General features: G+C 46.9%; 4 protein-coding genes and 1 pseudogene across 11 annotated transcripts; 3 read left to right on the top strand and 2 right to left on the bottom strand.

The window, feature by feature from the left end:
- Positions 1-15881: 15881 nt before the first annotated feature.
- LTBR (lymphotoxin beta receptor) lies at positions 15882-23182 on the bottom strand. 4 transcript variants are annotated; one of them, XM_090272696.1, is made up of 10 exons: positions 22824-23176; positions 22588-22684; positions 22209-22334; positions 21977-22129; positions 21496-21592; positions 21259-21350; positions 19237-19377; positions 18896-18921; positions 18115-18334; positions 15882-17778 (listed from the first exon to the last, which is right to left on the bottom strand). In XM_090272696.1, exons 1-10 carry the CDS (start codon positions 22917-22919, stop codon positions 17537-17539), a joined length of 1290 nt encoding a protein of 429 aa, XP_090128822.1. In that variant the 5' UTR covers positions 22920-23176; the 3' UTR covers positions 15882-17536. The 4 variants fall into 4 exon arrangements, with proteins under 4 accessions (XP_090128822.1, XP_090128823.1, XP_090128825.1 ...); XM_090272697.1 differs by having other exon boundaries at positions 19270-19377; positions 22824-23172; XM_090272699.1 differs by having other exon boundaries at positions 19270-19377; positions 21977-22334; positions 22804-23182.
- A 6495-nt stretch (positions 23183-29677) lies between these two features.
- SCNN1A (sodium channel epithelial 1 subunit alpha) lies at positions 29678-52048 on the top strand. Of its 3 annotated transcripts, none has more exons than XM_090272694.1 (13): positions 29678-29754; positions 31031-31391; positions 40437-40704; positions 41528-41721; positions 45349-45452; positions 45849-46012; positions 46482-46580; positions 46869-46986; positions 49593-49671; positions 49767-49824; positions 49975-50030; positions 50189-50264; positions 50610-52048. In XM_090272694.1, exons 2-13 carry the CDS (start codon positions 31036-31038, stop codon positions 50988-50990), a joined length of 1953 nt encoding a protein of 650 aa, XP_090128820.1. In that variant the 5' UTR covers positions 29678-29754; positions 31031-31035; the 3' UTR covers positions 50991-52048. The 3 variants fall into 3 exon arrangements, with proteins under 3 accessions (XP_090128820.1, XP_090128821.1, XP_090128818.1); XM_090272695.1 differs by lacking the exon at positions 29678-29754 and adding an exon at positions 30318-30382; XM_090272692.1 differs by lacking the exon at positions 29678-29754 and adding an exon at positions 30389-30876.
- A 5944-nt stretch (positions 52049-57992) lies between these two features.
- Positions 57993-69393, top strand: TNFRSF1A (TNF receptor superfamily member 1A). Its single transcript, XM_090272691.1, is given in 11 exon segments — positions 57993-58315; positions 65014-65167; positions 65416-65544; positions 65731-65880; positions 66123-66201; positions 67657-67730; positions 67863-67976; positions 68247-68275; positions 68455-68674; positions 68809-69065; positions 69068-69393. Coding segments are annotated over 11 exon segments (1311 nt in total). The 5' UTR covers positions 57993-58279; the 3' UTR covers positions 69137-69393.
- Positions 69394-69953: 560 nt separating this feature from the next.
- On the bottom strand, positions 69954-85973 carry PLEKHG6 (pleckstrin homology and RhoGEF domain containing G6). Of its 3 annotated transcripts, XM_090272688.1 has the most exons (16): positions 85786-85972; positions 84414-84619; positions 83019-83174; positions 82322-82486; positions 81870-81965; positions 81591-81641; positions 81132-81281; positions 80079-80189; positions 79772-79921; positions 79414-79551; positions 79005-79124; positions 78465-78597; positions 78234-78349; positions 71762-71907; positions 70380-71075; positions 69954-70182 (listed from the first exon to the last, which is right to left on the bottom strand). In XM_090272688.1, exons 2-16 carry the CDS (start codon positions 84549-84551, stop codon positions 70173-70175), a joined length of 2376 nt encoding a protein of 791 aa, XP_090128814.1. In that variant the 5' UTR covers positions 84552-84619; positions 85786-85972; the 3' UTR covers positions 69954-70172. The 3 variants fall into 3 exon arrangements, with proteins under 3 accessions (XP_090128814.1, XP_090128816.1, XP_090128815.1); XM_090272689.1 differs by lacking the exon at positions 69954-70182 and having other exon boundaries at positions 70376-71075; positions 85786-85973; XM_090272690.1 differs by lacking the exons at positions 84414-84619; positions 85786-85972 and having other exon boundaries at positions 83019-83129.
- A 19926-nt stretch (positions 85974-105899) lies between these two features.
- LOC150011249 (peroxiredoxin-2 pseudogene) lies at positions 105900-106790 on the top strand (annotated as a pseudogene).
- The last annotated feature ends 25652 nt before the right edge of the window (positions 106791-132442 follow it).

Below are 132442 nucleotides of genomic sequence, written 5' to 3'. Positions count from 1 at the left end.
ATCTACCGTATGGTAAAAATCAGAAGTGGAGGACCATTCAAGGTAAATCTGTACTTCCTGGACCATGTCCAAGGCCAACTCTTTGCTCAATCACTTGTTAGCGGGGCCAATTGCTCAGGCTGTGAATATTTCCACTGTAACACGGGGATGGTGACACTTTCCCCACAGATGGATGTGAGCAGTTAAGTGTGGTAATATGGGGGAACACCCTGCCCAGGGTTTGTCACAGAAGGTGACAGTAAATGTTCCTGAGAGTATGAGTTAATCATCAAGCTCCTTTCCTTCTTGGGATTTGGGCAGTGTGAGAGGTCAGAATTCCTGAAGTGGCACAGAGTTCATAATGGAATGGAAGGAGTGGAAAAATCCAGCAGGAGGAGGTACATGGGAGACAGATAGGACAAATTTCACCTTTACTAGAGCTCAGAGTTAGCAATGAGAGCTTAGGATGGGCTGTTTGGAGGCTCTGGGGCTGAGGAGACCCTGTTGTGTTCACGCCAAAGGAATGGGACAGGCTGCCTAGGGACAGCTACAAGAAGAAGGCTGTTGCAACTTTATATGTTTTGATATTTGAGGGCATAGAAAAAAAATTTATGTGTAGTTACTGAAAATTTAAGTATTAGTTTATTAAAAGAATCAGTTATAAATCTAGTTTCCCTTATGTTTTTATGTTCAAATTACAAATTGTTATTCTATTTAGAATCTAATAGCCCTGGCTGGTGTGGCTCAGTGGGTGGAGTGCCAACCCGTGAACCAAAAGGTCACCAGTTCAATTCCTAGTCAGGGCACATGCCTGGGTTGTGGGCCAGGCCCCCAGTTGAGGGTGTGTGAGCAGCAACCAATCAATGTATCTCTCACACATCGATGTTTCTCTCCCTCTCTCCCTTCCCTTCTCTCTAAAAATAAATAAATAAAATCTTAAAAAAAAAAAAAATGAATGTATGGCCAGTAATTAATAAAAAGAATCTAATAAAAATTTTAAATAGTAGTTATTTTATTTTTATTTCAACCTATAGATTTTGTTCGACTACTTATAATACAGTAAAACAAAGAAAAGAATCTTCACATTTTGAGGGGTATTTTTTTTATTGTGGTAAGGTACACATAAACTTTTACCATCTTAACCATTGAGTATTCAGTTCAGTGGTAATAAATATTCATATTGTTTTGCAACCATCACCACCATCCATATCCATAACTTTTCATCTTGTAAAACTGAAACTTTATACCCATTAAACAAAAGTTCCCTGTTTTCTCCTCTCCCCAGCTTCTCGCAACCACCATTCTACTTTCTGTCTTTCTGATTTTGACTATTCTAAGCACTTCATGTAAGTAGAATCATACAGTATTTGTCTTGTGACTAGATCACTTCACTTAGCTTAATGTTCTCCAGGTTCATCTGTGTTGTAGCATATTTTAGAATTTCTTCCTTTTTAAGGGTGAATAATATTCTGTTATATGTATATACCACATTTTGCTTATTTATTCTTTCATCAGTGGACACTTGGGTTGCTTCCACATTTTAGCTCTTGTGAATAATGCTGCTGTGAATATTGGTGTCAAAATAGCTATTCGAGACCCTATTTTTAATTCTTTTGGGTAACTATCCAGAAGTAGAATTGCTGGATCATATAGTAATTCTACTTTTTAATTTGTTGAGGGACCGTCATAATGTTTTCCTTAGTGGTGGTACCATTTTACATTCCTTTAACTGCACAAGGTTCTAATTTCTCCATGTTCTCACCAACACCTGTTTTGTCTTTTTTGATAATAGTCAATGATTTCTTATTTGATCCATTGGCTGTTTAAAAGTATGTTGTTTAATTTTCAAAATTGCATGAATTATTAGTTTTCCTTTTGTTATTGATTTATAACTTCATCCTGTTGTAGTCAGAGAAGATACTTGTATATGATATCTGTCTTTTAAAACCTATTGAGATTTCATTTATAGCCTAACCTATGGCCTATCCTGGAAAGTGTTTTCATGTGCATTTGAGAAAAATGTATATTCCAGTTTTGTTGGGTACAGTGTTCTGTATATATCTGTTATTTGACTCATTGTGTTAAGTCCTCTATTTCCTTACTTCTCTTCTATTTGGTGGTTCTACCTATTTTTTTCAGTGGGATATTGAAGTCTCCAACTACTATTGTAGAATTGCATATTTCTCCCTTCAATTTTATCAGTTTTTGCTTCATATATTTTAATGGTCTGTCAGTAGGTGCGTAAATGTTAACAATTGTTATATCTTCTTGCTATATGGAAACTTTTATTAATATATAATGTCTGTTGGCTCTTATAACCTTTTTTTAATTTAAAGTCTATTTTGTCTGATATTAGCACACACACCCTGCTCTCTTTTGGTTACTATTTTGCATGGACTATCTTTTACATTTAACATCTTTAAGTTATAAAACTCTGGTTTGAATTTATATCAGCTTAACTTAAATAACATAAAAAACTCTGCTTCTGTTACAGCTCCATCTTCTTCCCCTTTCAGTTGTTCATGTCACAGAATTACATTTTATACATTGTGTGCCCCAAACCTAAATTAATAATTCTTTTACATGCATTAGTCTCTTCAATTGTGTAGAAAACAGGATTTGGAGTTACAAGTTAAAGTTACAGCAATACTAGCTTTTACATCAATAATTGTTTTTTCCCCTTTAAATGTAGTAGTCTCTTAACCCATGCAGGAAGCAAAAACTACAGTTACAAACCAGTCTTATGATAATACTACTTTTATAATTGCCCATGTATTTACTTATATTGAGATATTAGTTCTCCATGAAGCTTTGAGGTACTGTATAGCGTTTTCTTCATTTTACCTTGCAGGACTCCCTTGAGCATTTCTTGTAGGGCAGGTCTAGTAGTCACAAATGCTCAACTTACTTGCCTGGGAATGTCTTAATTTCTATCTCACTACTGCAGGACAGTTTTGCTAGATAGTGGTTCTTTGTTAATAATTTTTCTTTTAGCACTTTGGATATATCAGCCCACTGTCTTCTGGTATCCAAAGTTTATGATGAGAAATCTGCTGATTTTATCATTGAATGTCTCTTATATGTGATGATTTGCTTTTCTCTTGCTGCTTTCAAGATTCTCTCTTCGTTTTGCCTTTTGAAAGTTTGATTATAATGTGTTTTGGTGTGGGTCTCTTTGAGTTTATCTTTCTTGGAGTTCTGTGAGCTTCGTGGGTATTTATATTTGTGTATTTCATCAAATATAGGAAGTTTTCAGCTATTATTTCTTCAAAATTCTCTCTGTCCCCTTTTATCTCTGTTGACCTTCTGGGACTTTCATAATGTGTATGTTGATCCTCCTCACAGGTTTTTTAAGGCTCTGTTGGCTTAGCTTCAATCTTTGTGTATGTATGTATTTCTAGACTTGATCATTTCCATTGTTATATCTTCAAGTTTGCTGATTCTTTCTTCTGGCTCCCCAAAACTGCCTCTGAATTTCTCTAGTGAATTTTTCATTTCAGTTATTGTAATTTTCAGCTCCAGAATTTTATTTTTTGGTTTCTTTTTAGGTTTTCTATCTCTTTATTGATCTTTCCATTTTGTTCACACATTGTGTTCTTGACTTTCACCACATCTGCCTTTTGCCACGGAGAGGAACACAGGCCTTGCTATTGCTTCAGTTCTGGCTTTCAACCTTTCAAATCTCATACACATTTTTCCTGTGGCCAACCCTAACCTGGAACCATAAAGAAATGTGCTTTCATTTCAGCGAAGCTGACAAAGTAAAAAGTCACCATGTTAATTCCAAACTTTCCTGGAGTTAAAAGGATCCTTATCCACTAAGGAAACAGTTTTACTATCTCAAGTGGACAATGTATGACCATGATCAGTGATTATCAGCTCAAGAAGGCTAAGTTCTCTATTTTCCAGAGATTTGATGCTAGGATGCCAGATCTGGGGTCCACATACATGCAGGTGAGTCTTCTTGATTGAGTACACTAAGTTCCCATAAATGTTTTGAACTATAAATTTGATATTTTTGATTTTGTCGAAGTCCATACCCTTCTGATTGGTTTAAACTTGCATCCCGACTTCTGGATCTAAGTTGCATCCTCACTAGAGTATAAGGCAGTCTGGGATCCCCAACCAAGATGCAGCTACTCTTAGTAACCGGTCTAAATGAATACTGGACCCTTTTCTTATTCTTCTTGTCTGACTGGATCACAACTCTAGAGATATTTTTAAGACATCTTCTGTATACCTCTGCAGGGCTCTGCTCACAACCCTGAAATCATGCTAATAACTCTGAACAATGGGTGAGGAACCTGCAGGGCCCCAGAGTAACTCCAGAAGTGGAGACCAGAAGTGTATGTGCCACCTTCATTCAGGATCAGGATCTTCATAATTTAAATAACACATCCAGGGCAGACTCTAGGAGGACAGCAAAAACTACACACAAACTGTGCACTAAAAAGAGCACTGAGGCCCCTTAGGGGACACTGGGTATGGGTAGAAGGGTTTGGGGGCCCCTTAGCGAACACTGTGTATGGGTAGAAGGGCTTTGGGTCAATTTTAATACCAGTCACTTCAAGCTTTGGCTCAGTGCAGAGGAATGTCTCTGTTCTCCAGTCACGTGCATAATTTGAGAGGAGGCAGGATGCTCCGTGTCCCAGGCTTTGGGTGCCCCCTTGTGGCAGAGCAGTGACTGATTTTCAGACGATCTCTTGCCGTCTCAGGAACCCAATTTTCACTCTCCACGGCCATTACTACTATTGAAACATAAGGGTAGAGATTCCGGACATCCAACGTCTCCCAAAGCTTTCCTGTATCTGCAGAACAGGTTGGATTTCAGTGAGTCCAAGGGATTTGGGGACTGAGGGACTCAGTCCCAAGGGCTCCAGTCTGTCCTTTGAGCCATCTGTCTTTAGTATAACCCAAAAGAATGTGTCAGAGCATTATCTGATCTTAAAAGCCTCTGCACTAATAGGCTATTTTAGCTCAGACTCTACGCCAGTGTTCTTACTTAGCTTTAAGGGGGGTCAAGTGACTCCTCTGAGAATTGGAAAAAAGTTGATTTTCCTTTAGAAAATGCATACATACACAATATCGTGAATAGAATTTCAGTGAAATAACAGACTCTTTGGGGATCCAGGGACGCATATAGTTTGTAAAAGCTCCCATTCTAGATCTCTGCTTCTATTAGTGGCTCAGAAGCTTGTCATCCTTGAATAGATTTGCTGCCACTCTAAAGAGATTGACAATGTCCACTTCAGGACAAGATCCCTGGAGAGGGAAGAAGCACACAGGGTAAAATTTCTCCTCATGAGAGAAGTAACTTTAGCCTCTTTGAGACCAAAAAGCTTCCTTGTGTTGAAAACAGTCGCCCCTTTTGGAAAAATATCTGAGAAAGACAAATAACAGAAATAGGTAATCCATATAATGAGGGTTTCCTAAAGCAGGTCTTAAACTCTGTTTCAGGTGGTCTTAAATGTCTCTGAAACGTTTCCAGAGGCAAGGCAAAATATCAGTATGAGAGATTTTTAAAACTCATACTGGCCTGCTTCTAGAAGAAAACAAACAAATAGACTTATTTCCCTTAAAACACATCTTTAAAGGCATTTTCTTTTGGTTGGGTGCAATTTGTTCACCAAATATTTTCTTAATGTATATTGGAAAATAGAATATAGAGTTGGTAGGAACTTCAGGCATTTCTTAATCTGACTCCTTTATTCTCAGACAAGCAACATGAGGACCAGAGAGGTAAAACATCATTCATTCATTCATTCATTCATTCAAGCTTATCAATGACTTCCTGTGTGTCAGGCACTGGGCTTTATTTAAGAAATAAAAGAAGAATAACACTGAAAATAATCTAATGTGGTAGAGAGGTATGTAGGCAAACAACCATTAATTCAATAAGGAAAATTGCTTTAATGGAGGCTATTCAAAAAATAGGGAAAGCTTAGCAGCAAAGCTAAATACATCTGCTGGAGCAAGGTGACTTTAACAGAGGAGGTAGCATTTGAGCTGTGACATGATGGACGAGAAGGGGTTTGTTAGGTGGGCTAGCTGTGTTTGTTCCAGGTTTTGGAAATGGTATGCAGGCTTGTCAACGCAGTATGGTGTTAGGCCAAGGGGTGTGTGAGTCCGGAAATTTAGCTGCACTCCCCTGGGAGGAAGAAACAGCTTTCCTAATTTGCATGAAGGCACACTATAGACTACCAGTCGTGAATGTGGGCAAGAGCAAGGGGTGTTCTGAAAACTGTTAGTTCTCACAACCATTAGCTCAGACTCACTAGTGTAACAGCACAGAGTGAGAGCTGATGTGTATGGACAGGTGAGGCCAGGTCATGAAGGGCTTTGGCTCTGACCATACTGCTAGTAGTGGTAATGTTGGGGATGGAAACTTGGTGTCTTCCTTCCAGACCATTACTCTTTCTGCTTCACCAAATTGTCTCTGACTGGATACTGAGCTCTGTGCTGGGTGCTGCGGAATCTGCACAGGCCTTGTCCCGGGGTTTACAATCAGGGGAAGTGCGCCACCCATTGACAAAGAGTAATAATAGTACAATAAAATGGGGCAAGTAGCAAACAGGGAGGAGCACAGTGCACGAACTCAACACCCAAAATGGTAGAGCCACTTTTGGAAATTTCAGATGTGATTTGCCTCAGGCCACATGTCCTAAGCCAGGATGCAGGGTCAGGGCTGTGTGACTTAAAAGCCTTAAAAATACCCACACTTTTTAATTCAACAATTCCACTTCTAGGCATCTATCCTAGAGAAATAAGAAAACTGCCAAGGTCATGGAAACCAGGAAAAGATAGAAACTGTCACAGGTCAGAGAAGACTAAAGATCATGACCACTAAATAGAATGTGGCATCCTGGCTTGGATCCCGGAACAGAAAAAGGACATTAGGAAAGAAAACTGGGGAAAGCTCAATATAGTCTATAGTTTAGTTAATTAGCATTTTAACAATGTTAATTTCTTAGTTTTGACTAATGTACCATGGTTATGTAAGATATTGACATTAAGGGAAGCTGGTTGAAGGATAAATTAAAACTTTCTCTACTATCTTTGCAACTTTTCTGTAATTCTAAAATTATTCCAGAGCAAAGAATTTATTAAGAAAGAAACTCCACAGAGAAATACACCCATTAAAGTGGCTAATATTAAAATTACAGAAATACTAAGGTTTGGTGACTATGTGAAGTAATGGAGCTCTCATGCATTGCGGGTGGGGTAGTAAATTATTTCCATCATTTTAGAAATGTTTTAGTGAGAAGTGGGAGAAAGGACAGATGTTGTTTAAGGGTACAAACTTTCAATGAGTATGAAATAAGTCCTAAGATCTAATGTGTGGTACAGTGAATATAGACAACAATGTTGTATTATTATCAACAAGCTTGCCAAGAGAGTAGAACTCAGTTACTCCAATCACTTAAAAGAAAAGATATGAATGTAACATGATAGAGGTGCTAATTATCACTATAATGGCAATCATATGTATCAAATTAACGTGCTGTACACCTTTTATTTATACAATGTATAAGTTAAATATATTTCAACTAAAAATATTTTAGCAGTATTTACTAAAACTAAACATAGTTCTGCCTTATGATTTAGCAATTCCACTTCTAGGTATATATTGAAGAGAAGTGGGTGCAAAGGTCTATAAAAGACATGTACAAGAATGTTTGTAATAACTTTATTCATAACTGCTGAAAATTTGAAACAACCCTTAAATTGGAAAGAATCAGGAGAATAGGTAAATGAATTTAGATATATTCACACAGTGTAACACTGCAGAGCAAAAATTTTAAAGGAAAGCAAACTACTGATACTAGCAACAACCAGGATACATCTAAAAAAATATGACATTGGCTTTGGCTGGTGTGGCTCAGTGGATTGAGCACCAACCTGTGAGCCTGAGGGTCGTTGGGTCTGTTCCCAATCTGGGCACATGCCTGGGTTGTGGGGGCATACAGGAGGCAACTGGTCAGTGTATCTCTTGCACATTGATGTTTCTCTCCTCTCTTTCTCCCTCCCTTTCTCCCTCCCTTCTGCTCTCTCTAAAAATAAATAAAATCTTTTAAAAAATGACATTGATCTAAAGAAGCTATACACAAAAGGGCCAATACAGTATGATTCCATTTATACATAGTTCAAGAATAGGCAAAACTAATTGATGGGCATGTCATAAGTCAAACAGTGGATACCATGTATATCTCCCAGAGTATAAACTGAGACCCAAACAGTAAGGATTCCTGGGCGTAAGGGGGCATGAAGTCTTCTTCTAGGGTACCAAAAGTGTTCTATATCTTCTGGAATGGTAACATGGGTGTGTACATATGTAATAATTCTACAGGCTGTACACTTGAGATTAGTACACTTTACTATCTGTGTGTTATGACTTAATAAAAAAGAATAAAAACTACAGTGGGGCGGGGGAACTTAAGTGGTTTCCTCTTGCTCTTAGGGTCAGGTCCAAAGTCCTTACTGAACTTTATAAGGGAATGATCTGCTTCCTACTTCTGCAGCTTCATCTCTCTATTCCCAAGCACCAGCCTAACTGTTCTTCCTATAACAGGGTCTTTGCACATACCATTTACTCCACCAGGAGAGCTCTCCTTCCCATCCCTTCTTCACATAGCTAACCCTAATTATTCTTCGTGTGACATCGTACATTTCCTCAGGGAAAATTTCTTCTCTTCAAGCCTAGATTAGGTCTCTGATTTTATGTTGTGTTGCTTTTGTAGCACTTAACTCACTGTAATTACTTTTCAAGCTTCAGAAGTTTAGGTATCAGTTCGGTCTTGTTTGCTGCTGTATCTTCAGATGCCTGGGACAGAGTAAGCACTCAGTTAACATTTATTGAATGTTAATTTTGAAAGTGAGGCTGTATTAGTTTAACAAACTAGTAGTTCAAGGCCGCAGAATATGAACTGGACCTAAGCCCATCAACAAATCCTGTTTATTCTATCTCCAAAGTACATACCCACAGCACCTACTTTTCTCCATCTCCCTATTGCAATAGTCTTTACTTCTGGTCTATCTGCTTCCATTCTTTATTCATTATCCATTGGATTATTATAGATAATAACCCACCATTATGTATTCTCCATATAACAGCCAGATTGATTTTTTTTTTTTTTAAACATGAAAAGAGATTGCGGCTCTTCCTTCCAATGCCTTCACTGCACTTAGAACATAATCATACTCCTTACCTTGGCCCTATGTGGTCTGACCTTCTGACTCCATCTGGGACTACTCTCTCCATCACCTGAACAGATACTAGCCTTGACTTGTGGATTCCTAGTTCTTTTAATGTCATGAGAGCAAGAATTTTGTTTAGCTCTGCATTTTTGCTACCTAGTACAGCAGCACATGGTAGGTTCTCAGTAGGTAAATATTTGAGATTTAATGAATGATTGAATATCTCAACAGTTGAACTCTTTCTACTATCACAGTTGCCTTCCCAGCTGTTAGCAACTACAGGCTCATTGAATCAGGTTTCTCCGTAGACTACTTAGAGTGTGTTATTGCATACAGTAGCCACTAGCAACATGTACCTTAATTATGCAGTAAAATAAAATAAAGTAAAAAATTCAGTTCTTTCATTGTACTAATCACATTTCAAGTGTTCATTAGCCACATGTAGCTGGTAGCTAAGATATTGGACAGCACAGATAATTTCTTTTTTAATCATTACAGTAAGTTCTATTGGCATTTTAGTAAATAGAACTAATCCCAAGGGGAACCTTTAGGATCAGTCCTTGAGTATGACAATAATTGCCTTTGGGGTCATGTTGTTCTAGAGTCGTCGTCGTCGGCAGCCGTCCGTCTCGAGAGACGATGGTGTAGCTTCTTAAGAGTCTATCTGCACCGCCGAGAATGGCTGTGCAGTCCGACTCGGGAGTGACATCGTATCTGTCTCCTCCCGTGTTGAATCGACATCTTGCGATGACGCTGAAGCTACAGAGCCTGGGCAGGGTGATATGGAGGGTCTGCTGTTGCCCATGCAGCAGACCCCCCCTCTCTTCGCAGCTGAAGGGTCCAAGGGAAAGACGGAGTCAATACAGCTTGGCTTCAGGTGCGCCGCAGGAGTTGCCGGTGTTGACTACAACGTCAAACCGCCTTAGGGACTCCGGCTCCGGATTTTCTGTCGGGGTTTACTCCCTTAGCCTTTCCCCTGAAGAGGTATGCCGCAAGGCAGTGGAGGTTTTTTGGAGTCAGAGTTTTCCTTCTCTGATGTGCCCTGACTGGAAGATCGAACCAGCGACACTTAGCTCGCAGGCCGACGCTCAATCCACTGAGCCAAACCAGCCAGGGCTAGTGGAACTAGTAACTTTCATGATAAGCTCATAAAAATGAACAGATGCCTAGAAGATCTCTTAACATAGAACTCTGTGCTGAGCAGAAGTGTGGATTATAGGAAACTGGTCCGCGTGGCAATGGTGAATGTAGCTCAGCCCTGGTTCGGAAAACCGACAGTCGCAAGGCGGCACACAGGAGCCAGGCCTGCAGATAGGCTTTCCTGTGGGAATCAGGCCTGCATTGTATCTAGGCTGCTTTGAAGCTTACTTTTGCTAAAACTCCCTCACCCTGAGTTGGAAACAACACGTGTTTACCGTACAATTTTAAAATACTTTCTGAGCTGTTTCAAGGACAGGATGTCACTAGCCCACCCATCCTTATCTCTCCCTCCTATGCATGACATTCTTTTCTGTAAGGGATAATCATCTAAAGAGACCTTGCCTTTAGCATAATGAGTTGTGGCTTTGTGTAAGGTAATCCACTTGGAAAGCAGTAAAAGCCTATCCAGGCAAGGGTTGGAGTGTTCTCTCAGCCAGAGAGTGGCTGCTCTGTCCCTTTACTCCACGGGATTCATGTAGTCCATGTGAATTTGTTCGCGGCATCCACAGTGCTGCGGACTCCACTGGCCAGAGTCCGCGACAGTGGGTGGTATATGTTAACAGTTGGTTGGCAATTGGTCAGTTGCCAACTGTTGGTTGGCAGTCCTAGATAATTAACGAGATTAACTCTAAGGTGTGATTCCTTTAGGATGAGTTGTTATATCAGCAATGCCTTCAGATATGAGGAACATAAAATAGAGCAATATTATAGACCAAGCTAACTTATAAAATCTGAAAGAAAATAATTGCTAACAGAATCCTAGAGGTACATTAAAGAAAGAATACATCAAGAGCAAGTGGGGTTTATTCCAGGAAGCTTATTCCAGGAAGCTAAGGGTGGTTTAGTATTAAGAAACTGATTTATGTAATTCATTGGATTGATAGACTTAAGAAGAAAAGTAGTGTAATAATTTCTGGAGATGATTAAAATACATTTGTTTTTCTCTCACTCAGTACCTATTATTGACTTTAAAATTTCACAAAATAGTAAGAGATGGATGTTTCCTTAGCGTAATAAAATAACTATATCTATTTTTACTCCTGCATAATGGCAAAATAAGGATCAAGGCAGAGATATCCATTAATATCATTATTATTTAATACCATCCCGGAAGTATTAGGTGATGCATTTATACAATATTAAAATATAATAAAATCTTTAAAATAATTAAACATTAAAATATTACTGAGGGACACAAAAGGAGTCAACACATAGAAAGGAATACTGTGTTCTTAAACGAAGACTAACACTAGGAAGATGTCAATTGTCCCTAATTAATCTAGAAAAAATTTAAAAAAGATTTTATTATTTATTTTAGAGAGCAAGGGAGGGAGAGAAATATCAATGTGCAAGAGAAGCACCTATCAGTTGCTTCCCACACACACCCCAACTGGGGACAGGGCCCACAACCTAGTGACCTTTGGCTTTGTGGGATGATGCCCAACCGAGGTCAGTCGTCAGGGCTAATAGAGAGAAATTTAATGCAATCTCAATACAAATATCAATAGGAGTTATTTTTTTGGGGGGGGGGATACTAGATAACTTGATCTTAAACTTCATGTGAAATAAGAAATAAGAAAATATAATTAGGAAAATTTTGAAAAAGAAGATTAAAATGAGCCCTAATAGATATTAAAATATAAAGCTAAATTAGTTGAAAGACTGTGGTGCTAGCAAATTAAAAAGACAGAGGAAAGAGAATTGAAAATCCAGAAGTAAATTCAAATTCACACACAAACTTGATTTATAACGGTAAGTTTCAAATTAGTGGAGAAAAAAGTTATTGTTCAATAAATGATTTTGGATAACAAGATAACATTAGGAAATTGTCCAGTAGAAAAATAGTAAGAGATATGAATAGTTAGTGGAAAATAAATTACATTAACAAAGGAAAATGTTCACTTACAGTGAAATAAAAACTTCCCTTGCTATAAGAAGTGCAAATAAAGATTACTCTGAAGTAACATTTTTCACCTTTCAGATTGACCAAGGTCAAAATGTTTAATAGCACAGCAATGCTTGTACTTGTATATGAAAATGGACACTTAAAAATTGCTGACATTCACTTCCAGCCAAGATGGAGGCCTAGACTGACATGCTCCATCTCCCTCCACAACTAAGAAGGACTGCAACTACTGCAAAACCAGAAATAACCAGAAGTTCCAGAAAACAGAGCTACATGGAAGTCCAACGTATGAAGTTATAAACAAGTGGTGCTCGTCTGGACAGGTAGGAGGGGCGAAGCCAGGGTGGAGAGGTCAAGCTGTGCTGGTGGTGACAGCTGCAGCAGCAGCAATGGGCAGTGGGACGGCAGTAAGCACAGACACCCATTTTTAAGGGGATGCGAGAAGCACCAGGGGAGCACCCCTGGCTGCAGTCCAGACCCGTCAGCTTGCGATTCCAAGGCCGGGAAGGCAGACCCCTATTGCCTCGGACTGTGAGGCCCAGAGGGTGTGGGGACAGAGGAGGAGGCTCCTGGTCTCTCAGTGGAGAGAGAATGGCAGCAATCCATCTTGGACCCCTGCCCCTACACAAAATGCCACAGTGTGGTGAGAAGGGCCGCCTGGTAGTGACAAGTGCATGGGGCTCTGCCCCCTATAGCGTAGGAGGTGTGACAATCCCGCCCAAGAAGGAAAGGTAAACAAACCTATCAGGATGGCAGGGATCATGATAGAGATCCCAATCACGCAGCTGACCAGACAGCAAATACACGAATTAACGGATGAACAGATAGATAAACTTTCTGAGGCTCAGTTCAGAGCTATAGTTATAAGACAGCTTACAGAACTAACAGCAGGACTTAATCAAGATGGGGAAGGAATGAAGGCTAGAAGGAACAAACAGTCAACCAGGGTAGAAAGAGGAAACAGAAAGTGAGGAAAATGAGGAGAAGCTCAGAAACCTCTGGGACAACTATAAGAGAGCAAATATGCGAGTTATAGGGTTGCCAGAAGGTGAAGAAGAAGAACTAGAAATTGAAAAATTATGTGAAGAAATAATGAAGCAGAACTTCCTTAACTTGGGGAAGGAGATAGACTTACAGGTCCAGGAAGCACAGAGAGTTTCAAAAAAGCTGGACCCAGGGAGAACCACACTAAGACACATTATAATCAAAATGTCAAAAATTAAAGATAAAGAGAGAATCTTAAAAGCAGCAAGAGAGAAGAAGGGAATTATGTACAAACAGGTCCCAATTAGACTATCAGCTGATTTCTCAAAGGAGACTCTGCAGGCAAGAAGAGACTGGCAAGAAATATTCAAATTAATGAAAAGCAAAAACTTACAGCCACAATTACTCTATCCAGTGAAGCTGTCATTCAGAATAGAAGGGCAGAGAAAGCGCTTCCAGGACAAAGTAAAACTGAAGGAGTTCATTAGATCCAAACCACTGTTATGTGAGATGTTAAAGGGACTTGTTTAGGAGAAGGAGGATCAAAACTATGAACACTAAAATGAAAACTTTTATCACAACAACCAACAATAGAAGCTAGGGAACTGAAACAAAGGCAAACTAAGTAGGCAATGAGAGTGGGAAAAGAATTATAGGTATGGGGAACATTATGGGGGGAGGTCAGCAGGGAGGGGGAAGGGGGGAAAGGGAGGGAGATGGTACAGGAATTAAGAAACAGTACGAGGGAGTGGAGTAGACAGGAAGATGTTGAGAAGAACTATATGCACAACCAATGGGCATGGACTAAGGAGGGGGGGACAACTGGAGGGAGGGGGGCCACTGGGTGGAGGGGAGACGAGGGAAAAGAAATTGGGACAACTGTAACAGCATAATCAAGAAAACATATTAAGAAATAAAAGAAAATTGCTGACATTCACTTTGTTTGGAGGGCAATTTGGTAATGTTTATCAAAATAAAATATATGTATGTTTGACCCACAATTTTATTTCTAGCAAAATTTTTGATAGCAATACTGTCACATATGCAAAACCACATTGGTTATTATTATTAGAATGTTTGTAATAAATTGAAAATGAATTTAAAATCCTCAAAGGGATCTAGTTAAATGATGCAGGCATATAATGAGATACTATGCAGATGTAAAAATTAAGGAGGAAGTTTTGTGATACTGATATGGAATTATGGCCAAGCTATTTTGGCAAATGAAAAAGGCAAGGGGAAGAATATGCAGAGAACATGCTACCATTGGCGGGAAAAAAAGAGGAACAAAATAGATGTAAATATATATTTTTGAATATGCATGTTACCTCTGGCAAAGCATCAGAAAGAGTCACACTGGTTGCTTCCAGGGGAAGGACCATGGAGGTTGAGGGACAGGAATGGAAAGAGACATTTCACTATTTACTCTTTGGTGTTTGTTGAATAAGTTACTTGCCCCCCAAAAGGAAACAGATAAAATTAAAACATCCTCAAACAAACAGCCCCCAAACAAGAAAGAAAGAACAAGGAAAACCAAAACCTTTTTCCTAATGATGCTTTTTTGCCCTAGGAATGAGAGTTCCCTGTACATGTCATTGGCCTGAAAAGGATCCCGGGCTCCATCCTAAACCAATTATTGGCAAAGGGCAATCAATGGGTTTTACTGGCTCCTGGGACTGGAGGAAGGGGCTCCCGATGTCACGGAGCGCCTGCCTTAGACAGAAACGGGGCTCTGTTCCGAGGAAAGGTGTGAAATCCGTTGGGTAGTTCACAGCAAGAGCTCATCACAGCTGTTAGTGTGAACTGCTTCATCATTTAAAAAAAAAGAAATCCTTCATTACCCTAGGCCTACATACCCACCATGTCCCCCTGCCACCACTCTATACACAATGACATCCATCTTTCTCTTGGAATGCTACCTTAGCCTCCTCACTGGCCTCCCTGCACCCATGTTGACATTGGTTGGATTCAGTAGTGGCCTTTCCTCCATGTGGTACAGGCGTGGGATTCTCATAAATGACATATGACAGACTACCTAAATTCAGGCTGTCAAGAATCTGTCTTCATTGACTTTTCCATCAGCCTTCATTCTAGAGAGGAGCTCCCCTCAATATAAAGCGTGCTCCTGGAGGCTGGATTAACTGAAAACTGGCAAAATAAGCATGTCAGTGTTATGGGCTGAATTGTGTTTTCCACAGTTCATGTGTCTCCCACAATTCATGTACTGACATTCTAATCCTCAGGGCCTCAGAATGTGACTGTATGTGGAGACAGGGTCTTTAAAGAGGTGATTAAATGAAAGTGAGGTCAGTAAGGTGGGCCCTAGTTCAGTATGAGTGGTGTCCTTACAAGAAGAGAAGATTAGGACGCAGACACTCACAAGGGAAAGCCTTATGAAAATAGAGGGAGAAGATGGCCATCAGCAAACCAAGAAGAAACCAACTCTGCTGACACCTTGATCTTGGACTTCCAGTCTCCATAACCGTGAGAAAATAATTTTTTGTTGGTTAAGGCCCCCAGTCTGCAGCACTTTGTTATGGCAGCCCTGGCAAATTGATATAGGCAGACGTAACCCTAAATTTGAATAATGTCACATAGAATTGTGCCTTAGCATCACTTCTTTAAAATGTTTTTCCTTTTATTTGTTGCAAATACATAAAATTAGTTTTTTTATCTAAACACATTGGAACAATTATTAAGGATTCATGTTGTCTGGCTCTAGCATACTGCAAATCCGGAGGGTTTAACTATCTAAAGATACAGCTCATCATTATTTACTTCTCAACCAAGGAAGCTGGACTGAATACTTTCGTGGTCAACCTTAAATAACCCATCCCGTTGCCTGGATCAGACGGCTGCTGGAGTATGTGTTTTATGGCCACACCATCTTGAGCCCCAGCAACAGAGTTCTTAACATTAGACCCAGATGGTAGCCTTTTATGGAAGGAGCAGTTCGCTGCTCTCCTCACAATCCTTCAAGCTAACATCGTCTCTACTGAGCAGCATGGTAGATAAATTCTGGGGCCCCAAACACTTATTAATAAGAGAGCTTGAGAAGATTTCAAGTTCTTTTGGGCAAAAAATAAAACAAGACAAAAATAAGTAAACAGTTAAAATCACGAGTGTGCCTTCGGAGTGCAAGGAGTCCAGGCTAGATCTCGACAACAGGATGGGTACTTGGCCCCTCACATTTTATGTCTCAAGTCACATTTTCCCTTCAATCGACCTGGCAGGACACTGTTTCCCTCACTCTGCACCACGGCTGTGAGACTGAATGCCTGTGGAACATGCAGGAGTTCTGGTTCTTTAAGACAACCAGCCCATTTTACTCGTGCAAAGAAATTCTGGAGTTTTCACCCGAGGCCTCTAGAGCCGGACTAACAGGGTGCAAATCCCAGCTTTGCCTTTTGCAGTTGAACTGGGGACGTGACTTACCCTCTCTGTGCCTCAGTTTCCTCTGTTGTTAAATGGGAATACTGATAGTATCTAGCCCATGGGGATGCTGTGAGGATTACATACATTATTATTGAAAAGCATTTAAGTGCTGCCTGGCACATCATCAAATAGTATTTCTACATGAATCCCCAGAAAAGAAATGATCTACGTCCCAATCTCCACTTTATTTGCATGTGGTTACAACTTATAAAAACACTTGCCATTTTCCTCCCCCTCTGAAACTCTCCCTTTACCTAGAAACCCTACCCAAAACCTCAGTTTTTAATGACTCCCTTTCCTCTCTAGGAGGGGAGGGGTGGTCCTCCATGTTACTCCATCTTCATATATGGTCTACCTCAGTCCATGTGAAGTGGGTCCTCAAAGCGCCTCTGAAGCTTGTGGATGAGCGCCACGAATCTGTTAGAGGTCCCAGTGATGTCCTTGCAAGTGACCATGTAGCTGGCTTCCTTCTGTGCCATGCTCTGGGTGCAGAGTGCCATGGTGGGCAGCAGCAGGCGTCATACGCTCTTTCTGTGCCTGAAGCTGAGCTGGTGCAGCCCCAGTGGGCAGGGGGTCTGCAATGAAGTCTCGGGCCTGCTCAGATGGTGGCGAGAGTCCTGTGGTGGGCACTGTACCCAGCCAGTGCCCGATCATGTTCTCAAAGATGTGTCTGAGCCCCGGCCCCACGGGGTTTGCCTCTTAGGGGCCCTACCCAAGCCCTTTGTCAATCCTGTGTGGGTAGGGCAGTCACCAAGAGAAGGTGCTTTTGTGCCTCCCTTCTCCTTGATTCCTACAGACACCATGAGGCATGGGTGACAAATTGGGTCCTGGACCCTGTTAGAGGGCATAGGTCCCCAGTGTCTCTGTCTCGGCCAGGTGCCAAGCTTTGCCATCTTCCTGGGAGGGTGTACAGAGCCCGAAAGGACCAGGGACACCTTCTTCAGGGATGGGGTATGGAGGCTCTGCAGAAGCAGGGGGGTCTCCAGGGCTCTGTGCTCCACCCAGTACTGGCCCATTGTAGATGTAGATGTTGCCCGTGACAGTCACAGACCCGCCGGTTACATGAATGCCATTGGTACCTGTGTGAAAGGCGGCAGAGTGAGAGGGGCTGAGTGCACACTGGTGAGGAAGGCACACCCGTGTGCCCCCCACACGGGTTCCCCTGCTTCCTGAAGGCCCTCGTTCTTCTGCCTTCTCCCTTTCCTCTCTGTTCCCACTCCCATTTGCTAGTGGCTTCTTGAGCTCTGCAATCATGTCTGTTTCCAGACACTCTGGGACAGTCTGGGTGGCTGTCGGAGTCTGTTTTGCCTCCGTGTTAGTTGTCTCATTTCTGTCTGCTTCACCCTTTCCCTCCCTGTGCACTATCCTTCCCACTCCCCCTCCCCCACCCGCTCTTCTCCCCGCAGTCTGCTCACCGTGGGCTGTCTGGCCTTGCTCTGGGAGCTCCGCCTCCAGCTCCTTGGCCTGGCTCTGCTGTTGCAGAGCATCTTCCTTCAAAAAGGGGGTCGCTGGGAGCCAGGCTGAAGCTGGGGTCACGTCTCCAGGGTTGGGCAGAATTGGCTTTACTAGGTCAGGAAAATGTGGGTTGATGCTTGGAGGCTCCCAGTTTCTATCAGCAATATTAGATTCCTCTCCCTGCAGAAGGGAAGCAGAGAATCAACCAATGATGTGGCCTCGCCCCATCTTTCTTTCATTCCCACGCCCTCCCCAGCTTAGGCAGTCCAGAGCCCTCCTCTGCTCCTGCTCCTTGCCACAGGCCTTTGCACTTGATGTTCTTGCTTCCTGGAGCGCTTTCTCCAGATATTTCTATGCCTTCATTTCTTCAGTTCTCTGCTCAAATACTGGCACATCAGAGAGGCCCTCTCTGTCCACTGTCTAAGATAATATACCCCCATCCCCTACCACTGTCACTCACTGCTCCCCATCCTGCTTTATTTATCAGTTATCACCACCTGATACATATTTATTTAACTTTATTCTTGCCCCACTGGCATGTAACTCCAGGAGGGCAGCTACTTTGTTTTACTCACTGCTATATCCACATGCCTAGGACAGTGCCAGGCATATGGATGCTCAGAAGTTATTCGTTGACTGACTGAAGAATGTTGAAGCCGGCACACTCTTTTCCTGCCTACCCCCACGTTGTTCAGTCTCCCTTCCTGCCCCTTCTGCTGCCTTCCCAGCCTTCCTCATTACCTCAGGACGCCTCTTGAGCAGGAATCCTGCAATGAAAATGAAACGGATGTCAGGCCTTTGGCAGATCTCAGACCCCCAGGCTTTTACCCTCCATAACCCTCCACAACCCTCCACAATGTGTTGCTGCCCACCCTGGGTCTCCACAAGGAATACACTGTCATTACTCTTATCTCCAGCCTCAGAATGGGGGGCTGGATGGAGATGATGTCTATGCTGGGGACAGGCATTGGGAGTCCTGAGGATGTGGGAGGGCAGATAAGATTGTATTGGGGAGCTGAAGATACCCTGCAACCCCCCACGCCATCCAGGAGGGGACCGGAACAACAGGCCAGCATCCCCACCTGCATCCCTGCCTGCATCCGGCCCCCTCCTACCCAGCTTTCTGCAGAGAGAGGGGTAGCTCTTCCAGGTGCAGGCGAGGATGGTGGTGAGGAACAGCAAGGAGACCAGCGGCAGCATGATGGCCAGCAGCAGTATTGTTCCTGCCAGGACAGCAAACAGGAGGCAGCATGACGGGACAGGAAGGGCAGAGGGGAAGGGAGCCGCTTTTCCCTTTTAGTCCTATTGAAGTTCCTAAAGGCAGAATTAGAGACACTTCCCTGGGCTGCAGAGAAGGGGATCTCAGTTGGACTTGGGGGGACCTCCTGATAGCCATGAGAAACTGTCATGGATGGAGACGTCTGGGGTGGTGCAGGTCCCAGCTGCATGAGGACAGGAGCCTAGGCAGTTGATTTTCAACGGCTGGAAGTGGGGGTGGGAGGCAGTTTAGGGAGGGCAGGGCTTGTAGCTGTGAACAGACTCAGGCCTTTGGGTAGAACCACGTTGCTGTGGTTGCTGTGGACTTGACCATCTTACAGAGAGGCCACTGTAGGAACTGAGAGTGCCCCTCTGTAACTGTGGGGTGTTCACAGAGGTGGGAGAGTGGGGGAGCCTCACTTCTGAATTCTGCTTGGGAGACTAGGAATTGCAAGGTCTCCCCACCCTGGCGGGTTCCAGGAGGGAGTGGGAACAGGAGGCTGGGAGTTCTGTTCCTCAGGACGTGATGTGGGGCAGTGGATAGTTTCTGTCTTTCTATGGGCCTCGCTGCTGCCATCCATAGCATGGAGTCTGTGGTGCCCATCAGCTATGCCTGAGGAAGGTCAGGAAGACTTGGACATTTGCATCCTGGGAGCTGGCTCTCTCCAGTCCACCTAGATCTGTGGCTGAAGGGAGTACAGAATGGGAAGCATGGGAAGAACTTGGACCTGGAGTCCTGGACACCTGGGTTCCTGCCCAGCTGTGTGACTTTTTAAGTCATTTCATCTCTTTGAGCATCAGTTTTTTTTTTCATATGTAAAATGAGGTGGGATTACTCTCTAAAATGCCAATTGTATCTGACACATAGTTAAACATTAATAAGAGGACATGGAAAAATATTTATGATATTTTGTAACCTCATTATAAATGAAAAATGAGGTTACAGAATAGTCAGATAACACCACTTTAAAAAAAATGTGTATGGCTAGATATACAAAGAAAAATGTATGTGAGGATATATAAAAAATTTTAAAGAGTGGATGTGCTAGGTGGTGGTTCTGTGGGTGATGTTTAGTTTCATGTAACTGACTTTTCTAAGATTCTACAGTGTGCATGCATTAAAAAGTAAAAAGGCCTGGGTACAGGTCTTCGAACACTGGCTACCACATGGGCGATCTTGGGCATGTCACGTGACCTCTGAGCCCCATTTTCCTTATCCTGTCAGTGAGGATGACAACAGAACTACTTCACAGGATCAATAAGAAGATTAAATGAATTAGTGAGTGTCCAGTATTTGCAGAGTACCTGATATCCTTGCTCTGAGTAAATGAAGCTAAGATTATGCATATTTTCTAATTTTAAAAAGTTAATAAAATAAACTCTCTCCCAGTTAATAATGATTATCATCATTAGAAACATCCTGTAATTGTCTATTAGGCAGGAAACCAGTAACTCCACAGCAAAACAACAAAAAGTCAAACATAGATTTATCTCTCTAACAAGAAAGTGTGTCATCTAATAAGGAGGTGTTCAGTCTAGTAAGTGGATTATGTGATGGTGGCGTGTCCAAGATGGTGACAATGATGCCTGTTACAGTTACATATCAGTGTGGGAGTGTTCCCTGGCATAATATTATATGTATAATATGTAACTTAAAAAATGTGGGGTGTGTGTGTGTGTAAGTAAGCTGGCCTGGGGACACTTCAATTTCTCTTTTAAGGAGCTTTTCTTCTTGCCCCCATTCTGAGAGGGAAGGATTCATCTGTTCCCCATTTTTTCAGATGGAAGGAATTAAGGCATTTTCCCAGATACCCCCTGTCCCGTGCCCCTCAACCCTGGCCCCTCACCTGGCATCTCGGGTGTCTCTGATGGATTTCTGCAGATGGAGTCAGACTGGGCAGTGCCTGGTTTTGCCTCTACCAGGCCCTGGTCCTCACACCTGTGGAGGAGAGAAAAGCTCAACTCAAGAGGGCACACGGCTGGAAGGGGCAAGTGGCCAGGAGGGTCCTATAGAGCTGAGCGCAGGGGTGGGGTGTCAGCAGCTGGGGCTTCTGGAAAGGTAGGAGGAGCACGGCCATACTCACCTGGTGTGGGGCTGGCAGCGGGCGCTGGGGGAGGAGGTGTTCTGGAAGTACCCTGCCTTACAGGGCACACAGTTATTATCAGCCTTCCCAACTTCACCTGGCAAGAGAGGGGCAAGGCCAGGCAGGATCAGTGGGCAAAAGGAGCCTTTTGTCCAGCTGTGAGCTTCCTTTACGTGCAATGGATGGCCCCTCCCTGTGCACCCAGCCCATTCTGTAGCTGGCACCTTTTCAGATCTCCCTCTTGTGAGTTTCCCCAGGGCTGAGGGTCCCCCCATGTCCCTGCCCCTGTCCCAGTTCCATTTCTCTGTATATAGATCGCTTCTGTGAGCCTTTCAGGGGGAGGAAGAAGAGGCTTTTTATGCCAAAGAGAACTAAACTACCTGGAGGCTCACCATGCACACAGTACCATGCTCCCTGCCCCCATTCAAAATCACTTGGCACCCAGCCGCCTCCCTGCCTTTTGCCCTTAGTGACCTCTGACCTTTGAGCTCAGCTTCAGTGCCTGGTGGGCAGTCAGAGAGTAGCTCGCAGTGTATACACTCCCCGTCCCAAGGGACACAGAACATTCCTGGCTGGCAGTGGCACTGGGTTTTCCGTTTGCTAGTGCAAGGCACAGTCTCCTCGAAGCCCATTACTTGTGGGGAGACAAGACAGCTCAGTGAAGGGCTGCCCTCCGGGGGATCCCAGCCCTTCCCCAGGCACCCCCCACTCACCCTCGTCACAGGGGCGGCACAGGTGGCAGTTGAGGAGATGGTTCCAGTGCTCATTGTAGGAATTTTCAGGGCACGTGGCACAAACTGTGTCCTGGCCATGGCCACATTCAGCTGAGAGATAAGTGCCTAGAATGTGAGTGGGGCAGTTGGAATGTCAGGGGACCGGGGTTCCATCCTTACTTCTGCCACTGGCTGTGTGAGTCTGGCCTGTCCCTCTCCGTGCCTGCATGTGAGGGATGGCCAGTGTCTCTCACTCAGTCTCTGCCAGCTGGCTTTCCTGGGAGATGGTATCTACTTTCTTCCTAAGGCAGCGAGGTGGACTGGAGTCCCCTGTGACCCGCCGCCCTGTCCCAAGCTTCCTCTCGCCATTGCCTCTCACCTGGTGGGCAGCGGGAACAGCAGACCTGGTGCTTGAGATCGAAGTACTCCTTTTCCTGGTCCTGGCAGGTTTGGTTCTCTGTGTGGTATGGGGGCACCTTCAGGGGGAGATGGACATAGGGGAAGAATTATTCAGGGGCTAGTAGGGGAGGGCTGATAGACCAGAGAGGGAGCTGCCCAGACACCTCTTCCCCTATTCAAGCCCACCCCCACCCACCTGCATGGTCCCTCCCTCACCAGTCGGGGCTGGGATGCTTCCAGGAGACCGAAGAGGCCTAGTATGAGTGGCCCCCAGCTCAGGCCACAGGGGCAGGCAGCCCACAGCAGGCGCATGGCGGCCAGTCGATCAGATGGGAGTAAGGTGGGAGGCCTGGACCTCCTGAGCAGTGGTGGCAGCAGGTTCCGAAGCCCAGGGTCTGGGACAGAACTCAGGCTGATGTGCCCCCGGAGGCCAGAGCGCCCGGCCTGGCCTGGCCTCCAGGGCTCCAGCGCCAGGCTCAGGAAGTGGGAGTGGAGCTAGCCGGCCACGGGGCGGGGACAGGGAGCGCTGGGAGCTGAGGCTGCCTGTTGCAATCGGGAAGAGGAACAGGCTGGGCTGCCCTGATGCAGGGTGGGAGGGGGCCGCCGGGAAAGCACGTGAGGGCAGTGGGGCCGGAACCGGGCCTCCTCCCTTCTTTGGAAGCTTGACTGGGAGAGGAGCACTGCAGGGACAGGCCAAGCTGGTGGGACAGGAGCAGCAGAGCCAGTGGACAATCCTCAGATGAGCCTCAAGAGGCCAGCTGGGGCAGAGCTGACCGGAAGAGATGGTGTTCGAGACAGGGCTGTGTCCAGCCGGGTGCCAGATCCGAACAATGGAGGGCCTGGGACTGCCAAACACGGAGAGGGCAGAGACCCAGGGACAGCCGGCTAGGCGCAGCATCTGGAAACCGGAAGTCCTGGATGGCAGACTATCTGGACTGCTGAGGTTCTGCCCTATTGTGTGACTTTTTAAGATAAATTACAAAGGAATAACAAGCCAGCCAGCCCTCCCTGTCCCCTGATCCAGCCAGTCCACACATTGATGGACACAGGTCACCTACAAGACACTCCAGAGGGTGCAGCCCTTGCTCCTCTGTCCTTAGAGAAGGGGGAGGACCAGTAGGTTAGGTTCCCTGTGAGCAGGAAGCTGCAGCTGGGCTGGAGTTGAGTGGCCACAGCTCTGGGTCCCAGCTTCCTCACCCAGCAGCTTGTGGACCCCTTTGAATGGGAGGGAGCTGAGAGTGCACCCAGTCTCACCCCCTCACCTAAAGGATGAAAAGACTGAGGCCCAGGTAGAAGAGACCAGGATTCCAGGGGGGCTTAGTCCCGTGACTGTCCCTTTTCTTTCTCACCATTTCCCTACAACCCATGAACAATGCCCCTGGAGTGACTTGCATTTGCCTATCTCCTCCCTTCTTAGGTCAGACTCTCTGGTCTCCCAGATTCTGTGCTCCTGGCTAAGTCCCACCTGCCCTTGAGGGCCACTGGGGCACACCCACCCCACACTGCACAGCCCCCACGTATACTGCTCTCTGGCACCTGCTGCTTACTGGCTTACAGTCTTGCCGTGAGCTCTGCGATGGCCTGGACTGAATCTTTAAGTCAGGGTTCCCAGTGTTTAGCACGGAGTCTGACACATCCCACATGTCCAGTACATATTTATGGAATAAAGGAATGATGCCTTGCCCATGTCACATGACCAGTCCAGGGCTACCAATTTCTGAGTCCCAGCTCATTCCAGCAACCATGCTGACTCCTTGTGACTTAGGGGTGGCTCCCTTAGCATGAGGGACTGACTTGCTCTCTTGAGATAGGTCACCTAAGCACTGTCCCCGCCCCCCACCCTGGAGAGCCCAGTTTAGTGCTCATTTATCCTGGTTGGTCTGACTGGCTGGACAGGTTCTACGTGATTGATCTGGGAAGTCCAGGTGCAGGAGTGTGCCTGGGAAGGAGGACTTACACAGGGTGAAGGGGCCTGGCTGCACTTGAGACAGACATTTCATGCTCCTTTCCTGGGCAGGCATTTATACAATAGTCCAAGGCTTCCTACAAAGGAAGAAATATCAGAACAGTATGCACCCTTCAGGGTTGCAGCGAGGGAATTGGGGGCTGGGACTGAGCTCTTAAGGTGCGTAAAGGTAAATGTATGAGTAGTGGCCTTAGATCCTTTTTCCTCTTTTTTTCATTTTACTTTTTATTATGGAAATTCACACATAAATATACATAACACAAGGATTAAAAATTGCATTGTGAACTTGCAGCTTCAACTCAGAGTCAATCTTATTCTTCCATAAAATCCTCCCCTACTCACATAATCTTCCCGAATTATTTTGAAGCAAATCCCAGACATATGTCATTTCATTTGAAAATATTTCAGGACTTTACTCTAAAAGGCAGCAACTCTTTTTCTTTTGAGGTATAACATATAAACAATGGAGTGCATAAACTACACTAATCTTGTGTATACAATTCCATGACTTTCACTTTTCTATATCCTGTGTATCTCCCCAGAACATTTCCCACACCTCCAAAATGTTCCTGCACACCCTTTCTAGTCAAAGCTCCCTGCTTCACAGTATGCATTATCTAAGACCCGTTTCAAACCTTGGCTGGCTGAACTATCGTCAGTCCTGCTTTCTGCTGCCAGCCTCATGCTCTCACTTCAGCCTGCAATAACTGCCTGGGTCCTAAGGGACATGCACTAAGATAGGGACTTTAATCCTGGCCCCCTCCCTTCACCTCTGTGGGACTCTTATTGGTGCCAGTCAATGGCTTGTTTCCTTGCAGCTCTGTTCTCCACCCTTCCCTTGTTCTGCGCTGTATCACTGCTGGAAACTACATCTCCCAGACTCCTTTTCCCTCTGGCTGCTGGGTAGGTTCAGCCTATAAAGACAAGTAGGTGCAGGACAGGTGGGTGGAAAGAGGGAAGAAGCCAGGTTGTTCCTCCACCACTCCCACCCCGCCTTTGCTGCCTAACATCACCTGTAGTTTGTTGCGTTTCTCCCTCCTCTTTTTCCATATTCCCATATCCTACCAGGCAGCCCCCACTATTTAGTTCTTAGGAAATAGCTCCGGAGGCTTCTGGGTCTATAATGTGACATTATTCTTCTGCCTTTCCAGCCCTAGAGATGGTAGCTGCTTCCTGCTTTGCTGTTTTCTGGGTTGCCTCACTGTCTCCTGTTGGCTTCTCCATCAGCCATGTACCAATTTTCTTTGGTAAATTTCCTCCGTTTGAAAGACTTAAGTGTTTCCTGTTTCCCGGCTGGACCATGATTGACAAATCTTATCAATAAGTGGTTATTATGCTTGCTCAGCCTTCTCCAAGAGGGTGAAGGGACACTCACAGGAGCGAGGAATCCATGAGTTCTTTGTGACCAGGGCATCGTCTCTGCTTCTTACTTTGCGTGCTCTTCACCAGCTTCATTAAAGTGTTACTGGTTTCCATCGGGCAACACCAGACCCAGGCTAAGAGCCCCATAGACTTGTAGCATGTGTGTGTGTCGGGGAGGCGGGTGGGGGGGGAGTGGGCGGGAGGTTCTTCTTCCAAACCTTCCTTAGAGGGTATTGCTGAGTGACTCTTCTTCCCACAGGTCCATGAAGAATCCAAAAGCAGGTTGGTGAGAATGAATTCTTCTAAATACTCTTTTTCCTCTCCTCTTCCCACGTTGCTCTTAGCCAACTGGTATCCTTGGAAAGGGTCTAGTAAAGACTGAGAAATGTGTAACTGATGAGGGTCATCCTTCTCTGGAGTGTTTCCATTATTACTGGGGACAATTCTTAGCCCAGTTGTCTCAACTGAGGTGACTTTGTCCCCTAGAAGATATTTGGCAACATCTGGAGGTGTTTTTGATTGTCACAATTCAGGGGATACTATTGACATCTAGTAGTTAGAAGCCAGGGATGCTGCTAAACATCCTATAGTGTACAGGACAGTACTTCCCACAACAGTAAGTTGTCTAAATGTCAGTAGTGCCAAGGCTGATAATCCAAAGGAATAAACTTCTAATGGTGAACTTCGAAGCATCCTGCCAGGGGCTGGACTAGCAGTGGCTAGGAGGGATTTTCTGGAACATCATGTTAAAGAGAAATTCATGCTATATAAATGCAGATAAAAGGACCCCTGTTTTCCACACTGGGCTGGCCACGGTGGAGAGGCTAATTATCTCTAAGCAGTAAAAATAAAGAGTTGCATTTCAATGAGTGACTCACTTTTACACTATAAAGGATAGAGGCTGAAATGGAAAAGGTGAGTAAAATTGAGATAAATTAATAAACCGCAAATTAATAGGTTGCCAGAGAAAATTAGGATGTTTGAAGCATTGGGGATGCTTTCTCATATATGTCACTCTCTGTCAACGATGAGCCTTGGGTCTTACCTCAGATGCTAATTCTTTTTTTTTTGCACAGTGGGTCAGCAAGTAGTGGCAGCTACACAGTGGGGCCATCAAGATGAATATGCCTGGTGTCTATCTTCAGAGAACTCATAACATGTCCCAGGCATACATGGATATACAAATACACACATGCACATACCAGGATAATAATAGCATACAGATGTAAGTGCTGCCATAGCATCCTAAGCAAGGCTTTGTCTGGAGGAGTGGTGGAGAAAGTGATTACTTCTATTGTCTCCTGTTTCCCAGAGAGCAAGAAGCAGAAAGACCCTTTGAACTCACAACCCTCATCCTTCTGCAGACCCTCTTGTTTCACTCCTCTCCCTGTAGCCTGTGCACATTTTGTGGCCACTCCACAGGGTTAGAAGATGGATGGTGTTGGGAGGGGGAAGGCAGCCTGGCAGGGAAGGAAGGGCCGGAGCTTTGAGAGAGGCTGGGGGAGCTTCCAGGACAAAGTCTGCAAGGCCCTGGGTCCCCCACACAAGAGTCTGATTCTCTGGAAGTTAGGGGAGCAACGCTGGACTTGGAAAAGGAATGCTCAATTCTCAGCATGGCCCCACTGGCAACTCCTGGGTGACTGCGGGCAAGTCACTTTGCTTCTCTGGGCTTTTCAGTTCCCTCGTGTGTTAAGTAAGGGCCTAGATGCAGAGTCAGTTGGAAAGGACTTTTGCCACATTCTGGGCTGCCTTTTCCACCCCCTTTTGCCATTTTGTTTTTCAGAAAGGTAAAGTGCTGTTTTCAGACACATACAGAATTTAAAGGCAAAAATGGAATTAATAGAATAGCCCATAATAGCTCATTTATAAAAAATATATATGTATTATTAAAATAAATGTAAGTCTATACAAGCAAGCACACAAGAAGATAGAGATGGATACACAAATTACAGTGGCTCCCCTTGGGCTGAGGGGTGGGAAAGGAATGGGACAAAGAAACGCTTTTGTTCTGTATACTTCTGTATTGTTGGAAAATTGTACTGCCACAAAAAATGTATTTGGGTATTATTTCTGCACTTCAAAAGATAATATTTAAAATGGAGCTATGACAAAAGTGAAGGTTTCAGATTTCTGTTTTTCTCACAACAAGCTTGCTCTGGCCAATCCCAGATCCAGACCAGACGGCTGCGTCCCTAAGCACATGCTGCCACCCTGTTCCCTGGCAGGCGGCTACAGGGACACCACACTCCCAGCTCAGCCCAGGCCAGGCCCTTGGCATTCTTCATCTAAAGCCTTTGAGATGAAATTGATTTGCTTGTGCTGCTTTAAGCCAGCAGCAGGGTTTTAGGCACCAGGTAGCAAATGAAAAACACAAGGAGGAGTCTCTCAGAACCTGAGATCAAACAGTCAGGGCACTGCTCTCCCATTTGTAGGTGGGATCGTCCCTAGTTTAAGGACCTCGATCAAGGGAGAATGGAGTCTCTAGGGGTGTCTGGGTCCCATGGGAAGGTGGGGACAGTATAGAGAGCCTTCAACAGAGCCAGGGAGATAATCCAGAACCAGACTGAGGATGAATTCCTGGACTCTGTGAACCTTCCTGGCTTTCAAAACCACGTCCACAGGGAGCCCTGATTCCCCCCGAATCTGTGGCTGGTCTGTCTCAGGAAGTAAGTGGCAAAAGCCCTAAGTAGACAACCCCAGAGAAGAATAATTCTGATTCTGTTTTCACTTGCCAGCTATTTTGTTTTGTGTCTTCATAAAACTGGCTTATCTCTGTGGAGGGTCAGTTTATTCATCTGGAAAATGAAGAAAAAGCCAGCCTTTTCCTTCCTAGCTGTGTGTCCCCAGCAGATATCAGAGGAAGCAACGAGACTGGGTTTGGCCTGGTTGACAGTAGCTCTCACTTTAAGAGGTCACAAGAGGATGTTTAGACAGAAAGCAACCAGGTTGTACCCTGAGCCTGGAGTTCCCTTTCCTCTTCTTTGCCTGCTAAAGTCTTTGTTGTTCCTCACAAGAGCCAACTGAGACGCCACCTTCTCCAGGAAGTCTTCCTGAGTCTCTCCGGGTTAGTGTATCTCCCTCCTCCCCAGGCTCACTGAGCACTGGGCTTTTATCTCTGCCATTAGAATCCTTGTCTTACTCTATTGCAGGCCTGTCTTCTTCCATCAGCCTATATCAAGTGCCTACACTGAGCTCCTCTGAGGAGGCCACTCTGGGCTGCCTGCTGAGGGTCCACAAGTGGCCAACCTCTCTCTGTCACAAGTGGCCTAGGCTGTATGAATCAGTGTCCTTTGTTTGGACCCTCTTTCGGGGCCTGATTCTCAGACCCTTCCCTCTCTGCTTGCTCACTGCTTGGTACTTCACTCTTTATGCTGGATTATGTTTGGCGAAGAGACTTTGGAGGCAAAGCCCCTACCAACGACCTTTTTCTTCCTTCTAGGACTGGTGTAGACTTGGCTCTGCCTACCCTCTTCCTCCCAGACACCCAGTGCAGTCCACAGCCATCCCTGCCCCCTCAGTGCCTGCTGTCCCTGGGCTCCCGGTCTGTGCCTAAGTGCCCCTGCCCATCCCCTGCCTGCCTCTCAGTGCCCACATTCCTGCAACCCCGTGACCACAACAGGGGACATTACACCACATTCCTGGCCTGGCAGCCAATGGTGTAAAAAAGAACAGAATGTCCCAGGGCCCCGCCTAGCCCCCAGCTTCACCTGGGCCCCTCCCTGGCCTGGACAAGGTAGGGGGTGATGATGACGTGTCAGGAAGGAAGAGGATGAACCAGGAGGGAGAGACAGAGTGGTGCTTCGCGCTGAGAGCCAGGAGGTACTCTCACGAAAACCCTCCCTGCGACCTGGGGGGTGAGGCTGACCTGTGGGTTCCCTTGCCCCTGCCCTTCCAGGGAGGGGACCTAGCTCCTCCTGGATGCCCACTTGGGGCTCCCTCCCCTTGCTCTCCTTTGGGGCTGGCTCCCTCCTCTTCACCTTCCCTCCATTCTCTCCTCCATTCACCCTCCCAGGCCTTCAGTTTGTCCTCCATCCTTCTCCCTTTTTCTACCTTTCCTGTTCTCCTGGTCTCCCCACCTTAGTCTCACTCGTCCTGGCTCGTCCTTTTTCCTTTTTTGCCCTCCTGGCTTTGTACTCAGGATCCTTCTCCCTGGTCAAGATCTCTGACCCTCACCCGCTATTCTGTTTCCCAGTCTCCTTGCCCGTCAGCCTCCTATCACTCCCCAGGCCCTGACTCTTCTTCGGGCCTCCTGCCAGCCTCTGCGCTCCCAGCACTGCTGGGTCACCTGCCCTCAGGAGCCCTCCTCCCTTCGGAGAACTCTCAGCTCAGACTCCTCCCTGACCCTCCCCCTCCCCTGCTCACCTTTAATTGAGATGCTAATGAGGCTTCTGTTGCTTCCACCCCTGGCCGGCAGGCAGGCTCCCTGGCCAGCCTCTGCACCTGTCAGGTGAGGGGGAGGAGAGGCTCAGCTGCCAGATTCAACTGGAAAGGAACCAGTCCCAGTCCAGCCACAACCTGGGAGTAGGGAGCAGGTGGCAGCCAGGACTCCTGGAACCCTGTCATCCCTGGGACTGAGGGAGTCAGGACACAGCCCAGGACCAGGGCCTGAGACTGGAGAACACAGCCCAGACTGAGAAGAGAAAGGTGGGGAGGAAGAGGAAGAGAGACAGGATCAGAGTCTGGCACACAGAGGAGCCAGTCAAGGAAGAAGAGTGTTGAGAAAGAGATCCAATAGAAGCAGAGAGAGAGAGAGAGAGAGAGAGAGAGAGCACTAAGACACAGAGATATCAAGGACAAGACTGACGACTAAGCAGAGGCTGATGGCTGTGGAGATGAAAAGGGAGGTGCTGGGACTGAAACCAAAAGGTGACCTTATCAGAGAAGCAGACGAGAGGCCACTCCAGGGAAGCCCAGCTCCAGCTCTGGCCCTGACTCCAGCAGGTCAGCTGGCTCCTGGGCAGGTGGAGGGAGGGAGGAGTGGGAGAAAGTGGGCTCAGGGTGGGATGTGCGCATGGCCTGGAGACGCGCTTGAGGGCACTTGGAGCCCAGAGCTCGGCCCTGACCCTGACCCCTCACCCTCCACAACCCACCCAAGGGCCCATGAAGGGAGACAAGAGTGAGGAGCCAGGGCCGGGCCCTGAACTCGAGGGCCCCCAGCAGTCCACGGAGGAGGAGGAGGCCCTGATCGAGTTCCACCGCTCCTATCGAGACCTCTTCCAGTTCTTCTGCAACAACACCACCATCCACGGGGCCATCCGCCTGGTGTGCTCCCAGCACAACCGCATGAAGACTGCCTTCTGGGCCGTGCTCTGGCTCTGCACCTTCGGCATGATGTACTGGCAGTTTGGCCTACTGTTTGAAGAGTACTTTAGCTACCCCGTCAGCCTCAACATCAACCTCAACTCTGACAAGCTTGTCTTCCCTGCTGTGACCGTCTGTACCCTCAACCCCTACAGGTCAGTCGGGCCCTCTGCCACTTCCTGGTGCCTGGAAGGGGGGTGCAGAGGGTATGAGTGTGCCCACGGGGCAGGCAGACCCTCAGACCCAGGAGTAGAAGGCAATACGGTCCCCAGGCAGACCTCCTTTTGGCACCATTGGGAGTTGCCCCATCGAAGGGCTCGGGGCTCAGTCCAGTGGAGTCTTCCTAGTGACCATGGCTTATCCAGAGTGTGATTGTTAGACCAACAGTTCCTTCTTCCTCTCTTCCTCCTGCAAGGGGGAGGGGATGCTGATGAGGTCAACTGGTCATTTCTGGAAGGGCAGGGTGGAGTTCATCCCCAGCCTTACCCTGGAGTGAGAGGAGAGCAAAGAACAGGGCCTCCTCCTGCTCCAGGGAAGAACCTATCCCAGGTGCTGTGGCAGTGAGTGGTAGGAGCTGGCAGGGCCAGACCCTGCTGTGTCAGTCTGGGGTTAGCAGGGGAGTTTGTTTTAGAGAAAGCAAAATGAGGAGCGGTGGCAAAGCCATGGGGAACCTTGAGGCGGGGGGTGGAGGGTTATGGAGCCAGAAGGAGAATGGAACAGGATAGCTGTTCCTCTGTTCCCTTGTCCCGCTGGTCCCCTGAAGACCCAGGTGAAAATGAGGAGGTGATCCTTGCTGGGCTGCACCGTTTACCTGCCCAGGACCCTGACTTTTAAGGGCTTAGGTGTGTCCTGAAGTTTTCGGTTTCATCAGTGCTCTGCCAATTTCTGGTCGGTAAGCCAGAGGGGGTGGTAAACTACGGAGAAGAAAGGAGGGTGGGGCTGGGTGTTTGTTATGTACCTCGTATTTGTGGTCACTCAGTCATGCAACACTGCGGGGGCCCATGCTGCAAGCCAGACACAGTGCTAGGCACCTTGCAGGTGGGCTTATTAATAATTCCCACAATCTTCCCTGAAGGCCAGGTAATTTGCCACGTACTGGGAAGAAAAAATAAGGTGGAAGAATGAGGCATATAAAGAAATGCATGCAGCACACTGTTAATTATAATAAAAAATTGTGTGAGGTACAGGCTCTGTCTTCAAGGAGTGTAAGATGTATGAGTGCGTGCGTTTGTGGTTGTGTGTGTGTGTGAGCAAACACACTGGGTATGCGTGCAGTGGAGGATTGGGATTGGTCACATATTGGGGTGAAGGTCCCCTTTATGTTCTGTTGTTTCCAAAGATGTGTCTTGGGCTTATAAAGGTTGGGATGTCCTGTCCTGTAGAGAAGAAACTGCCAGGCCGTTTCACTGATCAGCCTCCATGTAGTGTCCGGGGTAAGCTGCTTTGTGCACCAGACCGCTGAGTGCCCTATAGGTCTCTCCTTTAATCCTCCCAACAGTCCTCCAAGGTAGGCCTATTAATATCCTGTTTTACACTTGAGGAAACTGAGGCAAAAAGAGACAAGTCACAAGGTCACCGAGATAGAGACTGAGCTGTGACTTACCTTCTGTTTGCCTGATCACAGACCTCTGCCTCTTCTTAATACCCAAGATGTGGGATGCAGAATAAATGAAGTCTCCTCTGAGGTGTTTACATCTCATTTCCCTGGTTCTCTTATTCCTCCCTTTGGCCTCCATTCTCTTTCCTGGGTGGCCCCTGGCTTTGCTCTTCTTCTTCCTGACTCCGTGTAGCTCTCCTGCCCTAATCTTTCCCTCATTTTCCCCACCCTTCGTCCCCTCTTGCCTTGGTGGAGAGGAGGGACAGGGAGCTGCCCTGAGCCAGTAGGGAAGGAAGGGCTGGCAGGCAGGAAGGACAACAGACAGGCTCGTAGATGATCAAAAAATATTGTGGTTGAAAGATGTGGGTGAGAAAAAGAGAGGGCAGGGGTGAATCTGTTGAGGCCTGTGCATTTTCTAAGGTCCTGCTGGGTGCAGGCCCTGGACAGTCCAGGAAAAAGCCGCGGAGAATGGAAACCAGAGCCTCTGACTCCAGGTGCCTGAAGGTTAGGAGACAGGAGTCCACACAGAAAGAATCCTTTGCGCATGATGGGCTGCCGTGGAGCTTAGTGGAGAGTGCACTCAGGAAGGAAGGGGAGGCAGGGAAAGCTCCTTAGTGCAGGGGAAGGCTATTGAACACCTACTATGCGCTCGACCCTGCACTGGGTGCTTTATAAGCACTAACTCATTTAATCCTGACAAGTCCATGGAGTGGACTTTATTAGTTCCAATTTGCAGGTGAGGAAATGGAGGCGAAATAATTGAGCAAGTTTACACAGCAAATAAAACAATAGCAACAGCAACAACAACAGCTAAAACTTATGTAGCACTTAATGTGTGCCAGACAAATTCTACATTAATTCGATTACTTAATCCTCACAACAGACCTCTGAAGTAGGTACCAGTTTACTCCCATTTTATAGATGAGGAAACTGAGACCCAGAGTGGCTAAGTTACTTGCCCAAGTTCACACAGGTAGCAGGTGGTGAACTTGGGATTCAAAAACAACCCCCCACCCCCAGAAGTCAGTGCCTCCCAGGTTAGCAGCTGAGTAACAAACCAAGTGTGTTTGATTTCCAAGCTCTTTCTCCCATTGGACTTTAAGGTGGGGCCTGGCAGAGACATCCAATGTTGGCGGGGGGTGGGGTGGGGGTGGGGTGGGGGGGCGCTGGTGAGAGTCCCTGGGGAGGAGAAGTGGTAACAGGAGAGGATACTTGTCAGGAGTACAGGAGGGAGGGGTCCGGGCTGTTGGTTTCTATTCAAGGAGAGAGGCAGGGGTGGGTGGATAGATTAGTGCAGCCTGGTGGGTAGTGACCCAGGTGTGAATCATGCTGGTGGCGGGTGCAGGAGGTAGAGGTGATATGAATGACTTCTACAGGGGAAGTAGGGAGGAGGTGGGAATCAGTGGACAAGATAACTGGAATGAAGCAAAGTCAGACCAGGGATGCCCACTTACTGGCAGATGAGCAGGGCCCCAGAGGGGGCGGAAGGAGAAGGAGGTGCGGGGTTCTGGGCTGCGTTGTAACTTCAGGAAATGGGATAAAGGCTAAGGACCTTCCACACTAAGCAAGGGAGTTCTAAGAATGCAATATGAAGAAGGGTCAGCCACTGGGGTCCCTTTCTTTCTGGCCAACAGAGGGCTTTGTTCACCCAAGAGAGCACCAGTCATAGTCACACCTACAGAAAACAGAGCCCAAGAATATAACTTTCCACCCAATTCTGGGAAGGATTTAGGCTTGACTTATGCAAGAACTTGAGGTTCTTAACAACAATGGAGGTCATGGTCATGGAATCTTCCTTCCCAGACGTGGCAGAGCAGGAGGCATAGCAGTAGGAATGGGGTGAGGAGAGGGGCAATTCCCCGAAGAGAGGAGCTGCAGGAAGGGAGGGAAGGGATCTGAGCTAGGTCTTCCCGCAGATAACCCTGCATTTTCTGCAGGGTCTGGAAACCAGGCTTTGAGGGGGCAGGCCTAACAGGGACAGGAAACCCAGACCCTTAGAGCTGACTCCTCTCACTGTCCCCACAGTGATGGACTCCTTTTAGGATCAGGAACCTCACTAGCTTCGGGGAAGCTGCTGTTAGGAAGTTCTCCCTTTGTTAAAGCTGCAACTGACCTCAGCATGTCTGCCCTCTGATCCTGGTTCTGCCTCTTGGAAGCCACCCTAAAGACCTCTCCTCCTTTTTTACCCCATGGCCCTCCGTTCAGGTGCACCCAGGATAGCAATAACTATGACAGCCTGCAAAGTCCACTATGACATTCTGAGCCTCCTAACAAGCTTGTTAGATAAGGAGGGAAATATCACCCAGAGTCAGATATGAAAATGGAGACTCTGAGAGCATGAAGGCTTTGCAATGATCACCCAGCTATTCAGTGGAGGGGTCAGGATTAGAATCTGGTCTTAGTCACCGCTTTTGTTAAGACCAGAGCCTCACAGTAGATGAGTGGCAGGCCGTGCTCCTGCATCTCCTTAGCTTTTTCTTCTCCAATTGTGGTAGTAATAACAGTAATGAGGATAAAAACAATAGCAGCGATTGTACAGTACCTACTCTGCCAGGGGTTTTTCACAGTACTTTTTACATATTAACTCATTTTATCCTCATGCCAACCTGATGCAGCCGGTACTGTTAAAGCTCCCATTTTATAGATGGTGAAACAGAGGCACAGAGGACAAGTAGCTTCTCCAAGTTTAACAAGTGGCAAGTCTATGAGCCAGAAATGATGACTGGAACATAGTTCCTATGTCGCTTCCCTGGATAAAATGGTTTCTAGAGCTCTCACCACCCTGGCTGTCCATCCTTTGAATAATAATTTGTTTATGAACACCTATTGCTCTTAAAATGTCACAGCCAGGGCTGACTTCCACATGTGACCTGAGAGCTCACAACCAACTCTAGAGGGGCTGACTGTCCCTAGTGGGGGGCTCACAGGTGAGGAGTTGCTGGCAGGGTACCTGCCTGTGAACTCAGTGTGGGGCAGGTTGAGTTTATTTAGGTGGCCATTGTGGAGGGAGCGTGTCTCCCAACATGGGAGACAGGCTGGAGGTGCTGAGATGTGGAGGAGAATGGAGCTGGAGGAGGGGCCAAAGAAAGGGAAGTCAAGACTTCTAGGTGGTCCCTGGAGGAAGGAGGGAGTGGGCTAAGTCCCCATACGCACACTGGCAGGGGAGGAAGCTGATGAGTTTCCGGTGCCCAGCTCTGTTGAGTACTTCCAGAATGCTGGCTGAGCATGCTCACCTAGGGGCCTCCTGGTGGGAAGGGTTGTGGGATGAGGGTTTGGGCAAATCCCGAGGCTGCCTGGTGAGCATGGGCTCCTCTGTGAGAGGAGGCCATCCAGCGAAAGGGGGAGGGAGGAAGGAGGAGGAGACACAGACAGAGCACAGGGTATCAGTCCCTAAATCTCCCAGTGTCCCTGACCCTGCCAGTCCGTCCTGAGCAGAGAGAGAAAGGGGAGGGGAGGTGGCCAGCTTGGCAAAAAATTTTGCTGCCTAATCTCAAGTGTTTCAGAGCCCAGAGGCAGAGTAGTGAAAAGAGTTGGGGCTGTGGAGTCAAAAAAGCCTGGGTTCACATCTTGTTTCCTGTATTTCCTAGCTGAGTGACCTTGGAGGAAGTTGCCTAGTTGATGGGCCTCAGTTCCCTCAACAATAAAATGGAGATAGTAATGCCTGCCTGATAGAATTGTGCAAGGGTTTACCCCCACCCCCCTCAAATGTAGGGCTGCCTGCCAGAGCAGATGAGAGTGAGGATAGTGACCATGACCTAGGTAGGATGTCAAGGTTAGAGAGGCTGGACTGTCTTACTGAAGCCCTCTTGTCAGCATTCTACCCTCTCAGCCCTGGTCTTCTCTTGCCAGGGTCCTGCTGCTTGTAGGACATGATCTGATGTAATGAATGGTTTTTAGTGGGCAGTTTTTTAGCTCTAGATGTCAACTGAAAGAGAGGGAGGGGTTTCTTTATTGAAGGGGTGATGTGGGAATACTTCTTTTTGCCTCATGGCAGAAAAAGGGGAGAGAAGTAAGACATTGGGGAGCGATGGCATTCTGTATGGAGAGCCTCTTCTGGGAGCCTTGTGGGAGTCACAGGTGGGAGTCAAGGGGGTGATCACCAAAGGCCTCTCTGGAAGAAGTAGGAGGGAGCTGAATATGAGGAGGGCCACTGAAGGGAGAGCCTGGCACAGAGGCAGCCTGGGGCTCAACAGAGAAGAGAGATGCAGCTAGAGAAGTGACAGACACTTGGAGTTGGTGATGAGAATGAGGGAAGTGTAGGAGGCAGAAGGGGCACAGAGGGACTTGAGACAGCTTGGGATGGGGTGCGGGGGAGTGGAAAGAGAGGCCCAGCCAGAGATGTGGTGGCTCATGTTGTGGAGATAACCCCAGCCAAGCTGGGGCACCCAAATTCTTACAATGTGCTTATGAGAAAGACACTTAAGTTTCATGGGCTTCGGGGTCCTGTCGGTGTCCTCCTGATATTTGATGGCCTCTTCGCTTTGTGTCACTGACTGTTTTTCATTTAACCCTCTGAAAGCTTCATGTGTAGGCAGATCTAGGGTTAGGCCCATTTTACAGATGAGGAAATAGATAGGATTCAGAAAGTTTACTTACCAACATCAAATAGCTAGAAAGTGTGTGACTGGAACACCAGGACCCACATCCAGCCGACTAACTCTGGTGTTCTTTCTGGGACACCTTGCCAGTTTCCTAAAATAGCCGGAGCTAGCAGGGACACAGTGGAGGGCAGTGTGATGGTTAGAGTGCTTTCTGACCCACTTCCTGATTGCATGGCCTTGAACAAGTCACCTGCCTCTGGTTTTTTACCTGTTAGTGGGAATGACAATAATATTAGCTAAGAATGGCTAATAGTATGCTGAATTACACTGAAGATTAAATTAAATAATGTCCATTCTAATACCACAGTGTCTGGCTATAGTAAGTGCTCAATAAATACTAGCTATTACAGCCATTCTTTTAATTACCAGTAACAGACAAATCTCTCAGAATATTAACACACACACCTTTGATGTGAGCTACATTTTCTCCTGTGAGAGGATCAGGGGCAGCTGGAGCTGTTGCTTGAGGCCCAGCCAACTAGACTGTTATGAGGGAGAGAGAAATGGAGCCAAGCGAGGATATGGACCAGACAGTGTTGATGTAGTGGCACATTAGGATCCCCTGGGGCTCTTGTAAAAATAAAACAAAACACAACAAAGCAAACAAAAAACTTGTTTGGGTTCCACCCCTTCCCACTAAACTGAATCTCTGGCAAGTGGATCCCTGCCCTGGTATTTGACTTTCTCTTTGAGGTATAATTTACATATAATAACATGCACAAATCTTAAGTGCTCATTGAGGTTCGACAATCAAGATATTGAACATTTCCATGACCTCGTGTCCCTTTGCAGTCATTCTTTTCCCTCTCCACATTCATTTTCTGACTTTTATCAGCATCAGCTAGTTTGACCTGTTCTTAGACTTCATATAAATGGAATAACAATATGAATTTTCTTGCTGTGTGTCTAGTGTATTTTGCTCAACTTAATGTGTCTGAAGTTTTCCCCCCTTTTTTTTTTTGCCTTTATCAAGCCCCCCCCTTTTTTTTTCTGAGTAGTATTGATGTACATTAGGGTTGTTTAAAGCATTTGGCTATTATAAATAAAATTGCCATGAACACTCATGTACAAGTCTTTCTGTTTTCATTGCTTGTGGGTAAATAGCTAGGAGTGGAATTGGGTAAAATATCTAAAAGTGAAATTGCTGGATTATAAGGTAGATACATGTAACTTTATAAGTAACTACCAAACAGTTCTCCAAAACAGCTGTATCATTTTAGATTCCCACCAGCAGCAATTCCAGTTGCTTCACATTCTCATCAACATTTAATGTCAATTTTTTAGTTTTAGCCTTTCTAATGCATGTTAAATTGTACCTTGTTATGGTTTTAATGTTCATTTCCCTGAGGACTAATTATGTTGAGCACATTTTCATGTGGTGTGACCATTTATATATTTTTTGGGGGGTTCATTTAAATATGATTTGTTTTTTTATTTATGAGTTTTTTCTATTTCAGGAGGAGTTCTTCCTTATTTATTCCAAAAAAATTTTGCCTACCCCAAGGTTATGAAGCTATATTCTAGGTTTTCTTTTTGATTCTTTATGGTTCTGAGTTTTTTGTTTAGGTCTATGATCCATCAGGACTTAATTTTTGTGTATGGGCTGAGGTAGAGGTAGAGGTTCATTTTTTTTTTTTCCAGTTCAATATACAAATTGTTCCAGTACTATCTGTTAACAAAAATTATTTTCCCGATTGAATTGGTGCTTTGGTAAAAAATCAGTTGATCATGTGAATTTATTTATGAACTTAATTCTGTCCCGTTGATCTATTGTCTATTCTTATATAAGCACTACACTGTTTCAATTACTGTGGTTTTATAGTAAGTCTTAAAGTCAGCTAGAGTAAGTACTCTAACTTTTCTTGTCTTTTCTAAAATTGTTTTGGCCATTCTAAATTCTTTCAATTTCTATATAAATCTTAGAACCAGTCTTTCAGTTTCTTTAAAAAATGCTGAAATTTTGATAGTAATCGTGTTGAATCTAAAGATCAATTTGGGAGACATCTTAACTCCACTGAGTTTTTGATCCATAAACATATATAACTCTCCATTTATTTTGGTCTTTGATTTTACTCAACAGGATTTTCAGTGTAGCGGTCTTGCACATCTGTCATTATATTTATTACTAGTTTTTGATGTTGCTTATGCTATTTAATATGGTGTTTTTGTGATTTCATTTCCCAAATTTTTTGTTGCTAGTATGTAGAAATAGAATTAATTTTTGCATTTTGTTGTTATATCCTGCAACCTTGTTTAATCTATTAATTAGTTCTAGGGTGTGTGCCCGTGTATAGGTGTGCATGTGTGTGCGTGTGTGTGTTTTGTTTTGGTAGGTTCTATCCCCAAAGCCCTGAACTCTGGACTTTCATGATAGAGATGGTAAGTGCGCCAGTATTGATAAGTAGGAATGTGATGATTTATATTAGACAATGTTTACTTTAACTTACGGAGTTTGGGCCCCACCCAAAACCATTAAAATGTATCCTGGTGAGGGGTGGGTAGTGTGCTGCACTGGTATTTTTTTTAAGTTCCACAGTAGAAGTGTAGTGAAGAACCTCCGATTTAGAAGGTGCAGGTGGCAGACAGGCCCAAAGGCCACGCTCCCCTGCGGAGATCAGGGTGGGGCGACCTGCGCGCAGGGTCGACCGCGGTCCGTGGGAGTGCATGCGCCTAGGTTAAGGCCACCCCCTCTCCCGTCTTGGGAAAGGGCACACAAGTTCCGGGTTCCCTTCTAGGCCAGGGCGAGTGGGAGGAGAGCGTCTCTCTGACAGGCGCCTCCTGCCTCTCCCTTTCGATAAACAGGCCACAGCACGCAATAAATGCCGTCACCGCCGGGGCTCACTGTCGCCTCCACTAACCTCCGCGGACACACCTGTCTCCCCCGCCCCACAACCCCTCCTGCCGCTGCAGTGTCAAACGAGAAAACTGAGGCCCATAGGGGCAGGCATTCATTCGCTCAAGGCTGTCCCCTGGGTCGACCCTTTGCCCACCCAACCTTTCAGGTACACGCAAATCAAAGGGGAGCTGGAGGAACTGGACCGCATCACAGAACAGACGCTCTACGACTTGTACAAATACAACTCCTTCAACACCCTCGTGACCCATCCCCGTGGCCGTCGCGATCTCCGGGAGACCTTGTTACATCCCCTGCAGCGCCTGCAAGACCCGGCCTCGCCCCCGGCGGCCCGCAGAGCCCGCAGCGTTGCCTCCAGTTTGCGGGACAACAACCCGCAAGTGAACTGGAAGGACTGGAAGATCGGCTTCAAGCTGGTAAGGCCCCGCCCCGGAGCCCCCGCCCCTAGTCCCCGCCCACTGGCCTGAGGGCACCGCCCCCCTGTCTTTCCGGGTCCGCCCATGTGCTGGACCCTTGCTCCTTTGCCTACTGGTGAGGTGGGAGCTCATCTACTTGCTGGCCAAATTAATTAATACATTTTCAAAAACAAGATGAAATAAGATCTCTCTGTGCAGCAGTTTGTGGGGTCTCTCCTCTTGGGGGCCTCAGTTGGGTGTTTAAGTGGCTGGAAGCCAAATCTGTGGAAAAGGACTCGTGGGAATCTCAACAGTGTGATGGGGAACCGGGGTTCTGCAGGCCTAAGACAGAGAATAAGGAGACAGTGAAGAGGGAGACTTAAACATTATTTTAATGAAAGAAGAGAGTAAGCAGAAGTGGGAGAGCAGCAGAGGGAAGAAAAGAAACCCCCTTAGTGAGAGTGGGGCCATACTACCAGGAGACCCGAGCTCTAGTCCTATCTCTGTTGCTGGAACAGACCTCTTGACCCCTCAGGCTTCCCATCAGTGACATGAGAAGATTGAGAAGAGCCCTTGCTCCGCCCCCGGCCACCTCCAGCAGAGACTGTGTAAATGATGGCTTCTGGTCTCCTCAGCCTCCCACTCCCTAATCCCATGCCCTCCTGGTCCACTCTCCTTTGGGCTTCTGCTTCTCTCTACCTCCTGTTCTTGTCAACTCCTGGCACCCCACCCCTGTCAATCAGTCCTCAGGACCCCAGACCACTCATTGCTTGATACTGACCCTGCCCTGCTGCCTGACCCCTTCTGTTGACCCTCTGGTGGACACTCTGGTCTCTGTTTCCAGTGTAACCAGAACAAATCGGACTGCTTCTACCAGACATACTCCTCAGGGGTGGACGCAGTGAGGGAGTGGTACCGCTTCCACTACATCAACATTCTGTCGCGACTGCCGAACACCTTTACATCCCTGGAGGAGGACAACAAGCTGGGCAACTTCATCTTCAGCTGCCGCTTCAACCAGGCCTCCTGCAGCCAGGCGTGAGTGTGTCCTGCCTGGCTTTGTGCTCCCCACCGTGTCTCCTTCCCAGAGCCAACCTGAGGCCCAGCATGAGTGACACCCAGGAAATGCTCATTGACTAAGTAAATGCCTGCCCAGATAAGGGGACGCATTGACCTCAGGTCCAGACCTCTACCCCATGGATCATTCTGTAGGACTCCTGCTGTTCCCTGCAGGGTTGGATCTGGGTCATGTGGCTGTGCTGGGAAGGTTGGGGTTGAGGTCCAGTTTTGAGAAACCAAGAACTGGAAGCATGGTTCCCTGCCTACCTAAGGCCTCTTTCTTACTATAATCAAACTCAAAAAGTGCCTGCAAGGTCATCTGGTTCCATCTTCCACTTTCTCAGATGAGGCGGGCAGTCGTGGGGTGGAAATAGCTTGGATTGAGTGACAGATTAAACTTGAATTCCTGCTCTGGCTCTGTTACTTTCTGGCGAGGTGACTCTGGGCGTTTCAGATCATTCTTCAGAGACTGTTTCTTTCTTTGTAAAATGGGTTGAAAATGAGATTTATTCAAGTTCATTCAACAAATATGTTTGACTGTCTAGGCTATGTGCCAGTCACTGGTCTAGGCATTTGGGATACATCAAAGAAAATATATATTATCCTTGCCCTTTTGGCACTTTTACTCAAGTGATGAAGATGGTGATAACACTCATCTCCAAGTGCATGATATGACAAATCCGAGGGCACTTTGTAAAATGCAGAGAATGAAGGGTCTTATTACTCTGTGCTCAAACAGGGGAAGTGACTTGTCCTAGGCCACCAGGCCAGCCCTAGCTTAAGGATTCTTCCTGCCAGGTTTTCTTTTTATTATGATTCCTGTTATAATGTCCTTGCAGAGAGGTCATGGCAGCTGCCAACTCTCTGAGGGCTGGAAGAGGCTACGAGTAAGGAAGGTTTCCTTCTATGGTCTCTGGCCCTTCCTTCTCCCCCCTGATTCTGCTCCTTGATATTCAGGTGCCATCTTCCTGCCTCTGCCTGGCTGAGGAAGGGAGTTGAGGCAGCCTGTGCACTCTACAGGGAGCCCTTCCCTCCCATGCTGATGCTGAATGGCAGCAGGGTCAAGTGTCATCTGCTTCTGCCTCCACCCCTCACCTGGTGCACACACTCTGCCCAGCACACAATTTTGATCCTGCCTCTATTCTTTGTGTTTTTTTAAGGACAGGAGCTATCAGCTGGGAAGTGAGACAGTAGCAACACCTGAACCTGGGTCAGCTCACACCTGTCACCTTTCCACTGATCCTTTCACTCTGCCTGCCCCATTTTCCTACCTCCCTATCAATGGACAGTCCATAATTCATCTCAGGCTTGATGCTTAGGTCACTTCCTTATCTCAGAGCCTCATTATTTCTCACCTGGGTTATTATTTCAAACATTGCCTCCTCCAATTTGTCTTTCTGCCTCAAAATTCTTCATTTTGTAAGCACAGGAAGCTTTGTATTTCACTGTTCTTACTTCAGTTCACTGTACTTAACTGTTCCAATTAGTACTGTTTAACATCCTTCAACATCTCTTGTGATCTTCAGAATCAAGTTGAATTTCTTTATCATATCTTTCCCACCCAACTCTTCTCCCCTATGTCCAACACCCTTTCCTTTCTCTCTATAATCTTCTCCTTAAAAACAAATTTATTGAGATATAATTTACATACCATAAAACTCATCCTTCTAATATATACCATTCATTGGTTTTTTATTTGTATACTTACAGAATTGTGCAACCATTACCACTAATTTTAGAACATTTTTCTCACTCCAGAAAGAAACCCTGTACCCATTGGCAGTCACTTCCTATTCCCTCCCTTCCTCCAAGTCCTGGGACTCACTAAGCTACTTTATGTCTCTATAGGTTTTCCTACTGTGGACATTTCATATAAATGTATCATATAATATGTGTTTTTTTGTATCTGGCTTCTTTCACTTAGCACAGTGTCTTCAAGGTTCATCCATGTTGCAGCATGTATCAGTACTTCATTCCTTTCTATGGCTGAATAATATTCCATTATATGGATATGCCACATTTTGTTTATTCTTCAGTTGATGGACTTTTGGGTCCTTTTTCTTTTTTAGCTATTGTGAATAATGCTGCTATGAATATTCCTGTGCAAGTTTTTGTACAGATATGGCTTTACTTCTAGGAGTGGAATTGCTGGTTCAAATGGTAATTCTATGTTTAACATTTTGAGGAACTACCAGGCTGTTTCCAGCTGGTTGTGCCATTTTTCATTCCCACCAGCAATGTATGAGGGTCCTAAAATTTTCACATTGTTCATTTGTTATTGTCTGTCTTTTTAACTTTAGCCATCTTAATGAATCCCTGTAATCTTAATAGTAAACTTACATAGCTCCTACTAAGTGCTCAGCACTGTTCTAAGTGTCATTTAATCCTCACAATACTCCTGTGAGGTAAGTAATATCAGTATCCCCATTTTACATGTAAGGAAAGTACAGTACAGAGAGATACAGTGACTTTGTTGGTCCCACAGCTAATACTTGTTAGAGGTAGGACTCAAACATGAGTGGTTTAGTTCTGGAGTCTGTGCTCTTTGCCATCATGTTTTAGGGCTTCTCATATATTCTTACAATGTGCTTAGTATGTATCTCTTTGTATCTGCTTTTGCAAATGTGTATATAATATAGTGTTTTATAGATCTCATTTTGCCTCTCGTTGTTGTTATTGGTTTTTCTTTTTTTACTAAGCTCTCTTTTTAAGATCCATCTATGTTGCTCCACCTGCTCTGTTACCTGCTGCATAGAGTCCCTAGTCTGCATCCATCACATGGTACTTGTCCTCTCTTCCACTGAGCAGGGCTCGCAGGCCCTTCAGGTTGGCCTCTCCTTACTTTCATAGTCTCCTCTTCTGTCCCTCCCTGAATCCAGCCTTTGCTCTGGAAATGTTGACTTTCTAGCATTTCCCAGAATGTGCACCAATATTTCTCACCTCTGCACCTTTGTTCTCCAAGACCAATGGAATATTCCAGTTCATCTAGTTCCAGTCTCCTTATTTTACTGATAAGGAGAGTAAGCTTAGAAAAAATGACTTTCTTAGAGCCTGCAGTAAGAACCCTACTCATTCCTGTCCTGGGATCTAATCTTCCTCCTCTCAGCTCCATGCTCACCACAGGTCTTACTCTCTCCTCGAAACCTGTTCTCCTCCATTTCATTCATTCATTGATTAACAGCTATTTACTGTCTCCTATATGCAAAAACTGTGCAGTTAACCCAGAGATGATACAGAGATGAATGGAAAGTGACCCCAGTCCTCAAGGAAATCAAAATCCAAATGGGGAAATGTGAGAAGCAAGGGACAATGCAAGAGTCATCAAAATGCAACGCAGTGGCACAAGAGAGGTCACAAAGCCAGTTAGGTCAGGTGGCCTGCTGGGAGGAACCTGGGCTAGAAGGTAGATGACCATGTTAGAGCCCTGAATTTGTCATCACTGTCTGTGCTCTAGCTTCCTCTTTTGTGATGTGGGGATGATGCTTTTGCAGGCTGTTGGTTAGCACATAGTAGGTGATCGAGAAAGAAAGGGTGCTGAACGTTCCTCTCTCCCTGACCCCTTACACTTTCCTCTGTGACCCTATTCTCTCTCTCACGCCTGAATAGGAATTACTCTCACTTCCACCACCCGATATATGGAAACTGCTATACTTTCAATGGCGAGAACAACTCCAACCTCTGGATGTCTTCTATGCCTGGGATCAACAATGGTGAGCAACTCCCCATACCCTCAGTCCCTGATGTCTGCCTCAGCCCTTCTTATTGCCCTGTCCACCCACATTTACCCACCTTGAGCTCACATCCTAGAGATGCTGTGCACCTCTGGGCCTCAGCATAACATGCCTGTCTCAGTCCGGGAAGGAGTCCTCACTGTTCTTTCTCCACTATGGGCACCGCACTGTTCTTTCAGGTGTGATAGGAATTCTGTCCCAGTCCTGCCAGCCTGCCTCCAGTATCCAGCTCAGGGGTTGCCACATCCATTTGTAGGTCTTCCTTCTTTGCTCTACTGGGAGCATTAGGAACTGGGCAAGGTGGGAGAGTGGGTTTCCATCTCCTAATGCTTTTCCAAGACCTTCTTTCCACTCTGCTCCCTCTGCATGCTCCAGGTCTGTCCCTCACTCTGCGCACAGAGCAGAATGACTTCATCCCGCTGCTGTCCACAGTGACGGGGGCCAGGGTGACAGTGCACGGGCAAGATGAGCCTCCTTTTATGGATGATGGTGGCTTTAACTTGCGGCCTGGGATAGAGACCTCCATCAGCATGAGGAAGGCAAGATGCTGCTTGGGAAGTCTGGGAGGGGATCCCTAGATTGGCGAGGGGCAAGAGAGAGGGCATGGGAGATGGACTTCACAGCCAGAGGGCTCAGGAAGGGGATCATGCAGGCTGGGCCTTGAGCATGTGGAGGTCTACAGGAGCAGAAATTAGGGGGGATGGGGGCTGGCGGAGGGGACATCAGGAAGTAGGGACCAGAGGAGTGGACCTTGGATGAGAGCTGAGAAGGGGTTTAGAACATGATTAGGGTTCCAGGGGATGCTCTGGGCCCAGTGTCCTAGAAAGTAGTGCTGAGATGGTCACTGGAGAACACCGAGGGCGTGTTTTGAAATGGGGAGGTGGACAGGAGAAGCTGGCAGGGTAGGAGATGCAACCTGAGACTGAGGGAAAACAGAATTCAGGAAGAGGCCTGGGCCACTTTGTCCAGCCTCTGAGCTCTGACTTCTTGGTGTGTGTGCATTCACAGGAAGCCCTGGACAGACTTGGGGGCAACTATGGTGACTGCACCAAAAATGGCAGCGACGTCCATGTCAAGAACCTTTATGGTTCTAAGTACACGCAGCAGGTGGGGCCAGTCTGTCTCTATGGCATCTTTCTCCCAGGTCTGCAATGTTGGTCAGTCAAAATTTGAGTGTGCGTGGATGCGTGTGTGTGTGTGTGTGTGTGTGTGTGAGAGAGAGAGAGAGAGAGAGAGAGAGAGAGAGAGAGAGAGAGAGAGAGAGAGGAACCAGTGGAAAAAGGGATGGAGGTGCAGCTCAGAGAATTGTTTGTCCTTCCCTTCCCTGCCTCTTCTGGGCTGTTTTGGGGGAGAACAAGCCTGACCCTCCTTCCCCTTCACTCTCCCCTCCTCCAGGTGTGCATTCACTCCTGCTTCCAGGAGAACATGGTCAAGGAGTGCGGCTGTGCCTACATCTTCTATCCACCGCCCAAGAATGTGGAGTACTGTGACTACAGGAAGCATGACTCCTGGGGTGAGAGTCCAGGAGGGAGCCCCTAGCCTGCCCTGTGGACCCAGACTTTCCCAGGAGCCCTCTCCTCTCGATGCCCTCTGTCTGTGGGGCTGATTCTGGCTCCCACTGGCCTTAATTCTCTCTGTCTCTGGTTTTCCAGTCCTTAGACTCACCTCTCTCAGTTTTCCCCTCTCTACCTCTGTTCTTCCCTCGCAGTTTCTCTCTTTCTGTTTCGACTTCTATGTGTTTGTAAAGGGATGGCCCCACTTAAAAATAACTTGCAACATAAGGAAGGAAGAGCACGTGAGGAAAATCTCCCTGTTCCGTACTGGGCCTGCTGAGGTTTTGGCGCACACTCTGGTCTCACTCCTCAAGGCCCTGGGTGAGGCGTGGGATAACTCACTGCACGCAAGGAGAAAATACTCAAAGCTAAATGTATCTCTGTCATTTCCTTACATCTTCCATTTTATGTATGTTTTATGTACATAATGTGTCAATTGAATAGTAGCCAGTATGTATTTTATAAACCAAACATATATATTGGAGGTGCTTATTTAAGAAGATTTTACCTACAGGAGGGCACAATCAAAAAAGTTTGGAGAGCCCTGAAGTCTCCTCCTTATCCTGGTCTAGGAGTAGGCAAATCCCTTTTCCTTTTCACTATAGCTGGGTTATTCAGCAGGGAAGCTTGTGTACTAGGAAGCTGAGAGAGAGAAAATCCTAAACAAGAAACTATGGAAAACAGAAGATTGGCTTTCCTGGGGCACATGCTGCTATGGGTCCCAGCGGACTAGTCCTCTGGAGTCTCTTTCTCCCGGTTCCCTGGGACCAGCTCTCCCCCAGTAGGTGGCTGGCTGGCCATTGCTGGAGGACAGAACCCTCCACACTTCTCAGGGGACAAGACAGGGGGCGCTGCAGACCCCAGAGTTTAGTGTCTGCCTCTGTCTCGCCTCTGCCCATGTTGATCTTTCTGCTTTCTTCCTTCCCTGGGTCTGCTCCACACAGCTCTCTCCCCTGCCTGTAATTTTGCAGTCTGTGGCCTCCCTTCCTGTTTCTCTGAACTAAAATATCGTAGTGCATCAGAGCTGGAGGGAACGCAGAGGCCTCCTGGGCTCACCTTCTCCTTTCTCAGATAAACAAGCTGACACCCAAAGGGGAGATGTCATGTCCCAGGAAGTCCAGACGTGACTCCCTGCCCACTGCTCCCCTCTGCCCCCAAACAATAATTTCTAAGTGGTGGTGAGTTTGAGGAACATCTCTGAGAGAAAAATAACAGTACTGATTGTTAAGAAGCTGTGAAGATGAGAGAGAGGAACTAGGCTAAAAACTCAGTCTGTTGTGTTTCCTAAGGGCTGCTCACTCCACAGAGCAAAGGGCCCAGCTGCTTCTCAGTCTTCCTAATTAAAGAGCTCCAGCCCTGGCTGACTGAGGAATTGGGGTCAGAAATGAAGGAGGACTCCCAGATTGGGTGACTAAAGGCAGCAGGAGTGACAAAGTAACCTTACTTAGAACTTGGCAAGTGGAGGAGCAAGTGAATTTATAGACCCCTTGTTCTTTTTTTTTTTTTTTTTTTTATTTAACAGCTTTATTGAATAATTCAACCCATTTAAAGTGAACAATTCAATTTTAGAATAGTTTTCGGTTTCAGTATAGTCATAGAGTTGTGCAACAATCGTTACAGCTGATTTTAGAATATTAAATCTAGAACACTTTATCACTCCAAAAAGAAACTTTGTATCCTTTAGCACTTTTCAAGCTCCCCATTCCCTGCACCCACAGTCTTCTTCTTCCTCTCCCACTCTCTCACCCTGCCCTGCACCACCCCACCTCACCCTCCCACCCGTGGCCAGGCACTAGTCTACTTTCTGTTTCTGTATTTGCCTATTCCTTACATTTCATATAGATGGAATCATATAACACAGGGTCCTTTGTAATTTTCAAGGTTTGTCCACTTTGTAGCATGTGTAAGAACTTCATTCCACTTCATGACTGAATAATGTGCCATTGAATGGATATATCACATTTGTTTATCCCTTCATCAGTTGATGGACATTTGGTGTTTTGTTTTTTTTTCCACTTTTTGACTATTGTGGCTATGAACATTTGTGTACAACTTTTTGTGTGAATATATGTTTTGAGGTCTCTTGGGTATATACCTAGCAGTGGAATTTCTGTGTCAGATCATAGCTCTATAGTTAAAATGTTGAGGAACTGCCAGGCTGTTTTCCAAAGTGGCCACACCATTTTACATTCTCAACAGCAATGTAGGAGGTGACAATTTCTCTACAGCAACATTTGCTATTGTCTTTTTAAAAAAATTATTGCCATCTTAGTGGTATCTTATTGTGGTTTAATTTTATTATTTTACACAATTATTCCCATTTTTCTTTTGACTTTTAAATTTTGGTCCAAATCCTACACATTTTTACACAGGTGTGTCCTTTCCCCTCCTCCCCAAGTTAGCTTAATTTCTTAAACACTTTTTGGTACAACCATTCAGTAGACATCACTGTAACCTAATTAATATTCTTGTGAAGGGGGTGCCCAGGGATCTTGAGAGAGCTCTTGGCTGTGGGGTAGAGAAGGTTGAGGTACTCTAGGAAAACGACACCTCTCTGCACCCACAGGCTATTGCTACTATAAGCTCCAGGATGCCTTCTCCTCCGATCGCCTGGGCTGTTTCACTAAGTGCCGGAAACCATGCAGGTGGGTGTCCCCTTCCCTGGAGCTCAGGTTCGGCAGCTGGCTGCTTGCCTGGGAAAGCCCCACTCTCATCACTGAGTGCTTTTCTCCATTCCCAGTGTGACCAGCTACCAGCTCTCTGCAAGTTACTCACGATGGCCCTCAGTGACATCCCAGGTAAAGTGGGGTAGGGGAAGGAAAGGGACAAGTGTGTGTGACACTGTGGTCTTCTCTGGTTATATGTGTGTGGGTGTGCTTGACCCCACTCAAACCCTGCAGTCCTGGAGAGTATGGGGTGACCACTTTGACACCCCACTTCTTTCCCAGGACTGGGTCTTCCGGATGCTATCCCTACAGAATAACTACACCATCAAAAATAAAAGGTCAGTACTACCCTGGTCTCAGACCCAGGAAAGGAATCCTTGGGAAGGAAAACAGATCTGGAAAGAAAATTGATACAGTTGATTGGAGGAGGGCATTTGTGAGTGTCCAAGAAGTTAACCCTCTGCCATTTCTTCCCATCCTCTCCTCCACTCCAAAGAAATGGAGTTGCCAAACTCAACATTTTCTTCAAGGAACTGAACTACAAAACCAATTCTGAGTCTCCCTCTGTCACGGTACGGCCTGCCTCAGTGAGCCTGTGATTTTCTGGGGGCTTAAGTGAGCAACTGTCAGGGAAAACAAGGAGGTGCCTCTGTTGGGCCAGAGTGCCTGGGCCTTGAAGGCAGGGGAACAAGGAAAGAGGTGAGGGGCGAAGTTGAGAGGGTTAGAAGAAGGGGAACTGGGTGGGGAGATGAAGTCTCCTGGGGTAGTGGGAGGGAAGGGTGTGCCAGATTGGGTGCGGCTTGGACAGAAGGGGCCCCGGGGGCCACTGAGAGGCTGAGAGGGGTGGCTGAGGACCTCAGGTAAGGAGCGATGGGGCTCCCCTGCCCCAGTGGTCAGTGTGCCTTTCTCTTTCCCAGATGGTCACCCTACTGTCCAACCTGGGCAGCCAGTGGAGCCTGTGGTTCGGCTCCTCAGTGCTGTCAGTGGTGGAGATGGCTGAGCTCATCTTTGACCTCATGGTCATTACATTCCTCATGCTGCTCCGGAGGTTCAGAAGCCGATACTGGTCTCCAGGCCGAGGGGGCAGAGGCGCCCAGGAGGTGGCCTCCACTCCAGCTTCCTCCCTCCCTTCCCGTTTCTGCACACATCCCTGCTCCCCCAGTTCATCCCTGCCAAGCTCTGACACCTCCCCGACTTTGACTGCCCCTCCACCTGCCTATGCCACCCTAGGCCCCTGCCCAGCTCCATCCAGCTTGGCAGGGGCCAGCAACTCTGCCTTCACTCTGGAGGGGCCCTGAGAGGGAGCCTGAGAGGCAAGGCAGCGTCAGCCCCCAAGGCAGCTTCCCTGGGTGGGCCGGGACCAGCTGTGGCAGGAATAAAGAGTGCTTTGGGCTTTGGGCTGGCTCTTAGAGCTGCCCCAGCAGCCTTTGGTGTGGGGGAGGGAAGCACAATGGGTTAGGGGCTGTAGCAATGTCTGGAGACCAGGGGCCAAGAAAGCTGCCCAGAATTGCCCTGGCTCCTGCCCGGTACCCCTTGCCCTGCCTCTGGAATGCTCTGATTTCCTCACCCAAGTGCAGATAAATCTCTTTTCCCTTGGATCAGCCAAACCTGGCTTGGAGCTTTGACAAAGAACTTTCCTAGGGAACAACTGATGACCAGAAAAAACATAAACAAGGCCACACAAAGGCACGCCGAGGTTTCCTACCCAAAGATGACTGAAGCCAGCCCTTGACTGTCCTGTCCACACACTGCTTTCCAGCGACACTGATGTTTGCATATCTTCTTGAACTTAGGTAGGGAACCCCACCCCAAAACCCCCTTCATTTGTTCTTGAGTAGTTCTCCTTCCCAGACTCCCCAGGGCAGGGGCTGGAGCAGGCCAAGGTAGTAAAGGCTTGGCTGTTCCCAGTCGGCCCCAACTCTTCCAGCCTCATTGACACCATGCCCCACAGAACCACATCCTAGTACCTCTGCCCTGTGTCCTTCATACCTCTGCATGTTTGCGCAAACTATTTCATAAACTTAGAAGTTGTCCCCACCATTGGCTGGAGAACTCCTATGCATCCCTCAGAACCCTACTCAGACACCACTATTTCTGTGGAGGCTTCTGCCCCATCTTGTCTTCCCCAGAACTGATCACTCCCCTCTCGCCTGGACTCCCATGGCACACTATAACATCTGTTGGAGGGCTGATTTTGCATTTTACTTTCTTGTTCATTTGTGTCTGTCTCCCTGACTAGACTGTGAGCTCCTTGTGGTCAGGGACTGTTGTTCATTTATGTAACCTCAGGGTCTAGCCCAGTGTCCCACTTGGAGCAAGTAGGCAGGTAGTCAATAAATATTTGTTGCATAAAGAATGTCTGGAGAGCTGGATGGGGTGTCCTGAAGGGAGTAGGGAGTGGATATGAGTACCTGGGTCTCTGTTTAAGCTCCCAGCAGGTACTGCGGTGGGGGTGGGGGAGGGGGAGACAGACTCCTATACTCCTTGGCTTCACAATGGAAATGTCCAGTCCTCAGGGACCTTAAGAGAGACAAACTGTCCTGCTAGTTCCTCCATGGATGTTGCTGTCCATGACCACAGTAGGGGGGGAGGGCACAGATATGGGCGCTTCCCTCAGGAGACCTACTTGGGATAACTCGCCCCCTACCCTGTGCGTTGTCTGAGCTTCCTTTTCCTTCGGAACTTTAGTTACCACCATCCATAATCCTCCACTCCATTCGCTGACCCATGACTCTACCACCCAGCTGTAACATAGCATCCTCATCTGCCCATCTCCCCATCCGCTGCCCAGTGGGGGTGGAGAAGGATGAGACTCAGGCCACGCTCTTCTGCCCCCTCAAAGCCGTGTATATTCTCATCCTGATGTTACCATGGAGAGAGCAGCAGAGGGAACCCTCCCAGCTTTTAACAGAGGGATGTCTGAGTGAAGCCAGTTTTCAGACCCCTGATTTTTTCCCCCAACTCCAGACCTGGAACCTAGAAGTTACCCTTCCTCATCATCTTTGAGGACATTTCCCTTGCTGCCCAGGTCTCACTCCCCTATCCTGAGGAGCCAAGACAATCTGGGGGAAATAGAAGATGTGGTGAAGGGAGTGGAGCGATGGGAAAGGTTGTGACCAGGAACTGATGTGGCGCTTTCTGACTTCCCTTTCCTCGACTCAAGCTGGTGAGGGGAAAACGGTGGTGTCACAACCGTCCTGCTTCTGTCAGAGCCTCAGGTTCCGTCTGTCCTTGTGTGCTCTCAGCTGCAGCCTCAGCCTCGCCACACCTGGGCCCAGCTCCCTGTCCTCTGGCTGGGGTGGGTAGGACCTGCTGGACAAAGCTGGATCTCTTATAGAGGGCAGCAGTCAGTTCCCTTCTCCCTCCACCCTGCCCCCACCTGGAGTTCTCTTGGCCTGCTGCATTTCCTCCCTGTGGGGCTTCCTTCCCTCCATCCAGTTAGGAGTTAGAATCAGTGTTAGAGAAGAAACCACTAAGTTGGCTTCTTTTCCTTATTGAGGTTAGCAGGTGAAGTGACTTGCCCAAGTTCATAATTCTTACAGAACCAACCTGGGACCTGGGTCTCCTTCTATGACTCATGGAGTCAGGGTGACACAACTGGGGTTGCAATTCACATCACCCTCACCCTCACTTGGAGTCCAGTGCCCTTTTAATCACTCTGTACTGCTGTGGGGTGTGTGTGGGGCAGGGGAGAGGTACTGGGGGAGACGGGGACTCTGCTAGGTGAAGCTCTTTTCTCTCTATCCTTTGCTGCACAGACCCTGACAGCCAATTCTGTCATCCCCTAGTGTGCCTCTCTCCTACGTCACCATCTGTTCCAATCTCTCCCTCACCGTTATTACTTCTCCCCCTGGAAGAAATTTCTCCATGAAACTAGTTACCTTTTCATATTCTTAGGTCTACCTACCTCTTCCCATCTTTTAAAAAGCAGTTTCATCAAACAATTTAATACCGCATTTCTCAAAACTTTAAACTTATTAATTTAGCATTTAACATGAACAATGAAAGAGATTCTCTTTGTGTACCAGGCTATATGTAACAGTTGGTACAAACTATTAGAAGTTTCTTAAAACATTAAAAATAGGACATTGAAGACTTCTGGTCAAGACGGAGGCATAGACAGACACGCTACATCTCCCTCCACAACTAAGAAGGAATACAACTACCTCAAAACTAGAGACAACCAGAAGTTCCAGAAAACTGAGCTACATGGAAGTCCAACAAACAAAGATATAAAGAAGAAATACTCATCCAGACATGTAGGAGGGGAGGAGCTGGGGCAGAGAGGACTCGGTGTGGTGGCGGCAGCAGCAGGCTGCCGGAAAACGCAGTCACACATTTTAAAAAGTCAGGAGGGACACCTGGGGAGCACTCCCAGCACCAGACCAGACCATACAGCTCATGGTCCCAGCACCAGGGAAAATAAAGCCTCATTGCTTCTGACTGTGCAAACTAGTGGGGGCTGGGGTGGAGGAAGAAACAGCTGGTCTCTCAGCAGAGTATGCTTGTTTAAAGGGCCCCCACAGTTCTAGAAAGTCTGAAGACCCACCCACTCTGGGAACGACAGCAAGGGCAACAACTAGAGAGACGCCAATGCCATACAAAGTGGGAGAAGTGCCTGGAAAAGGGGCGAGTGCTGAGCAAGCAGCATTGTTCCCTCTCAGACCCCCACGCCCCCACACCAGCGCCACAATGTGGTGAAACTAGTCACCTTCTACTGATGAGAACCAAAGGTTCCACCCCTTACAACGTAACAAGAGCGATAGCTCTACCTGGGACACAGAGGCAAACAAACACAGTAGCCTGTCAAGATGAGGAGACAAAGAAGTATGGCCCAAAAAGGGGAATGGGCCAAGGTTCCAGTGGAAGAACTAAGTGACAAGGAGATAGCCAGCCTAACAAACAAGGAGATAACCAACCTAACAGATGCAGAGCTCAGAACACTGGTGATAAAGATGCTCACAGGCTTGACAAATATGCTTAAGTACAGCGAATGCATAAGGGAAGAACTGAAGGCTATGCTAAATGAAACAAAGGAAAATCCACACAAAACCAATGGTGAAAGGAAGGAAACTGGAATTCAGATCAATGATTTGGAACATAAGGAGGAAAACAACAGTCAGCCAGTACAGAATAAGAACACAAGAATTGAAGAAATGAGGAGAAGCTTAGGAACCTCTGGGACAACTTTAAACAGGCCAACATCCAAACCATAGGGATGCCAGAAGGAGAAAAGGAAGAGCAAGAAATTGAAAACTTATGTGAGAAAATAATGAAGGAAAACTTCCCATATTTGGTGAAGGAAATAGACATACAAGTCCAGGAAGCACAGAGAGTCCCAAACAAGCTAGACCCCAAAAGGACCCCACCAAGACACATCATAATTAAAATGCCAAAGGTTAAAGATAAAAAGAGAACCTTAAAAGCAGCAAGAGAAGAGCAGAGAGTTACCTACAAAAGGGTGCCTGTAAGACTATCAGCTGATTTCTCAAAAGAAACTTTGCAGACAAGAAGGGACTGGCAAGAAGTATTCAAGGTGATGAAAAGCAAGGACTTACAACCAAGAGTACTCTATCCAGCAAAGCTATCATTTAGAACGGAAGGGCAGATGAAGTGCTTCCCAGACAAGGTAAAGCTAAAGGAGTTCATCATCACCAAGCTATTATTATATGAAATGTCAAAGGGACTTACTTAAGAAAAAGAAGATCAAAACTATAAGGATTAAAATGACAACAAACTCACAATTATCAACAACTGAATCTAAAAAATAACAAAATCTAGCTAAGCAAACCAGAATAGGAACAGAATCATAGGTATGGGGATCATTTGGAGGGTTATCAGCTGGGAGGGGGAAGGGTGAGAAATGGGGAAATGGTGCAGGGATTAAGAAGCATAATTGGTAAATAAAAAATAGATAGGGGGAAGTTAAGAATAATATAGGAAAGGGTGAAGCCAAAGAATGTATATGCATGACCCATGTACATTGACTAGAGGGGAGAGATTGCTGTAGGGAAGGGGGTACTGGATAGAGGGGAGCAAAGGAGGAAAAAAATTGAAACTACTGTAACAACATAATCAATAAAATATACTTAAAAATAGGACATTGAAGCTATTAATTATTAATATGAACTATTAATATTGTTACCACATATTGAGTGCTTAATGTACAGCAAACACTTGCTAAACACTTTTACATGCACTTAATTGTCAATGCACTGGCAGGTTTCCCATTTTGTAAATGAGGAGCCGGTAACCCTCCTTGCTTCTTCACATTGGAAACTGGCCATTCTGACTCTTGCACTTCATTCCAACAACCCTGATTCTTCAAGAGCTCTGCTTTGGGCCCACGGTACTGTACTTGGAGGCTCCCTCTGTGTTGATAGAGATGAGCTCCTCTGTGAGTCCAGCTTCAATCTCCAGTTCTACAGAAGCTGGAGGATGGGGTGGAGTGCTCAGCCTAAGGTGGGAGCAGCCAAGCTCCATCCTCATCTATAGGTGCTCTGCCCTTAAGATCAGAGAAGAGAGGCCAGCAAGAGCCAGGCAGGGTGAACTCTGGGTTCGGGGTGTTGAGGTCAGCTGCTGAATCAAGGGGTGAAGGAACCAATAATTCTGATTCCAAGTCACAAAGCTTTAGGACCTCACTCCTCTCTGGTCTTCCTGCATTTCTAGCAACCTCCGCAGCTGGAGGACCTCAAGCCCGGGCTGGGTATAGGGAAGGTCATTATGCCCAGAGGATATTTGAGTGAACGTTTTACTCTTGCTGTGTGACTCATTTGGGAGATGTCCTGCACAAATGGGAGTAACATCAAATACCCAGAGTCAGGGAGTGGGGTCTTAATCGAAGGGACAGGTAGAAAAGTTGCCCATGTGTATCTTGTAGCAAATCAGGCCCCTGGCTTGAAGTCAGGAATCAGGTTTCTGCTGGCTCTTCGGGGAACATGCTCTGTGTGTCTCTGGTCCTCATCTTTCTCAGCTGTAACAAGAGGGGTGCAGTAGATTATTACTAAGGTCAGTTTGGATTGAAGTACAGAATAATATTTGGGTAAAGGGTGCTGGGAACGTACTAGTAATATCTGATCGAGATATGTGTAATTCTCAAAGCATTTTCACAGATATGATATCATTAATCCTCATGACATCTCTTTCCCATGTTTGTGGGGTTGTTCCTTTCATTTATTTTTTAAAAATATGTTATTTATTTATTTTTAGAGGGGAAAGGATGGAGAGAGAGAGAAACACTGATGTGCAAGAGAAACATCTATTGGCTGCCTCTCGCAGGCCCCCAGCCAGGGACCCAGCCCACAACCCAGGCATGTGCACTGACTGGGAATTGAATCAGTGACGTTTTGGTTCTCAGAAGGTGCTATGTACACTGAGCCGCACCAGTCAGGGGATATTCCTCTCATTTAGTAATGAAAAGCCAAGACCCAGTGGAGGTCCTGCCTGAGGTCCATCCATTGTTTGGTGGCAGAGCCAAGATCAACAGCTGTGGGACCCAGCCAAGCACAGACTGGATGAGAACCTGATTGGGAGAGGTTATGAGGGCCCCAAACCAGGGCAGAAAACGAGGGTTCAGATTTATTCTGAGGTTTAGGTCGGAGAGATAAATTCCTGAGAAAGTGGGCGATTAGGGTGTCAGTGGAGGACTCTGGGGGATGGGGAGGAGTTATTAAGGAACACTGAGTACTTGTCACATTATCTGACACTTACCTGTCTTGTTTCAATAAATCTTCACAGCAACCACATGAGCTAGGTTCTCACCATTTTGCTAGTTTGAAAATAGGCTCTGAGTTTAGGTTGTCTAAGGCCACCCTGCTAAAAAGTAGAGGCTTCTGAACTAGAACCCAGTGAATTTCATGCCAAAGCCCTGTTTTTTTTTTCTTCTTTTCTTCCAATTATTGATTTTAGAGAGAGAAAGGACGTGAGAGAGAGACATCGACTTGTTGTTCCACTTATTTACATATTCATTGGTTAATATCAACACTTGTTTGTGCTCTGATCGAACTGCAACCTTGGCATATGGTATTGGATGACGCTCTAACCAATCGAGCTACCTAGCCATGGGTCCCCGGTGTTTCTATTGCTGTTTAGTTGGCAAAAGCCAGCTGATGGGGGTGCGGTGGGAGGGGGCTTACTACACATTGGTGTTTGGTTGGAAGTGGTCACATTGGTGGATCCATGACTCCGGCACCTCTGACTGCACTACGAAAGGTTAAAGAACTTTGCACCCTTCCCCCCGCACCCCCCCCCCTCTTCCCGCCTCCTCCCGCCTCCTCCTGCCTCCTCCCCAAGCTCTTCCTGTCTTGCAGTTGCAACACCCAACTGCCTCTCTTCCCTTCCCCTCCCACCTCCTGCTCAGTTTTCTGAGTTCTCAGGACTCAGGCTTGTGTTCTGGCCTTCAGGGTTTGAGACCCATGGGACCAGGGTGAGATCTTTATCCAAGTCTCAACCCTTAACTCCCCTACCCAAGGCCTGGGGTCCTCTTGGGGCCTCCCGACCCGCTCACCCCGGGACTCTTCGCTGCCAGTCTACCTGCCGCCTCTGCGTGAGTCCTGATGGGGGAGTGAAAGGCTTCAGCTGGCCGGACATGGGCCTCCCCACCGTGCCTGGCCTGCTGCTGCTGGTGAGACCGGGGGTAAAGGGTGGAGTGGAAAGGGGGGTGAGGGGTGACGCGGGCAGGCTGGAACTGGCCCTCGCTGGGAGAGGGCCGTGGTCTGACCTCAAACTCTGTCAAAGCCCGCGGTTCCCTGTTCTCCCACACGCCCCGACTCGGGGGCAAGGGACAAGTTTGAAAGGGGAGGGGTAAAAGGCAGCTCTGGCCCCTGACAGCCAGGGAAGATGGCTGGGGCTAGGGGCTGTCTGAAAATGCGAGGGCAGGTGATAGCGGAGGGTGCGGCAGATTTGGTAGGGAAAGCAGTGGGAGAGGGAAGGCAGCCCAGTCGGCTCAGATTCCAGATAATTCAGAACTTTGTCCCTCGGGTCAGCCGGATAGCCTCGCAGCGTGTTGGGTTGTAGGGAGGTGGGGCTGCCAGTGGGCCCCAGCTGAGCAGACCCTGTGAGAGGGCCCGAGTTGGACGATAGTGACGTGGAGAAACGGGGTCTGGGAGGGGAGGTAGGTTAGTGCGGTAAGTTTGGGATGCCACGTGGTGGGCACTGTTTGGGAATGGAGTGGGAAGCGGGATAGGGGCAGACAGCCCAGTAGAGGGCATCTCCAGTGCTCTACCCAGGCCCAGGCCCCCTGGGGGCTTTCTTTTCCCTTCCCTTCCTTCCTTCCTTCCTTCCTTCCTTCCTTCCTTCCTTCCTTCCTTCCTTCCTTCCTTTCTTTCTTCCTTTATTTTTTGGGGGCTTCCTTCCTTCCTTGGGGACTTTTCTTCTTCCTTTCTTCCTTGAGGTGCCACGTTTATATTTGTACAATAAGTCTAGCACTAATGGGGGCATTCTTTTACCTCTGCCTCTGCCTCAGTTTCGAGGCAGGTGGCCTCTGTGGGGCTGACCCTCTAGGTAGCTAGCACCACTTCTACCTGGACACTGTCCCTTTGCCTACCCTCCAGCCCCTCCCCACAGCCCTAGACAATAATCCCTTGGTTTCTTCTTCTACAGTAAGTTTGAGGAAGTTGGAAGAAAGTTGTTTTCGTCACTGGAAAATGTCCCTTTCTTTGGCCTCAGCCTTATGTTAAGGCATCCGTGGTCACTGTCTGTGTCCTGGAGCCAGCTGTCTGATGCCCTGAGCCCCCTCCCCACCTCGATGGGTGGATTTACTTGCCCGCATTGGCCAGTTCTTTCTGAGTCCCTGGCGCACCCATGGCTCCACGCCTCTCCTTCCTCAGGGTGCTATACTTTCTCTCCCAATCATTCCTTCTTTTTTTGTTTGTCTTCTAGAAGTCTCCTCAGGCTTCTCCGAGTCTCCTTTTTGAAAGCCTTTCTCTCTACTTCCCTCCCTCTCCCTCTCTTCTCCACATTTCTAGACCTTAGTTCCCCCTGCTGCCTCTCTCTATCCTGGGCTCACTAACCTTCTGGTTGTCCCATTTCCTGCTCCCCAGTCCCTTCTCTTCCCTTCTGTCAAGGCTGTCCTCCCAGGCCTTGCCCTACATGAACCAACGCCCGCCCCGTGCTCCCCCCCCCCCGCACCCCCCCATCTAATCCAGCTGCCCCGCTATCTGACTTTGCTATCTGACTTCTCTCTTTGGCAGTATGTAGATACTGGCTCCCTCGAGTACTGGATGCCTGAACTTGAGCAGGTTATATAACCTTTCCATTCCATTATTTATCTCTGAAGTGAACATAACGATCACTACTTCATAATGTTGTTTTGAAGATTAAATAGATTGCTATATAGTAAGTATTCAACTTATTAAGTGCCTGCTTTGTGCTAGACACTGTTTTATGTGCTGGGATTACAGTAGTCTGCAAAATCACTGCCCTCAATAGAGTCTGCATTCTAGTAGAGGCATAGGATATAGCAAATAGAAAACACTCAATGAATGTTACCTTTTATATTGTTAGTGTTAGTGGTATTAGTAGTAATACTACTAATACTTGGTGGCTACTGTGTTTGGAAAACAGTGTACAGCAGCCTGAACAAACAAAGGAAATTGCCTTGAAACTGGGGCTGATCCAGCCCAAGAGAGGGATGCAAGCTTAGCCTGGTGCTAGAAGGGAAGCAGGAGGTGTACCAGGTCTGGATAAGGCTGTTCATGACTTTTCCAGCTGTTCCCCATGCAAGGGGCAATTTAGAGCACATAAGGTGTATATGTGTGTGTGTGGTGGGGGGTAGTGGGGAAGAATACAGGGGAGAGAGTGACAAAGCAAGCAAGATTTTGCTACTCCCAAAGAGCTTACAGTCTAGAAGCCAAGACAACTTGCAGCAAAAAGTGATTTCAGAACTGTCTGGAGGAACATCTTCACAAGAGCATTGTGATGTGGTGCCCTGAACACCCATGGGGGGCAGAGCTGGGAGGGCAAGGAACATCATCCAGCTACCTTTTCTTGCTTAGCAGATGTCAACTCCAGAGTCCATGCTCCTGGAGCACACCCTGCCCAGATCGCAGAGCCCAGGGGGGACTGCGATCTGTGGAGAACTCATGAGAGCATGTGCGGTGTGTTTCACCTCTGCCTCCCTGGCAGCCTGGCGGGGCCTGGAGTGTAGATTGGTTGCCCCTTCACTATTTCTTGAATGAATGAATAAAGGAACAAAAGATTGGTCAGATGGGATGAGGGAGGGAAAGCCTCACTGAAAAGTGGATTTGGAGTTGAGATTTGAAGTCATTGACTGGCAAGGTGGCTAGAAAAAAGGGAATCTGGTTCAGGAAAATTAGAGGAAGGGAGGGAGGGTGCTTTTGTGTTGGGGGTGGTGGTGGCAGGAAGCTGAACACCTTGGCTGGAGTGGACGGACCATGCTGAGGAACAAGAAACGAGAATGAGAAAATGGGAGGCGATGAAGAGAATTTTGAACTGTGGTCCCAGGTGGAGGAATTCATTCATTTATTCAGAAAGGGTTCTCTGAGACCCCACTGTGTCGAGGGATGTGTTCTGAATAGCAGTGAGGTACTTCTGCAAGGACTCATCAGGACGGCAGGGACCTATGGATGCGATGTCAGGGTCAGGCTGTAAAGAAAGTCTGTAAAATGGGTTGGAGCAGGAAAGGGGTGAGCAGTTGGCTGGAAGGCAGTTTTAATAATCCAGGTGTGAGGCAACCGTGGACATGAACAGAGAGATATCACAAAGGAGGGACTGGCAAGAGGAATGGCAGCAGGGGTGGGGAGGGCGCTGAGCAGAGAAAGGTGGCAAAGGTGTCAGCACTGGAGCTGAGAAGTCTGTGATGCGACATTTCTCTAGGCAGGGAGATTGATGAATTTAGTTTGGGGAATTTTAAGGGTCCAGGGAATAGCCAAGTGAAGAGCAGAGGTTCTCAAACTCTTATCAGCCCTTGTATCATTCGTAGATGCTGCTTTTACTCCACGGTGACTCTCAAAGGGAGAGGAAAGGAACACTTATCACAATCTCCAGTGAGGGTGTGCATGTGTGTGGGATGGAGCAGGGGTACTTTGAGAACTCTCCCCCTGGTGATATATGTATTCCTGAGGGGGTAGGGGGGACTCTGACTCCCAAATTCCCTCTTTGGATATCACTGGCTTCACCTGGAGTGGAAGACAGATCAGCCATTAGATCAACCACATTTATTTTGTTCCCCTGGTTCTGGGTGCTGAGAAGATACCTAGGAAGATAGGACGCTATCTCTGACCAAGATACTCTTTCTGATCTCCTAGAGAGTTTATGGTCTATTGGGGAGATCATATCTACTCACCCAAGATAATTATATTATGATAAGAGCCAAGAATACATATAGTTAATTTATGTTATTAAAGTTCATGGGGAGGGGCTGAGCATCTAATGAGCTTGGATAGGGGAAGCGTCATTAATGGACAGCTTCAGGGCAAGGATGTGGGATCGCAACTGGGCCTTTGGAGAAGCCATCATGAGCACCGCAAAGATTTTGACATTAAAAGAACATTTTAATTTAATAGACAAATTCTTATGGGGTTAAGGGAACAGCTGCTCTATGAGGTGGCTGGGTCGGAGTAGACCACAGGGTCGCTTTCCACCCCACGCTGCAGCCTGGGTGCAGGAAGTCACACTTTAAAGACTCCCCAGGCGGAAGTTGTGGGGGAGTTGGAGGGGTGCCGGGCCACCCCCTCAACTGTCTCCACAGGCACCCCCAGCTTCCTGTCCTTCCCCTGCTCCAAGTGACAGGCACTCAGGCTGGGGTCTGGGTGCTCAGAGCTTATCTGTTTGTTTCTGCTGTTTTGCTGCAAAGATGCAGCTGCTAAGGCTGGTGCTCATGGGAGCCAACCAGTGCTAACAAATGGTGCCACTGCAGGATGGGAGTGGGAGGATTGTGCAGGAGAGACCTGAGCAATGGTGTTGATCATCTCGCATCCCTTCTTGTTTGCTCCCTTACGCCTGGAAGTGAGTGTTCAGGGCTGTGGAGCTTCTCCTGTGCTGCCAGTGGGTTTGGGGAGGGGCTGAGGAGAAAGAAGTGACCTTATTTCATAAGGATTGTCTGGGATCCCAGAGAGGCCCCCAAACTCAACCTAACTGGCCAGAACCAACCAGGCTGTGGGAATGCAGTGAACCCGGGTGGGAGGAGGGTAGCCTTGGTTGGCTTCCTTCTGGAACTGGGGGTTGTCAGAGGGCTGGGGGAGAACCCAAGGGTAAGGGTTATCTGTAGGGGACTGGTTGGACAGGGAGGAGGAGTCAGGATGGGAGTGGGGGCCGCTAGTCTAAAGGAAGGATGCTGAGGGGCGGGAAGGAATTGAATGGCCCTCAGGGAGGGGTGAGTAGTGACTTGATGGGAGGAAGCCAGAGGTTGAGGGAGACTTCCCTTTGGGATGGAATGGAAGAGGGAGCCATTTCCCGAAATGTGAGGGCCCAGTGGGACAGGGGTCCATTGCCTGGCTCTTTTGAGAAGGAGAAAGGAAAGGGTGCTCCATGGGGGGATTGGAGGGAGAGACTGGCCCACGGGAGGAAGGGATCAGACGGGACCAACTGTTGGCTGATCCCTTAGTCTTTATGCTGACTCATGACCCCCCCCCCCCAACCAGGAGCTGGGGAAGCTGCTGGTTCCCTCTCCCCTCCCGCAGATTCTCTCCCTCCCTCTGGCCTGAGTCACTGGGCGGAGCTTCTGGGAAGAGATTTCCCTTTCCCAGATCTGGCTTAACCCCCAACAGTGCTGTAGAAGGAGGGGAACACAGGGCCTGAGAAAGCTTCCCTCCCTCCCTCCCTCCCTGCTGCCTTCCTGGGAAGTTTATTCCTCACTGGCCCGAGGTCCCTAAAAAGCTAGCCCCCAAGGCCGTCCAGGAACTGGAGTCCCCCAGTCCTTCCAGACTCTGTCTCGGCCCCGTGGCTTTGCTCCCAGCCTCCCTGGATGGAATGCCAAGTGCCCACGACCTTAAATTCTGTGAGCTCTTCTTCGGGGAAGGCTCTTCTTTCAGGATCAGGAAGTTCTTCTCATTAACCACCCCACACTCTTCCTGTCGCCCTGGAAGCCCCAGTCCTGTTCTTGGGGGAGTTGGCACAGTGCTGGAATGGGCCAGGGAAGGCTGCTGCCCTCTGAATAGGGGGGCATGCCCCTTTGGGGGCTGCTGGGGTGGGCTGGTGTGAGTTTGAGTGTGGCTTTCCCTGTTTGTGCTTGAGGCCCGGGCTTCTGGGTTACTGTAGCATCTCCCAATGGGTGACTCAAGGCATGAACTGCTTACTTGCCTGTTGAGATGTGGAGCCATTGAGACTGCGGGCTGCTAGGCCCTCCTGTCCTGGGCTGAAGTTCTGTGATCTGATCAGTCTGTTGCTCCACATTGTTTAACATACTTTGAGGATATCCTTTTATTTTATATAAAGCCACTCTTACAGCAGAGGAAAAAAAAAATTGAGGCCAAGGGAAAGCCTGCAAGAGGCTGAACAAAGAGCGAAGTCTGGGTTGGAGCTCCACACCAGCTTCTGGCTTTACTGTCCAGGCCCGAGGCTGTAAAACATGCCTTCCTGAATGACTCCATGTGCAAAGAGCTTCTCTTGACTGACTTGATTGTCACTTGAGCTGGGTCACCAGCCTTGGGCCAATTCTAGTTGCACTAACCTATATGCCTTTGCCCTCTCCTGCCCCCACCAAAACATTGTCACCCATCTACTCTATCCTTGACCATGAACTTTCCCTTTCACTCCCCTCCTTATTTGCCCTGGTCAGCCTGGAGTACTTGTGCAGATTTAATGCTGGAAGGGTATGCAGCATGGAGTCTGAGGGGAGGATCCTAAGTGAGGTTTTGATACAGATTTATAAAGAAATTCTTTCTTTTACTTCTGCTCACTGCCCAGAATGGTGCCTACAGGGACAGAACTTACCACCATTCCAATTTGATGTTATAAAGAACCTTTTTACTGGTATAGCCTAATACAGGAAAGTGCACAGGCCCCAACTGTTCACCTCCTGATCCCACTTGGTGGGGACACAGCACTCAGAGAAACACTTCATCAATCTTTGGGATTGCTTGTTGGGAAGGAAGGGCCAGAATTGAGGTAACCTACCAGTTCCCAATTAGAAAAACAAAACAAAAAACATCCTTGAACATTTGCCCTGAGTCCAACACCATTAGCTGCTATGGAGAAATAAGGGTAAAATACCACTGGGCTTGGGGCCTCCCAGCCTAGAGGTGGAGGGACACAGGACATTAGTACACAGGACAACTAGAGAACAATGAAACACTAGATTGCTTGGTGCCAACTGTCTAAGCTTAGATCCTGATGGGATCTCCTTTACTGATTCTTCCGCAGGTGCTCCTGGCTCTGTTGGTGGAAATAAACCCCTCAGGGGTTACTGGACTGGTCCCTCACTCCAGGGACCGGGAGAAGAGGGAGAGCCAGTGTCCCCATGGAAAATACCTCCACCCTCATAATGATTCCATTTGCTGTACAAAGTGCCATAAAGGTAGGAGCAAGTGGTAATAGTGAATCTCCTGAGTTATGGGGCCTCCTGCTTTATGTTTTCCAGATGTTCTAGAACCTGGGGGTCTCTGTCCCTGAGTCTTTTAACTTAGCTGCTTCTCTTGAGCTGGGATTTTCTTCCTCCTTTCCTCTCCTAACGACTTTGGAGAGGTGGCCCAGACTGTTTTCCATTAGTACAGGGCTCCTTCCTTGAGCCCTCGGCTACAGCCTAATCCAGATATCCAATCCCAGGGACCTACCGGCACAATGACTGTCCAGGCCCAGGGCTGGACACAGACTGCAGGGAGTGTGAAAACGGCACCTTTACTGATTCTGAGAACCACCACCCACACTGCCTCGGCTGCTCCAGGTGCCGAGAAGGTGAGTCTCAGGAGAGGGCAAGGGCTCTACATCGGATGGACCCAGTGGTCACTGAGAGAGTGGTGTGTGCCTGTCCACCTGTGCTCCTGGGTGTGGGCAGGAGTGCATGTGCATATGTGACAGAGTGCATGGGTGTGAGTGCGAGCTACAGAGGGAGGCTCATACCCCATCTCTTCCTCTCACCAGAAATGAACCAGGTGGAGATTTCTCCTTGCACAGTGGACCAGGACACAGTGTGTGGCTGCAAGAAGAACCAGTACCGCCGTTATCATGGGAAAACTCTTTTCCAGTGCCTGAACTGCAGCCTCTGCCTCAATGGCACAGTGCAATACTCCTGTGAGCATGGTCCGGCTGACCCCAGCCCTGTCCTCACTGCAGGGGTGGGCCCTGCCTCAGGGGGAGGGTCTCCACCTTTCTGCAACCCTGCCCCTAGAGGCAGCACTCCCTGTCCTTCCCAGGCCCGCTGTCTGTGGAACCACCTCCACTCTGACCCTCTATCCCAGCCTCTCCTGGCTCCTCCTCTGGTCCTCAGGGTGCAGGGCGGTCCTCCTTTATCCATATTGCCCCTCTCCCCACAGGTGGTGAAAGACAGAACACCATATGCACCTGCCACGCAGGGTTCTTTCTAAAAGACAGCGTGTGCATGCCATGTGCTAAGTGAGTATCTCTGCCAGCGTCTGGGCACTGGGTCAAGGGACATTGAGTGAGATAGGGTGGCTGTGGCGAGACCCGCCAGCAGGACAAGGGAGACACCCCAGCGTGTTCTGGCTCCTACTGGCTGTTTGAGTGAGAGACATTTTATGTCAAGGCACCAGATAGACCTCCTCCTTTTGCCCAACTTGTTTGTCAGATCTTAAGTCTTTGGGGGCAGGGGCTCATACACCAGGGACTTATAGTTCTAACTTAGACTTTCTTCTTTTTTTTTTTACATTAAAATTTTTGGGCAACAGGGTCTACTATTGATTCACATCTCAGAAATCAGACTGCATCTCACAACAGGCGATGATGTATCATGGTTTAATTGGCAGCTCTGTGAGTGTGTGCATTATGCAAATAATGTTGCCTCTTATTATTGACCACATCTTAGGTTTTTCCTTCCCAGTCTTTTGACTAGGCCGCCTCACTCCTGGCTTCCCAGAGGCTGTTCTTGCATACTCGCTTGCAAAGGAGAAACTCTTGAGGACTTTAATGTTGAACCGATCTGGGTTTAAATTCCAGCGTAGACACTTAGTGGCTGTGCAACTTTGGGCGTGTGACTTAATGAAGTTGTAAGAACCACAAAAAATCGCTACAAAGTGTCTGACAAGAAACTATTTTCCTTTTCCACTAAGTTTTGTCTCTTGTCCTTGAAAGAGCTTTTACACCCATCCCATGTGGTTCTCATGGCAAAAGTGCTTCTTTCTGCTTTCAGATTGCTGAGAATTCACCTTCTCAAGGCCCTTCTAGACCTCCCAGGTAGTTCTCATTAGTCCACGCTGCCCAGTGACAGCTTCCAATGTGGGAAGATATGCTTGTAATATTGCCCCCAGCAATACGTATTTTAAAAATTTTCACATGTATGTTTCACCCCTCTCAAAGTCAGGTATTGTCAATAACAGTCCCATCTTGAGAAAAAGCTCTTTAACCTCTCTTTGCCACAGGATTGCCTTTAGCAGAAAAATGATAAAATAACAATTCAATGACAACTACCATTTGTTGAGCAGTTACTATATGTCAGGCAGAATTCTCTCACTCAATTCTCAGTCCTGACAGGTGGGTAGGATCCCTGTTTTCCTGATGAGGAAACTGAGGCATGCCGGTTAAATGACTTGCTTGGAGTCACACTGCTAGCCAGTGACTGGGCTGGAATTTAAACCTTGACCCTGCCTCGCTCTTAACTTTCTCTGTGTGGCCTCTTCAAGATCACTTCTAGTTCTAAATTAAGTGATTTTGTGATTAACTTGTTTCATCCCTTTGCATCAATTCCCAATATAGTTATAATTTCCATTATATATTGAGATAGCTAAAATATTTGTAAAGCAGAGAAGTTCTAACAATGTTTTTTTTTCTTTCTTAAACCTGTATTCCTCCTATGGTAGGGCCTCTGTTCACCTGTGCTACCTCTTCTTTTAGCTGTAAGAATAACATGGAGTGCATGAAGTTGTGCAGACCCCCAACTGAACCTGTTTGGACACCTCAGGAATCAGGTGAGGAGAAAGAACCTGGTGCCCATGCTCACCTGCCTTCTCCTAAGCTTGCCCCTGCACCCACCCACCCACCCACCCACCCCTGCTACCTCCTTCAGGCATCTCTCTGATCACGATCTCCTTTGTCTCCAGGCACCACAGTGCTGTTGCCCCTGGTGATCATCTTGGGTCTCTGCCTTTTATTCCTTCTCTTCATGGGTTTCGTATGCCGCTTCCAACGGTGGAAGCCTAAGCTCCTCTCTATGCGTGAGTGGGGCCTCTGGGAGGGGAAAGGGTGCCCGTGGGAGGTGGGAGGAGGGAAACAAGCATCCCCTCAGTTCGCTGTGGAAGGCTCCCTTTGCAGGAGATGGCCATGGATGGCTGGTAAGAGGTCATACTGCATCAGTAGTTCTTTCGTGCCGGGGACCTCTTAGGCCCTGAAGCATGTCACCACAAGTCCCCAGGGCCAGCCCCAGGATGGGTGCCAGGGTTGAGAGAGGAAGTGAAGTTAATGACATTTTGTTTCTTTTTTCTCAGTACGTAGGAAACCGCTACCTGTAAAACCGGTAAGATGAAACCAGGGGTCTATCCCCAACCCCAATCTTCCCTGACTGTCCATTGTAATCTTGTAAGAACCGAACCAGGATCCCCTAACTCCCTCTCATTCCATCCCCATCCATAATAATCTAAGAGTGCTGGGTTGTTTTTCCTCTCGCTGCCTAACGCTGTGCCTTCTCTCTTTCAGGGGGAACATGATGAGCACAAGACCCCACCCCAACGCTTCAGTTCCACCCCCTTCCCCCCATCTTCCACCTTCACCCCTGAGGACTCGAATACATCACTGATCTCACAGATTGGCCTATCCCCCCAGGGACCTGGCCCTCTCATACCAGCTCCAGCCCCAGCTCCCACCCACACCGGTCTTCAGAATGGGGAGGGCAATACCTACTTGCAGTGCCCAGATGGTGAGCACCCAGCCAGGAATCCCAGCTGGGGGTGCAGGTGGGCGGGGCTCCAAGAGGGCACCTATGAAGCAGGGAACCTGACCGGGGCGGGCCAGGGAGCCTTAGCTCCAGGCTCATTCCTGGCTTCCCTGCAGGAGACCCAGCGATGTTATATGTCGTGGTGGATTGCGTGCCCCCATTGCGCTGGAAGGAGTTCATGCGGCGGCTGGGGCTGAGGGAGCATGAGATCGAGCGTCTGCAGATGCAGAATGGACCCTGCGTGCGTGAGGTGCAATACAGCATGCTGGCGGCCTGGCACCAGCGCATCCCGCGGCGGGAGGCTGCGCTGAAGCTGCTGGGCCAAGTGCTCAGTGACATGGATCTGCTAGGCTTCCTGGAACAAATAGAGGAGGCCTGGAACAAATAGAGGAGGCCCTGCATGGCCCAGCCTCCCTCTCGTCGGAGCCCCATCTTCCCAGATGAGGCTATGCCCCCTGGAAGGGGTCTACCTTGAGCACGGCTATTTCCTGCCCCAGGGTCCCTGAAGGACCTTGCAAAATGCCCTCTAGACACCCCCCCACCCCCCCTTTTTTTGTGCTGGGGAGGAGGGGTCTTGGAGGGGCAGGCATGAGCTGACAGCCACTTACTTGGTGCTACTCAGTGTGCATAGCTTTCTCAGCTGTCTGAGCACTGCTGGGGGGTCAGCTGTGCATGTGTGTGAATGTGTGTTTGAGAGAGAGAGTGGGAGAGAGGGGGGGGGTATAGATATAGGCAGATGATGTGTGTGTGATTGTAAGAGAGGCTGAGTGTGCCCGGAGCCCAAGCTGGTGGTTGTAGGGATGAGGGGCACCGTGGCTCATTGCCTGTTTTGGGCCTGGAGGACCCAGCAGGACGCTTTAGGGGCCTCTGATTGCTTAACAGTAGGTAAGCAATCTTTGTTATCACTTAACGTTATACTAATAGAAACTTGGCACCCCTTTTTTCCCCACCTGGGCAAGCACAGAGTAAGCTGAACTATCCCAAGGCAAGGACAAGCACAGAACAATGGACCCTCCAGCTGGAGCTATGGACTTTTGTAAATACACTAAAACTGGAGGATTAAAGCTGTGCTCTGGGAAGAAGTGGTCTTTCTGACTGGCGGATGGGAGGCTGGGTCCTTTTGGGCGGGATGGCGAGAAGTCCTGAGCTAGGGCCCGATACTCCACCGCCAGCATGTCACCCGCCAGAGGAGCAGACTGTGCTCACTCTGCTACTCACGCCCCCAGGTTCTTTCCACCCTCACCTAGCGCTGACCAGGCAGTCATTTTTATGCACAACTTTATGTGGGGCTCAGGTGTCTATGGTACACAAGTGGACAGCTTTGATCCCCAGCGTTTTTAGAGCAGGAAGTGCAGGGAATCCCAAGCCAGGCTTCATGGGGAGTGTGGACCATGAGGTGGAGTCCCCAGGTGGGAGTGGTGACCAGCACTCTTGGGGGGAGGTTTCCTCAGGGAGCAATGCCAGAGGTCCTGAGTGTTCCTCACGCCTCTCTGAAAAGAAAGGGGGTGGGTGGGTGTTGGGTAAAGGCAGACATGGGGTGAATGAGGAGTGAGGCTATGGCCCCTGCACTGGTACTGCCCTCCTGTATCCACCCTCTCCCCACCAGCCTCCTACTCTGACACCCCTCCCACTCTGTACTGGCCTTCCCCTCCGCTCCTTCCCATGCCACCTTCCCTTCAGCACTTACGATGTGGACAGTGGAGTGTCCAGCTGAATGACGTGGGGCCCACGCATCCTTTGCAGTTGGACCCAAGTCAGCTTCCGAGAACTGCTGTCCCTGGGTTCTGGGATGCCCTCAATTCTTTGGCTGGCCAGCTCCTCCCGGATCTCTCTGAGCATGTTCTCCGCCCTGACGGTGTGAGGGGAGGGCGTACGGCTGCGTCCTAGGGAGCGAGACCTCTCTTCTTCCTCATCCTCTGAGGATGCCCAGGGGCTTTCCCCAGCAGAGTCAGCATGGGTGGGGGAGTGTGGGGGCTGCCCCCGAAGTCGGGCCCTGTGTAAGGTTTCCACTACCACGTTCTCTCCCACTGAGGTCCCATCTTCCTCAGACCAGGTTGGTGGTTCTCCCCTGGGAAGACTGCCTCCTCTTCGGGTAGTTTCTCCTGGCAGTTCAGGGGTGCTTCGGTGTTGGGGAGCTTGGGGGTCCGGAGGCCAGGAGCGCAAAGTAACATCCCGGAGGTCCAGGGTCGAGTAGGTGAAGCAAGGGTGCTGCCGAAAGGCTGTCCGGCGTAGACGGGTCAGTGGGGAGTGCGACCCCTTGGGAGAGACAGGAGTCAGAGTGCTGTAGCCAGAGTCTGAAGTGTCATCTGGTACCGAGGGACTGTCTTCGTCCGAGTCTTCTGTCACCACCAGATGGGGGATGACAGCAGAGAACTCAAGGGTCCTACAAATTAATGAAGGTTCAGAGTCAGGTGCTAAGGGGTCAAGTTCAAGTACAGGCAGTCTCCCTTGCTTACCCCATTCAGAAATGGCCCCTCCAAACTTAATTTGGTATCACCTTTACACTGCACTTTATCATCACTGGTTGGATTGTACGCGCCTTTAAGACATTTTAACCACTTGGTGTAGGTTCTTGTGTCAAGTAAACACTCAGGTATTTTCTGTGGGGTTCCTGAGATCTCCTGAGGTTACCCCCAGTTATGGATTTTTTTTCTTTTCTACTTAACCATGCTACTGAACAGTTGTATTATTCAGGATGAACCTCTCCTGCTCTGGAGATTTGGACTAAGCTGGTCCCCGCAGCTCTTGACATTCTGCAAACCCCTGCCGGCCTTCATTCTCCTTTCCTAACCAGGGGAGCCTGCTCCTCTCAGGGAGTTCGTGCCTCTTGTGTCTGTTTCTTTCAGCCTGTGCCAACCCTAGGCTGGACAACCCCCTTGGCTGTCTCAGGAAGCCCTTCACGTGGCTGGTGCCACCCTGTTCTCCAACCTGTAGCCTGGGTTCCTCAGTCTATTCTAATCCCCCCAACACTATCATACCATTTTTCATCCTTGTGGGTTCCTCTTCTCTCCTTCCCTGCCTGCCGCCCCCTTACTGTGGGAGAGCGCTCATGGTCCCTGTGGGTCTTACCTCCCCTCCACGCTGCTCTGAGAGCCCTCTGGGGAAGGCGTGGAGGGCCTGGTGCCCAGAGACTCCTGGTCCCTGTCCCTGTAGAGGGCCAGGAGCTCCCTCTTCTGTTGGACATATTCCTCTGCCTTCAGCTTTTGCAGGGCGACCTGGGGTAGGGATAGAAGATCCTCAATTATTGCACATTTGCTATATGCCAGGTACGGGGCTAAGTGCTTTAATATATTACCTCCTTCAATCTTCACAACAATCCAATGAAGCCAATAATTTTTTAGTCCTACTTTGCTACTGAGAAATGGAGACTGAGTTTAGTAACTGCCAAGATCATGCAGTAAGAAAGTCGGATAGAACAAGGATTTGAACTCTCGAGCCGGTCCTGGGGGTGGGTGGGCTGAGTGGACAGCCCCCTTTCCTCCATGTGCAGTTGTTCCTGCTTCTCATGCCCCCTTGGCAAGCCCTCTATCTGGTCTGCTCCTTCCTTTAGGAAGTCCTCCCTGATTGGTGGTGATGGTGGTATAAGTCCTTGGTCCTCAGGTTAATCTTTCTCCTGCCACAAAGGTGGTGGGTAGGGGCAGGCTTTGTCCTGTGCTGAGGACTCTGCTGTTCTTCAGAGATGAACACAGGACTGTCTCAAGAGGTTTGGAGAGAGGATACATTATATTTTCTGTCTTCCTCAACATTTTCATATAGATGTCATCAGAATAAAATAGTGACACCTGAGAAGTGGTTTTCAGAGCACCTCCACATGCACACAATTGTTTGAGACACACCATCCCGCTGCAGGGTGAAAGCATGGGTATTAGCCCATTTTACAGATGAGGAAACAAGACTTCGAGAGATGAAGGCACTTGCTCAAGGTCACACATCTAGAGAGAAACGGAACTGGGATGGGGCCTTTCCCCGTGAGCCCTAGAGCGGCAGCCACACTGTTTCAGGGCCGCCTGAAAAGGGACACAGTTACTAAAGGACAGCACTCTGGGGGAGGAGGAGGGAAGCAGCAGAACCAAGGAGAGGCTGAAGGCAGAAGCTTGGCAAAAGAGGAAGTGGTGGCCGCTGCAGGCAGCGCTGATGTCAGTACTCACTAGAGGGCCATGATTAAAATCCTGACGCACTTCCATGCTGGTAAGCAAAGGGCTGCTGTCTGAGCCTCCCACCTCCCTTCTTCAGGACTACCCTGCCCCCCAAGATCCAACAGCCAGAGGGGTAGTATCAGGCACAGTAGGGGACCTCTAAGATCCCTTCCCAGCGCCACACCTGTGAAGCATTTTTAATATCTACCCACTTAAGGTATATGAACCAGCAACTCTTGGGCACCTGGACCTTCCTAAAGCTTCTCCAGAAACACAATGGGTAGCTGGGTCAGCAAGAGACATGTTGGAGAAATGGTGAACAGGGAGAGGAAAATGACATCAATGACCTGATCTGTTTCCAATTCTCCTTGGCCCAGCTCACCAGTCACTCAGTCTCATGAGTGGGAAAGCATTACAAGGATTCTTAGCAGTCTTGTAAGACTTGGTCTGTTGGCCAGAGCAAGGGATGATGGTGCCTGGGGTCAGGAAACCAGCACACCAGGCCAGGGCTTGGGACCTCTCCCTGTCCCCAGACCTTATTTCCCAGCTGTGTGGAGTGTGGGAGGGGCCAGGGCAGCCTACTTGTCCTGCTGAGATGCCAGGCCCTTGTGCCCCCACAAGACCCAAGTTCAATTTTGTGTTTGGGATGTTCAGGATAGGGATGGTATGTGGGAGAAAAGAACTGGAAAGTGGAGGTGGGGTATCTGTAAGGAACATCTAGTACCAACATCTCCACTAAACTTGCTCTGGTCCTGCCTTAGGAAGAGGCAGGTAGGCAGGTATCTCAGGCACAGCAGGCTGGGGCTGCCTGAAGGGCCTCCAGCCGTCCCAGAACCTCTCCAGCAACCCAGGGAGGGTTTTCTCAGCTTGGATGAGAGGAGAGACATGTTGGGGGTAGGGTGGGAAAGGAAAAGTAAATTGGTGCCAGAGCCAGAATGTGCCATCCCCACAAAGCCGGGAAAAGGAGGGGAGGGTTCCCTAGACATGGGTGGAGAACTGAGGCTTGAGAGGAAACACCTCCTCTCCTGCTGCCCCTGGGGTGGCTCCTGGATTCACCGGCTCTCCTTTTAGAGTTCTCCAGATGCTGAGGCCTTTGCCCATGGCAGCATCGAGCCCCCGGGCTCCAATGACCGCCCATCTCATGATGACAATACCAAGCATTTACGGAGCACCCATTAAGTGCTGGGCCTCCGCCAAACAGTTTACAAACATAATTCTCTCATCTCTCTTGGATGGCAGTTCCCATTATCAGTGCAATTCCCCAGATGGGGACTGGGCTTGGAGAAGTGAAGTAATCCTGCAAGAACACAGATAACCGGGCTGGGTTCTACGTCCTCAGGGCCTGGCTCCTCCCCTCCTTTCGTTTCTGGGCCTGCATCTCTGACAGCTCTTTCTGTTCCCGTCCCTGGTGTCTTTTCCTCTTCTCATTCCCTAAATAGGGGCACTTGCCGAGATTCAGTCTCTCTTCCTTGAGAAGCTTCATTTCTCTAAAAGTTTAAGCCACCGTGGGTAGACCTACTAGGGATAAATCTCCATCTCCATTTCTGTAAGGGGGAGAAAAAAGTTGTCTGACCGCTGGGGGGTGCTGTCTCAGGGCCTCAGTAGATAATCTGCTGTCCTCAGCAGTTTACCAAGACTGATGGTGATAGAGGGCAGGATTCTGGAAGAATTTGGTGTGAGATAACAGCAGGGCAGACTAATTTCAAAGTTTCAGTTCTTTGTGTTGCAAAGGGAGGCTGGGAGCTTTGGGCATCAGAAGTGACCTCCTTTTCTCTATTAGCGGGGAGTAAGACTACGGGGGGCTAAATTACTTTGCATAGTACAGTACCAGCAATTTTTAGTGGTCCCCTGGGGGTTCTAAAAGAAGAGGGGGTATTGCCATGGGACTGAGAACCCGAGAAAAAGGAGAAAGTTCTGATGGTGGGCGTGGTCAAGGAAAGAGGCTGCCTGTTGGTAAGGGCCCCCCACCTGCAGTCCTGGAGAAGCCGGGGCTTGTTCCAGTTTTGTCCTCTGCTTCACTCCTACCCAGCCTTCAGTGCAACTCAACTAACCACGGGAGAGGTGTCAGCTGTCAGCCAGCCCGGCCTGCTGGACACTGTGCTGGGGAAAGTGGTGTAGAGAGAAGGGCCCTGTCACACAGAGAGAGGGGACTATGAGTGGGCCTGAAGCAGGACAGATGGAGACCACTCTCCCCATGAAAACCACCCCCACCTCCACCCCTGTGCCCTACCTCTGCCTTCCTGAAACTGTCACCATCCTGGTTAGGTATTTAAGGAAGTGGCAGCCCTGTAGGGCTGGAGGACACACTATCTTGAGGTTCTGCCTTTCATCCCTAATTCATTCATTTTTTTTTTTTTTAATGTCAAAAACCTCATATTTCTTTTTTACTCCCCTAATTCAAAATTTTTAATACCATATTTAAACAGAGACTAAGCTCTGGTTTTCTTTTTCTCAAAGAAGATCTCCACATTATGATATGATATCATAGATAAGATGGTGGGAAGACGCTTAAAATTATTTAAGAAACAGACTCTTCACATATTCTCAAAAGTTTCAGAAGCCCTAATTGCTTAATGTGCTAATGAGAAATCATTATTATCTATTCATTAAAGCAAGCCCTCTGAGGAACATGAATTTGATTTAAACGCTTTAAAAATAATGAAGTTGCATTTTTTAGAAATAGTCTACAGTAAGATTTCTTTCCTTGTTCAAAATGCCTCTTCTGTTTTTAAAATCAACATATAATTGACAAATAACATTACATTAGTTTCAGGTGTACAAGGTAGTGATTTAATATATGTGTATATTATGAAATGACCACCTCAATAAGTCTAGTTAACATCCCTCACCGTACATTGTTACAAAAATATTTTCTTGTGAAACGAACTTTCAAGATTTATTTTCATAGCAACTTTCATAGTTTATCCTCATGTCTCACCTGAACTCCAGGTCTGGGTTTCCATATTTCCACAAGCCTCCCCGGGATATCTCCCCTTGGCTGTCTCCCACTGACACATGTCCAAAGTACTTCTGTTTAAAACTGAATATTGCTACCCTAGGAAACAACGCCTCCCAGGAAACAGGTTTCCCTTTCTAAAGATTGCACTTCTGTCATGGGCACCATTGCCAAAGCAGTCTTTCAAACAGGAGCCTAGGGAAGCAAATCATCCTTCATCTTTGTGGAAGTGTTAACACAGCTTTTATGTCGAACTGGCACCATGCTCTGTGCTTATTCATGAATAGTCCCTATGCAGCAAGGACTGTTACGATATATGTCCACTTGCAGGTGAAGAAATGGAAGCCCAGGGAGGCCACATAACTCACCCAAGATCACCCAGCTTGTGAGAGGTAAAACCGGTATTAGAGCCTAGACTTTCATGCATTCGGTATAAGCTTTTAACCAGTCTCTTTAATTTAAAGATTTTTATACATTTCCTTTTTTGGGATACAGAGAGGGAGAGAAATATCAATGTGTGAGAAATACATCTATGGGTTGCCTCTTGCACGCCCCTGGCTGGGGAGCTGGCCTGAAACCCAGGCACGTGCCCTGACTGGGAATCGAATCAGAAACCTTTCAGTTTGCAGGCTGGCGCTCAATCCACTGAGCCACACCTGCCAGGGCTGTCTCTTCTTTAGCTCCTATCTTCCTCCCCTCTCCCCTTTTCTTCCCTCCCTTCCTTCCTTCCTTCCTTCCTCCTTCCTTTTTCTCTTTCTCTCTCCCTTCCTCCTTCCCTTCTTCCCTTCCCTGCTTCCTAGGGTGTCCTTAAGACCATGGCACTAACTTTCAATGTTTCACACCCAAACCAGTGGAGTAAATCTCCTGGCACCAGTCTCCCCCTCCCCCAGCCCACCTATCACTGCCACCTTACAGTTCAAGACAAAATACACTGATCTCACCACAGCATTCCCTTGCTCAAGAATCTATGGTGGTTCTCTCTCACCAGCCCAGTTCAGTCCAGTGTCATCCAGCCCACACTGCAGCTCTCGGGGGCCTGTAGAGCCTGGCCTCTCAGTCACCGGCTCACACAAACCCTTTGCTCCAGACTCAGACTGACAAGGTCGCTGTCCCAAAGGAAATCCAGCCCAACTGTTCCCTTGATTCTTCTGCTCATGGTATTCCCATCCTTAAAAGTTCAACTCAAATCCCCATGCTTCTTTGGTCATTCTGCCCCTGCAGAGGGTTGAATGGTGGCCCCAGAAAGATATGTCTAGGTCCCAACTCCCAGGACCTGTGACTGTGGCCTTATTTGGAAAGAGGGTGCAAAGATCCTAAGTTAAGGATCTCAAGATGAGATCATCCTGGATGTAGGGTGGGCTCTAAATCTAATGACTGGTGTCTTTATAAAAGACGGGAGAGGGAAATTTGTGTACAGAGACTGTGAAAAGATAGAGGCAGAGGTGAAGAAGCCAAGGAACACCTGAAAGCTGGAAGAGGCAAGGAAGGATTCTGCCCTAGAGCCTTGGAGAGGAAGCTTGATTTCCAATTTCTGGCCTCCGGAACTGGGGGAGAGTAAGTTTCTGTTACTTTAAGTCACCCAGTTTGTGGTGCCAATGCAGCTCCATTTAGCTCCCTCTTCTGAATTCCTCTAGCTTTAATCATACAAATCTGCCCACGTCGCTCCCCTGCTTAACACCTTCCCTAGTTTGCTGTCATCTGAAAGACAAAGTTCAACTTCCTCACGTGGCATCCAGCAATAGGCATGCTGGCGGTGCCACCTCCCAGCCTCTCTGCTGCTGCGCCTGCCCTGTGATTTATGTCCTAGTCATATCCATGTGTCTCTCAAGAGACATACATGTTTCATATCTTTGACCTTTGCACATTCTGCTTCTCCAGTGGCAATACTTTTACTTCCCACCCTGTTTTCTTGAAATACTCCTAGGTATTCCCCAATGGTGCTCAGAGAAGAGCTCCTCTGTGAAGGCTTCTCAGCGTACTGTCCCTCTGGATTGTCTCTTTCCTAACCAACCCACCAGGCAGAGCAAGTTATTCCCTTCAGGTCCAAGTTCCATTACATATGCATGTTTCTGCATTCCTACACTAACTTGTCTGGCTAGGCTGCAGCCCACGTTCTTTGAAGACGGGAATGTTTTACTCCTCTCTGATTCCTTAGCATCTAGCTAGTGCCTGCAGCCAGCAGGGGCCCCATTAATGTCTGTTGAATGGAGGGTGAAATTCAGAGGTGAATTGTTTCAGGGTGTAGAAACCTTTAGGGGATGCTGTCTTGGCAGTGGCAGAGCAGCTGGCTCACGGAGCTCCTCCCTGCTCCTATGGGTGGTCAAGCCTGCATCTCCCTCCTGAGGACAGTCTGAATCGGCACTCTGGCCTCTCCTTCTCCTCCCCTCTGTGCCCAGTTTCTGAGCTCCAGGGGCCCAGCCATTCCTTCCCGCACCTGGCTCTCACATACCTGGGCCTGCTGGGTCTTCTGCAGCCACTGGGCACGGTCTGCAGCTCTGGGACAGTGCACAATGAGGGCGCTGGAGACGCACTGAAAGTCAGTGAGGTGGATCGCCAGGAAGCTGTCTGGGTCAGGGAGAAGATCTGCTTCAAGGGCTGGACTGTTTTGGAACCCTATCCCGACGCCTCTTTCCCCTTGCCAGGGGGAAAGGAGAACAAGGTCCCCACAGGAGAGACATACTAGGATCTCGGAGTGGTCGGCACACAAGCTTCTCCAGCATGAAGGGGGGGCGGATGACTTTGGCTTTGTCTGCCTTGCGTTGGGGCTTGGTCACCAGGAGCACATCAGAGAAGAGGAACAGGTACGCATCCATCTGGGGGCGTGCGTAGGAGAAAGAGGCAGTGTCAGCTGGATCAGGGGGATGAACGGGACAGGGATTGGGGCTCGTGTATAAGCATGCACACGTGGGTGCACACGTGTGCAGGGACGAGTGCACAGCTGTGGAATGCTAGAGCTGGAGGGGGTGTCAGCTTAGGCCCCTCTTTCACTTGACAGGCAGGGCAAGTGTCTGGCTCAGGGTCATACAAACAATCAGAGCTTTAGCCAGAACCATGTTCTTTCCCCAATACACACAGAAGTTATACAGACACACACACACACACACACACACACACACACCTTTCTCCTCTTTTCAGCTGACTCTTCTCCTACTTCCCAGCATGTCTCCCTTCTCTTCAATCCTCCTCCCAGCTTCTCCGCTCCTGCCCACAGCTCCCTCACCTTCCCTTCTCGCCCCTCCTTCACTTTCACGGGTCCCTCCAGCAGCAGCTGCCTGGTGTGCTCAGGAGCAACCCCCAGCATGGGGGACATCAGGTCCAGGTTGGAGAATGGACGCAGGTTCTGAGGGAAGCAGGGGGGAGAGGGTCAGGGGACTGTTAGGGATCGTGTCTACCTCCCAGCCAAGACGGTCCTTTGTTCTGTCCCTTCCCATCAGGCCTCTGCTGGGAGGGAGAGGATGCATTTCAGTGCCTTCTTTTTACTCTCTTGAACTCTGCCCCCGGGACCCTCACCACTAGGAAAGAATGATGGGCACACCCCTCTGTGGCACCTCTGTCCCCTCCCTCCAGGCTTCCAATTCCTGCATTTTCCTGGGGACCTTGCTTTTTCCGAGCCCCCTTCCCTCTCTCACCTTCTCCATCTCCTCGCTGGACGGCTCCAGCACCTCATAGGGCCCAATGCGCTGGGCTGCAGCCACCAAGCTCTCCTGCTCCTCGCCCTGGCGGACCTGCTTGTTGATATGTCGCAGGAATGACTCCACAGCTGCAATCTAGGTGAGGGTGGGGTGCGGAAGGAGGAGGAGCTCAGCTCTGCACCCTGCCCATCCCACCCAATCAATGACAACCACAGCATCCTAACGCGAAGGCTGGCCGGTCAAAGCCGTGCTATCACGGACATGTGAGAAGAAAGATCCTTAACAGTTCTTAAAGAGCAGTTCCCACACGCCAGCCCCCAACTCCCAAGGACACAGGCCCTGCCATGCCCCCTACCATGGAGTTCAGGGCCTCGCGGGATCGTGCCTCGGGGGTCCTCTTGAGCACAGCCCGCAGCAGCAGTGGGTACTTGGTGATGCGCTGGTGGGGCTTGATGAGTAAGTCACACAGCATCTGTCTCCCCGAGCGCTTGTGCTTCTCACACCACTGCCAGGGAGGTGGGCAGGGGGTCAGCCGTCTGTAAGCCCTCACCTGCCCCACCCTAGCGATGGACTCAGACTTCGGCCCAGCTGGAGATCAGCAAGGGAGAGCGGGCCGAACTGCCTATGCCTGCCCATCTCCCTTCCTGGCACTGGTCTCCCACCTGCACGAAGGTGCGGAAGAAAGGGTTATTGTCTTGCTGCTCCCGGGCGTAAGCCATGGTCTGCTTCACTCTCAGGCAGTACTGGACATAGGGCTGGAACCGCTGGCTGAACTGGAGGGACAGATGGGTGGGGTGGGGAGCAGACAGAGGAAGGAGGTCATGAGATACAGGCTTTGGCTGCAGAACATGGGGAGCAGGGGTAGGGGGTGGGGTGTGGGATGGGGACGGCCTCTCCTAGACCCTTAGTCCATCCAGCTTCTGCCAATCCCTACCTCCCAGGACTGCCAGCCCTTCCTCTGGATTCCAAGGAGCAGTTGAGGGCCTGAGAGGTCGACCTACTGCTGCTCTCTGAGCACCTGTCCAGAGCCCCTGCTGGGCCCTGCTGTTCTGAATTTACTCCTGCCATCAATAATTCAGCCGAAACGTTTTCAGGACACTGCAGATCCTGTTTCACCTGGCGGAGCGGTGGTGAGCTGAGGCTCGCCCAGAAGCCCTGTCCTGTGGAAGGGGGCCACCTAAGGCTCCCAGGGGACTGTCTCCCCACCTCTCCATCCCATTCCTACTCTGCAAGGCCCACATCTTCCTGGCTAGAGAAAACCGGGGAAGACAGTCTGATCCTGGGCCTCTTGCTTTCGCTTGTCACACTTCTCCATGGTCCACGCCTGGCTCTCTGTGGCCATTTACATCCCTTCCTGCAGTCTCCTAGGGCACACCTCACCTAGGCCCTGTTCTTGCTCCCAGTTGTTTGTCAATGGACCTCTGTCTAAGAAGTAAGATTTTATGGTTGATTAGAGCATAGGTGTAACTCTTTCCTGAGACAGTTGCGTTTTCCTGTCATGAGGGCCTCTGGAAGCCCGAAGAACCTCTGGAACAGAGGTCATCATGCTTGTCAAGCGAAGGGCAGGAGGTGAGGTCATATTTTGGGGTAGGGGCTGTGCCCTTTGGGTCGCCTCAAGTCATGGAAGGATTCCAGTTGCACAGACGTGCCCTGAAGACAGGACTCCCTGGCTCTCCCAGGTGGCCCACCTCATCCAGCCCTGTCCCGTGCCTCACCGCCAGGAAGCCATCTTGCAGGCTGACAGGGTCCAGAGGCTGGCCCGATGCCTGAGTCTTCTTCAGGGTAGGCTCCAGCACTTCTTCCCAAAAGCTCTGGTGGGCTCGAATCAGGCTGGGGACATTTCCAAACAGGGTCTCAACTGACACCTGGAGGAAGGAGCAGAACTTAGCAATGTGCCTTGGCAGGTCACCGTTAGGCAGTATGGGCCTTGGATAAGTAAAAACAGCTAAGCTTGGAGGGTGGGGGGTTGGGTGGGAGCTGTGGCCTGCTTGGGGTCTAGAGTGAGAAGGAGATTAGGGAGGGCAGGTGGTGCCCTAGAATATGGGGCAATAGAAATCAGACTGGGCAGCGTAGAGGGCTCTCTCCACCCCACCCCTACCAGCACCCCCCCGCCCCCCACTCCTTGGGCTCAGAGCTTGGGATGTACCAGGCGCCCTTCCTGAGCTGTCACTCACTTCTGTCAGCAGTCCTACTCGTTGCAAGTTCAGCAAACCAGCGGCTAGAAGCTAGATTCAGGAAGAGATGAGGGTCTCAGTGCCTGACCTCTTCCTCTCAGCCTAGCCCTTTATTGTATCCCCACCCCCAACTTCAGCACTGCTAATCTCCCTCCCAAGATCCTGCCCCTCCCTCCCCCAGCAACTCCGTCCCTCTGGTCTTGGAGGACTGGGGAAAATGCAAGAGAGTCAGGGATATGGCTGAGGATGGGGCCAGGGCTGGGACTGAAGGAGACCCACATCAGTCATGATCTTGAGCTTTTGTATGTAGATCATCTCCGTGGTCAGTAGCTCCCAGAGTGCTTCCTGTTGGTGGCAAAGCTCCCGGCTCATCTCCTAGGGCGGGGATGGGGCTGGTTCAGTTGGGGAACAATAACAAGAACAGCAGCTACCATTTGTTAAATGCTACTGGATCTACTTCATAGGCGACTTTTTTATCCTCAAGCCAACCCTCCAGTGTGTCGGTGTCATCCCCATTTTACAGATAAGGCGACTGAGGCACAGTGAGGTTTGCTGTCATGGCCAAGGTCTCACTAGTAAGTGACAGGAGTAGGGATTTGAACCTAGAGCAAGATGTCTTCAAATGCTTTCCCCACAGAACCTGAGGCATTTCTCTTGGGAAGAGGCAGAAGTGAGACGCGTGTATCTGTGTCTGTAACCCCACGGGGACAGACACTGTATTATAGGCCCACCATGTGCCCAGGCACCAGCTCCTTCCAGGACTTCTCGATGGTCAGGCCACTGTCGCTGCCCTTTCCTATCTCCCAGTATTGTCGATCCTCAGGCGGCAGGCGGGGCATCCCAAACATGCTGAATATATACAGCCTCATCTCCAGTTCACGGGTCTGGGTGATTTCCTGGTGGAGTTGAGAAGGGGATCAGCCGTGGCCACATCCTGGATGCCCAGCCCAATGGGCCCAGGGAGGACTGCACGCGTGGGTGTGTATGTGAGCACTGGGCATGCCTGAGGACGTGGAAGCCTTGGAGGACAGGGATGGACCTCCAGCTGGGACTATAGGGACAAGGGCATTACTGGAACATGGATGGAGAGGCACTTTGGTCTACAGAAAGGTCCTTGGACGGAGGGGTATGACCTGGGCTCCCTGACCAGAAAGGTGCCTTCCAAGGGGTCTCTTGAGAGAGAAGCCTTCAGAGGGACCTTCAGGCAGAGAGCAGAACAGGAAGCCAGTGGTCTCAGGCAGCATTTTGACGTTTGCCCATGCTGTAGACATTTTTATGAGGCAGCACGGTTTAGGGATGCTTTTCTGAGGTTTCCAGACAGCCAGATGGCTTATTGGAGGGGCTGCCTGAGCTCTTAGCTCTGATGTCTGTGGAGGACATCACAGCTCAGGCTGTGAGCATGCTGATGGGAGCAGGGGGACCCCGTACCTTGACTTTGGGGGAGTGAGGTGGGCCAGCCCCAAAATGGCCTCCATGCCTCTTCTCAGGCTCTGGTTCTCGAAACCTCACAGGAGACAGGGCTCGGGCCTGGCCAGAACCCTTGACAAAGGGGACATAATCCTGTAGGTGTAGGCGACTGGTATCCTGAGGGAAGAGCAGGACATCTCTGGGGGTGGTGCATCCCTTCCCCCAGAAGTCCTAGGAAGGTAGTGGGGACCAGGCTTCGCTCCAGATGGTATCCCTCACCTGTGCAAGTTGAGCTGACTCACTTCTCCACTCAAACCAGTTTGGTGTGAGCCGCTCCTGCCCTGACTCACAGTGGCTGTTGCCAGAAAGGCCAAGCGGGCTGGGCAGGGACATGCTAAGCTGGCTCCTGGAGTGGGCCCAGGGGCAGAAGCAGAGGCCTCCTGCAGAGTCGCACACAGGAACGCACATGCCTGGGCTCCGGAGAGTGCCCCCCCCCAAGTCCGCCCACTCACGTGTGTGCTCCCTGTACCACAGACTTGCACGCACCATACCCGCTGCACTCTACATCTGGGTCCCTTGCAGCCTCCCTGATTTGCGATCAGCCTCCCTGACACGTGGGGATGAGGGCACACACATGTGCAGCTCCTCCCCAGGGCGTGCAGCCTGTGTCCCATCCTGTGGGGAGCAGGTGCTCTTCCGTGTGAGCGGTTGAGGCTGTGGCCACAAGTCTCCTCCTGGACAGGCCTGGCCACATTCCTGGATCAGCCTGTGGCCTGATTTACCCCACAGACTTCCTACTCTCCTTTTCCGTCCTCAGCTGTCCTCCCTGTCTCCTAGGGCCAAATCTTCCTCCAGTAAGGCTGAGGATACCTCCAACCGGAAGCAGAACTGTTCTCAAGGTGGAGGGAAGCCTGGAGGCTGAGGGAAAGACCGCTGGCCTCCACACCCCTTTCACTGGTCAGCACTGGAGGCAGGCCAGGAGGGTGGAGCCCAGGGAGCCCCCACACCCCTTCCCACTTTCAGAGCAGGGACGCTGTGAACCTTTGCTCTTCTTCCAGCTCTGACTCAGAGCCCACAGGCTCCTCCCAGATGGAGGTGGGAGTCTGTGAGGTGCCATCCCCAGGGCTTGGCGGGGTTCCCCAGCTCCCTGCCTCAGACCTGTCTAACAGCACCTCCTCTGAGGGCCTGGCTTCTCCTGGCTCTCTGCCTCAAGTGCCCCATCTGTCTGGAGTGGGCGTGGAGTCCAGGGAGCCTGGCCCAGGACTGCCTTCCCTTCTCTCACTACCCAGGAAAGAAGGTAGGGTGAGGGTTAGGAATAGAGCAGCCCACGAACCTGTAAAAGGCAGAGACTTGAAAGCCTGGGTGTCGTCCCTCCTGCCCCACCCAGGTCACCTGTGGGGCACAGGCTGGACTTACCAGCATGTGGCCTCCTCGGGGATAGAGACGGCCAGCAGTACTCTGGGCAGAGACCTGATGCTGGCCCCCATAAGTCTCACTGTGGGGGTCCACAAGCGTTCGGAGGGGACCGCCATATGGCGGACCAAAAGCCTGCATCCCTTCTCTCCTGGGTCACCTCCAAAGGTTCATATCTTCAAGGTCCAGGAGAAAGGGGTCCCCTGAGGCTGCAAAGAGAAAAACGAAGGCATGGAAGGGCCAGCCTTGATCAGTGGGTGGCACTAGGCCTGAGACCAAGGAGGCAAGGATGGGAAGGGAAGGAGGCTGGTGGGTCCAGGGCTTGGTCACTTGTTGGGAGAGCATGGCTGCCTCATCCATGACTTGGTAGGGGTGGAAAATGCACATGTGTGTACATGTGTGCACATTTGGCATACAAGTCCCCACACTGGCCTTAAATGACATTGTAGTCCTAAGAGTAGCTGGGAGCAAGGGCAATAGACAAGTCCCCAGCTTCCTGGATGCCTCCAGGTGGGGGGATTCCCCTTGCACCTAGTTACAGCCTTCCTTTCCCCATACACAACCTGGGGAACAGATGCAGGGAGGTCACGGAGAGAGAGAGTAGGAGACTGCCTGGACCTGTCACCTGTTTTTGTACAGCCTGCAGGCTGAGAATGCCTTTTCCATGTTTAAATAGTTGGAAAAAAAGTCAAAAGGAGAATACTATTTCATTACACAGAAAAATTATATAAAATTCACATTTCAGTGTCCATAAAGAAGGTTTTATAGGCACACAGTCACATTTACTTGTTTACTGATGGTCTATTATTGCTTTCCAGATATTTTGACAGAGATCGTATGCATACACTTCAAAATCTAAAATATTTACTTACTATCTGACTCTTTACCGAAAAGTCTGCCCACCCCTTGGCTACAGACAAGAACATGAGGGAGGGACAGCTATCAAGCCATTGGCCCTAGAGACGAGCCAAGCAGAAGCAGGGTCATTGTGGTCTTGGACTACATTTGGTCTTCCCCAGACTCGGAACATCTTTATGGAGATGGGGGCCAGGTGTAGGGCTCCATCCCTTCCCCCTCCACCTGGGTAGAGGACCCACCCTCTGAGCAGGCAGTGCCTGAAGAGAAGAGGCCTCTTAAGCAGCTGCTAGTCCCCCTCCAGGTGGGCCTGAGACTCCTGATCCACCCTCCCCTTACTTTTCATCTGATTTATGAGCAAGGAAGAAAAGCGGTCACTGTCTCCCAGGCCCTCTTCCAGTGCTTGTCCCTTCAAGGGCCCTGTCTTCCCTTGCTCTCTTTCTACCCACGGTCTTTTCTGAGCTTTGACCTGCGTCTCTCACCCCCGCGCCCCCTGCCCGCCCCGCCCCCGTTCGCTTACCTGTGCCTATAGGTGTCCTGGCGCCAGCTGGCCGCGCTGCCGCCCCAGACCACGGGGCTCACTCTAGCTGACGGCTTGCCCAGCGATGCCAGCCCCTCTGCCCGGCCTGGGTCTGGGACCAAGCGGCCCGCAGGACCCGGGCAGCGCAGCTCAGAGCCGGGCGGGAGGGAAGGTGGCGAGAGAGGGGCGGGGACGCGGGCAGGCACCGCCCTCTCACTGTGGGCACCGGACCCGCAGCGCAGCGAGGACGCCCATGGAGCCTTGGGGTCTGAGGAGCACCTGCCTGGGACGCAGTCACCGCCCTCCCGGAAGGAGAGTTCGCTTTGCAGGGTCCTCGTTCCCCTCCTTACTTTGCGTCTGAGCGCACCACTCGGCCGGCAACAGCGGAAGGGCTGGAGCCGCGCGCACGTTCAGGTGCACCTCTTTCGGCCAGACCCCCTGGAGGCGCCAGAGTAACGAGGCATAAATGCCAGGTTGAGTGCACTGGGGAAGGTGGGCGAGGGGAATGACCGATTGAGTGATCTTCGGCACGTGACACCTCCTCCTCCTTCTCCCTGCCCTGTCTTCCTCCTTTAACCAGACAGGGGAGCGGGACAGCCAACAGAAGGGACTGATGGCCCAGAGACCCTGAGGCCCTGATGAGGCTCTCTGGCTTGGAGTCCAAAGTATGACCCTTATCTCTCGCTGCCCTGGCCATCTGTGGAAGGCTGGACTTTGCCTTTGGTCCAGGGACTGCACCTGGTGCCAGACTCCTGACCCAACACTTCTCCCACTACCCTAGACTGGGATGGGAGGGCAGGAGCATCAAATAGGGGCACCTTCACACTTCGTGGCAAACAGGCACACTCCAGGCTTCGTAAGGGCTGTCCCAGCGCCTTCAGCAGCTGCAGAATCAGACCTGTTCAAAGAAGGGCACTTCTTGGGCAGGGCATGAAAGGAGCACATTTTCACATCCCCAAATCATGACATATTGTGTGACAGAAGTGGTGGATATTGGGAATCAGAAGTGTCCATGAATGTGTGATCATTATAATCTTACCATCAAGAAGCCAAAGACCCTGTAACAGGGGTGAGGGGGCAGGGGCAGGTCTGAATGCCCCCACCCCTCCACCTTATCCTGTGGTCATCCTCCTGTGAACTGGCTATGATACAACTTCTTACATTGGTAGAGCATTCTGAAATTTATAAAACACTTTCAGAAGTGTAATCTCATAGCACTAGGGGAAAGATCTCCATCCACTCTCTTCTCCTGTCTGGTATATGAACGGGACCCACAAAAAACTGGAATTATCTTCTGGAGGGCGGGCAAGTGTTCTAGGAACCCATCTGTATCAGTGTGCCAGGTGGTGTTGTGAGTGGCTGTTTTTGACTTTAGTGAATTTTTTTTGAAGACCCTTTCAAAGCATTTGCCCCTTTCATGGTGGGTGATTTACAAGCACACCTGCCCCCACTGCGCTGAGTGTTCAATAGTTTTTGACCAAAAAACAGCATGATCCCCATGCCCCACTCTCCCTATTCACCTGATCTCTCCTTGAGTGGCTTCTTTGGTTTCCCCAGATTAAAAAAAAAAATCCTCAAGGGGAAACATTTTACCGAAGTGGAAGAGGTGAAACAAAAAAACAGGAGAAGCACTAAAAGGTATCAAAATCAACGAGTTCAAAAACTGTTTTGAGCAGTGGAAAAATGTCTTGATGGGTGTATTTCATCAAATGGAGAGTACTTTGAAGGTAACTGAAGTTTGATCATGTAAGAATAAATACACAATTTTAAATAAATAAATTCTAGTTTTTTGTCCCCATCTCCCCCATATTAAACACCTAAATAATATGAAGTGCTTCAGTCCTCACTCTGACTGATAATTCTATTTTTTTAAGAGCAGTTTTTTTTTTTAACAAGGTTACTTAATTTTATTTATTAATTTTAATTTTATTTTATTTATCTGTTTTTAGAGAGAGGGGAAAGGAGAAAGAGAAGGAGCGAAACATCACTGTGTGGCTGCCTCTCACTCGCGCCCCCAACTGGGGATCTGGCATGCAACCTAGTCATGTACCCTGACTGGGAATTGAACCAGCGACACTTGGTTCGCAGGCCGAGATAATTCTATTTTGTTTGGGAATGGAACCTTGAACATTCGTTTATTTATAATTTTGTCCGCCTTCCTCATATTTGCCCTTCAATATTTTCTTTTTCCGAGCTTGCTGTTATGTGATTGCTCTGTTGGTTCAGAAGAGTTCTTTGTACCCCTAGCCCCTGCTTCCTACCTCCTGCTTCCTGCCTCCCAGTGGCTCGGAGAGTTTTAGGGCAGGAACTGCAGTGGAGAGTTCTTTTCTCTTCCCATTCACAGCGTATGTGTGTGTCTGTGTGCATGAGAGAGACAGAGACAGACAGAGAGAGAGAGATCAATTGATCCAGGGATGATAAGAGTAGCCATGAAGGAAAAAGAGCTAATAATAAACCAGGAGACGGTGATTACTAGCAGTATTAAATGACACCCCAGAGATGGCTGGTGCCAGGAATCCCTAGAGTCTCCTCCCAGTGTCTCCCAGAAGGAGATGGAAGGAGGAATAAGAAGGAGATTGAAACTGAGGGAACACCAGAGACAAGCCTGGACTCAAAGCACTCTGGGGTGAGCTGGCTAGACTGGCCTGGTGGACACAGAAAGAGTTAACCTTTTTACTTCCCTCAAGGCTGGGATCCAATCTCCACCTACTGCCCCAGGGCCTGTCTTCAGCCTCTCTGAGAGGAGAGGTTCCCAGGGAAGCTGGAGTCTTAAAGCTGGAGGTGTGGCTGGGTATGTCTGTGGGCTGGGATGCGGGATTCCTGTTCAGTTTGTTCTATTCTGGCCTTCTTGTCAGATTGTTGCAACCTCCGTTTCCCCCAGCCCTTCTGTGTCATGGAGAGAAGACATGTGACAGGCTGAGGGGAACGCAGCTCAGGGAGTCGAATGAAGGCTGAAGAATTGGGAGGTTGGCAGGTTGGGCCCTACTGAGCGGCCTCGGGGAGCACCTGGACCTTGGCTCAGACAAGGGACCTGGATACTTGTCTTTCTTTCTGGCTAGTCCCAGACTTTCCTCACATCTTTAGCTTGAGTCCTACCCCTTCTTGATACTTTCTTCCAGTGCAGATACTCCTCATCAGTCCCCGAGCTCAACCCCACAGCTGATGAGCAGGTGTCTTTCCAGGATCAGAACTTTGAGGATCAAGAGCTTCTCTCTGATACAGCATGAGGGTAACTTTCTGGGGCTGGCATAAGGGGCCCCAAGTCTCTTCTGTCCTCCCTCACAGAAGACTCACTTGAGCCCTGAGCTCTGCTAGGGTTACACCTCTAGAGCCATCTGGGCTAATGAGGTGCTAGCAGAAGCTAATGGAGGCAACTGATAGAAGGGGTGTCCTCCTTGGTCTAGAGTGGGGGAGAGGAGAAATTGAGGGCTCAATCTGGGAGACACCAGGTCATGGGAGGCAGAAAAATCCAGGAGGCCAGGCCACTGGGCACAGCTGCCAGTGCTTAGACCAGAACTAATGCTCTTTTCCTTTCCTTTTTTCTTCTTCCTTCCTTTCCTTCCTTCCACACTTATTGATTGGCAGTGTTCATCTGTGCAATATGTATAGAATATGTATTCCTAATATATGAAGGATAGTCCTATTTCTAGCATAAGAGACAGTCCCTGACCTCCAGGAGATAACAGACTAATATGGGGAGACAGACAGACCAATGGTGAACAGAACACCGATATATGTTATATATAAAAAGAATGAACCAAGAGCTGTGGGAGCACTTTGGAAGGATTAATGACTCCATAAGGGAGTCAGAGAGTTTTCATAGAAGAGGTGAGCTTTGTGCTGGGACTTTAAGGATGAGCAGGAGTTTCCTGGGCAGAGTAGGAGGGAAGGGCATTTCTGGAGAAGGGAACAGCATGAGCAAAGACACAGAAATGTAGAGAAGCATGGTTAAAAAGAAAGGGGGAAAGGGCAGCCTTTCTCAAAGGTCTCCTGAGAGTCTGCTCTGGTGGATTCCTGGAGATATTCCATCTTCCAAGCAGCTGCTCTCTGGGTGGTGACTTAGGAGGACAAACCCTCTTCCTGGCATATAAGGACCTCTGTAAAAATTACTTTTGCCTTTCACCTGCTCTCCCCTACTCCACCCTTGGACATGCTCTTTGAATCAGTCTGGCTTCCCTGATTCCATGCCTTTGCTTAAGCACTTTCCCTCAGCTGGCACAATGTTCTTGGCCGCTTGTCTTCACATCTCCACTGCCTCCTCCTTCAAGGCCCTTCCCATGGTCTGCTTCCTTCAGGAAACTTTCCCTGATGATTCCCCCAACCAGAGCGATCACTCTCCTCCATGTTTTCAAACTGCCTTGGCTGCTGTGTTTCTTTAAAAGACATCACTCTTCCATCAGTAGATGAGTGGATAAAAAAGCTATGGGACATTTACACAATGGAATACTACTTGGGCATAAAAAAGGAGAAAATTTTAACTTTTGCAACAGCATGGATGGATCTGGAGAACATTATGCTAAGTGAAATAAGCCAGTCAGAGAAAGACAAATACCATATGATTTCACTCACATGTTGGAATTTAATAAATAAACTAAACTAACAAGTCAAACAGACACAGACTAATGGGTAGAGAGCAGGCTGAGAGCTCTGGGGAGGGGGTGAGGGATCAAGCAAAAAAGAAAAAGGATGCATGAACACAAACAACAGTGTGGTGATTGCAGGGCAGGGGAAAGGGGTGGGAAGAGGTGGAGGAGGGTATATGGGGGGGGGGTAAATGGTAATGGAAGAAATGCAATAAAAATGAACTATTCAAAAAAGAAAAAAGCCCTGGCTGATGTGGCTCAGTGGATTGAGCTCCGGCCTGCGAACCAAAGGGTTACCAGTTCAATTCCCAGTCAGGGCACATGCCTGGGTTACAGGCCAGGTCCCCAGTTGGGGGCATGTAAGAGACAATCACACATTGATGTTTGTTTCCCTCTCTTTCTCCCACCCTTCCCCTCTCTTTAAAAATAAATTAATAAAATCTCAATAAAAATAAATAAATAAATCTTAAAAAAAACCAAAAAACAAAAAACCCCGACATCACTCTTTCTCTGTCCAGTACTGTTGCATATATACCTTGAGGGCAGTGACCAGCTCCTTGTGGGCCTGGGCACCTCAGCCTGGGGTGACCAAAAGTACGTGTAATTAAAATGTTTAAGGCTCTGAGTCAGTGTTTGTGAAGTTGAACTGCATTGACTTGCTAGAATCAGATAGAATTGACATTTAGGCAGACATGCCTTCTCTGTCATGTGCCTTTGCCTTTTAAATACCTGGAGTTCTTCCATAACTTCATTTTGGCATTCCTGGTTCATTACTGTAGCTTCAGCATTTCTTCGGTGCTCCTTCTAAAAGTTTCTGTCCCTTTAGGACAAACACCCCATGTAAGTTTTACCCTGCTTACAGGCCAATTCTGTTGGCTTAGCAATGGTTTCCCTAGAATATTATAGTAAGAAAATTCTGTGGATTGTTGAAGGGGAGAGCTCAGAAGAAAGAGGGCTAACTAAAAAGGCTTAGCAATGCCTGCCTTGGGGGACGGGGGCTCCATCTGTCTTAGTCTGAAGAGATTAGTTGATCAGATAATTTCTTAAGCCAAGATTGGGGAACTGTGAGATCACATGGCCTTTGCCTCGTGGAAGCTGAGGGGGAAGATGAACAGAAGAGAAGGTGAGGGCTCCAAAGGTAGATTTTACCTTCTTGAAATTTCTCGAGGTAGAGCTTGGAGTCAGGTGTCTGAATGTCCAGGTCTGTGCTCTGACAGAGCCCCCTCCCGCTCTTGACATGATCGGTCCCCAGGGTTCTGTGGAATCTTTGCCAGGCCAATAGGGTCTTTGTGGCTCAGGAATCCCTGGCAGGTTCCTTAGTAGGTGAGGTTCAGGTGATGACACGGAGTCCCCCATCAGTGAGATCGTTCCCCACTCCTCTCTCCTCCCATGCAGCTCAGGCCTTCAAGAGTGACAAGAACGCAACAGAAGTGAATGATCTCTCTACAGGTGTTTTATTTCACAGCTGGCTACCTTTGCCCCATGGCACCTAGGAGCCACAGTCTCCCCTAGTGGCAGCCCCTGGAAATGCAATGAAATTTGACTTGGTTTCTGGAGTCAGGAGTAGACAGGCCCCCAAGTCCTGCTGGTTGATGTCCTTGGCAGATGACCCCTGCCTCTGCCTGATAACCTCCAACAATGCTGCTCTCAGAGTATGTGCCTTTCCTCAAGTGGCTCTGATCGGTGACAATGTGGTCATTTCCTTCAAGCCCCATTTGCTCCAAGCAGTCATTTGATTTTCCCTGTCAGGTCTGTACTGACATTGGATTTCTACCTCCTCAGCTTTGGGGCGAGCAAAAGTACATGCGATTAAAAAATTTAAGGCTCTGGATCAGTTTTCAAAGTTAGAACAGTCTTACTCCCCACCATGGTCAGCTGCCACTAGCTCTTCTCGTTATGATGCATTGTGCCCAGCCCAGGAAGATGGGCAAATATTTTGCTTCTTAGATGCTAACACGATAGTCCTAAATTATTATTATTATTATTATTATTACTATTATTTTATTTTATTTTAGTATATTTTATTGATTATGTTGTTACAGTAGTCCCAATTTCTTTTCCCTTTGCTCCCCTCCACCCAGTACTCCCCTTCCCTCCAGCAATCCCATTCCCCTTAGTTCATGTCCATGGGTCATGTATATAAGTTCTTTGGCTTCACCCTTTCCTATATTATTCTTAACTCTCCCCTGTCTATTTTGTACCAACCAATTATGCTTCTTAGTCCCTGCACCATTTCCCCAGTTCTCCCTCTCCCCACTCCCAGCTGATAAGCCTCCAAATAATCCCCATACCTATGATTCTGTTCCTTTTCTCCTTTGCTTAGTTGGATTTTGTTTTTATTTTTTAGACTCAGTTGTTGATAGTTGTGAGTTTGTTGTCATTTTAATGTTCATAGTTTTGATCTTTTTCTTAAACAAGTCCCTTTAACATTTCATATAATAATGGCTTGGTGATGATGAACTCCTTTAGCTTTACCTTGTCTGGGAAGCACATCATCTGCCCTTCCATTCTAAATGATAACTTTGCTGGACAGAATAATCTTGGTTGTAGGTCCTTGCTTTTCATCACATTGAATACTTCTTGCCAATCCTTTCTTGCCTGCAAAGTTTCTTTTGAAAAATCAGCTAATAGTCTTATAGGCACCCTTTTGTAGATAACTTTCTTCCCTTCTCTTGCGGCTTTTAAGATTATTTCTTTATCTTTAACCTTTGGCATTTTAATTATGATGTGTCTTGTTGTGGTCCTTTTTGGGTCTTGCTTGTTTGGAACTCTCTGTGCTTTCTGGACTTGTATGTCTATTTGCTTCACTAAATTTGGGAAGTTTTCCTTCATTGTTTTTTCACTGAAGCTTTCAATTTCTTGCTGCTCCTCTTCTTTTGACACCCCTATGATTCAGATGTTGGCACGTTTAAAGTTGTCCCAGAGGTTCCTAAGCCTCTCCTCATTTTTTTCAATTCTTGTTTCCTAATTCTGTACTGGTTGGCTGTTTTTTCTTCCTTATTTTCCAAATCATTGATTTGAACCCAGATTTCCTTCCCTTCACCATTTATTTTGTGTGGATTTTCCTTTGTTTCACTTAGGATAGCCTTCACTTCTTCCCTCATGTGTCTGCTGTACTTACGCATATCTGTCAAGCCTGTGAGCAACTTTATCACCAGTGTTTTGAACTCTATATCTGTGAGGTTGGCTATCTCCTTGTCATTTAGTTCTCCCACTGAAACTTTGGTCTATTCCCCCCTTTGGGCCATACTTCTCTGAGTCGTCATCTTGATATCTTGATAGGCGCCTGTGTTTGTTTGCCTCTGTGTCTTAGGTAGAGCTGTCACTCTTGTTATGTTGTAAGGGGCGGAGCCTTAGGTATTCATCAGTATGGGGCGACCTGTTTCACCACGTTGTGGCACTGTGTGTGTGTGTGTGTGGGGGTGCTGAAAGGAAACAATGCTGCTTGCTCAGCACTTACCCCTTTTCCAGGCACTTCTCCCACTTCCATATAGGACTGGTGCTTCTCTAGCTGTTGCCCTGGCCATTGTTACCTGAGTGGGTGGGTCTGCGGATGTTCTAGGACCATGGGGGCCCTTTAAACAAGCAGACTCTGCTGAGAGACCAGCTGTTTCTGCCTTCACCCCAAACCTCACTGGTTTTCACAGGCAGAAGGAATGAGGCTTTATTTTCTCCAGCTCTTGAACTGTGAGCTGCATGGTCTGGTCTGGTGCGGTGCTGGGAGCACTCCCCAGGTGTCCCTCCTGACTTTTTAAAACGTGACTGCAGTTTCTGCCGGCCTGCTGCTGCCACCGCTGCTGCCGCCAACACACTGTATCTTCTCTGTCCTGGCTCTGCCCCTCCTACGTGTCTGGATGAGTATTTCTTCTTTATATTTTTGTTTCTTGGACTTCCATGCAACTCGATTTTCTAGAACTTCTGGGTGTCTCTAGTTTTGAGGTAGTTGTATTCCTTCTTAGTTGTGGAGGGAGATGCAGTGTGTCTGTCTAGACCTCCATCTTGGCCAGAAGTCCCTAAATCATTATTTTTAATTAAATTTGACAACCCTGATTTTCAGGAAGTTCTTTCACATATCTGACCCAAATACTTCCAGCTCAAGCTTAAAGTAATTTCCTCATGCTCTGGGGAATATCCTTCTATGTATCATGAACTCCACCTTGAATAATTGAACTGCACTTTGGGTCATTTTAGCAGGGCCCAGAACCCCATCCTTCAGAGGATGAGGTTCTCAGTTTGGGTTCATATGGACAGGCACCTAGGTCTCAGTACCCATCCTGTGTGCCAGGCATTGTGCTGGATGCTCAGCATGCACCAAGCAGCCTTCTTCTTACTACAACCCAATGAAACAGGTACTCCTGGTATTATCCCATTTGATAGATGTAAGACTGAGTCTCTGAGGTAAGGTAACTTGGCTAAGGTCACAAAGCCAGCATACGGAACAGCTGGGACCCAATCCCTACATCTCACAAGGCTTTAGAGCGGGCATTTGGTCCAACCACTGGCCTCCAAACAGGAGGCCTCTGAGCATTTAGGCCTGCTGTCTTTCTCTGACCTCACTCTCATTTTATGTTGGTCTCCACCCTAGTTTTGCATTAATCCTTCTCGTCCTTCAGTTGTGGCCTTTTGCGTCCCTAGTGTTCTTTGTTTCATGTCAGTGTCTTTGTTCAAAGGCAAGCTCTTCACAAGGATTTTGGGAGCAGGTGGATTTGACTTCTCTAAGTCTCCATCCTTATATGTAAAATGAAGATAATAATACTAAATTTTAGGATCATGATAATAATACCAGCTACCTTTTTAATAAAACAATTACTATGTGCAGGCACAATTAAGCACTTGACACATTTCATTTAATCCCCACAAAACCCTACAAGTCAGACATTATCCTCTCATAACAGATGAAGAAACAGTCTCAGAAAGGTTATATTCTGCATTCAAGATGACGAAGTTAGCAAGAAGAAAAGCCCAGCTTTGAACTCAAATGGTCTCACTCCAAAGGCACTATTTTGTAGGAAAAAAATTTGCTTGCTATGGGTAAACCTGCCATAGAAAACTGACTGCCTTGTTTTGATCCTAAAGGTCATCTCAGCATTCAAAGAAACAGAAATTTAACTCCCAAAGCCTTAAGAAATGGCGTTGGTCTTTGCTAAAGGCTGTTGACGTGGAGCACATGGTTCTGCATCTCACCACAGAGCAACAATTTCTTTAAAAAAAAAAAGTGTCATGTCACTCCCTGTCCCCCAAATATCTCTCCTCATAGCATCTGTTCAGACCTCTCCCACTCTCCTCCCAATCCCTCTTCCTGATCACTCCCCTCCTGTAGCTGCCTTCTCTTTCCTTATAGAGCCATCTACCCCTGTCTTCCCTTTGGGAGTGTTGCCCACCCTTCTGCTCAGTAAAATCGAAGATTTTTCTGAAAACCCACCATGTTCAAACGATGGTTAGTAAACCCATATAAGAACTGAATATGACTGTGGCCTGTTGGGTACTCAATGTATGTTTAAGGCAGGTAGAAGGAAATCCTAAGGGACTGAGTAGACAGCTGAGAGGGGATTTAGAAAACTACTTTCTTCCTGGGTCCCCCATTCCATGTCTCTTTTTCTTCAGCTCTCCATCGGTATCTAGGGAAGGGAGGAAGAAATGGATTTATTGGTCCCTATTTACCATCTGACCCAATTTTGCACATTTTACAAGACCCAGATCAATCCCTGTCTGGGCCTCCTGGCTGTCCAGTCCACAGTATCATTTCCTACTGTTGATTCCTGTTGTTTACCCTGGCTGGTTTGGCTCAGTGGATTGAGCGTCGGCCTGCGAGCTAAGTGTCGCTGGTTCGATCTTACAGTCAGGGCACATCAGAGAAGGAAAACTCTGACTCCAAAAAACCTCCGCTGCCTTGCGGCATACCTCTTCAGGGGAAAGGCTAAGGGAGTAAACCCCGACAGAAAATCCGGAGCCGGAGTCCCTAAGGCGGTTTGACGTTGTAGTCAATACCGGCAACTCCTGCGGCGCACCTGAAGCCAAGCTGTATTGACTGCGTCTTTCCCTTGGACCCTTCAGCTGCGAAGAGAGGGGGGGTCTGCTGCATGGGCAACAGCAGACCCTCCATATCACCCTGCCCAGGCTCTGTAGCTTCAGCTTCACTGGAGAGGACACTCCAGCGTCATCGTAAGATGTCGATTCAACACGGGAGGAGACAGATACCGTGTCACTCCCGAGTCGGACTGCACAGCCATTCTCGGCGGTGCAGATAGACTCTTAAGAAGCTACACCATCGTCTCTCGAGACGGACGGCTGCCGACGACGATTCCTGTTGTTACCATTTGTCTTGACTTTATTATTACCAAACTTTCCATGGTTGGTGTCTCATCTCCTTAGCTATTCTGTAAGCTCCTTAAAAGGAGGACCTTGTCCTTTCACAGTGCCCATCAACGTGCTGGGCACATGAATTAATGGAACTTGAAATGGATACTAATAAAGGTTTTGATAAGGAGGTGGTTGTGAAATAAAGGTTAAGAGTACGGCTCTTAAGAGTCTGCATCCTGGCTCCGGCTGGTGCGGTTCAGCGGATTGAGTGCTGGCCTGTGAAATGAAGGGGAAAAAAAAGGTCTGCATCCTGGCTCCATCTCTGCGGTAGATCACCTTTAGGTTTCCATGTCTCTGTGGATCTGTGCCATCACTCTGGGCTTGGCCTGGTGTTGCTTTGGCCAATAGAGTAAAAGAAGTGATGAGGTACTTACTCATTCCAATCTTTGGTCCCAAAGGCTTTGGGTGCTTTCATTCTCTCTCAGAATCTTCCCACCAGCATGAGAACAAGCCCAGGATAGCTTTCTGGAGGAGAACCAAGTCGTCCCTTCTGAGGCCATTCTAGGCCAGGCAGAGTAAAACTGACCCATGGCCACAAATGCATGAGTGAACTGAGCTGAATCAGCCTAGCCTGGCCCAAATTAGCAGAACCTCCTAGCCGACCTATAGACTCAGGCACAAATGTAAATAATTATCATTAGCCTGTTATTAAAGGTTTTGTGGATGTTCGTTATGCAGCATTTATGTGGCAATAGATAACCGGTACGACCATTTACCAGCTGTAAATTAAAAATAAAAATTTATTAAAAATTTGAAAAATAGTATAGTGACTTCTTGTATACCCTTTTCCTAGATTCATCCCTTATTAACATTTTGTTCCACTCGCTCTCTCTCACACTCCCTCTTCATAGCCTTAGAATTGTTATTAGTATAAAACTGATCAAAAGAGAAATATGTTAAATTCATATTAAACTTAAAAAGGAAATTTTATTGGAATTGTACTTTCCCAATGAAATGGACAGAACATCCCCTTGACTTCCCTGAATTTTTTTCAGAAAGGGAGTGTAGTGATGTTGTGTAGCTCATGTACAGAGTCAGGCAGCCTTGATTTGAATCCTCGTTCTGCCACTTATTAGCTGGGTGGCTTTGGGGAAGTTATTTAATCTCTCTGTGCCTCAAACTCTTTCTAACACTAGTATCTATTTCATATGGTCATGATGAGGACCACGTAAGTTAGTATTATAAAGTGCTTGGAAAATTACCTGATATATCATAAGTACAATTAATATTTCTTATATAAATAGAAGGCATCAATGAACAAATAATTATTTATTGTTAGAATAATTAGGGCCCAGAGCAAATGAACAACAGGAAGTGATTATAGTACTACTAAGTTAGTGGCTTACAAAAGGTGTATTAATGATTGTTGTTAAACACATTCTCTTCAGGAGGATCACATCCCAGTGTTGTTAAGTTAATCTAATGAAAACATGGTAGGAATATTTTTGGAATGGTGAGAATAAGCAAATGAGAAGTGATTGATGATTGACAGCAAGCAGGAGACATGTTCCAAACTAAAACTAAAAAGTAAAATAATACTGTGACTCCATTATTCAATAATTTGGGGGTAAAAATTAATAAAAACTTTTTTCCTATGAGTCAGTAAATGTTTACAAAAATATGAAACACTAAAGTGCCTCTGGTATATGTTCCTTTTATTTAAAAATGTCATAATCAACTGTTGAAAGTAAATGCAAAACTTTCACTTCCTCTTCTTTGAAGACATGAGAATATGCAAAGGAGACCGACCCCGTCGGGATGGCTCAGAGTGCTGGCCAAGCTCTTTCTAACCACTGAGAACCCAGCAAGGGCACAAAGTGTACTTAATAGCTGATAGACATGGTCTAGGTGCTTTTTAAGAATCATGAATTTTTTAAAGATAAACAGATAAGGCACAGAGCTCTGCTGTGAGTTTGTCACCTGTATAATATAAGTCACCATCACTTGCAGTATTTCATTGCTTTGTGTTCAAGGGATTTTTCAGTCACGAAGCAGGCATTGTTGGACAATTTGGGGCCCATGGAAATTAATACCATCATCACTCTTACTGCCCAACTTGCTATCTGAATCCAGAACATTCCAACATGGGCCCAAATATCTTCTTTTTAATTTCACATTGTGCCCATAACAAAAATACTTACGTGACAGAGAAGACCTGAAGACCTACCACATGTCTGTGGTAATTTCATTAAAAGAAGATTCACCAAAACTGATATTTTGGTGTCTTTTTGTTTGGGGCCATGAAGCTTTTACATTCCAAGCATTATATCGTAATAAAATTTGGGAGGGATAAGAAGCTGAGGTATACCTAAGGTGTTTGACAATGGTATGGATTATTTAACACCACAATAATGAAATGAAATAATTACATTTCATGTTTGCCCTTACTAACTAAAAATAGTCCAACTTGCAATTTTCCCTCCATTTTACTGTTTTAAAATTTAAGCACAAATTAAAAATACATAGATAGAGGTAAAATATTGTAATTTATTTCTTTGTGTTTACAATCACGGTACTTTCATTGTGTCCTTTGAATCTACTGTTTAAATACAGAGATAGGAGCTCCAGAGGGATGGCGGTGCCCACCTAGCAGGAAGGTAGCTCTGATGATTCTAAAAGAGGGAGCCCTCATCAACTCACTCTGCAAAGGGGCCCATGTGTCTGAGTTGGGGGTGCCAGGGGCCCGCCATATAACTGGTGTTTCCTGGATGAAATTCTATGTAAAATATAATGGTTTTAAAAGGGTAAGTTATAAAAAAATGTTAATTTGAAGTTTATCTATCATTGAAACTGTGAGGGCACAAAAAATAACTTTTCTCCCACCTTCTAAGTTCTAGCTGCAATAAGAACTACATTAACAGGAGACAGAGTAACAGGAGAAAATGTCCAAAATTTATGGATGTACATGCTGGGGTACCATAATATATGAGATCCAACCTGCCTGCAGTGGCTCAGTGGATTGAGCATCGGCCTGTGAGCCAAGTGTCGCTGGTTTGATTCCCAGTCAGGGCACATTACTAGGTTGCACATCAGGTCCCCAGTTGGGGGCACGAGTGAGAGGCAACCACACAGTGATGTTTCTCTCCCTCTCTTTCTCCTTTCCCCTCTCTCTAAAAATAAAATAAATAAGCAAAAAAACAAATAAATAAATTAAAAAAAAAAAAAGATACGAGATCCAAAGAGGCATCAGGCAATTGAGGTTTATATGCCATTTTGGACAAAGCAGGAAGGGGACAGGGGTCTGGGATATCAAAGGAAAAGTAGGCAATTCATGGCTAGACAAGAAAGAGCAAATATGTGGTCAACAAGTTCTTGCTGGGCCTCCCAGAAACAAGGGGACACAGAGCAAATGGCAACAAACAGGCTTTGCTAAATTTCTCCCTATTTGACAATTTCAGTTTATATTATAATCCTTTGACCAAGTTTTTCTATCTGAGTTTTAGGCAGGTAAGGGGGAGGGTCAAAAATTCTTTCTAAATTTTTTGTTTCTTCTTCCTCTTCTTCTTGAGACTTTTAGAGGATGTTTATTAAAGTGGGGACAGTGAAACAAGGAAGGGCCTAGAAGGCGAAGCAACAGGAGAGACACTAGGTGGGGAAAGGAGCTTATGCGAGGCTGCTTTGCCTCACGGAGAAGGCAGAGAAAAGGGGGTGAGCCTGGGACAAGCTGCTGCTGCCTGTAGCTCTCCCCTGGTTGCAAGTCTTATGGGGTCCCTTAGAGTTTAGGAGATGTGTGTCTGTGAGGGAAGAAAAGGGGGCAGCGGAAGGGAAAGATAATGGGCATGCTCTTGGGAGGCAGAGCATGCTTCTTTTGTTTCTTAACAACCAGCTTAAGATCAATACCCCAAAAGGCATATTTTGGGATGGCAAATTTATTTATTTATTTATTTTTATCCTCACCAGAGGACATGTTTATTAATTTTAGAGAGAGGGGACGCAGGGAGAGAGAGAGAAAAATATCTCACCCCATAAAACAGGCATGTGCCCTGGCCAGGAATCAAACCTGAGACCCCTTAGTTTATAGGATGGTGCTCCAACCAACTGCAGCACACTGGCCTGGGCAGGGGTGGCAAAACTTTTGGTCCCCTTCAAAAGCCAATGGTACCACAGCATTTGTTTAGATTTAGAACTTAGATCACCAAAATATTTTTTTCTGGGAGGAATGCTTTATCACTGATGTTTAGAATTGCTGGTCAAGGTGATAATAAGGAGCAGCCGGCTTTTGGTTGATTGCTATTTTAAAATTCTGTACAGACAATGCACCCTATTGCTGGCCCTCAGTGTGGGGTGAGGGGGAACTGTCCTCAGCACCCTGCTTTTGCACACTGTTGATAAGAGCTTTGCCTTTCTCTTATGAAGTGGCAGAACAGTGGTGCATGTTAACAGGTAGGTGGAACAAGAGAACAGAAGATGCCTTGACTGCAAGCAGTAATATTTTAGGAAGGAAGTAATGGTGGAAATCGATTGCCTCCCAGCTGTGCTGAGCACTCCTGGAGGATTTAATGACTTGCTGTACAGCACAATCTTTGGCTCCTCTTCTACTTGCCCCTGCCTCCATCCTGCTGTTGGGAATGCAGATTCTGCAATCTTGGACCATGAGGCTGATAGGGTCGCTGTAGGGCTGGCAGTGTGGGAAGGAGCCTGGGATACCAAGGACTCCAGGGACAGTGCCCTGCATCCCCAAACTTTACTCAAGCAAGAGAGAAATAAGATTTATCTTTTATGGAGTTCCTGACACTTCCAGGTTTCACAGAAGGAGCTGACATTGAAAGGGCCTGAAATTTAAAGGACAAATAGGTGTTTTCTAAGTAAAAAGAAGAAGGAAGAGAGTTCTAGGGAACTGGAAGCTCAGGTAAGAAAGTCAGGAGCCAAGAGACAGCAGGGTGAGTTTGTGAAATGCAAGGGAGCTCAGGATGGAGAACTCAGTTCAAGTGGGGCCCGGGGTCATGAGAAAGAAATGCAGAAAAACGGCTAGTAATTTCCCTGTGCTCACAATCCGAGAGTTCTACCTTTCTAGGAGATTCTCAGAGGCCAAACCAAGAAATTCAAGGCCCTGCCCTCCCAGGGTTGTCCTAGGTAACTTCGTTAGTAAAGAATCCTGTTTATTACCATCTGACTCACAGCCACCTGTTGTTTCTATGGTTGCCACCAACAATGAAGCATAAATCCGTTCCTAGAGGGTGGGGTTTGCAGGGTGGGGCTGTCCTCTCCCCTTTTCTGGATCAGAATCCTGCAGAGCTTCCTGGCCTATAGCAGAGGTGATGGGGGAGAGAGTTTATCTGTGGAATATCAAGTGTGGGACTCCTTGGGAGGGGATGAGACAGAGGTTGGAGCAAGAAGCTGACTAGGGTTAAGGGACAGATCTCTGCAGACGGGCCTTGGGGTATGTGCAGTGTGTGTGAGAGAGAGCTGATCAGAAACTGCTCTCCAACCAAATAATTATGAAAGAAGCCCAGGGGATGGAGAGAGATAGACAGAGAACCTTGGGACACAGAAGAGGTAGAGCAAGACAGAGATACTTGGCCACTTTCTTCACGAGGGCCAAGCAGGGTTTGTTCCCCAAGATGTGGGAGGGGGTCATAGGCAAAGCGGATGGGGTGGTGGAGGCAGAACAGTCTGACAACTTATAGGGACATAAACAACGAAGTGAAAAGAAAGGGAAGCCAAAGGGACAGGTGGCTTTTTAAAAGATTATCTCATCTCATATATTTGCACAAAGACTTAAAAAGGTTACACAGCACTTGGGCACCCTTTTTCCTATTTGCTTTCTCAGAAGCCCTGTGAGGAAGCCAGGAGAGGAAATGCCAGTCTGTTCTAAAATAGGGAGACAAAGGCTTACAGAAGTTAATTAACACAGCCAGAGTGAAAACAAAACTAGAATCTAGGCCTCTCGGCTCACAGTCCAGTGTGCTTTCTAAATCTACTTTCTACTAAGCTTTGGCATCCACAGACCCTTTTAATGGGTGTCTGGTATATACCAATTGCCAAAATTTTTGATAAATTTAAAATATTGGTCCTGACTGGTATGGCTCAGTGGATTGAGCACTGGCTTGCAAACCACGGGATCGCCGGTTCGATTCCCAGTTGGTGCACATGCCTGGTTTGCCAGCCAGGTCCCTGGTTGGGGGCGTGTGAGAGGCAACCGACTGATGGTTCTCTCTCACAGATTGATGTTTCTCTTGCATATGGATGTTTCTCTTCCCCTCTTTCTCCCTCCCCCCTTCTAAAAATAAATAAAACTTAAAAAATATTGTCACAAATTTTAAAGGAATGTAATAAAACATTTAAAAAGTAATAACAACGGCTTTGTTTTAAATTAATGAGAAAGATACTACTTGTAATTGTTGCTAAAGCATTTATATTCAGCTTGTTGTCTGATAATTCGAGCCATAGCTCGGGTCCCATATTCAGTCAGTTAAAAAAGTTTGTTTTTAAATTTATTGATGAGAGAGAGAGAGAGAGAGAGAGAGAGAGAGAGAGAGAGAGAGATTTGTTGTTCCACTTATTTATGCATTCATTTGTTGAATCTTATATGTACTCTGACTGTTCTATTTAATTAGGAAAACTTAAGGAATAGCATCAAGTGTTTCATCAGACAGTCCTGGATAGGCAGACAAAACTTGAACGCAGAACGGTGGAGAACATGCTCATGAAGATGGTTTGTAGAACTACCGGGACCTAAGTCTGCAAGCATATTACATTCAAAAGTTGGAAGGCTGACTGTTTTAACTTGGGGGGTGGTGGGAAATGGATTCTTATGTAATCCTTGGCTTTGTTCAGCCTTGGAAAGTACTTTTTGTTCTGATGTATAATTTCAAGGTTAAAAAAATGGTGGTAAAATATACATAACAAAGTTTACCATTTTATTAAAGTGGTTTTAAACTATACTCAGTAATATGTTTTTTATTTCTTTCTTAAAAAAAAAAGTGTTGAGAAATAGTAGAACTGTGATGATGCAATAGTGCCAGAGTTCTAGTTTTAAGAAATCCTGATATTGTATTCCCAACATTAAAATTGTGAAATTTTGATTCTGACACAGGTTCTAATACATCACTAAGGTATACTCAATTTGCAGTTGGAGAAATGCTCTTTATTAACATTATCAATGTCACAAAATCTAGTGTAATGGAAAAAAAAAGCAAAACTATCTTTATGTGCAGATGACATGATGTTGTATATAAGAAAATCCTAAAGAATTCACAAAAGCACGGATTAGACTAAGGTTGTAGGTCACAAGATCAATATTAAAAAATCAGTTGCATTTCTATACACTAGTGTGCAACAATTTGAAAGTAAAATAGGAAAACGATATGATTTATAATAACATCAAAAAGAATAAAATACTTAGGGGTAAATTTAACCAAAGAAGTACAAGACTTGTATACTATAAAACATTGTTTAAAAAATTAAAGAAAGTTTAACTAAACAAACAAGAGGAAGGAATACAGAATCATGGATACAGAGGGTTGCCAGATGGGAGGGGTTGTGGAAAAATGGGTGAAGAGGTGAAGGGATTAAGAAGTACCAACAGGTAGTTACAGAGTAGCCACGGGATGTAAAGTACAGTGTAGGAAATGGAGCAGCCAAAGAACTTATACGCATGACCCATGGACATAAACAATGGTGGGGGGATTGCCTAAGGGAGTGGAGGGGGGAAAGGGGAAAAAATTGGAATAACTATAATAGCATAATCAATAAAATATAATTTAAGAAGTTAAAGTTTAAATAAATCTAAGGACATCTGTGTTCATTGTCTGGTAAACTTAATATTGTTAAGATGGCAATATTTACCAAATGATCTACACATTCAGTGCAATCCCTATCAAAACTGCCTTTTCATTTTAGAAATAGACAAACTGATCCTAAATTTCATATAGAATTGCAAGGAATCTAGAATAACCAAAACAAAGTTAGAGGACTCATACTTCCCAATTTCAAAACTCACTACAAACTACAGTAATCAAGACAGTGTGTTACTGGTATAAATACAGACATATCAATGGAATACAATTGAGAGTCCAGAAATGAAGCCGTATATAAAGTCAGTTAATTTTTGACAAGGATGCCAAACCATTCACTATGGAAGGAATAATTTTTTCAACAAGTGATGCTGGGAAAACTGGACTCTTACCTAATGCCATATACAAAGCTTTACTCAAAACAGATCAAAGACCTAACATGGAAGAGCTAGGAGTAAAATTTTTAGGAAGAAACATAGGTGAAAATATGCATGATCTTGGCTTAGGCAATGGTTTCTTAGATATGACACCAAAAGCACAAACAATCAAAGAAAAAATAAATATGTTTCTATGCCAGATCTCATCAAAATAAAAAACCTTTTGTGGGTTGAAGGACACCAACAAGAAAGTGAAAATACAATGCACAGATTGGGAGAAAATATTTGCAAATCATATATCTGATAAGTGTCTGGTATCCAGAATATATAAAGAACTGTCAATAATAACGATAAAAAGACAACAATTTAAAAATGGGCAAAGGGTTTGAATAGACATTTCTTCAAAGAAGATATACAAATGGCCAATAAATCCATGAAAAAATGCTCAGCAGCATTAGTTATTAAGGAAATGCAAATCAAAACCATAATGAATTATCACTTCACCACCAAGATAGCTATAATCATTAAAAAAAGAAAATAGGTGGTTGTGAGAACATAGGGAAATTGAAACTCTTACATGTTGCTGGTGGGAATGGTTCAGTTGCTGTGGGAAATAGTTTGACAGTTTCTCAAAAGTTTAGAGATCCCTAGTGGGTGTGGCTCAGTTGGTTAGAATGTCACCCCATAGACTGTAAGATAGCAGGTTTGGTTCCCAGGATGAGAGGCAACCAATTGATTTTTCTTTCTCATATTGATGTTTTCTCCCTCTCCCCTCTGTCTAAAAATCAATAAGCATGTACTTGGGTGAAAATTAAAAGTAATAATAACAATAAAATAAATTATTTTTAAAAAGTTAAGAGACAATATTTTAGAAAGTTGAAAACATGGTCACACAATAACTTGCATATGCAAGTCCATAGCAGTCTTATTCGCAATAGCCAAAAGATAGAAACAACCCAAATGTCCATCAAGTGGTGAATAGATAAAATACAGTATATCCCTTTCATCGAATATTATTCAGCCAAGAGGAGGAATGAAGAACTGGTACATGGGTCTTTGAGAACGCGAGTCTGCTGGTCTCCTGGTCTGTGCGTCCCACCCTTCCCCACGCAGCTTTCAGTCATGGCCTCCGGATACGCTCACATCGGAAAGCCCGCCCCGAACTTGCAGGCCACAGCCGTGGTGGACGGCGCCTTCAAGGAGGTGAAGCTTTCAGACTACAGAGGGAAATATGTGGTCCTCTTTTTCTACCCGTTGGACTTCACTTTTGTGTGCCCCACGGAGATCATCGCTTTCAGCGAGCATGCCGAGGACTTCCGCAAGCTGGGCTGCGAGGTCCTTGGGGTCTCAGTAGACTCGCAGTTCACCCACCTGGCCTGGATTAATACCCCTCGGAAGGAGGGAGGCTTGGGCCCTCTGAACATCCCCCTGCTGGCTGATGTAACCAGAAGCTTGTCCCTTGATTATGGTGTGCTGAAGGAAGATGAGGGTATTGCCTACAGGGGCCTCTTTATCATCGATAGCAAGGGTGTCCTTCGCCAGATCACTGTCAATGATTTGCCTGTGGGACGCTCTGTGGATGAGGCTCTGCGGCTGGTCCAGGCCTTTCAGTACACAGATGAGCATGGGGAAGTCTGTCCCGCTGGCTGGAAGCCAGGCAGTGACACGATCAAGCCCAATGTGGATGACAGCAAAGAATACTTCTCCAAACACAACTAGGTTGACAGGCACCAAGCTTGGGCTCTTGGCCCCCACCTAGGTGCCATGTGCTGTCCCAGGAAAGGCCAGATCTATTTGCCCCTTCATATTTCACAGTTTGTGACCCGAAAGGGCTAGTCCCAGGCTTTCTCCTATTTCTAGCTGAGTGGTCAATGGTGACCTATCCTTGGAGCCGCCCAACCAGGCACAGGCCTAGAAATGACCAATAAAATATTAGGGACAGATGAAAAAAAAAAAAAAAAAAAAAAAAAAGAACTGGTACATGGGTAAACCTTGAAAATATTGTGCTAAGTGAAAGAAGCCAGGGAATGGGGGAGGGAGGGAATTTGGACTAGTTAACTGCTAATAAGTACGGGGTTTCTTTCTGGGGTGAGAAAAATGTTCTGGAACTAGATAGTGATGATGGCTACACAACATAGTGAATAAATTAAAAACCACAGAAGGGTACACTTTAAAATGATAAATTTTATGAATGTGAATTACATCTTAATAAAGATGCTACAACAAACAAAATTCGTGTGAGCACTTTTGACCTCTAGAATCAGCAGACTTCCTAGGGGTGGGGAGGAGGAAGCAGTTTCCTGTACTTGCTGCTTATTTCCTCATGAACATGTTGAAAAGAATGCATCCTTAGTGACTGCAGTTTGAATCATGGTGAAAATGTTTTCTATTTCCTTCAACACTGGATTGGGTTCAGGAAGCATATTGAGGACTGTCAGTGGTTCTCTGAATTAAATGGTGTTCAAACTGGCACTGATGTGATGATAATAATAACAGATAGTTTTTATTGAGTACTCTGCCTCTGCCAGACATTGTCCTAAACACTTGACATGTATTTCTTCACTAATATTTATCACAAGTTTATGATAATAGGCAGTATTATTACTATTATTATCATCATCACTCTCAATTTTCAGAACAAAATCCAAAGCAAAGAGAGGCACAACCTCTTTTATTAAAATATCAGCTCCCTGCCTTCTTGTTCCCAAAGCCCGTGCTCCAGACATACTGATTCCAGTGTGTCTTTTTCATGCACAAAATAATTTCTAGTAACACAAATGTCTTCTCTGGTTGTAGAGAATTTTAGAGATAGGGGAACAAAAATCCAATGACTTTTTGCCATCACATACACTTTCCCTTTCTTTTTTTAAACATATATTTAAAATATTTTAGTTATTTAGTTTTAGAGAGAGGGGAAGGGAGAAAGAAAGAGAGGGAGAGAGACAGCAATGTGTGGCTGCCTCTCGCGCACCCCCAACTGGAACCTGGCCTGCACCCCAGGCATGTGCCCTGACTGGGAATTGAACCGGTTACCCTTGGATTCACAGGCCAACATGAATCCACTGAGCCACACCATCCAGTGTACACTTTCCCTTTCTAAAGCTATTTCACAGTCTGTATATCAGGATTTTAGCAGCCATAGATATTGATGGTTGCTCTTGCACATTGTTTGCTGTTTTTGTGTGACATCCACCAGTGGTGTTTGATAAAACTGCTTTCTCCCTAAGTGTTTATGTCATGGATTTCAGAGCTGGTTTATCCAGCTTCTCTGTTGCTGTGCACGTTGTACCTGTATTTGTGCTAAGGAGTGAGTCCAACTTTGAGTGCTGTGCTGTGTTCTTGGTGCCTCTCTCTGTCTTCTTACTTTATTTTAATTCTCACCCGAGGACATTTTCTTCATTACTTTTAGAGAGAAAGGAAGGGAGAGAGAAAGGGAGATGGAGAAGCACCAATGCAAGAGAGAAACATGGATTGGTTGCAACCCTGATATTCTTGGACCAGAGATGGAACCTGAAACCTTTTGGTTACGGAATAATTCTCCAACCAACTGAGCCACACAGGCCAGGGCCCTTTCTCTGTCTTTAACAAAAAATTAAATTTTTATTCTGGGAAATGTTATTTGATGCTTTTTCTGGAAAAAATCAGTAGGCTCTGACTGTAACCAAAACAGACACTTTGATGACTTCCAGCTGTATTCTGACATTACACAGCTGATACACATGGGGAACAAGAGGCGAATCATCAATAAAACCCAGGTTCCAGATAATCATGATGGCAGTTCCTGTCTGCAGCTTCGTTTTGCTTATTGTGCAGAATGATCAGTCTTATATTTTCCTTTGTCCCAGCACATACAGACGTATTATATTTCCACTGAAATTCTTTTCACTGTTTATGGGTGACATTCTGATTTGTCAGGTCTATATTATGATCTTCCTTGCTACCTGAGTCAATAAAGCACTTTTTAAAAAAATAATTTTTATTTATTTATTTATTTTTTAATAATTTATTTGTTTGTTTATTTTATTTTTAGAGAGAGGGGAAAGGAGAAAGAGAGGGAGAGAAACATCACTGTGTGGTTGCCTCTCACTCGCGCCCCCAGCTGGGGACCTGACGTGCAACTTAGTAATGTGCCCTGACTGGGAATTGAACCAGCGACACTTGGCTCGCAGGCCAACGCTCAATCCACTAAGCCACAGCAGCCAGGGCAATAAAGCTCTTTTAAGTCATTAATGACTTTTTGTAATTTGGGAACACACGAAGCACATTTTAAAACATGAACAGAAATATGCATATGACAGGAAAATAAGGTTAGGCAAGGTAAATGCCCCCCCTCCCTTAATTAAAGCAGTAGTGAAACCTTTAAGATTGTAATAATTATTAGAAATGCAATAGTAATAATTATTTTTTTAAAAAGATTTTATTTATTTATTTTTAGAGAGAGGGGAAGGGAGGGAGGGAGAGAGGGAGAGAAACATGGATGTGTTGCCTCTTATATGCCCCCAACTAGGTACCTACCTGCAACCCAGGCATGTGCTCTGATTCCAAGAATTGAATCAGTGACCTTTTGGTTCGCAGGCTGGTGCTCAGTCCACTGAGCCACACCAACCAGGTCAGAAATGTAATAATTATTAACATAATGAGATGTTTTTGACTGCCATAATCAATGCCGTATTTCAAATTTGTGAAAGGCAGGGAAAAACATTGATCGCTTTTTCCCCTGAAACTACTAGTCTTCCTGAGGCCTCATTGATAAAACTTTCCTTGGAAACATTGTACTGCTCCAAGAGATTTAAATGCCTAAGATACGGGCTGCGAGGAAGATGGTTGTGGACAGAAGCCATCTAAAGTGTTGAGTGGAAGACACAGAAAGGGGATTCCAAAGCAGTTTCCCACAGAACCCTATGTCCTCTGGCCTGGGAGTCCTATGTTATAGTTACAGCCCACCACTAGAGGGCAATGTAGAACTGAGGATGACGGCCTTGGACTTCTGGTTAGTTCTTATTTTTCTCCAAGCGCGCTTGAATATTACTCAACCCTCAGTTCTTTTAATATGTTAATTTTGCTTTCTTCTCCTGTAGTGAGGGTTCTTAACCTGGTAACTATGGTCAGGCTTCTGATGGTCAGTGAACATCTAGAATTTATGTATAAACTATGTGTGCCTCTGGTTAGCTGTATTAGCTGATTTTTCTATCTAGAGAAAGGTTATATATATATCTATCTATATATATTTAATCTTACTTATGATTTTAGGGAGAGATAAAAGGGGAGGGAGAGAGAGAGAGGGAGAGAGAGAGAAAGAGAGAGAGAGAGAGAGAGAGAGAGAGAGAGAGAGAGAGAGAGAGAGAGAGATTGATTTGTCCTATTTATTTATGCATTCTTTAGCTATTCCTGTATGTGCCCTGATTGGGGATAAAATCCACAACCTTGGTGTATAGGGATGACCTCTAACCAACTGAGCTACCTTGTCAGGGCTGAAAAGTTTTGCTTTTAATAAAGCTTTCAAAGTGATTTGTGACCTCTCTGTCCCGCAAAGCAATAGTATTTCCCTGAAGTATAGAATGTAATGTGCCCCTCTGAAGGTGTAGAATATAGTGATGCTAGACACTAAGTTGTTTATATACAACAGTGGCAAGCACTTAATATATTACTTAATATAATAATTCCCCAAACTACCTTAAAAGATATTCCATTTGAACCTGAAGTTCAAATTCTTTGCCCCAGGTCCCACAGCTACTAAAAGGCTAGGATTTAGTTCCGGGAACGGCTGACTCACTGCTCTGTTACTGCACAGAGAAAAAAGCAAGAGACTCATTCACTCATCAGCAAAGATGTATGGGATGCTGAGTGTGTGTCCAGTCATGTGAGGAGAACAAACAACTTTGCTTCCTGCCTTCTTGGAGCTCAGCATCTGGAGGTGGTGGCTGTGGTGTTCATGTTGATGGGACACAGATAGTAAACAAGTATGCAACTGCAAATAGAGAAAAGTGCTCTGAAAAAAAAACAAACAGAGGGCAACCACTTAGAAAAACGGGGATATTACAGATAGGTTGGTGATGGAAGGCCTGTCTGAGGGAATAGCATGTTAGGTCAGGGTTAAGAATGAAAGAGCCTGCTGTGGGAATATGTGAAGACAGAGCCTGGGTACCCATCTCAGAGGCAGGCAGAGTGGCTGAGCAGGGGACCACAAGCAGCGGTGGGAGACACAGGGAAGCAGACATCGTCAGGGTTTTCTGAAGCAGGTAAGGAACTCAGATTTTATTCTCAGAGAAATGAGAATCCATCATAGGGTTTAAAGCAAGTGAGAGGCACGAGCTACTTTATGTTTTTCTATTTTATTTTTTAAGTATATTTTATTGATTATGTTGTTACAGTAGTCTCATTTTTCCCCTTTGTTCCCCTCTGCCCAGTACCCCCACTTCCCACCAACAATCCCATCCCCCTTAGTTCAGTCCATGGTTGTGCATATTCCCCTTTTCCTATATTATTCTTAACTTCCCCCTGTTTTGTACCAACCAATTATGCTTCTTAATCCCTGCACCATTTCCCCATTTCTCCCCCTCCCCCCTCCCAGCTGATAACCCTCCAAATGATCCCCATGCCTATGATTCTGTTCCTGTTCTGGTTTGCTTAGTTGGATTTTGTTTTTATTTTTTAGATTCAGTTGTTGATAGTTGTGAGTTTGTTGTCACTTTAATGTTCATAATTTTGATCTTCTTTTTCTTAAGTAAGTTCCTTTAACATTCCGAATAATAATGGCTTGGTGATGATGAACTCCTTTAGCTTTACCTTGTCTGGGAAGCACTTGATCTGCCCTTCCATTCTAATGATAGCTTTGCTGGATAGAGTAATCTTGGTTGTTGTAGGTCCTTGATTTTTATCACATTGAATACTTCTTGCCAATCCCTTCTTGCCTGCAAAGTTTCTTTTGAAAAATCAGCTGATAGTATTATAGGCACCCCTTCGTAGGTAACTCTGCTTTTCTCTTGCTGCTTTTAAGATTCTCTCTTTATCTTGAATCTTTGGCATTTTAATGATGATATGTTTTGGTGTGGTCCTCCTTGGGTCTAGCTTGTTTGGGACTATCTGTGCTTCCTGGACTTGTATGTCTATTTGCTTCACCAAATTTGGGAAGTTTTCCTTCATTATTTTTTCACGTAAGTTCTTACTTTCTTGCTCTTCCTCTTCTTTCTCTGGCACCCTTATGATTTGGATGTTGGTGTGTTTGAAGTTGTCCCAGAGGTTCCTAAGCCTCTCCTCATTTTTTTCAATTTTGTTTCCTCGTTCTGTACTGGTTGACAGTTTTTTTCTTCCTTATATTCCAAATCATTGATTTGAAGGCCAGTTTCTTTCCCTTCACCATTGGTTTTGTGTGTATTTTTCTTCATTTCATTTAGCATAGCCTTCACTTCTTCCCTTATGTGTCTGCTGTACTTAAGCATATCTGTCAAGCCTGTGATCATCTTTATCACCAGTGTTTTGAACTCTACATTTGTTAGATTGGCTATCTCCTCATCTGTTAGGTTGACTATCTCCTCGTTGACTAGTTCTCCCACTGGAACCTTGATCTATTCCCTCTTTTGGGCCATACTTCTCTGTCTGCTCTAGTTGACAGGCTCCCGTGTTTGTCTCTGTGTCTTAGGTAGAAATGTTGTAGCTGTTACATTGTTAGGGGCAGAGCCTTAGGTATTCATCAGTACAGGGAGACCTATTTCACCACATTGTCATGCTGTATGTGGGGGAGGGGTCTGAGAGGGAACAATTTGACTTGCTCAGCACTCATTGCTTTTCCAGACACTTCACCTGCTTCCCATATGGGACTGGTGCCCCTCTAGCTGTTGCCCTGGCTGTCGTTCCCAGAGTGGGTGGGTCTGTGGATGTTCTAGGACTGTGGGGGGCCCTTTAAAAGTGGACTCTGCTGAGAGACTGTCAATTTCTTCCTCCCCTCAACCCCCACTGGTTTGCACAGTCAGAAGCAATTAGGCTTTATTTTTCCCGGCGCTGGAACCCAGAGCTGTGTGGTCTGGCCTGGTGCTGGGAGTGCTCCCCAGGTGTCCCTCCCTACCTTTATAACATGTGACTGCATTTTCCACCAGCCTGCCGCTGCTGCCACCGCTGCTGCTGCTGCTGCCACTGCTGCCACTGCTGTCACTGCTGCCACCACCACACCATGTCCTCTCCACCCTGGCTCCGCCCCTTCTACCTGTCTGGATGAGTATTTCTTCTTTATATTTTTGTTTGTTGGACTTCCGTGCAGCTCAATTTTCTGGAATTTCTGGTTTTCTTTAGTTTTGAGATGGTTGTATTCCTTCTTAGTTGTGGAGGGAGACATAGCATGTCTGTTTAGGTGTCCATCTTGGCTGGAAGTCTCTAGATGTCTCTATTTTATTTTTAATTGCAAACTCTCTCCATGTCCCCCCCAAACCCCATCAAATTTACTTTTTTAACTTTTTAAGTTTATAGTTTGGTAGTGTTGAGTACAGTTACATTATTGTGCAATTTCCAGAGTTCTTTAGTTTTGCAAAACTAAAATTCTGTACCCATTAAACAACAATTTCCCACCCTCTCCTATCCAGCCTCTGGCAACCACCATTCTGTTTTCTGTTTCTATGAATTTGCCTACTCTAGGTACCCTATGTAAGTGGAATTACACAGGTTTTGTATGAGTGTGTGTATGTGACTGACTTAATTTCATTTAGTATAATGTCCCCAAGGTTCATCCATGTAGTAGCATGTGTCAGAATTTCCTTCATTTTTAAGGCTAAATAATAGTCCATTATGTATATATACCACATTTTGTTTATGCAATCATCCGTCGATGGACACTTGGGTTGCTTCTACCTTTTAGCTCTTGAAACTAGTGATGTTCCGGACATGGGTGTATAAACATCTCTTCAAGATCCTACTTTCAATTGTTTTTCTTTTTTATTAATTAATATATTAGAAATGAGAATACATGAGTTTGGTATGAGTTTGGGTAGAGAAGAGGTTGAGGATGGGCACACATGCAAAAATGTTACATGGTCCAGGTAAGAGATGGAGTGGTCTGTCCTGAGGTGGTGAGTCTGTTGATGGAGAACAGTGAACAGAGTTTTTCTATTTTTAAAGTCCTGGGAAGCTTTCCAGTGGTGATATCAAGTAGGTAGTTGGATATGAGTCTTGTGGACAGGAGAGAGACTTTAGAAGTCACCATAATAGAGACAGGGTCAAAAGTCATGAGATGGCCAAGATATTGGAGGCAGAGTATAATGGAGAAGATGAGAGCCTAGAACCAGGCCCTGATGTTGAGATTTGGATGGAGGTGCAGGTTCAATCCCCAGTCAGGGCACATACAGGAAGCAATGAATAAATGCATAAGTAAGTGAAACAATACATTGAAGTTTCTCTCTTTCTCTCTAAAATCAATTAATAATAATAGTAATAATAATAATAATAATTAAATCCCTGTCCCATGGAGCTGGTTGCCTAGCAGGGGGATTTGTTTGTGTTTTTTCTTGACATGAAAGCTACCAGCAGGTTAAATTACTCATGGCTCCTGGAATCTGGATGAGAAATGAGTCGAGAGAGTGAGTCACTTTTGTTGCTTGGGGCAGGGAGAGGTGGGAGTAACAGTAGAGGAAAATGGAAAGAACCTGGGTACTCGGTGTGTGAGGCCTGGAGCTGTGTGACCTTGAACAAAATCATTTACTCTTCTTTTTAGCTGGTCTGTAAAGGGGTGAGAGGAGTCCCTCATTCCTCAAATTGTTGTGGTATTAAATGTAAGTGTTGCCTAAATAATTAAGTGTTCTACAAATACCATTATGTCATTACCTAAGTTTTTATTTCCTTCTCTAAGTATGGACACCTAATAGCTCTTACCTCCCCCAGGGTGGCTGTATTAAATAAAATAATATGCACAAGAGGCACATGTGACTTGCACATGGTACTGGGTAGACACTGGCCAGTATCATTAGTCCCCTATTGTCTCCAGTGAATTCTTTGCTTTCTCAGGACCAGGCTCCACCAGGCAGGGGAAATGGGTAGTTGTGCCAACTGCCACCCCCACCTCTCCCTGCCCTAAGCAACAAGAGTGACTTACTCTCTTAATTCACTTCTCATCCCAATTCCAGGGTGCTGGGGGCCAGACAAAGAATCTGCCTGAGCCTGGTATGGTGAACAAGTGGGTGCTTACTCTTAGTGCCTTAGCTCCTTGGGGGGGGGGTGTGTGAAGGAGGTGGAAGAAGCCCACTGATGAGCAAGTCTTGTGAGATTTCTAGGCATAAGTATAGGTGGAGGAGGAGAGGATGATGATGTACTGTTCTTTTAGCCTGCCTCCTGCCCCCCTGCACTCCAAAGTTGTGTCATCCATTCTTTCATATAGTACATTTTTCTTGAGGGCCTACTGTGTTACAATACTGTGCTTAACGTTGGGAATGAGGTGGAGAACCCACATCCCAGGTGGGGACAGAGGTAACAGGTTAGGTGTCTCATCAGCTCCCAGGGAGCTAAAGCGTATTTCTGGTCTTTCTTGGGAGCTGGGGTGGATGGGTAGTCCATTTGAGTTTCCAGCTGCAATTTGGCCTTGTCTTGGGGTCTCCAGGAGAAGGCCATGAAAGTCATCTTTTAAGAGAGAGAGAGAGAGAGAGAGAGAGAGAGAGAGAGAGACAGAGAGAGAGAGAGGGAGAGAGAGACAGAGAGAGAGAGACAGAGAGAGACAGAGAGAGAGACAGAGAGAGAGACAGAGAGGAGAAGGAGAGAGAGAGAGAGAGAGAGAGAATATCTTCTTCTCCAACTTTTTATTTTGGAAATGCTCCTATCTACAAAATGGGAAAAATACTACAGTGAACCCCATGTAGTTTTCACTTGGATTCCCTCACTGTCAGCTTCTTGCCGGGCTTAGATGCCGGTAAAAAGCAGAGAGAGGGTCTGAGTGAGGGCACAGGGAGGTTGAAGCCCCAGAGAGTGTGCGGGACGCTGGTGTGGGAGCCAGAGAGGACAGCGGCGCAGAGGCCCCTGGTTGCGCTTCCAGGTGGCCGCGAGGGGGCGCCGCAGAACAGCCCAGGCGAGACAGTGGCCGCTTTGTGGGGCCCAGATGCTCTCAGGTGACTCATTGCAATGGTGGCAGGATGAGTCAACCCTCCGCCAGGTTCCTGCGCCCCCAACGTAGTCTCTCGCTGAACCCCTCGGCGGCGCCCAGGCCGCTCTCACAGATCCGGGCCTTGGGGAGTCCCGGCCCGGGGTTGCCACCCTGTTGGTGTGCAAGGCTTTCTTCGGCCCGGCGCCCTCGGGGCCTCATTTTCGGCCCGCGTTCAGGTGCCGTGGGCTTTCCCCGATCCCCGCGCCCGGCCTCCCGTTGGCCATGCTCTCGAAGCGGCCTGTGGCTCCTGCAGGGTTCACGCTGGGTCTGGCCGCTTGCATTTTCTTTTTTGGCCAGAGCCAGTCCTCTCCCCGGGATTCCAGAGCGGCTGCTCCCCCGGGATTCCTTTTCTTGGAGGAGACAGACGTCCTTTCTAGGCGAGATCAGAGGGCCGTGTGTGAGCCGCCTGGAGTCAAGGCGCTGCTCTGCTGGGAGGCTCTGGGGCTGGGCCAGGGTGGCACTTCCTGCGGGGCGGGGGTCCCCAATCCTCCCTTCGGAAATTGCATCTCTCCAGAGCCAGTTCAGGGCCTCGCCTTGGCCTGGGCTGGGACCCGCGGGACTTCTCTGTGCCAGCGCTGGGCTGTGGGTGGTGCGCAGAGGAAAGCATGCCCCCTGCCAAAACCACTGGGAGAGAGCCTGCTCTGTTTCTTGGGTGTGCCGGGTGTTTTAGCCTCTTCTCAGAGTAAGTCAGAGGGAATAGGAACTCCCGCGTCCTAAAGGCATGTTGAAGAGAGGGTTTGACTCAAACCTTGTGGTGTTAAAGCTGAGAGAGTCCTTGCAGAGATCTTGCTTTGGAGATCTGGCCCAGGAAGGGAAGTGACTTGTCCAGAGACTTCAGGGAGGATCTCTGGGCCTCCCACTCACACGGTGCAAGGGAAGTGCCTGGCACAGTTATGTAATATGCGTGTATGCGTGTGTGTAGTATATTAGCTAATCTTTTTAGAGCACTTATTGTGTTCCAAGTATTGTTCCAAGTGGTCTTCATGTATTAATTACCTCATTTGATTCTCACAACTACACTAAGACAAATACAATTATCGTCCCCATATGGCAGCTGAAGAAACAGAAGTTCAGAGAAGTTAGATAACTTGCGCAAGATCACACAGTTAGGAAGTATAGTGTGGGACTTAAACTCAGACCCCCTGACTTTACAGGCTGTGTGCATGGGACTGACTTCAAATATTGGTGGAGTCTAGTGTTAAAGAACAAAACTCAGCCAAGGAAATTTGAATTAGCTACTTGTCTTTATTAAGTGATTCATGAATCTAGCAGCAACTGGAACGACACTCTGAGAAGTTGTACAAAATAGGAGGTTTTTTTTTTTTTAAAAAGATTTTATTTATTTTTAGAGAGAGGGGAAGGGAGGGAGAAAGAGAGGGAGAGAAACATCGATGTGTGAAAGATACATAAAGTCAGAGGTTTTTATGGGCAGAAAGAGGGTGGAATAAGAAAGTTAAGAGGGATTTATTTCAGGCAAGGTCACCTTCCCTTAAGGGAAGGCAGGGGGTCTTATCAGGCAGATTACCTCACTAGTACTGATCAGAAAATTCCAGACTGACTGGTTTAAAATTCCACTCCTGGGAGAGGCTGAAACAGCACTTAGGTTAGGTATTAAGTCTTGGTGAAGCTTAGCAAGAGTGATGCCATTTTGGGACTGTTGTTTTTTGTTAACACTAGTAATATTCTGTAAGTGGCTTGCAGCTTCAGGGTATCTGAAGAGCAGTGCTATTCACGGCTCTGGGTGCGGGAGGAGGCCTTGTTGGCTCTGCTACTCCTGCTGATGGCCTAAGCTCTGTAGTTTTCCTGAGGGGCCACAGGGCCACAAGAGAAGCAGTGAGTGTGACTTTTGTTACCATGTTAGTTATCCCTATTGCCCCAGGACCTGGCCCCCACTCTTCCCCCTCTGCTGGTTTGGTAGACCACAATTATTGCTTTGGAGAAAGTGACCCTTAGCTAAGTTTCCCAAATAACTTTCAGTGGAATGAGGCCAACTTGGGCTTCGTTACAATCACTTGGGGAGCATTTTAAACACACAGATTCCCAGCCTGTTGGAGAGCAGTGATTCTCAACCTTGATTGTACATGGAAACTGTGGGGATACAAAAAATAATTTTTCTCCCACCTTCTAAATTCTTCGAGCAGGGCTACTAATCAAATGAACATGAGACAGGTTAACAGGAGAAAACGTCCAGAATTTATTATGGCTATGCATTTGGGCTCTCACTTATGAGACTCAAAAGTACATTGGGCAGTTGAGTTTTATATGCCATTTTGGACAGAGGACAAAGGGGGCAGGGGTCTGAAATTTTAAAGAGAAAGCAGGCAATTCACAGGCAGATGGAAAAGAGCAAACATGTGGTATACAAATTCTTGCTGGGCCACCCAGAAACAATGCGACACAGAGGGGAATCTAACAAACAGATTTTTGCTCGCATCCTCCTTGCCTGGCCACACTTAATTCAAATATGCTAAGTGAACATGCTAAGGTTCCCTTTCTGAAGCAGGTTCTCCTACCTGAATTCTTTTTGTTAAGGGGGAGGGTCCAAGGTTCTTTCTGAGTCTTGTTCCTTTTTTTTTAAAAAATATGCTTTATTGATTATGCTGTTATAGTTGTCCTGATTTCTTTTCCCTTTGTTCCCCTCTACGCAGTGACCACCCTCCCTCCAGTTGTTCCTCCCCCCACTTATTCCATGCCCATTGGTTGTGCATATAGTTCTTCTCAACATCTTCCTGTCTACTCCACTCCCTCCTACTATGCTTCTTAACTCCTGTACCATCTCCCTCCCTTTCCCCCCTTCCCCCTCCAAGCTGACCGCCCCCCATAATGTTCCCCATACCTATAATTCTTTTCCCACTCTCATTACCTACTTAGTTTGCCTTTGTTTCAGTTCCCTAGCTTCTGTTGTTGGTTGTTGTGATAAAGTTTTCATTTTAATGTTCATAGTTTTGATCCTCTTTCTCCTAAACAAGTTCCTTTAACATTTCATATAACAGTGGTTTGGACCTGATGAACTCCTTCAGTTTTACTTTGTCCTGGAAGTACCTTCTCTGCCCTTCTATTCTGAATGACAGCTTCACTGGATAGAGTAATAGTGGTTGTAGGTTTTTGCTTTTCATTACTTTGAATATTTCTTGCCAGTCCCTTCTTGCCTGCAGAGTTTCTTTTGAGAAATCAGCTGATACTCTTATTGGGACCCATTTGTATGTAATTCTCTTCTTCTCTCGTGCGGCTTTTAAGATTCTCTCTTCATCCTCAATTTTTGACATTTTGATTATAATGTGTCTTAGTGTGGTTCTCCCTGGGTCCAGCTTTTTTGAAACTCTCTGTGCTTCCTGGACCTGTAAGTCTATTTCCTTCCCCAAGTTAGGGAAGTTCTGCTTCATTATTTCTTCACATAATTTTTCAATTTCTAGTTCTTCTTCTTCACCTTCTGGCAACCCTATGATTCAGATGTTGGCCTGCATATAGCTGTCCCTAGGTTTTGGAGCCTCTCCTCATTTTCCTCACTTTTCACTTCCTCTTTCTGCACTAGTTGACTGTTTGTTCCTTCCCTATGTTCCAATTTGTTGATTTGATCCCTGGTTTTCTTTCCTCACCACTAGTTTTGTATGTGTTTTTGTTCTTTCAGCAGGACTAGCCTTCATTCCTTCCCCATCTTGTTTAAGATCTGCTGTTACGTCTGTAAGCATTTTTATAACCAAAGCTCTGAACTGTGCCTCAGAAAGATTTCCTATCTGCTGTGTCATTAGATTACATACTTGCTGTCTGCTCAGCTGTGTCACTGGGATCTCTATCATGATCTGTGCCATCCTGACAGTTTTGTGTTTACCTTTGCTTCCTGAGTGGGGCTGTCACACCTCCTACGCTATAGGGGGCGGAACCCTGTGCACTCATCACAAACGGGTGACCCTTATTGCCACGCTGTGGCGTTTTCTATGGGGGTGGGGGCCTAAGATGGATTCCTGCTGTTCACTCTCTGCTGAGAGACCGGGAGCCTCCTCCGCCGTCCCCACCCCCTCCGGGCCTCACAGTTCAAGGCAATGGACGTTTGCCTTCCCCGGCGTTGGAATCGCAAGCTGATGGGTCTGGTCTGCAGCCGAAGATGCTCCCCAGGTGCTTCTCGCCTCCCCTTAAATATGGGTGTCTGTGCTTACCGCCATCCCACCACTGCTGCCGCTGCCACCACCAGCACAGCTTGACCTCTCTGCACCAGCTTCGCCCCTCCTACATGTCTGGATGACCACCACTTCTTTATGACTTCATACATTGGATTTCCATTTATTTTCTGGAATTTCTGGTTATTTCTGGTTTTGTGGTAGTTGTATTCCTTCTTACTTGTGGAGGGAGATGGAGTGTGTCAGTCTAGGCCTCTGTCTTGGCCGGAAGTCCTGAGTCTTGTTTCTTAATAACCAGCTTATAATCAATATCCCAAAAGGCATATTTTTGGGTGATGATAAACTTTGGTCCCCTTTAATTCTTAGTGGCTTTGAAGAAAATGCTGATGCCTAGGCCCTACCCCTGAGAATAGAACTGGGGCGCAGTCTGGGCATCGGGATGGTTCTCGTGAGCAGCTGAGGTTGAGTCACCACTGCTCTGAGTAGTGAGTCAGTGGGCTTTTTAACGAGCTGCTCACGCATTGTCTTTGTGTTTTTAAATCTTGGTGTAGAACTCACTTTTTTCTCACTGGCTTTGAAGGGTGTCCCTTCTCAGCCTATCCTGGCCTCTGCCTCTGTTTATGGGATTTCTTTCCTTACCATGCATCAGTATTCTCACCCAGCCAGTGAGGTTCATTTTCCCAGGTCCTGGGCAAGGTGGTCACTCCTCTGAGCTCATCACCTGGAGGCTCAGACCAGCCAAGTAGGCAGCCCAAGGAATCTTTGTGAACCCTCCTGTCTGTCTTTATTCCACAGGTCTCCACTGGATTGTGTTATTATGACATGTGCGCTGGGTAGAGTGATTGCTTCCATCCCTCCTCTTTCAGTCTTATATTCCACTCTGGAGTAAAAATATTTGGCATCTCCCAGCTTGATAGCCTTTTCTGTTTTTCTTTCAATACTACGTGTTATCTTGGATGCTAGGTGCACACACTAGGTGTTAGGTTAGGAGTCTAGGGACTTGGGTTCTGGACTAATTTTGTTCCCTGGGTTGTAGCACTTAACCTCTCTGACTCTCAATTTCCTCATCTATTAAGTGAGCTAATGTGTTCTGCCACCTCCCAAGATTGCTGGTTCAAATAGAATAGTCTGCAAACATGGCCTTTGGTGACTGCAAATTGTGACACCAATGTTATCTATATTCATCATCTTGGAATCTCTTTCCTCGTTGGCAGAGTGAGGGGCAATCTGCCCTTTCTTAGGGAATACCCAAGCTGGTATTGAAGTCCCTGGCAATGGTATAGCATAGAGTCCTGTCTCCCGTCACCACTGAAACAGCATGTATTCATTGAGAGGCTACTGTACCTACCCAGCACGGTGGTAGATATGAGGGGATCCTAGGCTGTTTGTTGGGAAATAAGACAATATACATAGAAAAAGAAGTGGGTAGTTCTAGGCGAACAGAGAGTGCTATAAGCAGTGAGTGCTTTAGAATTTACAAGGGACAGTGTAACAGAAGTGGTCAGAGAATAAACACTTTATGCAGAGGAGGAACCTGAACCAGACAAGCCCAAAATAGGTTGGAATTGGGTGGAGGGAGAGAAGGATGTGGGCAAAGGTGCCCTGAGACAGAGGCAGAGCTGGGCTGATGGGGAGGCCTGAGGAAGAAAATGTTGGATTGGCAGGCCACCCTTCACCCCAGTTTTTACAGTAATGCAGCTCAGCAGGACTGACTGGGCATGGAGGACTCTTAGGTACCAGCATCAAAAAATGGTGTCATAAGGCAGTCACTGAACAAGGCTCTGGCCCCTTTCCTTTTTTTTTCTTTGCTTTTCTAAGCAAAAAGACTTCTTTCAGTGATAGTCTCTGAAGGGAGACCTGGTGCCCTATGCCTCTGGAATCCGCCACTTAACTGGTAACGATTTAAAAAAGAAAAATCCTCACCTGAGGATATGTTTATTGATTTTAGGAGAAAGAAAGCAGGGGGCAGGGAGAGAGAGCGAGGGAGACATCAATTCGTTACCTTCCAACTGGGGATTGAACTCGCAACCTAGGTATGTGCCCTGACCAGGGATCGAACCCACAACCTCTTGGTGCATGGGACAATATTCCATTTAACTTAGCTATCCAGCCAGTGCTCACTAGTAACCATTTTTTATGTATTCACAAGGAAGAATAAAAATCCCTTTCTCCCATCCCACTGGCATGGGGCAGAGGCAGGGTGGCCACACTTTAGTATGTCCTTATGTTGCCAACATAGTAAAAGTTGCTTATTGATGACAGTCTAAATGTGTTAGGTTGCCAGGTCACCCCTCATCAATGGTTCCCCCATAATGCTCTTTCCTTCAGTTTGGGTTCTCTGGCACCCCCTGTGCCACCTCATATTGTTACTTCCTCCCTATTCCATCCCTCCCCAATGTAACACAGTCTGTCCCTGCCCAAGTGCCCTCCACCCTTTGCCCAGAGACGCCATTCATTGTTCTCCTAAAAACAGTCCTTGGGAATGGAAGCAACAACGGAAATCACCCTGTTTGGGGTCAAGGAGGAAGGAAAGAGGGACAGGAATGGAAAGAGTGGGTGATGGAAAAAGTGACTTCCCGCCATTCCCTGGACTTGGGCCTGGATGGCAGCTCAGAGTAGTTGCCGTGGTGACGGCAACCCTTGGTTCCCTTTTCCGAACTGAAGAATGTTTGCTGTGTTTTTCCTTCCTACTCTGATAGCACAGGCCCATGCGTGGTATGGAGTACAGATTCCCCAGGTTTAGCTGCATGTACCTCGGTTTCCCAGCTTGACCAAAGGGAGATGAAGAGAATATGCTGGATATTTTGTTTGCTCTTCTCGACTGGCTCTTCACCCTTCTCCATCTGCTTTGCAGCCTTGCAGGCTGATCTGTGAGGATGGCTTCTACTGGGCTCTCTTGCGCTCTGGCTTCCGGTCAGCCAGTTGGCGGCACCAACCCTGGAGGGTGAGAGGAGAGTGGCGCTCCTGGCACTTCTCTCCCTGGCTCACTTGCTGCACAGTGCTGCTGACGGGCGGTGGGCCTTGTCCTTCTCCTTAGGGCTGCCGCTATCGCCCTTGCTGGCCCCTGTCCCCTTCCCCTTGCTTCCACAGGTGTTAGAATGGCAGTGGCTTCCAGCTCCTGCCCCATTCCCAGGGTGCTTCACTATCACTGGTTGGTTTCCCTCAACCCTGCCTGTCCCTCTTTGATTAGCCCTTCCAACAGACCTTCCTCAGTCACCCATTATGGAAAAGTTCTTTCTGCTTGCTGCTGAGACCTGACTGATAACAGAGAGTGTCTTAACCAGGAGGAAAGAACGCGGTTGTCTCAGGACTCCTTTCTTGGTGGTCTGGGCTCTGGCAGGCTGGCTGTGTGGGCCGGTATCCTTTCAGGTGTAATTTGAAACATGCCCAGAAGCCTGCCCTGCCTGGAAATAGCAAGGCTGAAACCCTGAAGCTAGAGGGCCACATCTCTGGATTAAAATATGTTCTGTAAAGATCCCACATTCCTAGAAAGGTGAGTTCTTTAGTCATTCATTTCTCAACATGCCTTAGTTTGATCAGGTAAGATGTTTGATTGTAAGCTTTCTAAATGCAAGGACTGTGTCTGTCTTCATTATGCAGAGCTGGGTGGTGTGGGGCCTGGTGTACAGCAGGCTTAAATATCTGTTGGATAAATTTATTCACCACTCAACAAATGTTTCCTGAGTGTCTACTAAGTTCCAGGCACTGTTTGAGGTGCTTGGGATATATTGGTGAATAAAACAGACAAAGATTGCCCTCAAGCAAAGAGACAGAAAATAAATCCCCCTCAAACTATACACACACACACACCCCACACATGCATATAATGTTGGAAATTATGAATGCCATAGAAAAATAAAAAGAGCGCGTTTGAAAAAATCAGGAGTGCTGAGGGAGGTGTTATTAAAATTTTATGTCAGGTTAGGGTAGGCCTTTTTAAGAAGGTGACATTTGAATAGACTTGAAGGAGTGGTAAGGGAGCTCTACCGCTATCAAGAGTGGAGTCTGTCTGGCACCATTAAGGAACAATAAAAAGCCCAGTGTGTTAGGAATGACATGGGAAAGTGGTTTGCCCTGACATCTTCTTGCTTCTTTTCTGGGCCTGACCCACCTTTCAGGGTCTCTGGCCCTAGTGCTTATGCCTCCAAGGCCTGCCACTCCTGCTGGAGTGCACTACTGAACCCCATTAACCCCATCCAGACTTCTTCTGCCTCTGGTGCCCTAAGCGGCCAGATCTCTTCCTGTTTCCTCTGATCTCAGAGACAGTTTGACAAGGAAAGCAAAATCTCCGAATAAGTGAGATAAATGTGGCTCCTAGGAGTTTTTTAAGTGGTATTTTAAAATCCACCCATGTTGGTGAAATTTAATGTAGGTAACACACTGTACTGAAGACAATCAGGTGCAGTCTGGTCCACGATGGTGATACAGGTATCTGCTGAACTCATCTTCCACAGACAACAAATCTACAGCAACAAATGGAATACTTCTCTCTGAAAGAAATCTAAAACTCAGCCAAGTGACTTCTACACATTGGATTAGTGAGAAAGTACCCACATAAAAATGGGTAAAAAAGGCTGACACATACTTTCTCCAAAAATTCTAATCCCACCAGAGCACAATGCCTTCAGGAGGTAATGCACAATTCCCAGCTTCTCCCTGAGTAACAAAGGGTTTGGATCCAATATCTTGCACCCCAAGTTTTAAGACTTCCATCTGAGGGGTTGGCCCCCAAAGCACCTAGCTCTGAAAGCCAATGGGGCTTGCATCCATGGGATCAACATGACTATAGCAAAGAAAGAAACTGTTTTCAATGGGCTATCCTCCCAGGGGTCAGTGCAGAGGGAACAGACAGAAACACCCATCTCCCAGTCTTTTCGTGAAAGAGGCCTATTTGCATACTTTAAAAGATGCTGCCTGAGGGTTTGGCTTCCAATTAGCCTGCATCTAGGTGCTTCTTAGAGAAATCGACAACTCGTGGCACATCTTTAACTACTGGGAACCACTAAAAATAAAAAGGCAGCTTGGACACTGAGAACAGTTTGAGAGACAACCAAGAACTTAGGCTGGGCCGAATGATAATGTTTGTCTTCTACATGGGGCCACTCCCTCAAGACTGGGAGAGGTGGCTGTTTTACCTAATGCACAGAAACCAACATGGAAAGTCAAGGAAAATGAAGAAATATAAAGAATATGTTCCAAACAAAAGAATAAAATAAAACTTCAGAAACAGACCTTAACTAAATGGAGATCAGTGATTTTTCTGACAAACAGTTTAAAATAATGGCATAAAATGCTCACTGAGGTCAGGAGAACAATAGCGTGAATGAGGTGAGAGTTTCAACAGAGAGGCAGAAAATATAAGGAAGTACCAAACAGAAATCACGGAGCTGAAGAATACAATTACTTAACTGAAAAATTCAATGGAAGATTCAATAAGACACTAGTGGAAGAAAGCATCAGTGAACTTGAAGACATGAGAGTGGAATTCATCCAATCAGAGGAGCAAAAAGAAAAACGAATTAAAAAGAATAAAGAGTAAAGGTAACTTAAGGGACTTATGGGGCACTGTCAAGAGGAGTAATATTTGCATTACAGGAGTCCCAGGAGAAGAGGGAGGAAAAGCTCATTCAAAGAAATAATGGCTAACAACTTTTCTAACCTGGAGAAAGAAGCAGACATCTAGGTGTAGGAAGCCCAGAAAGTTCTAAGCAAGATGAATCTAAAGATACCCACAATAAGACACCTTATAATTAAATTGCAAAAGTTAAAGAGAAGAAAATATTAAAGACATCAGAAGAAAACACAACTTGTTACGTACAAGAGAACCCCCATAAGACCAAAAGCAAATTTTTCAGCAGAAACTTTACAGACCAGAGGGGAGTAGCATGATATATTCAAAGTGCTGAAAGAAAAAATAATCTCAACCAAAATTCTCTACCCAGCAAAGTTGTCCTTCAGAACTGAAGGAAAGAGTTTTCCTGACAAGCTTTGCTGAAGTTGGTCATCACCACTAGACTGTCCTCATAAAAAAAATGTTAAAGGGACATTGTCAAGCCTAAACGAAAAGATGCTAACTAGTAATGGAAACACATGAAAGTATAAATCTCATTGGTATAATCAAATATATAGTTAAATTCAGAATACCCTAATATAATGGTGGTGGGTAGATCACTTATCAATGTAGTATGAAGGTTAAAAGACAAAAGTATTAAAAATAACTATACAATAATTTATTAATGGGTACACAAGGTAAAAAGATGTAAATTACGACATCAAAAACATAAGGTATGCCCCTGGCTGCTGTGGCTCAGTGGATTGAGCGTCAGCCTTCAAACCAAGTGTTGCTGGTTTGATTCTCAGTCGGGGCACATTACTAGGTTGCATGTCAGGTCCCCAGTTGGGGTCACGTGAGAGGCAACCACACAGTGATGTTTCTCTCCTTCTCTTTCTCCTTTCCCCTCTCTCTAAAAATAAATAAATAAATAAACAAACAAATAAATAAATAAATAAAATTGTTAAAATAAAAAAAGCAAAACAAAACATAAGGTATGTGTGTGGGGGCAGTAAAGATATAGAGCTTTAGTATGCATCCAAAGTTAAGTTGTTATTAGCATGAAATATAGTTTTATAAATATAAAATGTTTTATGTAAGCCTCAAGGCAAATGTATTATGATAATCACAAAGCAGAAACCTATAGAAATACAGAAAAGATAAAGAGAAGGACTCTCAGCATACTACTACAGAAAATCGTCAAATCATAAGGGAAGAAAGCAAGAGAAGAAGAAAGGAACAAAGGAATCACAAAACAGCCAGAAAACAATAAAATGGCAATAGTAAGTCCATACTTATCAATAATTACTTTAAATGTAAGTGGTCTAAATCCTCCAATCAAAAGACACAGAGTGGCTGAATGGCATAAAAAACAAGACCCAACTATATGCTGCCTACAAGAGACTCACTTCAAATAAGCCAGGTGGCGAAAGACAAATAGCATGTGATCTCACCTATAACAGGAACCAAATGAACAAAACAAACAAAAGAGCAAAATATGACCAGAGGCATAGAAACCAGGAAGAGACTGACAGTGACCAGAGGTGTAGGGAGAGGAGAAAAAGGGAGAAAGAAGGGGAATGAACCAGTCAAGGAACTAGTATAAATGACCCATGGACATGGACAACAGGGTGGGGATTGACTGCAGGAGTGAAGTGGGGGGTAGGGCAGTGAAGCGAAATGGGGGAAAAATTGGAACAACTGTAATGGAAAAACAATAGAAAAGGAAATAAAAAAGAGAGACTTCATCTTTAAGGATACATATAGACTGAAAATGAAGGTATGGAAATAGATATTCCATGTCAATGGAACTCAAAAGAAAGCACCTGTAAGTATAGGTAGCTATACTTATATAAGACAAAATAGACTTTAAGCCAAAGACTGTAATAAGAGACAAAGAAGGTCATTATATAATGATAAACTAGTCAACCAACAAGAGGATATAGCACTTGTAAATATTTATGCACCCAACATGGGAGCACCTAAATACATAAAGCAAATATTAACAGACATGAAGGGAGAAAAAGACAGCAATGTAATAATAGTTGAGGTCTTCACTACCCCACTTTCAACCATGTCAAGCTCCTTGACATCAGTCTTGGCAAAGATTTTTTGATTTGACACCAAAATAAAAGGCAACAAAGCAAAAGCAAACAAGAAGGGCTACATCAAATGACAAAAGCTTTGCACAGCAAAGGAAACCATCAATAAAATGAAAACTTAATCTGTGGAGTGGGAGTAAATATTTACAAGTTATATATCTGTTAAGGGTTTAATATCTAAAATATACGAAGAACTCATATGACTCAATGGCAAAAAATAAAAACAATGAAATTAAAAAATGGCCAGAGAAATGAAATAGACGTTTTTTTCTTAAAAAGACATACAAATGACCACAGGTACATGAAAGGGTGCTCACCATCACTAATCATTAGGGAAATGCAAATCAAAAGCACAGGGAGACATCACCTCACACCTGTCAGAATGGCTGTCATCAAAAAGACAAGTAATAACAAGGGTTGGTTACGATGTAGAGAAAAGGGGACCCTTGTACACTGTTGATAAGAACATAAATTGGTGCAGCTGCTATGGAAAACAGTATGGAGGTTTCTCAAAAAAATTAAACATAGAATTACCATATTATCAGCAATCCCACTTCTGGATATATACCCAAAGGCAAAGAAAACAGGATGTCAAAGAGATATCAGCACTCTCATGTTCATCGCAACATTGTTCATAATAGCTAAGATGTGGAAACAATCTAAATGTCCGTTGATGGATGACTGGATAAAGAAGATATACGATGGAATATTATTCAGGGAAATCTTGCTGTTTGTGACAGTATGGACAGAACTTGAGGGCATTATGCTAAGTGAAATAAGCTAAACAGAGGAAGACAAATCCTGCATGGTATTACTTACATATGAAATCTTAAAAAGAAAAAAGTCAAATTCATAGAAACAAAATGTAGAAAAGTGGTTGCTGGGGGGTGGGGGAAATTGGGAGAGGTTAATAAAAGGGTAGAAACTTTCAGCTATAAGGTGAATAAGATCTGAGGATCTGAAGTACAGCATGGTGGCAATAGGTAATAGCAATGTATCATATGATTAAAATTGTTAATAGAGTAGAACTTAAATGTTCACAACACCAAAAAAAGAGAAAAAAAAGATAAATATGTGAGGTAATAGATGTGTTAATTAACTAGATTGGGGAATCCTTTCACAATGTATATATGTATCAAATCACCACAACATACACCTTAAATATATTACAATTTTATATGTCAATTACTCCTCAATAAGGCTGAAAGCAAAACAGTCAGGTACTGTATATATATGTGTGCCAGTGTTCTTAGTTGCAAAATATAGAACTCATTGCTATTTTGGTCAGAAAAGGAATTTATTTTAGCATAATTGATTCCCAGGGAACTTCCAAGAAGATGAGACCCAGCTTGCAGGCTACGCAGACCATATCTCTGACTACGTTGGTGACGGCCACCATCCCTGGTCATGGGCAGTGCATCTCATACTGCCAACACTGGTCCCCCCACACTGGAACCTCCTCTCCAGCAGGCCCCAAATCCGATGCCTCCGTTCCCTCCATCAGCAGAAGTTGTGTCCCATGTGGTCACACTCTCTTTTCACTCACCATTTGAAACCTCATTTGGTTGCCGCTGGTTGATGGATCCTAGGCCATATACCTGCTACCTAGTTTTCTGGCTCCTACCTTGGAAAAGTAGAACCCAAGACAGGAAATGCCCCCCAACATAGAAAGGGCATTCACAAGTGTTGGGCAAGAAGAAAAGATGAGAAATGTCCACTATGGGGTGGCTGTGAGGTGGAGGTGAAGAGAGGGTCATAGGTTCCATCAGTCTGTGTTTTGGGTTGCAGCTGACAGAAGGTGACCCTGGGTACCTTAAACAGAGGGGATTTATTGCAGGGAAGATGGGAGAGGCAGGTGCATGGAACGAGGAGGGGAAGGGGTGGAAATGGTCAGATGAAAGAACTAATGCATTACTTCTTTTAATTCTCATGCCAACCTTGTGAATTAGGTATCATTACTCCCACTTCACAGATGAAGAAACTGAGGCTCAATGTGGTTAAGTGACTCACCTAAGACAGTATCGCTAGCTAATCAGTGGCAGGTGGAGAAATAGAATCTACGTCTTTCTGATTTAAAATCCCATGCTGTTTCTATGGTTTACTTTTCCCTATTTTAGTGTGCAGGGATTGTCTAAAATCTCCAAATATTTTCACTGCTGCTGGAGTCCTGGCAAAGGCAGCCAGCAGGGTGGCTGCCAGAGGCTGTGGCAGAGGAGGAGAGGAGAGGGAGGGGTGTGTCTGTGTGGGCCCTTTGTAGTCAACTATTTATAAATCTGGAGTCTCTTCCTTGTAACAAATATCAGAGAGATTTTTTCTGGCTGTTAGACTTGGGGAAGGTATCCTTGCCTCTGTTCACAGAAACACATCCAGGAGAGGAAGTGCCCAGGGTTAGGTGAGGCCAGGCCAGCCTGGAGGGAGAAAACTAAGGCTCCTGGACTGAAGGGGTCTAGGGGATTCATGGAATTCATATGACCATCCTGTTCACAGCCCCTTCTGAGAGGAGCCATTCTGAACCATGTGGCCCTGCTTTCTTGGGCCACAGGTGAGTGGTCCAGCATTGGCATCCATCCAAAGGCAGCTCCAGGGCCTGTGATGGGGCTGTGCCCATATTGGAGCCATGGTGATGGGCTGGGCCTTCTGGCAGAGGGTGCAGAAGCTGGAAGATGTCCCGAGAGAGCAGAGAAAGAAGCAGCACACGGGAGAGGCCACCTGGGCTCTGGAATGCCCCGGGTCCTGAGCACTGCCCTCATCCTGAGTTGCGAGGCCCATGGTGTGGCTGCTTCTGGGTTCCCTGAAATACTTCAGACCCTCCTTGCTGTCAGTTTCTTACAAGAATCCCTTCATTTTTTGACCTAGTTGAGTGAGAGTGATTGTAGCAACCAAAAGAGGCGAATGAGGCCAGTCCAAGACTACAGAGCCTGGTGACGTCTGTTCTGTCACATTCACAGGGTCCTGGCTTGGGCCCTGTGGCTGCCCACACTTATGTCCCTGATTCCAGAGGCTTGCAGGGATGCATGAGGCTCTGTAGGGGTCAGATTTGGACTAGAAGCCAAGGGGGAGGGGGTGGTGAAGAAGGGAAGAGCCAAGGGGCCACTGGTGGAAGAGGGTTTTCAGTCACAGCATCACAATGTAGATCAGTTGTGGAGTGTGTTCTAAGTAGTGTGTTACTCATAACAGTCAAATCATTAGTTTGTATTTTAAAGCATATATTTACTTATTTAGCTATTTCATAATTCAAGAGGCACAGAAAGGAATCCACTGAAAATTCTCTTATCTTTCCGTCCGGCAGCTCCCCTCACAGTTGATTTTCAGCATCCTTCCAGAAATGTTTTATGCATATATAAGCAAACACACTCATATACACATTCTTCCCACCCCATTTATTTCAGAAATGTTATTATTCCCACTGTCCTGAACCTTGTTCGTTTGTTTTTTTTCACTTGTGAATCATTTACTAACATTTCTCCTTGGCATGGGCAGATTTGAAATCCCTCACTTGCATCTGAAGAGCCTTTCTACCAGGGCGACAGGGGGAGGTACATGTGTGTGTGTGTGTCTATCTCTGTGTGTGTCTATCTGTGTGTGTATATGCACAAGCATGCAAGTGTTTATGTGCCTGTTTGTGCATGCGTGTGGCCTGAATTCCCTTCAGGCTGTTTCCTTCCCACTAAGAGGTATGGCAAGGATATTCATTGGGCGTATTGAGAGGACGGAATGAGGTCGCGTTGAGAAACTGTCTGGTGAATGGTTAAGTCCTATGAGTGGGAGGTTAGTCTCAGACTGACGGACTCCCCGGTCTTGTCCATTTTCCCTGGAGGACACGTCTGACCTCTGCTTATCTCTCACCCACCTCCACATTCTCATTTGATGGGTCATCTCTAGCGCAGGGAGTGTCGAGTAGGTGGTTCCCCAGCCTCCCGCCCACACTTACCTATCCGTTCACTGGCACCTGCCCCACCTCACATCCCTCCCGCCCTCTCTTGAGCACCTGATGCCGCCTCAGACACCAGCTCTACAGTTTATTTAGCCTTCCTCGCCAGCTCCCGGAGTCTTCAACCTCTCTTTTTCCTGGTTCCTTCCAATCAACATTTGAACATACGCAGACTTTTCCTGTCTTAATAAGCAGACCCTCTTTGTTGGGGGAGGGGGTGAGCTCCCACTCCTGAGTGCGGGGTTGTGAAAGTAACGCGGGTGTCTCTGTAGTGTGTTGGGCTGGGAAACACCTTCTGGTGCACTGGGTTCCTGAAGTATTGCAGGGGACTGTCGCCCCAATGCTGGGGACCCCCTCCGGAGACTGGGGCTTCCTCCTTAGCGCAGGGATCCCTTCCCAGCTCAGCGAAACTCGGGCCTCCCCTCTGAGGCTCAGTGTTTCCAAAGGAGCTGGGTGGCCTCCTCCACACCACAGAGAGGTGCGACCCCACCCCCCCAATCCCAAAGATCCCTCCATAGCCTGGGATGCTCCCTCCACAATGCAGTGGTCCCTGGGGCCCGCTCGAGAAGGTGGGTTTCCTGAGTAGCATGGGTGCACCCTACCGAGTAAGGAGGTTCCCAAGGTAGTGTGGTGGGATTTCCTCCCCAGCATGGTGGGGCGGTCCCCCTTCTGGTGTGGGGATTTTCCAGTGTAGCTCGGGGGGGCTCCCTCTACCGCGTGAGGGTGTTGGGATGGGGACAGGGTGTCTGAAACCACCGCTTTGGCACACAGGAGTTTCAAAGTAACTGG

The sequence above is a fragment of the Furipterus horrens genome, unplaced genomic scaffold (genome assembly GCF_987537825.1).
Source record: "Furipterus horrens unplaced genomic scaffold, mFurHor1.1.pri manual_scaffold_4, whole genome shotgun sequence".
Lineage (NCBI taxonomy): Eukaryota > Metazoa > Chordata > Mammalia > Chiroptera > Furipteridae > Furipterus > Furipterus horrens.
The sequence above is the reverse complement of the archived record's forward strand: the minus strand, read 5'-3'. Positions and strand labels throughout refer to the sequence as shown.

Excerpts from the sequence above, each read along its gene's own strand:
- SCNN1A (XM_090272692.1), top strand. The coding sequence starts at position 30,756 with ATGGCTGTGGAGATGAAAAGGGAGGTGCTGGGACTGAAACCAAAAGGT. Across the intron at positions 40,705-41,527 it reads GGAAGATCGGCTTCAAGCTG|TGTAACCAGAACAAATCGGA; the intron begins GTAAGGCCCCGC and ends CTCTGTTTCCAG. Across the intron at positions 50,031-50,188 it reads TACACCATCAAAAATAAAAG|AAATGGAGTTGCCAAACTCA; the intron begins GTCAGTACTACC and ends TCCACTCCAAAG.
- PLEKHG6 (XM_090272688.1), bottom strand. The coding sequence starts at position 84,551 with ATGCAGGCTTTTGGTCCGCCATATGGCGGTCCCCTCCGAACGCTTGTG. Across the intron at positions 82,487-83,018 it reads CTCACTCCCCCAAAGTCAAG|GAAATCACCCAGACCCGTGA; the intron begins GTACGGGGTCCC and ends CAACTCCACCAG. Across the intron at positions 71,076-71,761 it reads CAGAGCAGCGTGGAGGGGAG|GACCCTTGAGTTCTCTGCTG; the intron begins GTAAGACCCACA and ends ATTAATTTGTAG.
- LTBR (XM_090272699.1), bottom strand. The coding sequence starts at position 22,919 with ATGCGCCTGCTGTGGGCTGCCTGCCCCTGTGGCCTGAGCTGGGGGCCA. Across the intron at positions 21,351-21,495 it reads CGCTGCCAGCCCCACACCAG|GTGTGAGGACCAGGGCCTGG; the intron begins GTGAGTATGGCC and ends TCTCCTCCACAG. Across the intron at positions 18,335-18,895 it reads TGCTCAAGAGGCGTCCTGAG|GGAGAGGAATCTAATATTGC; the intron begins GTAATGAGGAAG and ends TCCCTTCTGCAG.